At 26.0% G+C, this 144,179-nt stretch overlaps 16 protein-coding genes and 1 pseudogene across 33 annotated transcripts in view; 10 read left to right on the forward strand and 7 right to left on the reverse strand.

Moving 5' to 3' along the window:
* The first annotated feature begins 2,854 nt into the window (after positions 1-2,854).
* On the forward strand, positions 2,855-5,685 carry LOC126906281 (RRP15-like protein). Its single transcript, XM_050686733.1, has 4 exons — positions 2,855-3,368; positions 3,795-3,880; positions 4,561-4,711; positions 5,316-5,685. Exons 1-4 carry the CDS (start codon positions 3,078-3,080, stop codon positions 5,418-5,420), a joined length of 633 nt encoding a protein of 210 aa, XP_050542690.1. The 5' UTR covers positions 2,855-3,077; the 3' UTR covers positions 5,421-5,685.
* A 505-nt stretch (positions 5,686-6,190) lies between these two features.
* LOC126906283 (thioredoxin, mitochondrial) lies at positions 6,191-7,220 on the reverse strand. Its single transcript, XM_050686735.1, has one exon. The coding sequence runs from the start codon at positions 7,060-7,062 to the stop codon at positions 6,649-6,651; it is 414 nt and encodes a 137-aa protein (XP_050542692.1). The 5' UTR covers positions 7,063-7,220; the 3' UTR covers positions 6,191-6,648.
* A 1,182-nt stretch (positions 7,221-8,402) lies between these two features.
* Positions 8,403-12,789, forward strand: LOC126906278 (terminal uridylyltransferase Tailor-like). 2 transcript variants are annotated; one of them, XM_050686729.1, is made up of 4 exons: positions 8,403-8,708; positions 9,469-9,640; positions 9,704-9,892; positions 11,897-12,789. In XM_050686729.1, the coding sequence occupies exons 3-4, from the start codon at positions 9,754-9,756 to the stop codon at positions 12,772-12,774; spliced, it is 1,017 nt and encodes a 338-aa protein (XP_050542686.1). In that variant the 5' UTR covers positions 8,403-8,708; positions 9,469-9,640; positions 9,704-9,753; the 3' UTR covers positions 12,775-12,789. The 2 variants fall into 2 exon arrangements, with proteins under 2 accessions (XP_050542686.1, XP_050542685.1); XM_050686728.1 differs by having other exon boundaries at positions 9,561-9,640.
* A 507-nt stretch (positions 12,790-13,296) lies between these two features.
* LOC126906282 (PRELI domain-containing protein 2-like) lies at positions 13,297-14,611 on the reverse strand. Its single transcript, XM_050686734.1, has 3 exons — positions 14,174-14,611; positions 13,541-13,769; positions 13,297-13,484 (listed from the first exon to the last, which is right to left on the reverse strand). The coding sequence occupies exons 1-3, from the start codon at positions 14,298-14,300 to the stop codon at positions 13,313-13,315; spliced, it is 528 nt and encodes a 175-aa protein (XP_050542691.1). The 5' UTR covers positions 14,301-14,611; the 3' UTR covers positions 13,297-13,312.
* Positions 14,612-17,911: 3,300 nt separating this feature from the next.
* On the forward strand, positions 17,912-21,867 carry LOC126906279 (breast cancer metastasis-suppressor 1-like protein). Its single transcript, XM_050686731.1, has 5 exons — positions 17,912-18,343; positions 18,522-18,742; positions 20,838-20,928; positions 20,995-21,202; positions 21,348-21,867. The coding sequence occupies exons 1-5, from the start codon at positions 18,300-18,302 to the stop codon at positions 21,663-21,665; spliced, it is 882 nt and encodes a 293-aa protein (XP_050542688.1). The 5' UTR covers positions 17,912-18,299; the 3' UTR covers positions 21,666-21,867.
* A 79-nt stretch (positions 21,868-21,946) lies between these two features.
* LOC126906280 (rab-like protein 3) lies at positions 21,947-24,698 on the reverse strand. Its single transcript, XM_050686732.1, has 5 exons — positions 24,463-24,698; positions 23,991-24,200; positions 23,783-23,928; positions 22,878-22,982; positions 21,947-22,334 (listed from the first exon to the last, which is right to left on the reverse strand). The coding sequence occupies exons 1-5, from the start codon at positions 24,518-24,520 to the stop codon at positions 22,077-22,079; spliced, it is 777 nt and encodes a 258-aa protein (XP_050542689.1). The 5' UTR covers positions 24,521-24,698; the 3' UTR covers positions 21,947-22,076.
* A 626-nt stretch (positions 24,699-25,324) lies between these two features.
* LOC126903964 (nucleolar and coiled-body phosphoprotein 1-like) lies at positions 25,325-31,084 on the forward strand. 3 transcript variants are annotated; one of them, XM_050682559.1, is made up of 11 exons: positions 25,325-25,529; positions 25,973-26,028; positions 26,093-26,133; positions 26,262-26,369; positions 26,839-26,955; positions 27,219-27,641; positions 28,198-28,371; positions 29,149-29,255; positions 29,341-29,379; positions 29,521-29,706; positions 30,551-31,084. In XM_050682559.1, exons 1-11 carry the CDS (start codon positions 25,437-25,439, stop codon positions 30,704-30,706), a joined length of 1,500 nt encoding a protein of 499 aa, XP_050538516.1. In that variant the 5' UTR covers positions 25,325-25,436; the 3' UTR covers positions 30,707-31,084. The 3 variants fall into 3 exon arrangements, with proteins under 3 accessions (XP_050538516.1, XP_050538514.1, XP_050538515.1); XM_050682557.1 differs by lacking the exon at positions 29,521-29,706 and adding an exon at positions 29,884-30,459 and having other exon boundaries at positions 30,551-30,801; XM_050682558.1 differs by lacking the exon at positions 29,521-29,706 and adding an exon at positions 29,884-30,459 and having other exon boundaries at positions 29,152-29,255; positions 30,551-30,801.
* Positions 31,085-32,175: 1,091 nt separating this feature from the next.
* On the forward strand, positions 32,176-36,736 carry LOC126906183 (palmitoyltransferase ZDHHC9). Of its 2 annotated transcripts, none has more exons than XR_007704201.1 (9): positions 32,176-32,618; positions 32,731-32,891; positions 32,995-33,159; positions 33,542-33,679; positions 34,107-34,258; positions 34,335-34,452; positions 34,536-34,651; positions 34,719-35,273; positions 35,359-35,500. XR_007704201.1 is itself a non-coding variant. In XM_050686535.1 (9 exons), the coding sequence occupies exons 1-9, from the start codon at positions 32,470-32,472 to the stop codon at positions 35,637-35,639; spliced, it is 1,443 nt and encodes a 480-aa protein (XP_050542492.1). In that variant the 5' UTR covers positions 32,186-32,469; the 3' UTR covers positions 35,640-36,736. The 2 variants fall into 2 exon arrangements, 1 of the variants encoding a protein (XP_050542492.1); XM_050686535.1 differs by having other exon boundaries at positions 32,186-32,618; positions 34,719-34,881; positions 35,359-36,736.
* Positions 36,737-36,957: 221 nt separating this feature from the next.
* On the reverse strand, positions 36,958-49,944 carry LOC126906182 (hypoxia up-regulated protein 1). Of its 3 annotated transcripts, XM_050686534.1 has the most exons (16): positions 45,302-45,614; positions 45,082-45,231; positions 44,759-45,027; positions 44,481-44,686; positions 43,941-44,121; positions 43,682-43,868; positions 43,096-43,245; positions 42,764-42,967; positions 42,274-42,697; positions 41,920-42,205; positions 40,356-40,521; positions 40,036-40,299; positions 38,717-38,824; positions 38,577-38,646; positions 38,350-38,517; positions 38,039-38,223 (listed from the first exon to the last, which is right to left on the reverse strand). In XM_050686534.1, the coding sequence occupies exons 2-16, from the start codon at positions 45,214-45,216 to the stop codon at positions 38,120-38,122; spliced, it is 2,922 nt and encodes a 973-aa protein (XP_050542491.1). In that variant the 5' UTR covers positions 45,217-45,231; positions 45,302-45,614; the 3' UTR covers positions 38,039-38,119. The 3 variants fall into 3 exon arrangements, with proteins under 3 accessions (XP_050542490.1, XP_050542489.1, XP_050542491.1); XM_050686533.1 differs by lacking the exons at positions 38,039-38,223; positions 45,082-45,231; positions 45,302-45,614 and adding exons at positions 36,958-37,381; positions 49,133-49,939; XM_050686532.1 differs by lacking the exons at positions 45,082-45,231; positions 45,302-45,614 and adding an exon at positions 49,133-49,944 and having other exon boundaries at positions 38,002-38,223.
* A 2,654-nt stretch (positions 49,945-52,598) lies between these two features.
* On the forward strand, positions 52,599-54,353 carry LOC126904373 (transmembrane protein 50B). Of its 3 annotated transcripts, none has more exons than XM_050683372.1 (5): positions 52,599-52,617; positions 52,928-53,020; positions 53,090-53,196; positions 53,711-53,874; positions 53,938-54,353. In XM_050683372.1, the coding sequence occupies exons 1-5, from the start codon at positions 52,615-52,617 to the stop codon at positions 54,045-54,047; spliced, it is 477 nt and encodes a 158-aa protein (XP_050539329.1). In that variant the 5' UTR covers positions 52,599-52,614; the 3' UTR covers positions 54,048-54,353. The 3 variants fall into 3 exon arrangements, with proteins under 3 accessions (XP_050539329.1, XP_050539326.1, XP_050539327.1); XM_050683369.1 differs by lacking the exon at positions 52,599-52,617 and adding an exon at positions 52,740-52,859; XM_050683370.1 differs by lacking the exon at positions 52,599-52,617 and having other exon boundaries at positions 52,770-53,020.
* A 1,483-nt stretch (positions 54,354-55,836) lies between these two features.
* LOC126904372 (programmed cell death protein 2) lies at positions 55,837-58,289 on the forward strand. Its single transcript, XM_050683368.1, has 6 exons — positions 55,837-56,351; positions 56,926-57,017; positions 57,076-57,221; positions 57,443-57,557; positions 57,917-58,025; positions 58,084-58,289. The coding sequence occupies exons 1-6, from the start codon at positions 55,959-55,961 to the stop codon at positions 58,240-58,242; spliced, it is 1,014 nt and encodes a 337-aa protein (XP_050539325.1). The 5' UTR covers positions 55,837-55,958; the 3' UTR covers positions 58,243-58,289.
* A 1,650-nt stretch (positions 58,290-59,939) lies between these two features.
* LOC126904737 (neuroguidin) lies at positions 59,940-61,883 on the forward strand. Its single transcript, XM_050683956.1, has 2 exons — positions 59,940-60,829; positions 60,905-61,883. The coding sequence occupies exons 1-2, from the start codon at positions 60,105-60,107 to the stop codon at positions 61,095-61,097; spliced, it is 918 nt and encodes a 305-aa protein (XP_050539913.1). The 5' UTR covers positions 59,940-60,104; the 3' UTR covers positions 61,098-61,883.
* A 2,124-nt stretch (positions 61,884-64,007) lies between these two features.
* On the forward strand, positions 64,008-71,871 carry LOC126904116 (zinc finger protein 507-like). The gene is made up of 6 exons (XM_050682840.1): positions 64,008-64,371; positions 69,390-69,622; positions 69,807-69,957; positions 70,041-70,172; positions 70,244-70,512; positions 70,629-71,871. Exons 1-6 carry the CDS (start codon positions 64,250-64,252, stop codon positions 71,534-71,536), a joined length of 1,815 nt encoding a protein of 604 aa, XP_050538797.1. The 5' UTR covers positions 64,008-64,249; the 3' UTR covers positions 71,537-71,871.
* Positions 71,872-81,332: 9,461 nt separating this feature from the next.
* On the reverse strand, positions 81,333-101,666 carry LOC126906085 (probable tubulin polyglutamylase TTLL2). 2 transcript variants are annotated; one of them, XM_050686352.1, is made up of 8 exons: positions 101,392-101,666; positions 91,626-91,735; positions 88,771-88,932; positions 86,572-86,678; positions 85,023-85,161; positions 84,648-84,924; positions 83,492-83,694; positions 81,333-82,222 (listed from the first exon to the last, which is right to left on the reverse strand). In XM_050686352.1, the coding sequence occupies exons 2-8, from the start codon at positions 91,704-91,706 to the stop codon at positions 81,536-81,538; spliced, it is 1,656 nt and encodes a 551-aa protein (XP_050542309.1). In that variant the 5' UTR covers positions 91,707-91,735; positions 101,392-101,666; the 3' UTR covers positions 81,333-81,535. The 2 variants fall into 2 exon arrangements, with proteins under 2 accessions (XP_050542309.1, XP_050542310.1); XM_050686353.1 differs by lacking the exon at positions 101,392-101,666 and adding an exon at positions 94,989-95,297.
* A 1,704-nt stretch (positions 101,667-103,370) lies between these two features.
* On the reverse strand, positions 103,371-127,477 carry LOC126906074 (uncharacterized). 2 transcript variants are annotated; one of them, XM_050686326.1, is made up of 28 exons: positions 127,197-127,477; positions 126,847-126,978; positions 117,531-117,661; positions 113,930-114,056; positions 112,318-112,596; positions 111,699-112,150; positions 111,527-111,632; positions 111,339-111,461; positions 111,210-111,212; positions 110,678-110,898; positions 110,319-110,604; positions 110,097-110,245; positions 109,800-110,040; positions 109,368-109,691; positions 109,104-109,275; positions 108,927-109,022; positions 107,913-108,871; positions 107,704-107,852; positions 107,499-107,637; positions 107,123-107,436; positions 106,453-107,057; positions 106,157-106,377; positions 105,920-106,096; positions 105,621-105,860; positions 105,378-105,545; positions 105,195-105,308; positions 104,966-105,122; positions 103,371-104,866 (listed from the first exon to the last, which is right to left on the reverse strand). In XM_050686326.1, exons 2-28 carry the CDS (start codon positions 126,964-126,966, stop codon positions 104,724-104,726), a joined length of 6,216 nt encoding a protein of 2,071 aa, XP_050542283.1. In that variant the 5' UTR covers positions 126,967-126,978; positions 127,197-127,477; the 3' UTR covers positions 103,371-104,723. The 2 variants fall into 2 exon arrangements, with proteins under 2 accessions (XP_050542283.1, XP_050542282.1); XM_050686325.1 differs by lacking the exon at positions 111,210-111,212.
* Positions 127,478-130,789: 3,312 nt separating this feature from the next.
* LOC126905052 (plasma kallikrein-like) lies at positions 130,790-136,916 on the forward strand (annotated as a pseudogene).
* A 404-nt stretch (positions 136,917-137,320) lies between these two features.
* Positions 137,321-144,179, reverse strand: part of LOC126906077 (uncharacterized) — a 177,099-nt gene continuing 170,240 nt past the window's right edge. For 7 of the 8 annotated variants that reach the window (XM_050686338.1, XM_050686334.1, XM_050686337.1 and 4 more), the window contains 14 exons: positions 143,869-144,142; positions 142,761-142,949; positions 142,375-142,700; positions 142,179-142,318; positions 141,952-142,119; positions 141,628-141,872; positions 141,339-141,575; positions 141,082-141,243; positions 140,849-140,997; positions 140,656-140,783; positions 140,409-140,591; positions 140,226-140,330; positions 139,934-140,158; positions 138,008-139,861 (listed from right to left, as the gene is read on the reverse strand). In XM_050686338.1, the coding sequence (XP_050542295.1) occupies positions 139,709-139,861; positions 139,934-140,158; positions 140,226-140,330; positions 140,409-140,591; positions 140,656-140,783; positions 140,849-140,997; positions 141,082-141,243; positions 141,339-141,575; positions 141,628-141,872; positions 141,952-142,119; positions 142,179-142,318; positions 142,375-142,700; positions 142,761-142,949; positions 143,869-144,142 (2,684 nt within the window). In that variant the 3' untranslated portion in view covers positions 138,008-139,708. Of the gene's footprint in view, positions 137,501-138,007; positions 139,862-139,933; positions 140,159-140,225; positions 140,331-140,408; positions 140,592-140,655; positions 140,784-140,848; positions 140,998-141,081; positions 141,244-141,338; positions 141,576-141,627; positions 141,873-141,951; positions 142,120-142,178; positions 142,319-142,374; positions 142,701-142,760; positions 142,950-143,868; positions 144,143-144,179 lie in introns of those variants that run through there. The other variant, XR_007704181.1, reaches the window with a different exon arrangement.

Genomic DNA, 144,179 nt, shown 5'->3' on the forward strand with positions numbered 1-144,179 from the left:
TTTATTTATTTATTTATTTGAATAAACGCCTGATATGCTCAAGTACAGGTTAACATAGTTTACAAAATAATTGTGATATAAATATTTAGGGGAGGTACATAAGATCAATTATGCAAAAATGTATGAATAAAAATGAATATTATTTGGACAGATTAATAATTTAAATAATAACGTTTTAGATTTGATAGATTATCAAAAAAGAAATCAAAGTTTGATGTATTACCTAATGTTAAAATTCTATTAAGTGGATTATTTTTACCATAGTTTGTGCGGTGTAATTTAATATGGAAAGTAAAGCATGACCGTGTATTATATTGGGGTACGTGAAATGATACACGATCTAGGAGAGGAGGGCAGGAGATGGTACCATTAATTAGTTTAAATAAGAAAGATGTGTCTAACATATTACGACGGGCTAAAAGAGAATCAAATTTTAGGTTAAATTGTAAACTTTGTACTGAAGTATCATCAATATAATATGATTTGAGGGGGCTGCTCTTCTCAGGGGAGCCATTCCCTCCGGCCAGTGAGCGGCTAACTTCACTGGTTGCGTAGCCGTTTATCTCCGTTCACACCCAAACGCTACCGCTTATTCGTCCATATAGGCTTATTTCACGGCTATTCTGTATATCTACAGGATTAACAAGAGTCTGGGCGGCTCGCTGTCCACGACCGCTTATTCATCAGTCCAAATGAATGGACCGTTTATTTCGCGGCTAACCTGCATATCTGCAGGCCGTTCCTCTATCCGCAAACTGAAGACGCGCCCGATTCCCCGAGCTAGGGACACTGCGCTCGTGCCGACATTTCGTAGCCCTGTAGAGCCCAAACACACCGACACAGTAGCACAGCGAAACGAGCTATATTACCCTCCTAGTGTGGAATAAAATTTGGCCATTTTTAGAAAAATTCTACAAGGATTGTCTATTACCAGAGATAATTGACTCTCGTTTTAACAAAGGACTTCCTATAAGAACAGGCTTGTAAAATTTAAATATTATACTATTTAACTAATGTAATTTTGTAAAATGAATTCTTATAGTTCAAATTAGTTTTTAATACGCTTATATTAGTTTCACCTGTATTTATGTATGTATGTATGTATGTTTGTAACTCTCCAAGCGCCACGCGTTATCGCATATCCCGTCGTCTATGGCCTTGAGACTAGACTGTCATAACGCATTCACCCCACCCCACGCCTTGCTCACCACACGACGGCAACACTATTCCTGTATAAATTTATTTTTGGTTATCGTACCCGTACACGCGTGCTTGTCATCAATATTATATATATATATAAATAAATTTTTATTTTGACTGATCAATACCATCCGCGTGCCATACGGCTTACGTATATATTCCTACCGCCGTTTATACCTCAAGTATAACGTTAGTAACAAAACACGGCTATACCTAGTGCATGATACGTTTACGTACTTAAGTCGCTTTATGCGTATATATATATATATATATTCTAATTACTATTAAAATTTATATATTAACACGCTTTATTCTAATTAAGAAATATAAAGTATTCATTCCGATTACGAAGGATGATTTCCGTATCGTCATTTTTCGTCACTACCTCCACGTTCAGGGAGTGAGTAATTTGCGCACCTGCTGCTTTCCTTGGATGTGGTAACCGTTTCTCTGATTCTCTCTCTGGAATCGAACTCTGATTTCCCGTTACCCGTAACAACCAAGATATTGATAGTAACTACTATCATAACATGAAACTAAAAAGTGAAAAATAAATATAGTTTAAAAAAACTAAAAAAACACGCTTTTAAAGCACATCGAACTAAAAAGTTAAAAATAATTTTTAAAATAGCTTAAAATAGTTATGAACAAAAAATACTAGTATTATTGTGATAAAAGCGTCGGGCGCTCAATATACGAAAAATATGGCACAAAGCACCCATGCTTTTATCACAATAATACTAGTATTTTTTGTTCATAATTATTTTAAAAATTATTTTTAACTTNTACATAATTATTTTAAAAATTATTTTTAACTTTTTAGTTCAATGTGCTTTAAAAGCGTGTTTTTTTAGTTTTTTTAAACTATATTTTTTATAATTTTATAACTTCAAAATATCGATGTTTATGTTATATGATTTTACGTATTTTTTGTAAATATTTAGTTTTTCTTAATCGTCGAAAATAAATAATTTAATTATTTTTATAGTCTATTAAAATTTGTGAAATCATGTGCGTTTATAAGTATTTACAGTGACGCTCGTGGTAATCTATGGTTTTTATACTACATAAAATAATCGTGCGTCGTTTTTAATATAATCTTATTGCATCAAAAAATATGGCAGGTACACAACCGATTTTGTTATCGATTATACAAGACCAAAATACTTCCAATAATGGACACTCACACTAATAATCATTTACTTCTCACACGACGACAATGCGTAACATTAATAATCGCAAAATTGCCTATATTCGACCCCTGAAAAAAAGTCGATACCCAGACGCCCTAAGAAGTTGGTTTATTATTCCAAAAACAAAATTAACACCCATTTATTAATCAACTTTGACTGTAATTTGCATATAGAAGATAGTGTTGTGAACTGGCTTTTTACTGCCTAATTGTAATTATGTAATTTAATAGTATATATATAATAATCATGGGAACGGAAGCCTCTTTTGTCTTGTATAAAGTATTTACCAGGCAAGCATCTAGTCCTTCTAGAACATTCGATGCTTGCTCAGCCTTTTTCAATGTATTGGGCCTACGGTCACAATAATAGGTCGTTGGGACAAACATTTTTTTTTTAACTTATAGTACGTAACAGCTTTAATAAAAGCTTATGTTTTATTAAATACATAATTATTAGAGATCTTTAATACAACAGTATTCATATCTGTGACGAAAGATAACATTGTTTATTAGAGTAAATTATAGATAAGAGATAAGATTCTCTATACTACACGTGCTCAGTGCAATCTATCGAAATTAAAATATCTCTTAGTACTTTTATTATAATAATTTTAATTATTCATTAAGTTTATTTGTCAATTATCTGTAGTGTATAAACATTTAAAGTAAATTTATTGTCAAAAAAATGGATACTGAAGAACGAGATCTTAAAATGGCTAACCCAGCATGGGCTGATGCAATGAATAAAATTTTAAAAACAAAAAAACGATGTAAAAAATCATTAGTGCTATCCAAAGCAAAGTTAATTTCTAATCACCATGTCAGCAAAATTAAAGAAGAAGTTGACAACACAGATGCTTTTGAAGTCGTTAATGAAGAAGGTGAGAAAATTGTCCAATCCTTTGATTCAGAAGATATTAAAGAAGAAAAGCCAGACTTAGATAACTTGGAACCTAGAATACCAAAACGAATTCGGGTATGTATATCAAAATAATACTGTAATTCTACTTTAACGTTATTTGGGTCATTATCTTATATTAGAAAATTATTATTTCATATGAATTTAGGCATTAGTGCTAAAAAACGTTCAGCAATTTTCTGAAAAAAAAAATTAATTCTTTTGTATTTTATTGAAGCTTTCTTGTATTATTTATATTATATAAATATATTATAATATCCAAATATTAAATTAAAAATGAAGATTTATGTAGCTAAATATTTAATATTTGAAACAGACACTATAAGCTTATGTAAAAAAATCTTCAATGGATTACTTTTGTTTTAAATACTACGTTCAGGTATTCTTCTAGATAATACCATTCAAATTCTTAATTTATAATGTCTTATTGAAAACTAAAAACTTATTTTAATTTTTGATTTTTAATCTTTATTTTATTTTTAGATTAAAGAACAGGTATTGATGGGAAGAATGAAACCATCTGTTACTGATAGAGTAAAAGAAAAAAATTTATCAAAAATTGCTACTAAGTAAGGAAAATATTCTTTAAAAACATTTTATTATATTTTTTATTATTCTTGATGAGTAAAATAATTAATTATAAATTAACTTCGTTAATGTTTAATGCAAACAATTTTTGGGGTTTCTATAATTTTTTCCAATAACTACAGGAATAATGTTATAAAGTTAATCACATAATTATTAATATAAAACAGATTTCAATTATAATATATATAATTATAATATCAATTATAATATGGATATATATATATATATATATATATATATATCCATGATTACATTGTTGGTTTATCAGAATGTATAGTTTTGTATATTTTGTCATTACTGCGCCTAAACCCATGTTTTAATAGTGTTAGACAAAGAAACATTTTTTAATTTTTTAAATAAAATTAAGATTTATCTGTTAAATCTTAGTTAAAACCGTTATGTAGAAGGCAGTTAAGACTAAGACTTTTTTTGGTTCTTATAAGCAATAAAAAAAAATTTCTAATGAAATTTCAAGAGTAAGTAGTCTTATAACCAAAAGTTAAATCAAGAATAAAATTAAGTTTTTAAGTTTGTAAAAATGAATAGCTTTTAATTTACTAATCAAATTATTTTTTTTGTTTCATAAAAATATCAAAACTCTTTCACTAAATTATATTGTTGCCATAATTAATTTAATGTAAATTTTAATATTATTTTACAGAGGCGTTGTTCAATTGTTTAATATGGTGAAGCAACAACAAAGAACTGTAGAAAAATCATTAAAAAATATTGGGTCATCTATCATAAAACAGGATAAAGTATTAGAATCATTTGATAAAAAAAAAGTTGTTGAATCATTTGATCAAAAAGAAGTGAGCAATATTTTTATATTATGTTATTAATCATATAAGAGACTTGGAATCTGGGATTGTTTATGGCCATTTAGTAGCTTAATAGGAAAGCTCTCATCTGGAAAGCATGAGACCTGCATTCAATTCTCGATTAGCTAGCTTTTTTTTTCCTCAGTTTTCAAGTTTCTTACAATTATAAGCAAATTTAGATTTATTTTGAGTATAACAAATAGAAATTGAAAATATTATTTTTTCAAAAATAAATAGAAACATTATAATGATTATAATTATTTTATTGTGGTTTTAATTTAAGTAGTGTTATAGATAAAAAAAAAACATGATTTTTTATCGAGTTATCCCATCACGTCCATAAACAAGAAAATTCTATTCCAATTCTCATCAAGAATATTCTTTACACAAGCGGCTATCCTATTCCACATAACATTTATATATCTCTCTACATTTCAAACCATTTTTTCTTTCAATTTCTTTTACTTATTCTCTTTTAATTTCCACTGTCTAATACTCAACTATCAGTGTTCTTTTTTTTTTTTTGGGATATGGTTCTTAAAACTAATGTTGATAATTGAAAAATTATCACTATTAAAATATTTTTTTTTTTTAGGAAGCTGGATGGGATGTATTAAGAGATGATTTCATGGGAGGAACTAAAATTAAAAATTGGGATAAAAAAAATGAAAATGACTGTGATCAAGATCTTAATTATTAAGTATGATAATATTTTCATAAATTTTATCTTTGTTTATATTTTAATTAAATGGTTAAAATTATTTTGTATTATATCTTGTTTTGTAATTTCATCCTATTTTTTTATTGAATTTACTTGATCATTTTTATTTTATTCTTGGTTTGTTTATTATCTGATGTCTCGGATTGATTTCAATAATATTCAATTATTTGTCATTTTTAATTAAAATTATTTATTTATTTTTATCCATAAACATTTATAACAAATAAATTATTTTACTTATAGTGATTTCTTTTTTAAACAAACTTCTAATATTCACTTTAAAAACCCAATAGGTAAAATTCAAAAGAAATGCATTTTTTATTTATTATTTAATTATTATAATTTTCAACATTTTATAAACAAAAATTATCTCGAATATTAAAACATTGACTACCATGAGGGTCGTTTCAGCTCCTTAGTAGAAATTTTAAGTGAGCCATGAGGGGTTATTTAGTCCTTCACTATTATGTTATCTTTGAAAACTCGTGGGGTCAAATAGCCCCTTCAGTTACTGTTTAAATACCGTATCATTTGATTTTCTGTTATCAGTTTATTAAAATGCTTCAATCAGCATTTAAATATTTACATATAGGTGACACACCAAAACAGGCATGGCAGTCAACGTGTTAATAGTTATTTGAAATATTTTTACCATCTCATTACTTAATCTATTCATCTGCAACTGTCTAAAATTATCAATATGTATTTTAATTATAGTAAAACAAACTAAGCATAATGAAAGAAAAATATGAAGTTTTAAATAAGACATCTATTTGTGTACATGAATCATAATTTTAAATAGTATTTCAATATTTTTTTTAAAAGTAAATTTAACATTCCTTAAGGCATACTTATTTGATTATAATTAAAAATTTCTAGTATAATTTTTTTGGGGGGGAGACATTTTTAACAGAGAGTTAGTCATCTAGATCATTTATAAATAATTTGTAAGAATAATTAATTTAAAATTAAAAATAGATAAAAAAATGTTAATTGTAAGTAAATTAATACTTTTAAGTTCATTAGCTTTTAACATTTATTTAATATCTTATAGATACTTCAATAGAACATATTATTTTATTATAATTTATTAACATAATACAAAATGTGTTTTTGCTTGAATGTTTTAATGCGGTAAATAATCTAATGATAAAATTATAATAAAAAATTAACACAATTCATCAGGTCACTTCAATATTATTGGTAGCTACTCTTCTTCTGTTTTTGACATTTTGTTTATCATTTCTTTGATCATATTTTCATCAATAAGGCCAATAAACTTTTCAATAACATGACCATTGCGTATAGCTAAAACAGCTGGAACTGCTTTCACTTCAAATGTATGAACTAAATCAGCATTTTTTTCGACATCAACTATTGCCAAATTAACTGATGTTGAATCTCCAATAAATTTGTTTAACATAGGTGTTAAAGTTGAACAAGGTTCACACCATTCAGCATGAAAATTCACAATCACAGGAATATTGCTTTTTAACACATTTTGTATGAAGTCTTCACTTCCATTAACTACGAATGATTTACGACTAGAATAATCTACCGAAATAGAACGTTTGGCCAATCGATAGACTTTTTTAAAATAATTAAAGCGATTGTGTGACATTACAAGTATTTTCTTTTTCTATAATATCCAAGATTTAATTTGTGGTACAATATTTTGACTCATGACATAAGCAGAAAATAATGCAATCAATCCTATAATTGAACTTATAGACAGTACACATAAAGTAGTTAAACGCCAAACAAAAAGTGTGTCAACAAGCTAAAAAAATAAAATTTAAAAGTTAACTTACAATAGATTTTGCCTAGACATCAAAAAGAAAAATTTCATTTAATTCTTAAACATTATTCTAGCAATCCACAAAATTTTTTATTTATTTAAATATTTATTATGACTATAAACTAATAAATACTAATATAAATTTTCTTAAAACTTTATTTAATTTAATTTTATCTATTAATGAATTTTACTTGCCTTATTGAGAGGTTTTTTGACTTCAGTTGTGCTGCGGGGTATGGAAAGCAAAATAATAGTAATAATTAATGTTAAAACAAAAATAATTGGCCCAATACTATGTCGAGTTCTTAGTGATAAAAGACATAAAATTAATGATGAAGACCAAAGACCTATAAGGATCACAGCTCCAACACCAATTATTGATTCATACATAGTATGTCCACCTATAAAATAACAATTAGGTGTAAGAGTAACAAATACAAATTTTATATTAAGTATCATACTAACCATAATTCTTTATAAATTGTTTTGTATATTTATAATAAAAATAATTCTCTAAAATCTATGCTCAGATTTAACTTTGCTAATAATATCTTAGAGTCAAAAATTTAAGTTTTGCTAATATTTTATTGACAATTTAGAAAAAATATAGTAAGCTAGCCTAGTTTTTATATGTTGTTATTTTTACAGATAACATGTCAATTTAATTAAAGAATGAATAATAAAGAAATATTACCCTAAATTATTACCTAATTATACGATTCGTTAGTTATAAATTATGCAGACTATTAGTCTGTAATATAGAGAATTATTTGGTCATCTTATATATTAAAGTTATTTATCTTACCAAAGTGAAAATAGTATTTTCAATCATTATATATTTCTTAATAAATTTAATACTGTTTTAAAATGCATTGACACTATTATCAAACACAAATTTAAAGTTACGATCATAGATAAAAAATTCTATATTATCTATGGTTACATACAACATTATTTACTCCTTTGATCATATAAAATTTTAGCCAGAAACATGATTATAAATAAACAATCTATAATCATTGAATAGAGATACTACTATCTATACTCGATGTTACAACCTAAGATAAAAAGATATAATGATGATCATATGGTGATATATGTGATATAATCGTTGACCTCAAATAAAGTGATTATTTTAAAAATGTGACACGAGGTATTATACAAAATTCCTCAATAGCGTTCATTATACAGCTTGATGATTGAATAATTAAAATTAAGTCATGTAAATTACATAAATTTAATTGTATTCGATTAAGCAATACGTTTTAAATACGTAAAGACAAATAAAATATTTGTGAATTTTTATATACATAGTGATTTAAAGTTTAAATGTGCTCTTAAAAATTAAAAGTCCTTACTTTATTTTAGCGATTATGGGATATTGAAATTATTTAGTGAGTTAGGTATCCAAAATAATAACACGCTAGAATGAGTCGTTTAAATGAAAACTTAAAACCATGGCAACAAAGGTAACTACAAGAAAAAAATTGTTTAGATTTTAATGGAACTCTCAGAGTTCTACCATTAGTAAACTAAGTTATCCTTTCATACTAATTACACTTTATTAAGTTAATTTTAATAACTTGAGTATAATTATTAGATATAAAAGAACTATAGTTAATTATTTTTGGGGACTTAATAATTAAGGGGTTCTTTCTTAGAAACTTCATCATTCTATGTGTAAAAAAAAATGCATTATTATATTTTATACATTTTAGACAATAATAGACATAGTAACTATATATGAGATATATCCCAGTTTACAAAATGCACTCATTAATAACTTTATAAAATATATTTTTACATGAAAGAGCATTGGTTATCAAAGATGTAGCAGAATCATTTTTATATTAGGTGGAGTTCCTTTCATCAACACTGAACATTTAATTTGGCTAACTCGGGTAAACAAGTTATCTCCTTGCCTCTCTTTAAAGACTTTTGAATGGTTTTTAAACTTTCTTTTAATAAAGTTTGGTAATGTTCTGTGTTCCAAATACTAATATATTTAGGTAGGATGTAAGGAGATAATCACCTCAAGGTGTAAAAATGTTCATACCCAAGTCCCAAATTTTTAAATATTTTCCTAATGCTAAATTAAAACTTTTTAACATTACTATAAAATAATAAACTTGCAATATTTATGTTCAAATTTATCTTTATTACTTAATTGTTATAATACTGTTAAATGTTATAATACTTAATTGTATTAATTATATAGTTTCTTATTAGGTATACAATTGTTGTACTATCAGGCAATATTTTCAATTATAATAAGTACTAATTTAGTTTTAGTTACAATGAAATATTTATATTTTTGATAGTGTTTGGCTTAATCAAACTAATAAAGAAACTAGAAAAAGATCAATAACATCTAATGAAAATTTTCAGTGTTATAAAAAAAGTAAGTTTTATTATAATTAAATGTGATTATAAACAAAATTTCTAAAGTTTCATTTCATTTTAGAAAAGTATGAATCTAAAGTCACTCCAAATAATCCAGAAAGCTTAGCAGTGATGATAAGTTTAGAAATAAAAAATGCCCTTTATAATTCAAAATTAAAGCATGTGACTATAGATGATGTACAACCTTATGGTTCTAGAGTTTCCGGACTTTATATTGATGATAGTGATGTTGACATCCATATCAACTGCTGTAAGTTAATGATATTTTAAATAAAAATATTTTCTTGGATATATTCATAATAATGAAAACATTTTTATCTTTAAATTTCTTTTGAAGTCTTAAATTTGATAGTTGTAGACTATAGTGGTATTGCTGAGTAAGAATTTTGTTTGTGGTTATAATTCTTTTCTTATTTTTGATTTATAATTTTTCTTAGATAGCTTAATATCCTCATTGTCAATTCTTAGTTTTTAAGAGCCACTAATTCTCAATTTTATTTCTTAGTCTTATTGTTTATTCGTTAAGAATAGATATAAAAGTAAATAATTTGGATGAATTAATATAATCTAAATTTTTTTTCAGATGTATTTAGTTATTTGGCACCTAACAACAAAATTAATTTTTCTGTCATCTTTATATTTTTTTTTAAGTGGAGAGCATATAAAAGTAAAAGTTAAACCCTCTTAAAATAAAGTTGTTAAGCTTTCAACATACCCCTAAGTACACAACTAAGTGAACCAATATGTAATCCTATATATGTACCACTATTATAAAAAAAAATTATATTTAATCAAGTAATAACATTTAAATAGAATTCTGAGATTTCTTTATTATAATAAGCAAGTATCAGGATAATAATAAAAATAAAAATCCTGATAGACTATCTACATTTTTTACTCATCCTAAGCAACAAACATATTTAAGTAAATTCATTATATTCTATTATAGCGTCAATTTAAATCAGAATTGGGAAAATATGATTTTATTTTTTTGTCTAACACCAAGTATTTTCACTCAATTTTTTGGTATGTCTTAAAATTTCAAATTATACTTTATTAAAGATTGCTCTAAAAATTTAGAAAAATATGTCTTTGTTCTCTATAAATAGATGGTAATCTATTTAAAAAATAGAGCCCTCAAATTTCTTCTAAGTTATCTAATTAACTACCATTAAATCATATATATGAAATAGTAAAGCACTCAATTTTTTTAAATTATTAACTTTCTATGCGAAGCTGAGAAGGTATTGGTTTTACTATAATGTGTTTTTTTTTTTGTCTGTTACCACTTTTTCTCAGCTTTCACTGAACCGATTTCTTTTAATGATACGTCAAAAGATCACAAATCGTATCTAGTCGAAGACATTACCCTCAAAAATTGAAAAAAATTCCCTCGTTCCCCGTAAATAGGGGAAACCTCCAAAAAAATTACAAATTTAAAAATTGCTAATTTTCAAAAAATTTTCAATTCTTTTTTACTTAAAATTGCCATAACTTTTTTGAAAATTACCAAGTCAATATAATTTTTTTTGTATAGATGCATGATATCATTAACTTTCATTTGGTATATTTTTTTTATAAATCTGACCCTTTACCTGCCTACAGGGGGGGATTCAAAATAACAACTTTTTCACAAAAAATTAACTTTTTCAACTTAATTTTTGAAAGTGTTCCGGATATACTGACACTTTTATATATATCTTAAATTAAAGCTAATGTAATGTACTTTATTATGGAAAAAAAAATGTCAGACTTTATTTTGTCTTCACGGTGAAAATGGCTACCAAATGCTATGTTTGTATGAAAATTCTCAATTTTATTTTTTATATTTTTAACTTTATAATGCTATAACTTATTGAAAAGTGTAAGGATCAACACAATTTTTTTATGAGAAATAATATTTTGAATAATCCCTTTTTTATTCGACATACTTTATCTTCATCAGGATATTAATAAGGAACTGGCAGATCATGTAGCTTTTGGAATAATCCACCAAATTTTTAAAATTAAACACTATCTAAAGATTTGCATCAAAGCGTTTTTTTTATAGTGATTTTAATCACTGTCAGATATCATTATACTTGATCCAACTATGCTACATCACCACTGTGCCGCGACCCCCCTGTGCTGGGTTTTTTTTAATTTGTGAATAATGATATGATTATGAATTTATCTCCTTATATTCTATGTTATAGCTATATAAAGCTTTTTTTTTTTCATGTAATTAATAATGACTATTATATCTTTTTTTCAGCATCTAATCTTTCACCTAGAGAAATGATTCAATCAATAGCTAATGTTCTCCGAAATGACAAAAAATTTTATAAAGTTTTTGCTTTATATTACACAAAAGTTCCACTTATTAAATGTATTCATAAACATAGTGGGGTTGATTGTGATTTGTCATTCAATAATATGTATGCTATATATAACACATATCTTCTCAAGCACTATTTAACTCTTAATCAATGCATAAAATCAGTATTAATTGAACTTAAGTTATGGGCCAAAAAATATGGTTTAATTAACACTAATGGTTTTTCAAGTTATTCCTTTTACTGGCTTGGTTTGTTTTTTATGCAAGTCAATGGCATCATACCAACTGTTTGTGAATTACAGAATTCTACTTCCGAGTTTAAAGTGGGATATTGGAATTGTGCATTTTCCAAAGAAAAACAAGAAGATACTAAAATCAATAAAATTAGTGTTTTTAATATTTTAGATCAGATGTATACATACTATTCAAATTTAGATTATGAAACATATGTAATTTGTCCATATTTAGGTCGTTTATTATTTATAAGTGATTTTAAAAATATTGAAAATCTACCAAATGAGTTATCAAAGTATAAACAGTTTTATGAAGACAACAAAAAAGAACAGAAATTATTGTTTTTAGGAAGTAGTAAGTTTAATATGTATGTTCAAGATCCTTTTCAACATAATTATAACATTTGTGCTAGAGTAACTCCTAAAATATTTTATAAATTTATTGATGCTTGTAAAAAAACAAAGTCAAATTTGATTAATGAAAAATTAAATAAAAATATTGAAATTTTTGATACAAAAATTACTAAAACTACTTCAACATTTGTAAAAAAAGAAAAAAATTATGTCATTGACTCTAAATAAATTACTTTTTAAACATAATTTATTGTATAATTGAATTAGTATATCTAAATGTTGTATTTATATAACCTACTATCAGTTTTAACACTCTTTAATTTTTGGAATAAGATTAATTAAAAGATAACAAGAAAAATAAATTAAAGAGTTATGGGCCATATTTTTACTTTAATTAAAAATGATTAAAAATAAAACTTACTATTTGTTCTATAACTTAATGATAATACAATAATAGAATTAATTTCTTTTTGAGAAAATCAATAAAAATATATTATTGAATTTAGGTAACCTCTTAAAATACTTAGAAAAAGTACACTTTGAAGAAAAAGTCTGACGTAATTATAATCAAATATTTTAAGCCCTTAACCCAAAGTTTTATTAAGTGTTCTCCTACTAAGATATGGAATATGTGTATTTTACAATTTATAATCTTATTTTTCATGAAGTATTTCAAGATATAAAGAAATACAAGAAAAAAAGTTCAAGCTGATAATCAACAATTTTTTTAGATTAAAAAACTAATAGTACTTAAAAATATATTTTTTTATTGTTTTAAATTATTTTTTTCAGTTTTTTCACATTCATGCTCTACTATTTTAATATGCTCTGATAGTTTTTTTTCTATATAATTTTTTAAAAAGTATTCTACAGCATAACCAACTCCATGAGGTTGTGTACCAAAAAAATCTGTTATACCATCAATCTCATATTTAGTCCTAAAAAATATAAAATTATAAGGTTGATAATTTTTAATTAAATTTAACTAAATAACCATTTTGGATTTGGTGTCATTGATAGCGTAATTATATTGGATAAGGTTGCAATATCTGACCAACTTAAATTTCTTGTTCTAGCCCAAAACTTTTGACCTTTTTCGTCATACCAGCATTCTTCCTCAATAATGAATTCCGGTACATGTAATGAATTATCTCTACGTAAAACTTGAGGAATTATATTATTACATACAAGTCTATGTTTTGTATATTCAAATCCATGCTCATCTGAAAAAATTAATTTAATAAATAAAACAATGTAAAAACCTCGTAACAAGAAAAAATGAATAGGAAAATTATCTTAAAAATTAAATATATCATGGACATTTTTATGATCTCTATAACTAGTGGCGTAAACTGAACAGATAATTTCACACAAGATTTTTTACTGTTGACCCATTTTATTAATTTATACTATTTATTCAATTTATTATTTTATTACTAAATTTTCAAATAATTATCATGTAAAAATACATAAATTTCTAGACTATTAAAAATCAAGCCAAATGCTATCCCTAAATAAAGTTCTTGCCTTCAAAATATTTTAAAATAGATTAGGATCATCAAAAAGATATAATTATATATCAGTTTTATAATGATCATAATTTAATAATGAATATAAATAAGTGTACCTATGTGTTCATCAATAAGTTCTGAAATTTTTACAACTTCATCTTTTGTTCTTATTTGGTTGTAATGCATTTTAACAGTTTGAAATGGTTGCTGAAAGACATGTATTAAAGAAATTGTAAGAACCATTTTTTTGTTAATGCATATAATTTTTCATTTTTGGTTTTCTAAATTGACAATAATTTTACAAAATAATAATTTAATGGGATCATAACAGAGAAGATGAACATGAAAAATATAAAATTAACACAGTGTAACTTAATTTACAATTTTATTAATATTATAAAAAACACCATTGAAGTATTTCAAGGTACGTCATATTCAGCTTAACTAGTGTAGATAACTTATTGGTCCTTGACCATTCACAGATTAAATAAAACAAGTATTTTAATTCGTATAATCGAGTAGCGCATATATAATAGTGATAGTAGTAGCAGTGAATCTGTAGCGCAGGCAGAGAATGTAATAAAAATATAAGCCAGTACGAACTGTACCTCATATGCTTATAATTTAATAAATACATGACGCATAATATTTTCGGGATTAAAAGTTGTTAAAGATGTCAAAACCTGGCAGAGCACCAGTATATTTGTTCTATATATTGTTGTTATTATAGGTAATTTGAGATCTCAAAATTATATTTAGATGTTACGTACATTTAATAAATAAACGATACATCAATTTATAAGACTTGGTCTGGATTCAGAGAGGGCAAGGGGGTGAACATCTAGGGACCCATGAACTTAAAAGGCACCTCAAAAATGTTACTAGCCTTACATAATTAGTAACATACTGTTTTTCTGATTTTTTTCTTGAAATAGTCAGAAAATTAATTAAAAAACAAGGTAGTAAGTATTATATATCAATTTATTATAAATTATTTATCATTATATATATATTATATATATAATTAATCAAAACGTAATCATTATCGCGGCACTAAGATTATTGTAGTATTATGATATTAATACAATAAACCAATAACTTTAATAGTGATACAAATTAATCAAATATGTTTAATGATTAATTATAAGTAAGATTTTTATTGACCAATTTTAGAAGTGTATAATACTTTTGAATGGTAACAAATATATAAAATTAATAAATGAAATAAAAAATTTAATTTTTAAAAAATCAGAACGAGGGAAGTTTTATTTTAGCTAGAATATATTTTTTTTATGTGAAAAATTAAATGCGGCAAGTCAGACGCGCTCTTGACATGGCGAATTCTCACTCGGCTTGGCATTTTCTTTACTCTCTCTCACTATGCAAAATACTTTTACTTACGAGGTATGTTCAGAAAACTACGGGAATTTTTGTTTTTTTAATAAAATATTTATTTATTCGTCTACATTAAAGTCGCCTTAAAAAAAGTCCCCATTAGATATTATGCACTTGTGCTAATGCTTCTTCCAATCCTCGAAACACTTCTCAAATTCAATCTTTGCAATAGCCTTTAGCTCGTTTAGTGATGTGCTTTTAATGTCATCTATGCTTGTAAAATGAGGTCCGTTAAGATTCTCTTTATTTTTGGAAAATGTAAAAAGTCACACAGAGCCATGTCTGGCATTTATGGAGGCTGGGTCATCGTTACAGTATTGTTTTTGACCAAAAATTCATAATTCAAAAAATTCAAAATCGATTTCTTCGATTTAAATTTTTTAAGTGAAACCACACGTTTTATCGCACTTATTGATCATTTTTCGGTCTTGGCGATTCAGAATACCTCCAATGGGACGATTGAGCCCTAGTTTCGACGTCGTATCCATAAACTCATGTTTCGTCACCTGTTCTAACACGTTTCAGTAATTTTAAATCATCGTTGACTTCGTTTAAGTGATTCCTGAGCATCATGATTAATTATTAGAATGATCTGAAATTTGGCATACTTATATTAAGTCTTTGAAGTCAATTATTATAGTTTTGTACTGGCTGATGTATTCGGATTAACTGAACAAAATGTATAAATACATATATCTCACAACCTTACTTAAATGAAATTTAATTTAAGATTTTTAAACATTTTAGGGAGAGGGAGCAATTTTTGTTTATATAAGTAAGAATTTGGTCAGTTATATTAAAAAAATTGAGACCTAGTTCAAATATTACATAATTTCAGCATACAGAAGTTATTTTTAAAAACGGTAAGTTATTTGTTACTTAAGTTACTCCACTCACTCAGTCACTCCGACTAGAGAAGATAGGATAAGGAAAGAATATATAAGAAGGAGTATAGGTGTAGCGTCAATCGTAGTTAAAATGAGAGATTATTGACTTGGATGGTTTGGTCATGTTATGAGGAAAAATAAATCAGAAGCTGTAAGGAGTTATAGAAATGAATGTTGAAGAAAGAAGAGGTAGAGGAAGACCAAAAAAGTGATGGATGGATATAATTGAATGCAATATGAGGACGATTGACGTGAGCGTAGTTGATGTCGGAGATCGTATTAAGTGGAAGTTTAAGATAAGGGTGGCCGGCCCCAAGTAGTTGGGATTAAGGCGTGGAAAAAGAAGGAGGAGAGAAATAGTCCATAATGGTCTAAAATCAAAATTAGCTTATATAAACCTTAATTTTCAAAAATAATTTTTTTTGCTCTTATATATAAGAAACTAAGATTAATTACAGAGTTTTAAGATCACAAATTGACAATTTACTGTGCAAAGCGGTTTATATGAAAAAATAAATTAAAATTATTTTAGGAGCTATTTTTAGTGTATCTTTACATACATTTTTTAAACACAATCAAAACACTAATATTTATTATTTTATATATTAAAAATATATATTGTTTAGTTCACCTATAGTATTAATTTAAATACTGCATCTTCATTTATATATATATGTATAGATCATCCTTGTAAGATGATATATAGTAAAAAAATTTAATTGTAAATTCCCAAGGAAAAAATTCTGAATGTCACAATAAGTATTGAAAAAATATTCATTTTAATTGAAATAATAAACAATTTCTGTGATGACTCCTAAGTAATTTAAAAATCAATTAACGAGTAGGATAAGTGGTGTGACAAGTCATCATTAAAAATAACGGCGACATGGGAGTCATTAGACCTAATGTCACTATTATTCAAAAATCTTTTATTTCATCTAAAAATTATTTCACGGCTACAATGGCGTACAAAATAAATATTGTAGTCATAGTTTCAAATTATTCACACAAATTATACTTTGAACAATTAATCGATATTTAGATAAAATAATTGAATTAATATCGATAGTTTATCTTATGTGATGTGATAGTAACTATTTCTAGGTTTTAGATATTTTATTGTGTTGTAGTTTGTTGTTAACATAGTATTTGAACACAAGGATGGGACATTACATATTGAGGTCATAGTGTTATTACTGCCCTAAATTGATTGTAAATTGAGGCTGTTTGCTTTAATTTTTAATGTGATGAACACAAAAAAATTAGTCTTAGCTCATTAGTCTTATAATTAATTATATACAATATATATATAACACTATTATTGTAACAGTTAAACTTCAACATTCGTCAATAATTATTCATAGGTACACAAATTATTTTAATATGTTATTATTTCATTGATCTATTCTTTACTGATAAAGTGATATATCCTAACTATGTTTATAGAATCTTCGGCTGTTGATAACCGTTAAAGATACCATAGCACACTAACCACATTTGGTATAAACATAATTGATATCTTTTATCATTAAACAAATTTTATTTCCGTTTGTTTTTCGTCTTGTTTTGTGTTCTTGTTACATGTCATAATTTTTCTAAAATATATTCAAAAGTTTTCGATGAGATTAATTTGATATTGTATTATGTTTTTCTATTAACAAACTTGTAAAATAAGTTATATTTTTTTATCGTACGCATAATTTATCAAAAATTTCGTTGTAATTTTGATTTTATTATAAATTAGCAGTTTTTGTTTCAAAACTATTTTGACATTGGTTTTTAAAATATCATAAATTTATGATTTAACATTCCGTATATTTTTGTTCTTATATATATATAAGTTATAATATATATATATATATATTCATATTAATTTACAAATGCCAAAGAAATGAAAATTATTTTACAACCATTAAAATCAATAAGCGCTTTTTATAAAATTTAATAATTATTTTTGTGGATGCTACTGTTCTTTTGTTTTCTTGAAATGTCTTCTATTGTAAGGTAAAATTAAATTTTTTATCAAAATGAAAATCAATATTCTATATTCTATATTAATCTTTTTCCTAATAAAAAGTATATTGTTGCCAAATTTGTTTTATTTTTAAGATTTGATTAACGATATGTTTTTAAATATTGTTAATATTAAATAACAATAATAAATTTTGCAATTTATTTTCAGTAATGAATCAATTGACAATGTAAGTAGAATAACAAATTTAAATAACAAATTAGAAGAAAATGGATCAGATGAAGTCACATGTAAGAACTTACAAGAATCAACAAGTAAATCTTTGAGTGCTCAAGTTGAAAAGAAAAAAAAAAACTCTGAGATATCTGCATCATCTACAAGTAGTTCATGCGATTCTAGTAGCTCAGAATCTGATTCTGATAACAGCTCTGGTAACTAATTTTATTTTTTTATTACTTGATCAATAATTCTGTACTTAAATATCCTTATAAAATATTTTGACAAACTTAGGTATACTAGAAAAATTAAGTAAATTAAAAAAAAAAAATTCAAGCATTTTATGATTACATGTGTAGTGAAACAGTTAGATAAATTATTTTATGTTTACAAAAAACTATGTCCCATATTTTTGCTCACATTAGTATAAATAATGGAGAGTTATAATTATAAAACATTTTGGGATAACTTTGATGGTACATGTTGTACATATAGAGTCTAGAACATTGTTTTTAAAATTTTATTGATTTAAGCCACCCTAAAAATAAAAAAAAATTGTACAGCTCCTTGTATGAATGAACAAACTGCATTTTTTAGTATTTAAACACAATAAAAAATTATTAATATTATTTACTCCAGTGTTTTTTAATATTTCTATTATATAAAGTGGTATAGATCTATCTGACAACTTTTGATATTATTGACATTTCATTGTAATTTTTTTTTTTTTTAATAATTCATTAATTCTTAGCCTATGTTAAAATTATTATGAATCAATAATAACTTTTGGACAAGTATTTATTGAATTACAAGCATTTCAGTACATAATGTGGGGAGTATTTAACACAAAAGGAATATTTCATAATTTGCTGGCGTAAAAAAATTACATGTAATGTACCTGTTTAAGCAATCTATAAGTTTTATGATTTTATCAATTATGTGTAGACTACATATGATATGTCTATTTACCATATTCATAGATAAAGCTATTATTCAGAAGAAACTAAAATTCAAAAATTCATACAAAAACTTAAAGTTATATACTTAAATATTTAATCATTTAATATTCTATAATAAAAATTATTTTCAAAATATTAATTTGTTTAACTAAAAATTTGAATCTCTAGATTAATGTAAGAAACAAGATCATATGTGGATCAAAATACTAAATAACACAGAAACAAACTATTAGTTATATTAAATTTTTAAGTATAAACATGAACACTTGCTATAAAAATTATATTACCGTGTAATATTTTTATGCCGAGTATTTCTTCAAAAGCTTATAGTAAAAGAAAAAGTTAAATTATTGATTTTCTTTTTATTATTGATATGGACCTCATGATTATTATACAATTTTATAATAATCCTATGATGCTGAACTTGCAGGTACCATATATTGGAATTAAATAAATATAAGTGTATAACAAAAACACATATTTATTGAAAAATTGATACATATCATTTTAATACACATGTGGTTCTTATACTTATTCTTTTTAAAGTATATACAAAATTATAGGTTTAAAATCAAGTAAAAATAAACTGAAAATAAATATTGTGGATCATTAATTATAATTTACTATTGATCATGTATTTTAAGTCAGTTTGAAAATTGAACGCATGCACATATTAGTAAGTTTTATATTTTAATATCTTTGAATATTTAGCACTTGCAATGTATGATAATTAAATAAGCATAAATTATAGTAATATTCAAGGGCTATTTTGCAAAAAATAATTTTTATTGATTAGCAATGAAGAAAAAAATTTGATGGTTCATTAGCTTCTCTTCAATGAAAGATGTTTATGTTAGTAAAATTTTAATTTAAAAATATACATACATTTACAATAAACGGTCAATAATATTAACCGTGATTATAATAAGTGGCTACCACCATACTCTAATGACTACTTCCTACAAAATTATGCTGATTATACATTTAAAAAAGTTGTAAATATTAAATGATTGTATTAGTATACAATGGTCAACGTAATCATAGTGTTAGATCAATATATAAAAAAAAAATTTGTAAAAAATTTAATTTTTGAGGTTTTAGTTTAAATATAACATAATAAAAAATCTTTTTTAAAAATGAAGTTCTTTAGAGTTGAATAACGATTGAGAGCAAAAATAAGTATTATATTGTTTTTAATGTATGTGGTTACTGAAATATGTATATATAAATTCATATACTAAAATTTTTTATTTAATAAAGAAGTACTTTTTAAATATAATGAAAAGATAACATATTTTCTTAACATTTAGTTAAAATTGTCATAAAGTTAATATTTTTTATACAATTTTAGATTTGGATGAAGATGAAAATGAAAAAGAACAAAAAAGGTGTGATGAAAAAGTTAGAGAAATTGAAAATGGATTTTATCATTTGAAAGAAATGTACTTACAATTACTTATTTTTTTAATTATGTATATTGATTTAGATAAATTAATTTTTATATTTAGGTTGTATAAAGAAAGAATAAGAGAAGTAGAAGAAAAATTGGTTGAAGTGAGATTAGGAACAGCAAAAGAATATCGCATACCTTTACAAGAATTGCAAGAACAAATGAAGTCTAGGCTTGAAGTTGCTTCTGTACTTAGACAATTTAAAATAACTAATTTAAAACATAAATATGAAGCTGAAGAACAAGCAATAAGACAAAACTTTGAGGTAATATCATAATATAATATAATTTTAAATCTTTTATACATTTTTTTCAATTTTAATAGAAAAATTTATTTTCAAATCAAAACTAACAGTAAGGGTCAAGTATAACAATTATAATTAATAAAATTACTCAATTTTTTTTTTGTAGAATAATAAAGATCTATTGTACGATAGTATCAAAGCTGATTTAGAAGAAAAAATTCAGAGGTTAGAAGAAGCTCGCAATGAAGTTGATATTGATGCCTCATTATGGTTAGGTCGCAGCTTGACACGAAGTGGTCGTGGTCGTGGTCGTAGACCGTATGGACATTCACAACCAAAACGTAAACCAGTAATTATATCTGGACCATATATAGTTTATATGCTTAAAGAACATGAAATATTAGAAGATTGGACAACAATAAAAAAATTATTGTCATCATCACGACGTCGAGAAAATGCTGATCAACGTTATAGACCATATTAAATATACAAAATTTATTTGTTTAAAATGTTCCTCTGAATGTATTCCTAATTTAATACTTTGTTGATTGTTTAATACATAATTTATCTAGCAGTTTAATGATATGTGAATAATTTGTGTATTTCAAGATCAGTTTTTCAATTACATACCCCCCCAAAAAATCGTCTTTATTTAATTGTTTGTCATTTTCATTATTTGATACTTTACCCTTTTTTTATAATTAAAATACTATCTTTTTATATAACAAAATTGACAATCTTATAAAAATAACAATAGAAATTAGATATTTGTACATATTTTTTGTTATATTATGATATAAATATTTAACAAGTATTTAAAATTAACTCATCTAATAACAATTTTTTCCATTAAAATAATTAAGTATTTACTTATTAAAAAAAAAATTATTAATATTTAATCCTTATGAATAATTTTATGCTGGAAAAAAGTATTTTTATTTAATATTGGCAAGTCATCATAAATAATTTGCCTAGTTGATGGATATACTGGCATTCTTGGAGATAAATGTTGATGTTGTCTTGAATAAAGTCCTTGATTAAAGGGACTAGAATTACTAATTGGATACTTTGATTGTATTACTCTATCAAAAAAATTATTCAATTTGGAAGTTGTAAGAGAACTGTTTTCTAATAATTTTGGATCATGAGAATTCTAAAAAAAAAAAAAAATCATAGAATTAATGAAAGTAAACCAAAAATTATTAAAATATTAAAACATAAATGTATAGATAATGCTCATATAAAATACATGAATCTTGGATATTGACTTCTAGTCAGGCACCAGAACTGAAAAAATAATTTTTGTTTATTGATAGTTTTTAACTAAATAAAAAGTTTAATTGAAGTTCTAAAACTAATATTATTATATTTCTGGTTTTTGTAATCATTTTTTCTACAAATCCTAAACAAACTACGATATAGGTCAATTGACAAATTATATACAGTAGAAAATTCTAAAGAACAAAAACTATTTCAGTTCTAGTTCCTACTTCTAGGGAAAAAAAAATTATTATTTTACATCAATCATATCTTTTTGGTTTATATTAATTTCTTTTTCAAGCACAAATTTAAAATTTTTTTTCCATAAAGTTTTTTTATGGAATTACAGATAGCAAAAAAAAAAAAAATTGTCAAGATAGACTTGTTACCATTTTATCCTCACAACCATTATATTTACTAATTAAAAATAAAATACCAAAAGTATTTCATCAGCAGCATATTCAGCAGCAACAGTAGAAGGTGATTTTTTACCCCGCTCTGGAGCCATATCTAATTTTGTGCCACATACTAAAATTGGAACCTATAAAATTTTAGTAAAATATTTCAAGCATAGTTTCATGAACATAGTATATATTTTTTATATTTATTATTATACAGACATTTATACTCATTATTCTAAATTACAATTTTTTCAAATAAATATATTTTAATAAGGTGAATTAGACCTATAAAATAATGAACAGCAGTTAAGACTCTTTCCATGGTCCTCGTGGTTGATAAAATATTTGGACAGTAAAATTACTTCAATCTTTCTAACTATCTCATCCCATTATTTTTATTAATAATTATTTAGTATTTTTAGATTTAATACTTAAAAATAATATTAAATTAAATTAATTAATAATTTTATTTTCAATTAAAATTAATTATTAATTTTTTTATTCTGTTGTCACAAAAGATATAATGGGCTTATGATATTTGATTGAACATTATCGTATAATAATAAATGCATCTTTTGTGGTTTTTATTAATTTTTTTGGCACAATCAAAATTATTTAATGAATGTTAGATAACATTAACTTAATTTATTTAGAACAATTGAAATTTTTACTTAATACCTAATAATAGAATCTGTTTGATATAAAAGAAACAGCCTGTGATGGCTGACTGTAATGCATGATAATATTTTTTTTAGATCAGCTGTAAAGAAATCTCACTTCAAAAATTATTAATCTTGAGTATTTAAATATTGATTTAAATACAATAGAAATTTTTTTCAATAAAATGTTTGATATTTATAAAATTCCCTATCTCGTTTATATTATCATTGAATATACATTGTTCTTGTAGATTTTAATTAGTTATAATTAGAATAATTACTCTATTAGATCCAATCATTTGTTCCATATCAAAGCTGTCTGTAAATTTATATTTACAATTATTATCCTTGTTTAAAATATCTTTCATCCACTTATGAAGATTTTCACTTGATTTTAGATTAGTAAGATCATATACAAGTATTATTCCTAAAAAAAAAAAAATGTTTACTAGTTTTTTATTTTTATAATACTTAAGTAAAATATTTTACCTTGTATAGAATTGTAAAAAATATGTCTAGTATTTTTGTGGTTTGAACTACCACCAATATCCCACATTTCAATAAAACAATTTCTTTGTCTATGAGTACCTTCCATGTACTTATAAAGTTTTAATTCAACAGTGACTCCTACTGTCCATTTAGGATTTTTTACAACTACATTATTACAGATGAGATTTACAAGACATGTTTTTCCAACACCTAATAAATATAAATAGTATAAATGTTTAAACACATGAAAAAAACTGAATATTATATACCATAAGAATAATTTCAAATTTAAAAAATAGAACTACTGAATTATTTAATATATCATTGATCAATACATGATAAGTTAGAATTTAAAAAAAATATTAATATCATATTAATGATGATTATAATTTTTTACATTTTCTTAAAACTGGATGAATAAGTCGAAGAAATCTAACTCAACCTCATTTTACTGAAATATGAGATTTATTACCAGAATCTCCAACAACTATCACTTTAACACTATCAGTGGACGCCATAGAAATCTCCATTACGAACTTATTATTATAAAACGAGTATTTTAATAGTTTAAAATACAAAATTTTAACAAAAATACATAATATTTGTAAAGTTTTATAAAGAAAGATATTTTAATAGTTAAACTATGCGGATTACAAATAAAAATTTATATAAAATACACGATATTCAGAGTTGTTAACAAGTTTTCATTTTATCAACTAATATATTTTTATCATTATATATCAACAATTAGTGATGGGCATAATCGAATTATTTCGATTATCACAATTATAATCGGTTCATTTTAATAATTGATTCTTCATTCATTTTTTACAATAAATAAATATTAAATGTATCTTTTAGCTGTTGAAACAAAAAAGTCTTTTAATTAAAATATTAGTATAAGATTTAAGTATTTTAATTTGAAATATAAGAAAATGGTAAAAACTATCGACTACTGTCATCGTTCTATCGTGATTGAAATCGATTATCTCAGATACTGGAGAAACATAAATAATCTGTAAAAATGATCAATAACAACGACATAGAAAGAATTAAAATCGATTGTTTGATTATCAATAATTATTTATATTATAAGATTACTAATTATTTGGTCTATTACAATATTTATTATGTATTGGAACAATATAGTAAGGTGTATTTTCAGATAAGTTGCTAGTAAAGAAGTCAAGGTCAGCAAAGTACTAAATGCACGTTGGTATTACTGTGGTATCCCACCTACGATCAGAATAATAGTCACATACAACATGTGTTTTTATAAAGCGCACTCTAAGCACCACACTGAGTAAATAAATTGTGGGTAGATACGTTGGGCGACCCCACTTTTCATACCTTTTAGTTAGCGCGTTTGATGCTGATAGGTGTCTGTTTACATGTGTTTCTCTTGATTTAAGTATTTTCACTAATTCTTGTTAAAAATCTCTCAAAATGTCTAAAGAAGTAATAAACGCGTTAGTTTTTGATTACCTAAATTCTTTAGATCAAAATTTAGCTAAAATGTTTCAAACTAAAACTAAAGCCGTAAGTAATTAAATGTTTATTGCTATACTCACGTGTCACCATGTGATTTACGCTTGTGAAAACCACGTGTGGCATGCGTAATTTTTTAAGCATTTCGTCTATTTGTGTAATAATCTAAACTTCAGATTATATTTGTAATACTTATAGATAAATTAATACATTTAATAAATTGAGTTGTGTTAAATGTTTTTGACATGCTTAATAAAAATCGTAATAATCAAACATTTAAAAATGTTATCAATTTAAATATTATAATCATCAGTTATTACTAAACAAACATCAAATTTTAATAGAAATAAAAAAAAAGTTAATTTTTCTCAATATTCGTTTTTGTAGTTAAATTATATTTATTAGTTATCATATTTTGATACTAGTTAATCTGTAAAAACCTTTTTTTTCATTTGAAAACATGTGCTATGTTAAATTAATTTTTTGAATTTTAGACAAAACTACAAAGAGGGCAAGTTAAATTGGATCAAATAGTAACTTCTCATTTAAAGTATGTATTGTGTCATTATTACACTGTGTGTTTATTCTTATTAATAAATGCCAATTTTTTACAGATCATCAGGAAAGCCCATTAAAGTACAAAAAAATGGACCGAGTAAGTTATTTATCATTGATTATCATGATGACTTACTTTTTTAAAATTTGTTTGTACTAATGTTTTATAGTATGATAAACTTAACTTAGTTAATGATATTTTTTAAATTTAACTTGCATTTATTTTAGCTGTTGACCAAATTATCAAGATGAGTAATGGAAAAGCTGATGATTCTTCTTCTGAAGAGAGCTCCGAAGAGGAGGAAAAAGCAAAACCCACTAATAAACCAAAAAAGGGTAATTATGAAATACATTAATAATGGAATTTATAGTTTAATATTATTCAGTTGTTTATTTTTTTAAGTTTTATTTTTGAAAAACTATGATTAATACAATAATATAATCCAAATTAAATTTGGAATGCTTTATTATTAAAATTAATCATTTTTTTTCTAAAAATTGTGCATTTTTGATAATAATATTCTATCTTAATTATAATAATATACTATAAAGTATATCTCTAAATATAAGAATGTCAATAATAGTAGGAAAAAATGAAATTAGTTTAAAAACTAGCTATTTGAAATTCTTTTTTTTTTCTTAACGTAATCCAACTCTTATATTTTCTTTGATACTTTAATTATACAAATAAAAAAATTATCATTTGTTCTTGGTAACTAAAACAAAATATCTTGTGCAGAGTTAGGTTAATTTTTTTTTCATCATAGGATTATTTGTTTTTAATTTTTTTTTTTTTATTCTGTAGAAGTTGATGTATCAAATAAAACTAAACCTAATTTGACTGTCCAGAATGGCAAAAAAAAAGATGCAAGTAGTTCAGAAGAAAGCTCTGAAGAAGATGATGAACCTCCAGTTAAAAAAGGTGTGTATTAAAAAATGTGTTGATTGTTGAAGATATTTGACATAAAAATACCATAATAACAGTTGTAGTAAAATTATGAATATTTTTAGAAACCATTTTTAATTGTTTGTATTATTCTACCTGCACCTTTTAATAATATTTAATTAAAAAGTTATATATTAAATTTTGTTCTTTTATGAATATATTATTATTATATTTATATTAATTAACATATAAATTATCATTTTTTTTTTTATATTTTAATGGATATGTATGTATTTTAGCATGTCCACCTCCTAAAAAAGAAGTAGCTAAGCCTATTACTAAAAAAGAATCAAGCTCAGAAGAAGAATCAAGTTCAGAGGATGAAGCACTTCCACCTAAAAAAACGGTTTCAAAGCCTGTAACTATGCCAGTTGCTGCTAATAAATCTGTAGCAGCAGAAGAATCATCAGAAGATAGTTCTGAAGAAGAAAGTTCTGAAGATGAAAAGCCTGCAATCAAGTTACTCCCAAAACCACCAACAAAACCGAAAGCTGTAGCTAAAAAATCTGATTCTGATGAAAGTTCTGAAGAAAGTTCAGAGGACGAAAAGCCATCTGTTGTAAAAAAAAATCCTCAACCTGTAAAAAAAATTAATGAATCTAGTTCTGAAGAAGATAGTTCGGAAGAAGAAAATGTTCAAAAAAAATCTCCTGCAAAAAAAGGTATCCTAAGATTTTTATGTCATTTATATGTAAGGTGCTTTGAATGCAAAGTTTGTAAGTGACACTTTTTAAATTTCATGATAAATAAGTTGAAATTATTAATTGTCTATATGTTAGGATATAGAAAAAAATGTTTTTAATAATAACTTACATTATAAATTTTAACTACTAGGTCATCTTATTAGTTGTTAATTGAGTTATTTATTTTTAGTATGTTTATATGTCTAATCCAATTTTTACAAAAACTTCACTTATATCTCTTGCATTTTAAGTGTATGATAAATTATTAACTTAAGATGATATGCTAAACCTAATAGATTATTTATTTGATTTTTATTATTAATATTTCACCTTTAATGATATTAGTACACACCAAATTTTTCAATTGTGGCATTTCTCTTATATAAATTTAATGATTATATAATGTACATATTTTTTAGTCATAAGTAAACATTTTATACTATTTTTTGAAGTGGAAGAGTTACTGTTTCAAACCATATATTTATTTTATCTATTTATAGCATATTATTAATGTGTAATTGAAAAAAAATTTTAGTTGAAACTGCTAAACAAAATAAAAAAGAATCAAGTTCTGAAGAAGAAAGTTCTGAGGATGAAAAACCTACAGTTAAAAAGACACCTCAACCTCCAGCTAAAAAGGCTGAAGAAACTAGTTCTGAAGAAGAAAGTTCAGAAGATGAAAGTCCAGCTACAGCCAAGCCTAATAAAAGTAAACTGAATGTAGTAGTTAAATTTATATCATGAAAGTATTAATGTTGGGATAGTAATAAATTTATTTTGTCAAATTAAGGGGTATATTTGTATCAACACTTATTATCCATTTATATATATTTATAGTTAATCTCAATTCTTTGAAATACCAAAAATATTAAAGGTGATAGAAAAATCTAATTGCTGATTTGAAATCAGTGCAATGTTTGATTTAGAAAAGTATACTTTTGTTACTGATTAAAATTTCTTGTAAACTAGTTTAAACCAAATTATTTTCTAATAAGTTTGTATTAGGTACTTCAATTTTTATAGATGTTAACCAAAAAACTAACAAAATATACAACTACTTTATAATTTTAAATTATTGAATACTTATCTCATACTAAGATTTATTATTACAATTAAAACTATAAATTACTAAGTATGTATTCATATTATAAAGTTATAAATTAAAAAACTACTTATTCAGGATTTAATTAAGGAAATAAAGTTGATGTTGCTATTAGAAAATAATATATCTATTTCCTAAAATTATACACTAAGGACAAATTTGTGTTCCTTCTGATAGTGATTATAATCACTATCAGATATCATCTGAAAGACTTGTCCCAACTATAACACAACCCCACTGTGCTACCTGTTTTGTTTTTCCATTAATCTAGTTAAATTTAATGGAATCATATTTTTATTATTATACATTAGCCATTTAATTAAATTTCTTCCAATTTCAATATTTTTTATTGTTAAGAATCAAATTTTTTTTTTTAATTTGTAGCAGTTACTAAACCAATAGTGGCAAAAAAATCTGCTGATAGTGATGAAGAATCAAGTGATGAAAGTGAAGAAGAAACTTCCAATACCCAAAATACCTCTAAGAACCAAGTAATTTTTCCAAAACATTTTTCATTATTCTTTTTATTCTGATTCTTTATTTTTGTTTATTTATGTGTTTTTTTTTTTTATATAGATCAAACCTCAACCTTTTGTAAAAGCTACAAATGAAAATGTGAGTTAATAATTAAAATATTTATCTTTTTTCTTTTTGTCACTATTTTGGAAGATTCTTTCTTGTTGATATTAAATTATCAAATTTAGTTCTAATTTTTCTACAATATTAAAATTTGAGTTATAACCCTTACGGTTTTAGAACAAATCATTTGAGGGAAACAAACAAAACCTAGACAATAGTATTAATAACCAGTTTAATAATTCTTTTGATTCTGGTAAAAAGAAAAATCATCAACAAAACAGGAGATCAGATCCTTACAGGCGTGTGCGAGAAGACAATATTAATGTTGATGAGCGCCTTTTGAATAATTCTTTACAAGCAAAGGTATGGTTAGCCACAGTTTTTCCGGCTAGCCAAACCGGCGCATGAAAATATTTTGTGAACAAATTTAACGTTTAATTTTGTTGTATATAATTGTAACTCTTCCAAAATAGTAATAGAACTATTTATTTTTTCATGCTCGGTTTGGATAAGTCGATTAATTTTATTATTGCTATATAGGATAATGATGAAAATGACAATAAAGAAGAAAACCAAGGTTTTCAAAGCGCCGATAGAGGTTCTCGAAATGGATTTGGATTCCGTGGTGGCAGAGGGGGACGTGGTGGAGGATTTAACCGTGATAGTGATAAGAATAAAGGTGGACGAAATAGTTTTGGTAGAGGTGGTGGTGGAGGCGGCGGCTTCAAAAGAAAGTTTGATGATGGTGAAAATGGAGGAGGTGGATTTAGAAAAAGTTTTGGTAATGATGATGAAAATGGTGGCGAACGCCGTAGTTTTGGAGACAAAAGAGGTTTTGGTGGAAACAGATTTAGTGGTGGTCGTGGTGGATTTGGAGGTCGTGGTGGTGGAGGTCGAGGAGGAGGGTTTGGTGGACGTGGTGATGGTGAGCGTGGTGGTAGAGGTGGATTTGGTGGGCGTAGTGATGGTGACCGTGGAGGTAGAGGTGGATTTGGTGGACGTGGTAGAGGGGGTCGGGGAGGTGGTGGCGGTTTTAATAAAGATAGATCTTTCAATAATAGTTTTGGATCAAATAATTCAACACCACAGAATAAAAAAATTAAGTTTGATGATTGAGTAAGTTTTATATATAAAATCTAGTTTTGAGATTATAAACCTATTAACTAAATTAAGTATTAAATTGTAATCTAAATAATATTATTTATAGAAAGGTCATTATGAGTGTTGGGGAAAAAAAGCAGCCCTTGACTTGCAATATACTAAAGGAAAATCATTTAGACATGAAAAAACAAAAAAGAAGCGTGGTTCTTATAGAGGTGGACAAATTGATGTTGGAGTTAATTCAATTAAATTTGATGATTAATACCTCATTACTTTTAACTATGTTACAATTTTTTAAATATTACTATTGTTGTTATAAACAACAAGCTTAAAAATTAACGTAATTTTTTTTCTAAAGTTAATTATCTTGTGTAATTAAATTTATCTTACTTTTTATTGTTTTATGGACTTATGTAGTGTAAGATTTTATGTTAAGATATTTTGTACATATTTATCAAACAATTTTAAGTTATGATAGATTAAAATTATAATCTTCAAGTTATTTTTAATTATTTCAATTGTCTAAATGCATTTACTATATTTGACTATAGCAAAATATTTTTCGTAATGTTTAGCATGTGTAAGACATATTGAAACTTAAAAATTATAATAATATTTTATGTTATTTTTGATTTTTAAATACTGGTATTTATTCATTTTTTTTTTTTTATATAAACTTATTGCTTTGGAATTGCATAGTATGAGAAATAGTTTAAAAAAATGTAATTTTTAATACTTTAAGGGCTAAATAATAATGTAAAATTTAGATGCCGGAAATGATGTAAATATCTATTGGTTTAGTTTTTAATGGGTAATATTTTATATGATAACATATTTTTTAAGTGTCTTATCTCGCACCAACTGCCACTAATTTAAAATTCCTAAATGGACAGTAGTATGTCAGCTATTCTATCTGTTTTTATAAATATATTTATAAAATAAATTTTAGTAAGCTAGTTAAAAATTAAATTAATTCAAGTATAATAAAATACAAACAATTAACTGACTTCTTCCCTATTTATAGGAATTATCAAAGGTGTATGATATTAAATCATTCAAAAATCTATTTCATAGTTAATATAACAATAATAATATAATATCAAATTTTCTGTCTTTTAAATCATTTTAGTGTCCCACTTATCCATTAACGAAAGGAATCTGAAAAAAATTATAATTTTTATTTATAATTTATTTATTATAATTACAATTTCCGTGAAGATAATAAACTACATAATAGAAAATGAGTTCGTATATGAACTAGACTAATTCTTTTAAAAATGTTCTTAATAACTATTAGTGTTGAAAGTTTTATCAAGTACTTTTGAATGACTCGTAGTTTTACTTTCAAAATAAAAATTAAGGCAAAATGAACTTTAATAGCTAATTAAATTACTTATTATTTTGCAAAAACAATCAAAAGCTCCTACGTTAAACACTTTAAATGTAACCAACACGGTCTTATTACTACGACGCTGAGGAAGCATAGCGCTGCAATTTGATTTGAGTTATTTGAAAATTTAACCGAAGAATTTAGTTGTGATCTCTCTAATAATTACTAGAACATAGTTATTAGTATGACAACAAACTAATATAAAATTTATAGCGGCGTGTATATAAATATATATGAGTTTGAATGTATAAAGTATTGAGTAGACGATCAGTCGTGCTTACTATTCAGTGGTTCTCAGAATCTATTATCCTATAATCAATAATTTACAGGTTATGGGTAATTTTTATCTATATCCTGCTCTAAATTGCACTTGTTTATTTGTGTTCTGATAATATCGGAAATGTTAACTACTTATTATTAATTTTTATTACACTACAAATGTAGAAAAGTTGGTGAACTTAGTTAAAATAGTTAAACTTTGTTAATGTTACTTATAAAAACTGATAAAATTAGTTAAAAATTTAGGTACTATTGTGATTCAGCTACTATATTAACTGTAAGCATCACAATGCTGAATATTTACCCTTTGAGTGTTCTATGACACTTGGATATTGATTTCAAATGATCTATTGGGCATGGCTAAAGTAACTAGGAAATGGGAAATGTTCCCTGGTCGTAATCGATTCTGTTGTGATGGCAGACTCATGATGGCACCAAATGCAGTAGTATTTTACATCAATGTGGTCTTAATAATTGGTACTAGTGTTTTATTTTTTGTATTTGAGTAAGTTTATTGTTAACCAAAACTTAATTTATATTTATTAACACTTTAATATTTATATGTTTACTAATATTAGTATATTCTGACCAAAATTAATATTACTATTGTTTTTTAGTTGTCCATATCTTAGTTATCGTGTCACTCCTGTAATTCCAATCATATCAGGTATTTTATTTTGTTTTGTCATTGGTTCTTTATTCAAGACTAGTTTTACTGATCCTGGCATTATACCTAGAGCTACTTTAGATGAAGCCAATTTTATTGAAAAACAAGTTTGTATGTAAAAATTTTATATAAAAGAGATTGAAATATCAATATCTCTTATTTAAAATTTAATTATCTTAAGTGAAAAAATTGCAAACTAATTGAAATTTTACAGATATTAGTATGCCAAATAATGGTGGAGCACCAACCACGAGACCTCCTCCTAGAACTAAAGAGGTAAATATCAAAGGAAATTTGATCAAGCTTAAATATTGTGTAACATGTAAAATATTTAGACCACCAAGAGCTTCCCATTGTAGTTTATGCAATAACTGTGTTGGTAAGTTAATGATATATTTAAAAAATAAAAAAAATTTATTTTAATGAAAGAAGAAATTTAAAAAATTCTCAATGACATTATGAATAGAGATAATAGTTTTGGCAGATATCTAATAAGGTATTCTACATTTTGAATTGCTCTAAGTTTTCAATAATTTTTTACTGAAATTTTATTTATTAAAAATTATTGTGTAGCAGCTTTAATGTGTTAATCATTACTAAGTATAATTGATTCATAATTGAAAAATGTGAGAGACTATAGCTTTAACGTAAAGCCAAACTAAAATATTTTTAATATGTTAGCAAAAAATAAATAAAAAAAATGTCTTCATAATAATTGTATTAAATGTTTTAAATTTAATAATTTAATGTTTATTTTTTAGAAAACTTTGATCATCATTGTCCATGGGTTGGAAATTGTGTTGGTCGAAGGAACTACAGGTTTTTCTACATGTTTATTGTTTGTTTATCTCTACTCATTATCATTGTTTTTATAGGAGCTGTATTGCATTTATTTTACTGTTAGTAAATTTTATTTATATCTTATAAGTAGGCTAAGAACTTTTAGTGTTTATAAATTTCATTTTAATAATTTTGAGATTGTATTAGATTGTGTCAAGTGGTAGTTTAGGATAAGAGTGTAGAACTCCAAGTAGTGGGGATAAAAGCAAGAGAAAAAAAGAAAAAGAAGATTTCAGTTATTTTGAATTTTGATACTTTTATCTAAATCAAAACTTATGAATATACATTTTGGAGGAACTATGGTTTCTGTTAATTTTTTTTATTTGTATTATTGAATTTACTTTATAAATTTTTCTTGTACTTAATTGTTGAAAAGATGACTTAATCATTTATACAATTTAAAAATACTAAAGGTTCTAAATCCTTCTTATAAGTATAAAAATATTTTTATTAAATTATTATACTAAATTAATTTTTTATGTATAGTATCAGAAAATAAGTTAATGGTTGATGCAATATCAGAATCACCTACTAGTGTAATTGTTGTAATAATTACTTTCTTTAGTTGCTGGAGTGTTATTGGTTTAGCTGGATTTCATACATTTTTATCAGCATCAAATCAAACCACCAATGAAGATGCAAGTTAAAATTAACATATTACTTATTGATGAGCTCTATAGATTTTATTTTTATATTTTAATTTATTTTACTTAGATAAAAGGTTCTTTTGCCAGTAGAACTGGACGTCCGAATTCTAATCCTTATAGTCGTGGTAATATATGTGCTAATTATTGTTATGTCTTATGTTCACCCCGTCCTCCTAGTTTATTAGGTAATTATGTATTATTCAATTCTTTATTAGTAATTGAAAAAATATGTACAAAAAAATAATAACTTTTGTATTCAAATTTACAGATAGACGTGGTGTTGTTTCATCTTTAGTTGAATCTAAATTTGTGAGCAATAACACTAGTAGAGATACAGTTATTACCAATAAAGGGTTTGAAACTTCTGATATTTCTGTTAATCAAGTAATGTTTTTTTTATAATTAATCATTGTTGTTAAGGGATTAGCTATTAAAACATAATGTTTTAAAGAATGGAAAATTGAGAGCCAATGATATACCTCTACATCAATATGGTTCATCCAGTATGCTACCACCAGAAAATATTGATCATAGCCAATGTACATTTACCTCATCAATGCCAACTATACATCATCCACAAAATCATCATGTGCAACAAAATCACATAATAAACGGTTTGTACAAAACAAATTCAACATCTCCCTCGTCAATTCTTATAACATCACATCATCAGTATCCTTCTGAATATTATCTTGTACCCACCAATCCAAATTATTTCTATGCAAGTTTGCCTCTAAGAAGGGACCGTGCAGCTATGTACTATTCTCCAATTTCCCGTATACCTAGTTATAAATTTAAGAATAATAAAAAATTCTACTACAGTTATTGTCCAGAACATGGGGATAATACAATAGCAGCTAAAATACATTCTAATAATAATATTAGTAATAATTCAATACATCATGAAGAAAGTGATGACTTTTTATCAAAAAATTAAATGTTTAATTTTTTTTTCTTTTTAAAAATATGCTATCCATTATTTGCAAGTTGATTAGGAATTATCTTGGTAAGTTAACTGTTAGGGTATAAATATATTTTAATATTGTTAAATTAGTTGTATTTTAAACACATTTTTATCTGATTATTATTAGGTGTGAAACTTAATACTAGTGTTTCTTCATTAAATAATGCTTTCAATGACACTGGGATATATGAGACTATTAAGCCTGGTCATTTAGATTCAGAACATTATTTAGATGAAGGATCTAAAATAATAACTGCCAGTGGTCCCCCCTTGAGTGCAAGCCGTCTTCAACTACTTCAGGATACTACTATGATCGAATCTGCTTTAGATTTGGATTCTTTGGAAGAGACCTCGTCAATAGGGACTGGAAGTCAAGTGAAATTAGTGAAAAATAAAAATACATTATAAATATCACTATTAAAGACCTTCAATATTGGAAATAATATTTTGTGTAATTTCTTTCCTAATTTTTCTAAATTATTAAATGTTTTGAATTTTAGGTTTGATGTGTATCAAACTATGATTTGTATTACTTTTAAATTATTTATGACTTGTTTAGTGGTCAAGTTTTTTTTGCCCTAAGTGACTGCCATAAAAATTTAAGTAATTAAAAAAACTTCAAATTTATTATAAGTTGGTTATATTTTTCTTATTTAAAGAATAAATTACTTATTAATGTATAGACTATTATAATACTAAAAATTTGTTAATACTAAACACAATGTCATGTTTTGCACTTTTTTAATATTATTTGTGAATTAAACGTTAGTTAATTAATTATTATACATAATTTATATTTTTACAAAATAATTCTTTCAAATTCAAAGTCTTAACAAAGTGTTAAGTTTGACTTTTGTATTGTTTAATGATAATTTATTGATGATAGCGTCAGGGTTTATTAAATAGGTAGAAAATATTATTGTTAAAAATGTTTAGTAAATAATAATAGTTTTTATTATTATTTGGTGTTACCATACTTCATAAGACTTATTATATTCAAATAGGAAATTTAACCATATTTTATAAATATATGTGTATATATATATTTACTATTAAACATTTTTTTATTGATTTTTAAAAAGGAAAATATTGGTTTTTGAACATGGTTGTGCTTTTTACTTTAAATAACACTTTTAAAACTAATTGGAAACCATATTTCCTGAATTTTTCTAATTCAATGTAAAAATTATATGTTATATTATCTTTGTAAATGTATTACTAATTATAATCTTTCTTGTTAATATATATTTTTTTTTTACTCACTGTTTATTATTGTTATTTTAAGATTAAAAGTATTCTTTTCTATGTGTAAAGTGAGTTTTTTAGTTTAATAATGGTAGCAATAATAAATAACTAATTATTGATACAGTGTTGCCTAGTCGAGGACATTTAAAATTTATGTCAATTGTATTTCTATTATATTGTTAGTTATTATTTAGGGCTGCATGTCTTGAAATCCAAAACTGATAATTTCAACAAAATTGTAATAAATTAAATTTTTAATATCAGAACTATGTTACTTTATTTACAAATTTCATCTACTCATATTTTTTACAACAAAATATAGGTTAAACTATAAGTAAAAATCAAATTACCTAAATTTTTATATTAGCCGGACATTACTTTTCTAATAGTGTTCACTTTACGTTCTACATTGTATTAATATCATATTTTACATAAAATATTTACATATTTACACACACTTTATATGAACAAATATAATTCATTATATTATCAAAAATTGTTTATTAAACCAACTGCGCAAAATAACTATAAATAAAATTTTTTTTACATTCATGCAATTCTTGAAATGTTCTAATTTATTAGATATATAGAACTATTTTATAAAGTATTAATGAATAACACGTTGTATAAAAAGATTATACAAACCAAAATTTATGGAATAGTTAAAAATATAAATACTTAGTATATAAATATCACTAATTATGAACTAAAACTTTTTGAAAAAAGAAATTAAAAACAACAATAACAAAAAGTAATATTTAAAAAATTAATACAATTTACACATTAAACAAATATTTTCCAGGGTTTTTTCTGGAATGTGTATGACAAAATATATAAATACTCAGTAAAATTATTTAATTGACTACATGACTATAGTTCTGAATGTTCATCAGGTTTCTTCTCATCTGAAATAAAATATAATAAATAAAAGAGATTTTAAGTATTTACAACATTTATATAAAAGCCAAATATTAAAAAAAAATTAAGATTTTTATTTAAATAAGTTAAGATAATTATACAGTTAATTAATGTTAATAAATTATCTTTTTTTATTACCAACAAAACTTAAACAGAGCTTATACAAGAGATGTAATTAGTAAAATAATCTTATAAAGAACTAGATTAAAATTAGTTCTCTTGAATATTAATTTTTCCTTGAGTTTAGGTAGTTATATTAATACTTAATTTATAAAATTTATAAATCAATTTTTTTATTGAAGAGGATTTTTCCTAGAATGTATTTTAAAATTGGCAAAGGATATATTTTTACTGAAAAGTATAACTGGAAAAATATGTGCTTTGCACAAAAAATTAATCTCAAGGTAAAATTAATGACTTTAGAATTTTCCAAAGAAGAAATATATTTTTAAAGATATAGATAGTAAATAGATTTAGTTAACTATTGAAGGATATTTTACTCAATAAAGGATAGACCCCACTAAAAAATGGGTAAAGTAATACATATAATAAAATTAGAATTTCATGTTAAAGTTATTTAATTAGCAAGTGTTATTTGACAGAAGAAACATAGAATAAATCATAATTTAAGAACCCGTCTTGTGAAAATATATTACAACATACGTTCTCTATTGGTGATTCTCAAGTACAGAAAAGAAATCTAATGGAAATGATTGTTTCAATAATTAAAATAAACGAAATCCAAATTGAATAAGACAAATGATGAGAGCTGATGTAATCCAAGAAGATACATCTTCTTTTAAATTATGGGATAATTTGTATTTTATTTCTGTAAAAAGAAACATTTTAATACTATCGTGGAATTATTGTTTAATATATATATCACCCGTGTAATTATAATTTCACTCATTAAGTATCCTTCACCATTAAATGAGTTAAAAAAATTATTTCTTACCAGATTTTGTTGGTTCGATTGATGGATTTTCACCAGTTTCAGATTGTTCAGGTTCAATTTTGGATTCACTATCATTTATATTCTCTTTTTCACTAGCTTTTGTTTCAATTGTACTATCATTTTCTTGCTCTTGTAAGGTTTCAGTTTTATCATTTTCAGTTTTAGAATCTTAATAAAAAAATTTATTTTGATAAATAAAAATGCGATTGAAAAAAAAGTTAACTAACCGTTTTTTTTTGGTTCTTCTTTTTTCTTTGGTGGTATCCAAGAAGTAAATTTATTCATTAAATATCTCATCTAAAACAAATTATATAGGATTTGACTACCAAATAATTTTATAGGTATATCCAATAATTATTTTTAATACCTCACGTTCAATAGATGTCTGTTTTAATGAAATGGCTTGAACTGTTATTATTGGATTAGTAGATTTAGAAAGTTTTTCTTGTTCAGCAACTTGTTTTATTTTCCAAGCCTTTAAGTATGTATAAAATTAAGATTCATTATTTAAGTGAAATTTTTATAATTTCTAAAAATATTCTTATAAAGTTAAAATTTTCAAGATTTTACAATAAGAATAATCAGAATCTATTAAGAAACCACTACTATAAAGAGATTATGGATAAAATTCGATTACATTTTCAAAATATTAAAATTTTTAAACATAGATTAATCTAAAGAAAAATATATGATTTATCGCTATAATTTCTTATGCAGTATATCCTATTTAACTATTCAATAATTGTCAGATTAAGGGTAAAAACTAAATTTTTTTAAGAATCAAATGTTACATATTTACATTTATATTTTAATGATATAAAATTTCTATTTTTCTTAAAAAAAAAAAATGGTTTTTTTTTATAGCCCTTATTAAAATAATAATCAGCTTGACAATTAAACCATTATGTTATATGTATTTTACTATTAAACACTTAGGAATAATTATAATAGTTATACATACAAAACTTTTTGAAAATTGTATTTTTAATATTTGAAAACTATTTTATATAAATATTAGAAATTTTTTTTTTTTTGGCATTTCCCAATAATTTATATTTATTATATTTTATCATTTTCTAGCTACTATTATAGTGTTTTTTATATGTCTAAAGACACAACTTATTACCTACCAGTATAAGAGTCAGTAATATATCCATTGTTGATTATGTTATGCTGATTAACAAGTTATAGCATTGGAAAAAGACATTTGAAAATTAATCTTAGTTGCGATAGTTTTTGGTTTTCAAATTACAAATTAACTTCTTTGGTTTATTGATGGAATATTACTTATTTTAGTATAAAAAAATAATATCATAAAAACAAGAATGAGGTTAAGATTTTTTTTAAATAAATAAATTACAAATACATTTGTTATAAAGGGAAAGCTAGGCCCTCCTCAACTCCCCACCAAAAAACAAAGATTGGTAGCCCCTAAGCATAACATTTAGATGAGAATATTTTAAAGTATTTGAAATACTTTTTAAAAGTATTTTTATTTGTAATTAGTAACTTAAGAAAAATTAGTTTGAATACATATTTTGAATAAATTTTCTCTGTAGTATTTAGATATGTATTTAAGTATTTTTATCATGTTATAATCTAGTTTGGAACAGGTGTTATAATAATAAGTTGGCCTAAAAAATTGCCTACCCCTACAATTTCAATTAAAATAAAACACAAACTCACTGAAATTTCATTAATCAATTTATCAAGGGTATCAATTTCAACTTGAGTAAATGGTGTGTTTTCTAATGTTGAATTATGTATTCCAGCCAAAAATGTTTTACCACTATTTAAAGCTTTATCAAGTGCTTCAAGTTTTGCTGGTCTTTCTAAATGTTCCATTGCTCTTTCCCATATTGGACGAACAACCTTGACTAAATCATCTAATTTTAAATCTAATTTTTCAGCAGTAGCACCAAAGCCTTCATCTTCTAACCAATTTGATGTCTAAATAAAACATTATTTATTAAAGAATAATCATTAAAAAAGTTAAATTTTCTCACTTCAGAACATTTATCTAAAATTTGTTGAACTTCTTCAGATGTTGCAGAATCAGCATAATCAGGTTGTTCTAATTTTTCTCGTGTTTCAATAATAGCAGTTTCTAAATTATTTAAAGATGTTTCTTTACGAGATTTTTCTAAATCCTTTTGTTTTAATTGACTAATTCTGAAATTATTAATTTAAAATATTTTAATTAATTTTAAACAATAATCAATATTAACAGAAAACATAGATTTTAGAAATTCTTTTTTGTAACCATTTTACATCAATTTAAAAATATTTAACTTAATATAAAGCAAGTTTAATTTAGTTAGTCAAGTTTCATAATATTTTATAGCATTTTTTTAAAAAGCAATAAAAATAATTTCATCGAAGTAATGAAAAATTTTAATTTGGCTTTTCATAAATGAAAATTTAATTTAAAAGAATAACTCTAATCATATATATTAATTATTTTTCAAAGTTAAAGTAAACTTTGAAGAATACATATATATATATATATAGAGTGATTTTTTTATTATAACCCACGCAATTACTTACAGAATAAATATATTTAAACTTTTTTTTGGTTATCTTTAGTTACACATTATTCTTGAATTATTAACTATGTAATACTTATGAAGTTCATCCCTTATGCCTTGTAAGGGTGTCAACTTTAAATGGGAACACATATTTTGAATTAAATAAAATGTTTGGATTTTTAATTCAAAATTAAATAATGGCATTTGAATTTTTAATATAACTTTATTAGTTTATTAGATATAAACATTTAAAGTTTCAAATTTTTGAGATAATATACATGTATAATACATAAGGGATTATAAATACAGATGGCTAATTGGATTTTTATGACATTGCTGTCACAGTCACGGATTGTTTATTATCAATTATGACTATCAATAGATATACTTTTTATATACTCAGTTAGTGTATTTATGAACTCACAACATTGTGCCTTACTACCATTGATAATAGCAATGCTGTGTACCTGCGAATATTGATGTCATAAAAAACCAATTAGCTACCTGTATTATACATGTATATTAACTCAAAAATTTGAAACTTTAAATGTTTATATCTAATAAACGAATAGAGTTGTATTAAAAATTCAAATGCCATTTACTATTAAATTAAAAACTCAACAATTTTATTAAATTAAAAATATGTGTTTCCATTTAAAAAAACAAAGTTGACCCCCTTACAAGGCATAAGGGATGAACTTCATAAGTATTACATAGTTAATAATTCAAGAATAATGTGGAACTAAAGATAACCAAAAAAAAAAAATGTTTAAATATATTTATTCTGTAAGTAATTGAGTGGGTTATGATAAAAAAGTCACCCTGTATTTTAAAGCAAGTTACTAAATATAGTATTTAATAATTGCCATCATAGTAATAATTCTTCATATTAAATGATAAAATACAATATTATTTAAACAAAATGTGATTTACACATCCATTTGGTTACCAAAACTATCTTTATCCCTTTAATCTGTTAAAATAAGTAGAATAAGACTTTTAAAGGTGAAGAAAAACTAAATAAGCAAACTAATTATCTTACTTATTAATTGACTTTTGTAAAACATCTCCATCTGGTGGATTGACAAATAAATTTTCTTGACTAATATTAATAGTTTCCTTAATGGTAACAACTTTAGAATTTTTTTTAATATCCGTTTCAGAACTGGTACTATTTAGTTGTATTGGTTCAGTACTATTATTAGACTTATTTAATGTTTCTGTAGTACTATTTTGAGTAAAATTAGCTGATGTTTGAGGTGGAATAGAGTTTTCTTCTTCTAGTGTTTCATTAACAGTCTTTTCATCTTTCAAAACTTCTTCAGGGCCTAAATTATTAAAGTAGCAATATTATCAAAAACAGTAATAATGCATAGATATCTAGTAACTTATTTACCCTTAAACAAATTACTAATAGTATTGCCAATTTTAGAAAGTGTGGATTGTTCTTCATCATCAGTTCTTATAGTTTTTTGTATTAATAATTCTACATTTTGTAAAACCAACAAACCACTTTCATCTAAAGCAAAGTGTGCTTTAATTCCTTTGGTATCTATATCTTCAGTTTCCTGGTGCTTAGAAAATGCTTCTTTAACACCATTTAATTTTATACTACTGAGAGTCAATGGCCCCAAAGCTTTTATTTCGTATTCTGGTAGATGGCTTAGTTCAGCATAACCAACCATAAAAGCAAAATCTTTTTTATGTTTATTAAACGTTAAAATCTTTCTTTGTGGATATGGATTCATGGGACCAAACAACATGCGTTTTACTTGTTTAGTTGGTTTATCTTCTTCTGTAATTTCTTTATCAAATATAACCTATAAAAAATTCAAAATGAGAGTATAAAAATTTATTAAAATAGAAAATAATAATACAATAATCACCTGAATAGGAAATAGAGTGGCATCTTTGGTAATAAAAGGCTTTACTTTGAATCCATTACTAAGATCAGCTGCCTTGTAAGCAGCTCCTAAGGCAGCTGCTTCATCTGTATTTAGAGAACGACCTAAAGGTTGACTAATTTTGAGGTCTTTAATTAATCGTTCTTGAACTTTAGGAACTCTTGTACCAGCTCCAGCTAACATAACCTAGAACAATTATAGTTCTAAATATTTATGAAGTATTTCTAAAACTTCATAATAATATTTGTTATATACAAAGTATTTCATTTAACAAAAAAATTAAATTAAAATGTAAATATATATTAAAAATGTACTTGTTCTATTATATCAATAGTGAGGCCTGAAGATTCTAAAGCTCTTTGAGCAGGAACTGTCACTCTGTCGAACAAATCTTTGCATAACTCATCCAATTCCTCTCTTGTTACTTTAATTCGCATATCTTTTTCATCTATTAAGCCTTCTACCTAAGAAAATATAAATAACAAAGAATAACAGATATAATAGAGGAATGGTGTGGCCAAGTTGGTGACACAGTAGTATAGGGGATGGGTTTAAGACTCAGTCACACGCGGGATCTGTTTGCTGAGCAAGAGATCACAATTTAGTATTTGGAGTCACTTACCAATCATCCGGTATCGGACTAACCACTCATCTGAGTATAAATTATTAAAATACTTAATCTTAAGAAGAGGTCACTATACTTTTAATGGATTTTAAAAATTTACATCACAAAAAAATTCAATTATAAAATACTTTTGGTAATTTATGATTTTTTAATTCATTAAAATATAATGAAAATCTATAATTGTAAACACAAGGAAAGTTTTTTATTTACATAAGATAATAATTTCATTCATTTAAAATTTTTATCTTTAATGTGTTAATGAATTATATCTATACCTGAGCAAAATGATCAGTATTAGCACTCAAGACATTTTTCACACGACCAGCTTCTTTAAATAATTTAGCCATTGCTCGTGGGTTTTTAGTAACATCATTACTTGTTAGTTTAAGTGAGTTAAATTTTTTTGCTAAATAATCTCTTAATCTAAATTGAATTTCAAGTCCTCCCAAATTACGCTCATATCTATAAATAATAAATTAACTAAAAAAATATTTATAATAATTGTAAATTCATGTTAACTAATTGATTACAAACCCTACTCCCAACACTGTCAATTGAGGATGTATTTCAGGTGCTACTTTATCTTTACTCTTTACTAATTGATATGAAACAACTGTTGCTTGAGTACTATAAGCACCCATATCATAAAATAACATATACATAGGAGATGTTTCATTAAAGCTTTTAGTACGAAATATACCATAATTCAATGCAGCTAAAGATACAATAAAAAGAAAAGACAATTATAGGGATTATAATGTTACTAAATGTTTCATTTACAATTTATAGACAAAAGTTTAAAAGTTTAAAATATATCTGAATTATATATATATTTCAGTAATAGGGTTCTATTTCCTTATCCTTATGTACACACCTATATGCAAGAAGCATGTGTTTAATAATGTTCTTCACACATAGATTATAGGTTTATAGAAATACAATGAATTATTGTTTTGTTTTATAAGGTTATTATGAATTTAATTCCTGAAATTATTAATGTAACATTTTGTAATAGTACTGCTCCAAAATGGCATACTTTATTTCTGAATTAAATGAAATTTTGAGGTCTATTACCTGCTGTATAACTATTAATTAATTGCAAAACTTTAATTCCTGCAATTTCAGCCGCTTTAAGCATTGCAAAACGTTCAGCTTGTCCAAAGTAACAAGGGACAGTTATCACTGCTTCATTAATGGGTTGGCCTGCACTATCTTGCGCAAAATCCCTAGCTTTTTCTAACATCATAGCAACTAATTCTTCTGGTGAAAACACTTCATTTCTATATAAAATTTGAATAATATTTTATTATTATACTCTTATTATTAAATTGACTATAAATTTTCTTCCTTACGATTCAGTATGTTTAAAAAGAATCGTATTTCGATTTTCATCGGCTATAATATCATAATAAGGGAAACGTTTTCTGAAGATTTCCACAGTAGGATTATCAATTTGCTTTCCCAGTAAATCTAAGAAATATATATAACAGTTGGATGGAAAACGTACACATACAGTTAAGGCATCCTCTCCAAATGTCCTATCACCATTTCTAAAAGCAATCGCAACTGGAGTTTTTCTTTTAGATTCTTTATTTAGTGCAATTTCCATAGGTACTCCAGGCTAAGAAAATAAAAAATAATAATCAAAAATATTTATTTAGTTTTTATTACTTACTGAAACAATTGCTACTTTCATCCATTCAGACCCTAGATCAACACTCATGACAGATAAACCATGAATATTGCTTATAAAAATACATGACAACAATGTTAGGGTAACTATCAAATAGTTCCGGAGCGAGATATTCATTTTTAATAATTTTAACTAAAAAGAAACATGAGATAATAAATAAATGGATTTCATAAACTTAAAATAAAAATTAATATAACCATACCAAATAAAAATACTAAAGGAAATTCTTATTATAAACGTTTGATTCTTATAAACCTCTATGACAAAAAAAAATTTAATAAAATGTGGAAGTTTTTAAAAAGTCATAATTTGTGAACATAGTTCAATTATTAGCACTAATTTCTTTTTTATTCATGCGGTGTACAGCATAAAGTTTTATAATTTAATAGAATTAAAAATATATCACTGAATATTAAAATACAAAATAAAACTCCGTAAATTTGAAGTTTGCGTTCCGTTAAACACAAACCCTAAGGAAGAATGAGCTTTAATATGGGACTGCCGACTGTCGTGTGCTGATTGTGTTAGTAAAAAATCGCCGATTTGGCGGCTTCTCATTGGTTTGCTAGTATGACACGTAGTAATTTTCCCTAAAAGTCATTTAGTCGACTTTTTTTGTGTAATAAAAACTACTGAATTATAATATTTAATAAATTGTTTTAAACACACATAGAATTTATAAAATACTTTCTATCACAATATTAATTACGAAGAAAAACTTACATTGATGACCATATTTCTACGAAATATTCGCTAATCGCAAGTTAAATCTTATCATCAATGTATATAAAAAAAAATATATATGCTTACTTATATTTATATATTTAGTTATCATTATTCAACGGAGAGTTGTTCCCCTAGTTCTATTATTTGAAAACGAGTAATTTCTGTAATTTTGTCCCTTTTTTTATGAAATGTAACTTTATGAAATGGCTTAACTAAAGAAATATTTTATAGTTACATGTCACTAAGTACAACATTTAGTTTATTAGCAAAATGCATCCCATAAGGAATCTATATCCTATACTAGTATAATTTAAAATTAAGCAAAAAATCAAGAATTTTCAATTGTTACAAGTTTAACTTACAGGAAAGGTTTTAAACTGAAAAAAATATTTTATCTTTAATCGAAAAAATGTTAATGATTAATAACATAGGTGTAGTAACTATCGAAATTTGAAGAAATTGTTTAAGTTTTAATTTACCCACATTAAAAATATTTATATAATATATGTTATTTTCTGAATTTTTGAGGGACTCAACCGCAGTAGTCTATCTCAACTCTGCTAATGAGTGAAGTAATTTCATTTTGATATCAAATATTTCGTAATTTAAAATTAAGAAATTAATAAATGTTTTTTAGTTGCTTTATTTTAAAATATCTTAGTATTATAGCTTTAACTGGACAGGATTCCTTTAAAAGAAAGAGGGGTCACTATACTTTTAGTATAGGTTTTTATAACCTTTCAGTAACAATTGAATATTATGACTTCCACAGATTTTTCAATAAAAAAAATGTTAGAAAAAGTTAGGGGATACTATTAAAAACTTAAGGGGTGCTAAGAGACCAAAGATTCTCTTGGACTATTAATTAAGTTAGTTATCCCTTTTAACCTACCTCATTCTATTCACCACTAAAATTTCGGTTATATAAGTTTAATACAAGTAATTACATAACAATTGGCATAGGACTTTTATTATAGTATCTTGCAACAGCTCTAAAAAGATGTGATTTTTCTGAATTTTTTTAGACTATTGTTCATTTAATAAGTCTATTACCTAACCTTAAAAAAAATAATAAAATATAGCAAAAAAGACTACTATTCTTTATAATCAATAAGAAATTTTTTACTTTTTCATATAAAAATATTAATTTTAATTAATGAAAAAATAAATTAATTAATATTTGTAAATTACAAAAACATTACAAATTTTCTTAACTAAACATTTACAGTATAATAATTCAAGAAAATTATATGTATATGTAATAATGATATTAATTTGAGTAAAACACTTATTGTCTACAAAAATTAAATAATACCTATTAATTCAATTAACTTCAAACTGGTTACATGACATGTCAAGGAAATTTATCTTTTATCTAAATCCAGTACCGCCAAAGTTAATAATTCAAAAACAAAATAATTTTAACACAAATATGTAAAATAACATATTTTGTAAATTGTAATCTCTTACACCAAAAACATTATTTTCTTTTTTTTATTTTCAGCACATAGAGTTGTTTAGTTCTTTTTTAATGTAGAAAAATTAATGAGATCATTATTTTAATCATTTTTATCATTAAATTTATGGATAAATTATTCAAAAGCTAATGACAATTTAATTTTTTCTATTTTTTATCAACACTTATTATGTTGACCGGTTTAAATTTTTTTACGTCTTCTTTTAACTGTTTCCATACTAAATCCAATGAAGCAACTGCATCTTCTTTACTATCATGACCTTCTTCACTTTGGATTATTCTTTGAAGGTGTTGTTCAGCTAGTAGTTTCAAACTGCATTTATATGGTGGACCAAATTTATGTGGGTACATAATGCTTGTATCAACGACATTATAGTGAACAATTTTCAATACCTTTAAATCATTTTCTAAGCTATGACCAATTAAGATAGAATTTTGATCAAATATTTTTAATAAATCTAATTGTACTTCAAACAATCTCTTAGTACAATTTTTGAGTGATTCTTCTGTTATTCCACTGTACTTTGATTTGTAATCAAGTACTAGATTGAAAGGTTTTACTTTAGACTCGTATGCTTCTCTTCCTTCATGGTCAATAACTGTTACCCGTACTATTTCTGTACCAAATGTAGTATTAACCATTTCACAATCTAAAGCAAAGAAGTTGGGCTCATTATTTTTTTTTTTTGATTTAATATTTCTAGTTAAAACAAATTCTTCTAGTGCATCATCATTAAATTTATCTGGCATATGATAAATACTTGACTCACAACCTGATTCATGCTGTCTTTTATAACAACACATCCAAAATTTTTCATTTTTTGATCTTTCATACCTTAGTTTACCTGGGTGATAAATACATTTGTTTAGTGTTAATAATGGCATTCCAGTTTTGTTAACTTCAAATTCATTGCCACAATTCATACAAAAAAATTTATTCTCCTTTTGTTTTTTTGATAGTGGTTTATAATAATGAGCATTTTTAGAAATGTAGGCCAAATTATTATTTCCCATTAAGGGATAACCATTTTGCTCCAATTCTTCTTGGGATAAAATATATTTGTTTAAAAGTTCATATAAACACACACCATACATATGTGAAGGGTAGTTTGGATTATTTTTACTTTGCTGTTCAGGCGGTTTTTTAGCTTTCATTAAAGACTGTACAATCAAATTTCTATAAATACTGGTTGTTTTAGCTTTATTATGAACTTCTTCTTCAGTAACATGAGCATGTTTGATTGCTTCTTCATTTGTAAAATGTGTGGTAAAAGCTACATAAAGTTTTTCTAAGCAACTTTGCCGAATAGGATTTGGCATGTTGTTACCATTTTTAAATGTTTTAATTCTTAAGTGAAATTTAATAGTTTCATTAGAAATACTTTTTATTTCTGAATTATTAGTTTTAGTTGTAAATGATGATTCAATTTTTGGTTGATGAGCAACACGTACTTTAGACTTTAAAACAGGTGTAGATAGGTCAATATTATCTAAACTAGTTTTTTTAAGTATTTCAAATTTACGATCTTGAAGATCTGTGCTGTTAGTTTGAGATATTATTTTAATTCTATTAGCTACTAGTTCTTGCAATGATTTTGAAGATTTAGGTCTAGAAATTTGTTTAGCATTAACCATAGAAAATACACTAGAAGAAGATATATGTGCAATACGTTTTTTTGTTTTAGTTTCTACAACATGATCAGACTTTTCTTTGATTTGTTGAATCTCTTCAGTATCAGACATATCAGAATTGAATAGGTCTGTTAAATCAGACTGCAATTGATCAATTGACCCTTCTTGATCTTTTTTTTTTAAATATTTGTCTGGTACTGAAACAATTGAGTCATCGAGTTTTTTTTTAACTTTTTCAAATACTGCTTCTTTTAATGATTTATGTCCAGCACTTGATTTTGAATTATTCAAAGCATCTTTAATATTACTATTTTTATTGCTATGATCACTTTTAGAACTGCTTTTTGTATTATAATTATGATCAGGTGTTTTATCTTTCTTGGACTTCTTAGATTTATGGCTAGATTTAGAAGAACTTCTTGAAGATTTTTGTGAATGTTCTGATGAAGAATGATGTCTATCTTTTCTTTTAGAACTGGAATGTTCTGTTTTAGAACTTTCGGTTGTATTATTACTGTCAGATAAAATTTTGATACCTTCAAACACTGTAGTTGATAATACATTAGGTAATTCTATAGAATTATTTATTTTTTCTTCATCTAAATTAGTTCTACAAAGTTCTTCAGAATTTATAATAGGTTTATCAACCATCGAAGGAACATATTCAGGAGTACAAGTTTTTTTTTCTTCATTACTATTATCGAGATCAATGTTTTTAGGTTTAATACACTTTGGAACATACTCAATTATTCTAGGTTTCAACTTTGTTTTTATATTTGATTCTTCAGAAAATGATGAATTCCTAACTTCTTCAGATTTTTTATCCTCATTTTCGACATCAATAGAATCTTGTTTACTATGTTTAAAATGACAGTATGGTCTATCACAAAAAGAAGTAGAATAATAAGGACATTCAAGAGCCCTGAAGTAACCTTTAGACGGCAACATTTTAGTTAAAATTGAATAAAAAAATATGTACGAATAAAGTGATTAATAAAATATGAAATCATAAAGATTAATCCTTAACAAAATATAATATTTGTTTGAAATATAATTATGTTAAAAAAATGAATTTTTTATCAATGAGACAATTAACAATGAAAATAATAACTAAAATATATGGTTCTATGTAATAGTTAGTCGAGATGTAACAGGATATCTAATATGAAATTCATTAAAATAATTTTTAAATAATATCTTTTACAATATTGCATTGCAAGGTTTAAGAAACATGATTAATAATAATAATTGATTAGGAGTAATTGATAACAATCATATTGTTATGATATTTAAAGTTTTTACAGTCCACTAATACGACCAATAAAAAGTCTTATTATTATCACTGACTATATTTTTACATATAATCAGTAAAATGTAAGTGTATACAGAGTGATGAAACGTGACAAATCAAATAACTTGTTCAAATAATATTTTCTCTGTATATTTTAGATTCGATGCGAAGCTGAGAAGGTATTAAATTTACCATGATGTGTTTTTTTTGTCTGTTGCCACTTTTTCTCAGCTCTCGCTGGACCGATTTCTTTCAACAATACGTCAAAAGATCACAAATCGTATCTAGTTGAAGACATTATCCTTAAAAATTGAAAAATTTTCCCTCGTTCCCCGCAAATGGGGGAAATATCCAAAAAAATTATAATTTTTAAAATTGGTAAATTTCATCATTTTTTTCTTAAAACTACCATAAGTTTTTCAAAAATTAACAAATAAATATATATTTTTTTTTATTGAAACCTAGGATATTTTCTTTTTATTTGTTATCATTTTTTTAAAATCTAACACTTAACTTACTCATAGAAAGAGATTGAAAATAGCAAAATTTGCACAAAAATTTAACTATTGTAAATGTTTCAGAAACCTGACTTTAATTTTTTTTTGCTTTTTGAAAGTCGAAAAAGTAAATTATAAAATTTAAATTACTTTAAATTGCCAATTTTATCATTAGACGAAAACGACGAACAGTTACAGATTCGGAAACACTTGTGTCTTACACGTTTCGGGTACGAGGTTCAAATCCGCCTGTGGCATTAATATTTTGCTTTTTTTTGAGTTAGAAAAAAATTTTCAAATAATTTGATTTTTATATCTTTAGATTCAATAACTTCAATAAATATCAAAGATCTTATCACTATAGTCTCCTCTCGTGAGAGGAAATTTTTTATTCATGTTAAAATTATTTTACTGGGTGGCTTCGATTTATTTTTCCAACCCTCACTTAATCTACTTTTCTCAAAGATTCGTCAAATGATTACAATTCGTATTTGATTGAAGATATTACCCTCAAAAATTGAAAAAAAAATCCCTTAATCAAATAAAAAGTAGCTTAAACAGCTTTATCCATACAAACAATTAAAATCATTCATTTTTAATATTTTTAAAGTATTTATTGTCGAATTAGATTGGATATGATAAAAATATTCAACTGCGAAAGTAAATAATTTTACTTTGTAATTTATTAATTTTTTAACTATTTGTGAGTTACTAACAGTCTATAATATTTGAAAGTTTTTGGTAGCATGTTGCTATATTAATCATAAATCTAAAAAAAAAAACCCAGCACAGGGGGGTCGCGGCACAGTTGTGACGTGGTATAGTTGGATCAAATATAATGATATCTGACAGTGATTAAAATCACTATCAAAAATAAACGCTTCGATGCAAATCTTTAGATAGTGTTTAATTTAAAAAAATGTTTTATTCCAAAAGCTACTTGATCTGCTGGTTCCTTATTAATATCTCGATTAAGATAAAGTATGTCAAATGAAAAAGGGTTTATTAAAAAATATTATTTCTCATAAAAAAATTGTGTGGATCCATAAACTTTTCAATAAGTTATAGCATTATAAAGTTAAATATAATATAAATAATAAAATCGAGAATTTTCACACGAAAATAGCATTCGGTAGCCATTTTCGCCGTGAAGACAAGTCCAGAGGTCAAATTTTTTTTTTTCACATTAAAGTATATTACATTAGCTTTAATTTAAGATATATATAAAAGTGTCAGACCTTCCGGAACATTTTCAAAAGTTAAGTTGAAAAAGTTAATTTTTTGTGAAAATGTTGAAATTTAAATCTCCCCCTGTGGGCAGAAAAAAGGTCAAATTTACAAAAAAAATATACTAAATAATAGGTAAAGATATCAAGCATCTATAAAAAAAAAATTATATTCATATGTTCATTTTTGAAAAAGTTACGGCAGTTTTTAGTAAAAAAAATTGAAAAAATTTCGAAAATTAGCGATTTTTAAATTTGTAATTTTTTTGGAGGTTTCCCCCATTTACGGGGAACGAGGGAANTAGTTTCACCTGAATTTAATGGACTTTTACAATTATAATCAAATTTTATAATACGCTCAATTGAGTAGATCTTTTTAAATTTTTTTTTTTTTATGGGTTTTTTTATTTAATGTTAATAATTAAAATTAATTCAGTTCTGCATATTTCAATTGTAGAATCTTTTTAAACACTAAACGTTAATTAGAAATGTTCACTATGATTTCTATTTAAGTTATCTATAACGATAAAAATGCAAAAAAAATCGAGCTTTTCTGATAAATTTACTGTAAATAGTAATTATAACATTTTTTAACTGCATATTAATCTTATCAATACTATTTTGTTTCTATTTGATGATGTCAATTTGCAAGTTGAGCTAAAAGTTATGGTAATAAATTCATTTTTTTTTTTTATAATAAACTTTCACTTTAAAGGAAAAATAAAGGTTTAAGGTTAAAAATGATTACTCTGTATATATTTATATATACATATATTTATGTAACTTTTGAATGATATGAGAATATTTGATTAAATCCTATTTGTTATCTATGGTATAAAATAACAAAATTTCTCGCTCGCTGAATGTTTACTGAGATCGTTTTTTGTCATTTAAAATACACTTCTTTGGAAGTAAATATTAACATTATAGTCAAAAGTTGAAAAATTTCCTTGATAATTAACAAATATTTCTCATGGAGTGTTTAGATAATGTAAATTGGGGAAATTGCTTATGGTTCGAAGGTGGAAATGAGAAAAAAAATGTCATTGCTGGAATAATATCTGGTATATTGGTATGTATTTAATTGTTAACTTTTTTTAATTTAATTAATTAACTTTAGTTATTTTGATGATTATTACAGTTTGCTACTGGATGGTGGTTGATAATCGATGGTATGGCTGTTAATCCTAGTCAAGTATCTGGTACTTATCACATTTGTGGATTGGTTGGAACATTTTCTTTCTTTATGTAAATTTTTATTATTTATTAAATTTTATTTTGATAGTGTTTTGTTAAATAAAAATTAACACTTATGACTTGTATTCAGCAATATACATTTCTCAATTTAATTTAATAACTTATTTTCACTTTTGGCTAGAAATGTTGTTTATTTTTATTTTTCTGATTATGTGACTATAATTATAATTATATATACTTCAGTATACTGTTGTGAATAAATTTAAAAACAAATTGTAATACATAGTTGGGGTAGAAATTGAGAGCGCTACAGTTCCTCTAAAGTAAAAATGTAATAATTATTGTTTGATCTTTGAAGGTAGTTGATAATATCTTAAATAGTATTAAATCAATTTTAAACCATCAAACAACAAAAATGAGCAAACTATATTTTTGAGAGACCCTAGTAAATCGATTTTTATTTATAAAAAAATTTATTAACCCCAATTAAAAAATGTCTTATACACTACTCTCTTAATATAACAGGGTTTACATTTTTAAAAAATTGTGTTGGTAATTTTGTTAGGGTAAATGTAGTATCCAATTCACAAATACGTGGTGAAGCATATTCTGGAGGATGGTTTGGACCAAGAGGTGCTCGAAGTTGGTTATTTATTGGATTTGTATTGGGATTTGCAGCTTTAATTGCTGCTAGTTGGATATTTTTTGCAGATTTTGTTGGTGCTAAAGGTAGTATTTTTTTTATAAATATAATTTTCTTTAAATAGTTATGCATGCATTTTGTGTTATCAGGATCATCAAATCCTAATATGACAGTTGGACTCGAACTTTTTTTTCAAAATATTTTTATTTTTGTTGCTTCTCTTATTTACAAATTTGGACGTGTTGAAGATCAGTGGTAAAAATTCAACAATATTTTATATTAAGTGTATTTATAAAATCCAAAAATTTTGTATTCTAATAATTTATTCAACAATAATACTATAAAAATAATTATATACTTATACTATAAAGTATATAAATGTTTATATATATATAATTTAAAATGATAAGTGAAAAATTTAAGGTCAAACATTTTTATTTCATTATTTAATTAGTTTATTTTGAGTGTTAATTCAAATAATTTTAAATTTAAGTATAGATTATATGTGTTAGATTATTACTACTATTTATATATAATTAGGTATTTACTATTAAGAATGTCTTGATCATATATTTATGGTCCATCAATTCCAGTTGATATTAAATTTTAAGTTATGACCCCATAATTCAATAGCATAGTTTTATGTTCTTCTAGATAATTTATAGTTTAAACTCAATAAATAATCTTAATAAAATTTATATAATGTTGTTTGTCTTATTAAAAAAAATAATTTTTAAATTATATATTTTAACTTCAATATATAAAACAATAATTTATATAATATTATTAATATAATATATAACTTGCAGCTTGGTAGTCTAATAAGAAATAAGTTTTTAAAAATAAATTATATAATCTTATATTGTTTATTATGGTAGTCTTTGATAGTGTAGTCACAATTTGAACAACATAATTGAGCGTCCTGGATTCAATCTTCCATTTCAAAAGCATTTGTTTCATATAAAAAAATAGACAATTGTTTTTATTTTTGGAAAAGTTTAAATGAAATTTGAGAGTGTAAGTCTACCTGGATTGTGTCTATAGTAAGATTTATTTGATTAAATATTTACAGTAAAATTTAATGCAGTACAATGTATGTTATAAAATTTTAATGAAGTCTTATCTCCGAATAAACAGTCAAACTGACTGATACTTATTTATTGTAAGAGGTCATGCACAAGAAACCCTTTTTCTACTTCTTTTTATAAAAATAAAAAATTATTCTCTAATATGCAATCATTTTTTATAATGAAAGAAGAGAAAGTTATGACCCTATCTTTGTCCCTGAGACTAGATAGACATTTATAATTTGATCTATTATGGTGATATTTTTTTCCTGGATAAATTCATCTAGATATAATAAATGTTAATGTAATATAGTTTTTTTTTAGAGAAATATATCATAATTTTATTGTGTATTAAAACACTGTATGTATTTAGTCAAATATTTTATGTTAAAATAAACTCTTTAATTTATTAAAATGTATTTAATTCATTGACAAATCAAAATAAAATAATAGAAAATTAATAGAAAAAAAATCTTATGAAAATTCAAATTTTATTAAAACATGTTTTTGTAACATATTACGTAATATATTATGTTACACAGTATATATAAGTATTGTGTGGAAACCAAAGTTTAAAAAAAAAATTATAAACTATAAGCACAGTACCTATTGATCAGTGGTGTATTTAAAAGAGGCACTGAGGCATTCGTTTCTTTTTAAAATTGTTATGTTAGTAAAAAAATTTATGTTCCCCTATATTGCTCATAATTAGTATAAAAATAGAAGCTTGTGAATAGAAAATTTCGGGTGCTTCTTCACTCATATGAATTTTTAAATACTTTTTCGCTATAGTGCTTAAATGATAATACAATATGCCTAGTTACTGTAATTTAAAATAAATAAAGAGTAATATTTATTCGTAGAACAGAATTTTTTAATCAAAACATTATTAGTTAACAATTCACTAACTAAAGCATGTCTTGCTGCTATCATCTGATAACATTTTTATTATCAGAAAAAGGGAAATGGTTTTATTATTACACTTCTTATCTTGATAGAAGGTTTTAATCTCACGTGGTTAGAATTTGTTTTGAATCAAATTCCGGAAGAAAATTGTAATTAATTATTGTTACTATAATTTTGTTTGGCTAAAATAATTTATTATGGCATCAGTCGTGTTAGGAACTATTAATAGAAATGCTTATGTTGATAAGAGTAAACTTACAAGTCGATTTTTTCCGTCTAAAGTTGGTGGAAAGCCAGCTTGGTTGGACCTAAGATATATTTTGGAGGCTGAAAAAATGATATGTACAAAGTGTAAAATTCCACTCGTATTTTTGTGTCAACTTTATGCTCCAATAGATGAACCTGGTTTTCAAGGGCAATGCTTCCACAGAATGTTATTTGTATTTTTTTGTAATGATTGTATAAGTGACAGGACATTTTTAGTGTTACGATCCCAACTATCTATTAAGAATGATTACTATTCAGATGCTCCACCTAAAGTCAACGATCCTGAGATAACATCTGAATCATGGGATGTGAAACTTTGTAAAGTATGTTAAAAGTAAAATATTTCAAATATTAAGAATATAAATGTCCATTTATATGATAAATTTTCATTTTTTATTTTGATATTTGAGTTGCCACATATCATTTAACACTATTCGTAAAGTTACATACAAATTTCTTATATTAAATTTAAATAAATAAAAATTAGTATTATTGGATTTTTAAAAAAGAGTACTTGCTTTGATAATTTAAAATTAGTTTATTCTCTACTTGAATAGAAAATGTTTGGTTTTTAAATTTCTCCTTCTAAATTTTGTATTTCATTAAACTAGTACCTATTTTTTCACTGAAAGATTCATCCCCCTTTGTAAAATATCTTTTGGAAAGTATTGATGATTTTTATTTAGATGTCTTATAATAATGTATTATATTATTATACTAAAATATTTTATAAGTATAGCAATACTATTTTAGTTTTATTCAGTATGTGTTTCAGTAGCAAACAATTAACTTAAAAATTAAATTTAACAAATATAGCTTATTTTTATTTAATTTTTTAGTAAAATATATCATTTAACAATTTTGGTTATTATGACTGTTTTTTTTTATATTTTTTAGATATGTGGTTGTAAAGCTACTGTAGAGTATGAAAACATGTATTGCAGTTTGTATCATAAAAAATTTGATATTAGTAGCGAATCAACAGATAAGTAATTAAAGCTGTCTAGATAATTATTTCTATAGATGCTTATTAATTTAATATTGTAGAAAAATTGTAATTTTACCAGAATATGAAATAAATGAGGATGTAGATGATGGTTCTAGTGAAAATGATGATGATGAGTCTTCAAATAATGATGAAAGTTCTGATGAATATTGTGAGGACACAAATAATTCCATTGGTACTCTACATGGTAATATTATTAAAATTTTCAAAAATGAAATTATAAATACTTAAATTTACACAATTTTTTTATTGAGTTTCTCAGTTTGGTAGATATTTGAAAGAATTAAACTTCCATTATTTTTATAAGATTAAAACTTATTTAATTTTCTTAAGCCAATTAATATATTTTACATGATTTTATGAAACAATTTTTTTGCATATCTAATTTTTACTGTTCTATTTCTTTAGATATAGAAAATATAGATGAAGCTTTATTAGAAATGGCATATAGTGGTGATAAAGATGATGTATATTTTGAAAAATTCAAAAATACAATTGCTTCTGTCCCAGGACAAATCATCAGGTAATCTGGACATCTGTTTATTGTTTAATACTGTTTAAGAATATAGGAAAATAAAAATTTGCAATTATTACTTGGATAATAATTGATTATAATTATTTTACTTAGGGATTCTTGAGAGGAATTAAAGGGTGAATTTACAATTTTGTGATATTGTTATATATGTTAGATCATTATATATGATGTTAACATAATATATATGTTAACAACTTTTACTCAGTAATAATTCTATACAACTATTAATATATTTGTTTGAATTCATTTCTGTGAATATAGTATATTTATTATGTAAAATCTATAATTATTAACAATTAAAAATTATTCATTAATATTTGCTTTTTATCCAAACTTTTACTTTGAAGGTATGACCGTTTGGGAATACCATTATGGATATGTTCAAAATGTATTCCTCAGTCGAATGAAATCCCTCCTTGTTCATATTGTGGAAGTGAAAGGCAATTTGAATTTCAAGTAAAAATAATTAGAAGTTTATTTAATATGTAATGTTTAATAAAACTTTAAATTTAAGATAATGCCACAAATATTGTATTACTTGAAATTACCAGAAATACCAGCAAAAGAATCATTTAATTTTGGTGTATTAGCTATATATACATGTCCAAAAAGTTGTAATACCAATAACAAACAATATCAGGAAGAGTTTTTATGGCAACAAAGTGCTTTGTAATAATCATTTGTATTGAATACTATTAAATTAATATTATTATTCATGTATTCATTGTGTTTACTAAATTTATTATATACCCCATTAAAGCTGGAAAGTTAGAACTTTCATATGGTATTGATCACCAATTTGTTTTTTATCATTACTAATAGGTTTATAATAGTAATCATATAGGAGGGGTCCAGGATCCAATATTCCAGAGCCAAACATTTCTTGTAATAGTTTTATTAATATACCATGATAAATTTTTTCCCTTTTAAATTTAAGTATTCAAAAACAACCCAGCACAGTGAGAATGTGGCATAGTTGGGTCAAGTATTATGATATCTGACAGTGATTAAAATCATTATCATAAAAAATGCTTCGATGCAAATCTGTAGATAGAGTTTAATTTAAAAAAATTGATTGATTATTCCAAAAGTTACATGATTAGCTATTTCCTTATTAATATCCTGATTAAGATAAAGTATGTCAAATGAAAAAGGGGTATAAATATTATTTTTAATAAAAAAATTGTATTGATTCATACACTTTTCAATAAGTTATAGCATTTAAAAGTTAAAAATATAAAAAATAAAATTGAGAATTTTCACACAAAAATAGCATTTGGTAACTATTTTCACTGTGAAGACAAAATAAAGTCCGAAATTTTTTTTTGTTCCATAATAAAGTAAATTACATTATCTTTAATATAAGATATGTATAAAAGTTTGAGTATCCGGAACACTTTAAAAGTTAATTTTTTGTGAAAAAGTTGTCATTTTGAATTCACCCCTGTGAGCAGATAAAGGGTCAAATTTATAAAAGAAAATATACCAAATGATAGGTGAAGACATCATGCATCTTTAAAAAAAAAAAAATTATATTGATTTAATCATTATAGAAAAAGTTATGGCAGTTTTAAATAAAAAAAATTTCGAAAATTAGCGATTTTTAAATTTGTAACTTTCTGGGAGATTTCACCCATTTACGGGGAACGGGGGAAATTTTTTCATTTTTTGATGGTAATGTCTTTGACTAGATTTGTGATCTTTTGACGTATTGTTGAAGAAATCGGTTCGGCGAGAGCTGAGAAAAAGTGGTAACATACACAAAAAAAACACATCAAGCTAATATAAGAATTTTATATTATGAAGTGTTATTAATAATATTAAATAACATTAATATTGTTAAATATTAATTACTAAGTGATTTGTTAACTACGATTCATTCAAACCATGTCTAAATGTAAAATTATATACTCGTTAATTTCAGAGACTTGGCTATTCTAAAGTAAACTGATGAATAAGATTAATAAAAATATTATAGAAATTTAATTGTAATTTATCAACAATAATAAATGTTTGTTTCTATTTGATTACAATCAAATATTTCTTATTTAAATTTAAATAATTCATTAATATTATTACATTGAAATATTAACTTATTGCATTAGAAAGTTAAAAAGTTATCAAAATGCTATTTTGATATTAAAACCACTATTGAAAATTTTTGGCTACTACTGTTTATGGATTATCAATATAAATTAATATATAAAATATGTCACCTTAAATTTTATTAATTTCAAGGTAAATGTATTAGTGTATATGAAAATTATTGGATATAAATCACTGAAACTGAAATAAAATGTTGGTAACACTTTCTATTGACTATTTATCCGTGATAACAACTGCCGTATCACTGTTTTTAGACGACTTATGTGTGTTATCACATGTCTCGGTACACGTGATCTTATAGTGATGCTTTTCATATATTATTTATTAAATATTTTTCGTAAACGGAAAAATTATAATAATATTTATAAGCAAGTGTTTTTCATATTATTGTAATTTATAAAATTCTGTCTCAAGCTTATAACACTGATTATGGAAGAAGATGAAGATGGTCAAATAGATGCCCTCACTGAAACTAAAAATCTTTTAAATGAGATAAACACAAGTGTGCTACTTGCTAAAGAACCTATTAATAAAATTATAGAAAAAGAGCAAAATATTTTGGAAGGTATTAGTTTATTAGATGTTAAATACCATACCTTACTTAGTTATCTTCAAGATTTAACTCATGTTATTTTAAACAAGTGTCAATTTAAATCTATTCAAGACATTGCATCAATTGATAGGCTTGTAGAGCAACGTACTATACTTGAACGAATAAGACCATTGGAATTCAAGATTAAATATCAAATTGATAAACTTGTTAAAACTGCTTTATCTGGAAATTTTGATCCTAATGATCCTAGTAGATTTCGTGCTAGTATTAATGGGTTGGGAGACGTTGATGATGTAGAATATGATGAATCTAATGAAGATGATAACAATCTTACCAGTTCTAAAAAATCTAAAGGTGGAGTATATGTTGCACCTAAAGTCACAGCTGTTCCATATGATGGTGATGAATCGCGGACTGTGAAGAAACAAAAAGAATTTGAAAGAGCTAAAAAGAGAGCATTACAGAGTTCCGTTATGCAAGAGCTTAGAGAAGAATATGCAGAAACACCTTTAGAAGTTCAAATTAATACTGTTGGATTAAAAAATAAACAATCCAAATATGATTTTGAAAGACAAAAATATGAAGAAGATTATTTCACTAGGTAAGTAAATACATATTAATTATTGTGGTATATTAATATTATTTTAATATGAGATATTTTTTTATAAATCTACAGATTGCCTGTTACCAAGAAAGATAAGCATAGAGCTAAACAATTATCATCTATTACTTTAGGTAAATTAGGAAAAGAAGTAACTCACTTTGAAGATACTTCTGCACTTGGTGGCCATTTTAAAGAAAAAGATGGAAATAAACGAAAAAAGAAATTTAAAGGAAAAAAAAGTTTTAAAAAGAAGAAAAGATTTTAAATTTATACATGCACATTCATGTATACACAGACTATTATTTTTTGAAATAAATAATTTAATTAATAAAAAATAAATTTAAATTAGAAAAATATACTCAATTTTATAACATAGCAGTTCCTTAATTTTAATGATAAATACTTTAACGATCTATTTATAAGTCATATAAGGCTAGTTAAAGGTGACTTTCCATGATTACAGAAAATCATAATTAATATATATAAATATTTTTTCAGATCAAAGCCATAAATACTTTCAATTATATTTTTACTCATAATCAGCTAAAACTGAGTAAATATATTTAATAGTAGCTTGTCAACTGAAAAATTTTATTTGCTAATAGAACTTTAGAACTCATAAGTATGCCGTTCTTAGTAGTAGTGTAAATTTTTCGTTTTGTAAGATGAAAAAATAAATAGTTTTTTTTTGTTAAACTTTACACTATCCTATTTAAAGCGAATTTTAAACAACATTTTTTAAATTCCATTTTTCTTTTTAAAATAAGCTTAAAACAATAGTAGTAGTATATTTTGTTCATTATTGTTTTAAAAATTATTTTTAACCTTTTAGTTCGATATGCTTTAAAAGCGTGTTCTTTTAGTTTTTTTTAACAATATTTATTTTTCACTTTTTAGTTTTTTATGACATCGCTGTCGCAGTCACCGAGTGTTTATTGTCAATTACGACTATAATTAAATATAATTTTATGTATTGCCAGCCAGTGTATTTATAAACTCACAACAATGTGTCTTGCTACCATTGATAATAAAGACTATATGCTTGTTAATATCGTCATAAAAAACCAATTAGCTACCTGTATTTGTAATCTCTTATGTATTAAACGTACATGTAAAATTATACACTCAAAAAAATTTGAACCTTTAAATGTTTATATCTAAAAAACAAAAAAGGAGAGTTACTATCAAACATATAGGTGAAGCTAATAAAAACATGTTATAAAAATACAGAAAGGAAGGGATATTATACAGGGTGTTCAGTAAGTCAGGAAACGGGTTTCTATTGTTCTCATTGTTACAAACAATGTAACAATTGTTACAAACAACCACCATGGGGGTTACTCTATTAATATATAATAATAATATAAACCGGTAACGAGCAAGTTGATATTTCAACACTATACTGATAAATTTAATATTAATATATTAATATATATATAGTAGCGTTATTATAGGGGGTTATATCCTCCCCTTATGACAAAAATAAATAACACGGTAAAGATACAATTTGTTTTGTTTGGTGGAATAATAAGAATTTGTCTTATGTATAGAACAAAATTCTAATTATGCCATTAAGTACAGGATGATTTATTTATAATAATTAAACGAAAAATAAATTGAGAATTTTTTTTTTTTTTGGTTTATTTTAGGTAGATGTTTTTCTCAATTTATCAATTAAGAAATTTGTTTTGTTTACTCCTTATACTATGTAAGAGTGTCAACTATATTTTTTAAATAGCAACATATACAATTAGGGTGGAGTGAGGTAAATGTAAACGAATGGGGTAATTGTAAATTCATCTTTTCTGCTAGAATATTTAATTTTATTTTAGATTGAAGAGTTCCGGCCCTTATATGTGTCCGTTATCATATTAAATGTAAGTTCAAAATAAAAACGTGTGTATATATCAAAAATTGCAATTACCCCACTTCACCCCAACTTGTATTTAATAGATAATGTTCCAATTAAGAAAATAACGGGTCGATAACAAATGTTGGTAGTTATAAATATTTTATAGTTTTGGGTGGAGGTGAGACGTAGATGTTCTTATTATTGACACTAGTCATTTACTGGTTGGGTTTTTTCTAAAACGCTTTTTTTTTCATATGACAACATATTATGTTTTGCCATTTGAAAAAATAATCTTGACACCTCTATTAGGTATAATGGATGAACATAAAAAATACTTGGTGATTAATAAATTGAGAAAAACGTGTATTAAAAAAACCCGAATTAAAAATGCTTAATATTATTTTGATTCTTTGATTAATTAAGTGGTTCATGATAAGTGAATAACCATGTTTATGTGTCGACAGCAGTGGCCAACAAATTAAACTATCAAATATTTGATCAACTGACCAACATTCAATAATTTGATTGACTAGGGTATGTTCTTTAACTGCCTAATGTTACAGAGTGGTCAAGTTGAAATTACAATTAATAATTATTGATCTGGCGTATAAAATTAGCGTTATGGATATACTTCATATTAAGTTGCAGATTCCAAAATGTCATTTTTAACTACTTAACTGATTTTTCCGAACCTAATTGTAATTGTAACGATTTATTTCATACGTTTTTTTTTTTGTTTCTCTGAAACCTTTAAAATTCAAGGATTGGTTATAATACCCCTTTTAATTTGTGAGTACATACAATGATATTTTGATACCATAATATAGTTTCATTTTATCCTTAGATTTTATACTGCGAACTTGTGGGCGTCCAATTCAGAAACTTGCAATTTTTTTCTGATTGATAAAAATTATTTTGCCACTCTTCCTTAGATGTTTGAGAAATGGATTAATTCGATGTAATTTTATATATCGAATTCTTAAATAAGTATTGCTTTCTCACGAAATAAATCCCGGGGCGCGAGACAATTTAAGTTTATTGCTTTTCTAGCGTTTATTTACAAAGGAGCCGACAACACCGTATTATTTTCACACAAGTGGCAGCTTTGCGTTTTTTATTCTAATAGTTTGGCTCGCGTGCTTCATAGCTGACTATGAGGTTACTGCATTGGATCGGCAAGCCATGTGTTCGTTTATGATTCAGCTTGCGTCCAAGGTCGTCGGCGGTTCAGCGTTATTTATTTTCGCCTGTTCCGTGGCCGCCGTGACGCCTACACGTCCATCTACTGTGTCGCGCGCCGACGACGTGTGATCTCTACACCAACGGCTTATATCTGCGGTGGACAACGGCGGCGGTGTCACGTTTCCGAGGCGAACGCGTTAGCCAGCTCTGACGGTGCTCGGCAGTACGTCAGCGTTTGCGGCCGCGGTGGTCACGCGATGAACGCCTGTCCGCGAGCTGGACATTGAACGACAGGCCAGTGCGCTTGGGCCATAGAACTGCCGCTTGCGAGCCGAACCCGAAAACCGGGCGAGCGGTCTGTGCGAATATTATGCTTTGTTATAATGGACAAAGTCGCCTCGTTGGTCTACGACGTCGCCGCCGCCGCCGCCGCCGTCGTCGATCAGTCGGACCTTAGCACAAACGACACGACGGCAGCCTCAGATTTTTATTGTAACGCTTACAGGTGATATATGTAGTAATAAAAATTGCACGCACTGTCTTCACGCGAAACTATTTCACACTAAGTTTTCGATCCAACTGTTTTCGGAATTTTATTTGTTGATATTTTCTACGTATTTTAGGGTTCAAGTGTAGGGGTTCACATTGTAAATGTGTGCGACATTTTTATTTGTCTCGAACGCGGAAGAGAATAAATGTTTGAATAATAAGGGCGCCATTTAAACGAACAGTGTACTGTTAATAAGAACGAATTGTCGCTTTGAGGTTCGATTTATGTGACGCACCTGCAAAAACTAGTCGTATAACAGATTTGGGTAATTTCTACAAGAAAAATGGCGACTTTCGCAAATCGGCCCACGCGACTCAACAGATTCTTCCTTTCGGTATATGACGTCATCCTTTTGCATTATACAACGTAGTAGAACTAGTTAACATTGTTGAATTATTGATATTGAAAAATAATAAATACTTTACAAGGCTCCAGTCGTCAATATTGTTTGAACAAGTCTAAAACAGCAAAGAGAGTATCTAGTTTTGAGATAGTGTACAGGCTATAGTGATAACTAGCGTAATTATAATATAATATCACTTTTCAATGATTGATTTGATAAAAGCCAACTCAAAACATTTTCGGCTTTACATTATTTTAATGTTTACTTACGTGTAAAGAATTTCTTAACATGTGGGTTTTGCATTTAATTATTTTAATTTTTCGATTTACCATAAGATAATATTTATTTCTGTATAATCTTTTGATGATCTATTCGTTTTATAAGAGTACGGGAACATTAAATAATATTTATTAAAGTATTTTCAACCACTTCTAGTCATAAAATTTTATAAGTTATTTTTATTTACTCATTGAGGAGATTTTGCGTTTATAGGGACTTAACTCCGTACTGATGAATTTGCCTTACGCCTACTCATCTGATTTAAAAACCAAAGAAATCAAATGAGTAATATTTTATCTTCTGATGTTATAGTCAAAGAATTTGTTTCATTTCTAGATTATGGTCGCTGTATTTTCATTTTTGGCAAAGTTACAAGTGCATTGAGTCACACAAAATAGTAATTTCATTTCATTAAACGAGTTACATTAGGTAAAATAGTATTTCAGAAAAGTTATGTCTGTTGTATTTGAATAATTAACGGTTAATATTATTTTCATTTTAAACTTAGATAACTATCACTGCGTATCATAATAACCACTTTGGTAACACATAAAAATAATTAGTGAATATTTGGACATTTAATTATAATTTCATAGATTGACCTTAATACTATAATATAATTTAAGATGTAAATTATAAGATGTTCGTATCCTTAGATAAAAAATTGGAAATAACAACTTGGAAAATAAAATTGGTTAAAGAATATTAATTCACTTACATATTTTGTGAGAAGTTTCATCATAGTAATTAGTCTTATTTCACTGTCATTGCCAGTAAAATTTTATTTAAAATTAGTATAAGATAAGTTTGAATTTATTTTTTAAAGAAAATATAATAGGCAAAATAGGCGTGTTTACCGGAGTCGCTAAGGCACTCGTTGTTGCCTTTGATTGGTCTAGTTTTATTGAGTTCGGTTGTTTACAATTAATACTCAATATAAAAAATTATACATATTCATCATATTTACAATAAATTTAAGAGAGGATTATCATACTTCATCTTATATGATTTTCAATTTGAGTTTACTAAATAGGTTTTTAAGGGTATAGGAGTCGTATAAGAAGAGTCATTGGTTGGTACTATTTTTGCTGTAGTTGATTTAAATCGCTGTCAATGTCTGTTTTACATGTACATACGATCGGATGATTTCAAAGTTTGACTAAACAGCACAGTGCAACAACTGAGTACATTTTTTGGAATTTTTCAGGAAAAGCTATTTTCAGAAAAAATGTTTCATTTAAAGCAATTATAACATGTTTGTTTTAGATTAACTATCTCTACAAATAACAGTATTATAGAACTTGTTTTTGTACTGTATTATCAAAAAAATAATTTTTAATATTTTTTTGAAAGAGTTGGACTTGTCTGATTATTGAACTGAGTCATTAAATTATTTTTTAGACTTCTTCAAAGTCGTGTTAAAATTCGACATATGCCAAAAAACAATTTAATACAAATTTAAAACCAATTTTTTCTAAATCACACAAAGTATTAAATTCAAGCGTATGACCATCTATCATGTTATCAAATAGTTGTTCTCACAGGGTAAATGGGGTATAGTACCCTCCACAATGAAAATAAATATTTGGTAAAGGTGCAATTTGTAGAGATAGGAAAAAATTATCTTATGTATATGACCTCTTAAGATGAAACCCTGACAATGCCACTGTACTATTTCCCTAAGTTCCATATTATTAGTTTTTTCTCACATTTGCATATTTTTGTAAAAGCACAATAGATCTAAGAAAAACTTGATTAATCATTTTTTATGGATGTTCCTATAAGTAAATTTATTATTAGCTTTCACGAATATTTTTTCAGAATAGTCATGTTTTTAAACTAGTAATTTAAAATCATGATAATTTTAAATGAAATTAGGTAAGCGATGCTTGCTGCAATCTTAGTATTTTATGTTAATCATAAACTACTGGTGGGATTTTTAAATATTTGGATTACAATAAAGTAATTATGCGCCATGACGACTTCAGATTTTATCATGATTAATTAATATGGTATTTAGAGGTTTTTAAATAGTAATATCTAGATTATGTTGGCTATGAATAAGTAAATTCATTTTTAGAACATATTTAAGGAATCTATAAAAATTATAAACTAATAGGTTATCAAACAATCATTTAAAAAAATAGATAATTCAATTTATATGTTAATCAGATGTATGTTTTCGAAGTGATATGAATAATGATATTTCCTGTCAAACTCATGTTTAAGATAAATTGTGACAATTTCGGAACCATATTGAGGGTCTCAATTTTGATTTATTGGATGATCAGATTTTTATAGTTGGAAACGGCGACATTTTTTTTAGAATATTTTTCTTTTTATGAAATAGCGATGAAAATCCGTATACCAGATGTACAGAGTTAATTAAGGTAAAACGACTAATTGTAATTTAAAACCGCTCATTTAAGTATATTAATTTTCAAAATAAATTTTGTCAATTTTTCAATATTTGTACACCAGAGGTAAACTACTTCATGTCATATTCTTTTTTTTAAATGAGGTGTTGGTATTTGTAAAATGATTATTTAATAATCATTCCAAAAGTAATTTCAATTCATTTTCGAAAAAAATGTAAAAAAACAAGTAGGTACGACTTTTTATCTACGTACAAACGCAACAAAAGTAGTATAATTTTAACTTAGTAAATAAGTTGATCAAACGTGTAAAATCTTATGCAGATCGTAAATCACTCATATTTGTTATTGTAAAGTAGTATACGTTTTTGCGTTTAATGTATTTCAGCGAAAATCTGAACATTGTGTTTTTATGAATTTTGAAAATATAATAAAAAGCTCTCATTACGACTTAATTATTTTTTTAATGAGAGCGTTCAACAAAACTGTTTATTCTGCTTAAAGTTAAGATTTTTTATGATGTATAGAAAAACAAGAGCTGCCATTATGCTTTTATTATTTAAAACATATTTTATTCGTTTGGCAACAACAACAGTACAGTAGTGACATATACACAGAGAGAATAAATTAAAAGTTGTTGCCAAACATAATGTCGGAATGTCTGTTGCTCGACTTTTAAATGTTTTAATATGAAGTAAAATTCTTAATTTTTGAACTATATGAATTGGTCATTTTTTTTCTATAATTTAATATTATTCAAGTGATTAAAAATGTAGTGAATATTCTTTATAATCAATAATATCAACGTTCTCAGTTTTATGCTAACGTTATTAACTTGTTGCAGAGTTCATCTCCGGAACGATAGTTACACGTGCAAGGTTATAATTTTTTTAACTTGACTAAACCCAAAATAAACCAATTATTTAATATCTTTTGAAGCAAGCCATTGAAAAATAAAATTTAAAGTTATACAATAAATAATGTTAAGTATTAAGCTTAATATAAGTGTACTTAATATACTTTGGTTTTTAGAGTTATTTTTGATCGGTTAATTGACAATAGTGTTGATTTCATAAGCGTTTGGTGGAATTTGAGGTATGAACTACTGACACAAGACGTTATTTGCTGATATCCAAACTCTGATTGACCTCGCCTACTCAGTATTTGCTTTAGAATTACTATTTACGGTTAAGTAAACCGAAGTTTACAAAAATTAGGACATGTGTGGTGATACTTAACTAACATTATTTTCGAATATTATTATAATTGATATAATATTTAAATGTTACCATATTATCGTTAAAAATTGTTAGTTTAGTCAATCTTCTTAAAAATAATTTATCATGTCTTACTTTATATGGCTGCGGATATTTATAATTTTTTGTCCAACACTTGGGTACTTTCAGAGTTACTATAAAGTTTAAATTGAATTCAATTAAGACGTTGGGGAAAATTAAAAAAATATTCTCTTATGATGCGATTTAAGTAGATTTAACAAATACCACAAAATTATTTATTCTATTTAAGATGTTCGTAATCATCAATCCTTCATGTAAATAAATAAATTTATGTGTTTTGAGAATATAAATCTATAACACTTGTTTATGAGCACAATGACATAAATTAATAAATTGTAATTTTATATATTATATAGTTAAATATATTGAAACAAAAAAGTTTTTTTAATAGTATTTGAATTGAAGTTATACTCAGATTTTACTATATACTAGTTTAACTGAGTTAGCTTATTTATATGAGTTTATTATAAATTATTTATGTTGCATCAGAATTTGAGCCCAAGACGAAGTTCAGATGTACCATGATGCCTTTATTGAATTCGTTACAATATTATCTAAAAAACCTGATAGTATTTGATTTTGAATTGTTTTATTAAGCATAGTATAAAAATTCGATTCATTAATTATTAATATTAGTGTATATTTTAAACCAAAAATTGCTTTTAATTTTTGCCATAGCTTTATCCAGTGCAATCTCCAATCAAATGATTTAATACACAACGATGGTGAGCAAACATATGATTCCGCATTACAGGATGTTTTCCTGGACGATTTATCTCAAAGTTCATTTAGCAACGATACCCCACCTGACCAGTCGGACACTAACAAGAGACATAACTGCGAATTCACCGGCTGCAAAAGGACGTACAGTACAGTCGGTAATTTACGCACTCACATGAAAACCCATAAAGGTACTTAAAAATTATTTTTTATAATTTTCATCCTATAATAATTATTTTGGAAAGAAATCATACTCATAAAAATCTTTGCTAAGGCAGTAATTATTCAATTAATAATCTTTTGGAAATTCCGTTTAAATCGTGTTTAAAATTTATTTCTTAAGCGTATCTTGTCATTAAAACTTTGTTGATATAGGTGAATATAGGTTCAAATGCAATATAAGTGACTGTGGTAAACCGTTTCTAACCTCTTACAGTTTGAAAATTCACGAACGAGTGCATACTAAGCAAAAACCATTTGTTTGTACAAAAGAAGAATGCCAAAAGGCGTTCAACACTGTTTACAGGTATAGGTTTCTATATGATAAGCTCTAATAAAACACCAATCCCGTTGAAGATGAGTCTACTACAGTTTTTTGTTTTAGTACAGGTTGCGTGCTCATCAACGTTTGCATACAGGTGAAACATTTGATTGTATGCAAGCCGGATGCGGTAAATGTTTTACGACATTCAGTGATTTGAAAAAACATTACCGGACACATACTCAAGAACGTCCTTACAAGTAATTATAAATTCTATAAAAATACATATTGTTCAATTAGGATTTGTTAATACATTTTTTTTCGCCAACAGATGCGTGGAGGAGGGTTGCGGCCGAGCATTTACTGCTAGCCATCATCTTAAAACTCACAAACGAACACATTCAGCGGACAAATTGTATACTTGTGATAGACCTGACTGTAATAAGTCTTTTCCGGGCAAAGCTAGTCTTAAAACACATCAACGATGTCATGACATTTGGGACGAATCTGAAACGTTATCAGATTTTGCTGACGATCTGCTCCAAAACTTGGACAACGACACGCTTGCCAGCACAGGACAAGAACTTTTAAAATTACAAAGTATACCTTACATATGTTTTTACAATGTTTTTCTATATATCTAGAGCTGTGTAGTTATTTGAAAAGTAATATTATATTTTTGTAACGCTATATAACAATGTTTCGTTATTATTTAGGCCAACTTGTTATACCTTTGTCGAAAGCCAACATAATGGCGCTCAGACAGCCCGAAGCAGCTGAAATAGAGGTTGAGGCATACTTATCTGGAAGTGCCATTCAAGCATTGACAAGAGGGTCAATGGATTCAAAAGCAACGGTGCAGAAAATGATTTTGGCTGAACCGGGTGACGACATGCCGGCCAAAATGTCGGTTGACTGTAATATCGACGTACAAAAGATGGGACAAGATGCAAACGGCATGATTAGCTTATGTGTGATGGACAATGGCGAAGTAATGACCAGCTTATTAATGATGCCAGTGATCAGCAACGCTAGTTACGAAACAGTGTTAAACGAAGACGATAGTCAACCGCCAGCAATGTCCATTGCTACAGAAAGCATTCAAGATTTACATTTTGCCGAGCCAGTCATCCAGCATACAATACATTCTGATGCCATCGTGGCTGCTACTGCCATGGAAATATCCGAGGATGGTTCGTCTTTAGACAACGTTGGTCTTATACCGTTCCAAGACATTTTGGTGTCGAAACCGGACACAGACTTTGCTGTGTGCACGCCCCAAGTGAAACTCTGTGATGACTCCATTGAGGAGCAACTTGAACAAATGGTCAGAAACTTGAATGCGGAAAAGCTTATAATGAGTATGGCCGAGGATTGTGGTGACATTGGGCTACTAGATAGTTCAGTGGCTTCGCTAGTGGTGAGTCCACAGCTAGAAGTATTTGAACCAACATTTCCCGAACCTGAACTAAATACTCTAGTCCACAATTGTACTGCGTCTGAAGAACCATGTTCCGAAAGCCATCCAGTGGCATCCTGTTCCATGACTGTAGCAAGTAACACACGTAAACAACTCAGAAAAGTACTCGAACACAGACGCCCAACCGGAATAACTCAATACTAAGTTAAACTAATTATATTTTTATGTTAAAATAATTTTTTTACATTTTTTATGTACACCATGATCACTAACTTAGATACTAAGTGAATATTATATGTTAAACATACTGAAATACATTTCTCGAAATAACGTTTAATCATTACAATTAAAATATAAATTTGTTGTTAACTAATAAAATAAGAAATATTAGATTATATGATGAACCTTTTTTTCATAATTAAAATCTGTGTGGTCAATTATGTTGGCTACATTTATAAATTAAGTAGACCGTAAGCCAAGATTATAAAATTCTACTCAAATTATGATTAAAATAAATAAAACATTTGTATTCGTTTTTATTTTGGAAATTGGAACATACACAATTTAAAGTGTCGTGGATACGTTATTCTGGACGCTTTCCAAAAAAACTGTCGTAAAAATTATAATACACAAAACATTATTGTAATTTGGCTAAGAGTAAAATGGTTTTGAAGTAAAACTTTAAATTAAGTTTAAAAGCAACTTAACATATTGAAGAGGCTTATGACTATAACACTGAAACTAATTTTTTTTCATACTTTATAGTTGTATGTGGTATATTAATATACTAATTAAGTAATCTTTATTAAAGAAGATAAAATATTTTAGGATGAGTCTCAAAATCAGCTTTATGGCATATTTATTATTTTGAAAATAATTAAATTCTGTCAAGTGATTATTACCAGATGTTTTATGAATATTTTTATACTTCTAAAATCTGACAATTTTTAAATCTTATTATTATTAAAATTATCTCTACAAAATTTAAAATCAATCTCGTGATACTACTAAGATGTAACCCAAGCTAAAGAAGTTTGAATTTGACTATTTCTTTTTAAGAATTATTGTCAGTTACTTTTATAACATTGAAAAAAAAAAAGATTATTTACTTAAAATTAATGTTGAGTGAATTATCTGCATACAAAATAGTATCATTGTAACATCAATAAACTCTTTTATTCTAAGCAGGGCAGGATTAACGCACATATTACTAGCAGAGGTAGCAACATTTCAGTAGTGGTATTTTAACATTTTAAAAGTTTTCATTAAAAAAATAAATAAATAAAAAAAAAGATTATTAGAAATACATAAAAAATTTATACAAATTTTATATATAAAGTTTACTTTTTCTTCTCAACTTGGAGGTAGCGTGGTCGATAAGTATATATCAAGTAAAATCCCATGCACAGGTGTGTTTGATAACTGTACAATCATCCATTTGAATAAAAATAATAAGAAATAGTAATTTTTGAATGGAATAAATTTTATAATAATATTTCCGCTCACAAGGAAAAATTACTTTTTAATTATAATGATATGATAAATAACTTAATTAATAAAAATAATTTCGTTTAACTTCAATTCTTAGTATTCTACACTGAAACTAAAACTTATAAATTATACTAGCTAATTATTTCCATGAGGTTTGTTAAATTTAGAATAATTTAAATAAACTCTGCCGATATTTATTTTAAGATTGAAATCATTGCCCTCCATTAAACAATTAATTATTTTTTAGGTCAATTAAGTGATAAAAAATATACTATTTTTAGTTTCCAAACGTTTTATTTAACAAAATAAAATAATAACTTTTAATTTTAATTTTATGGTTTCTTTTTCAATAATAACAAAAATATAACAGTACATTTTTAGTACTTTTTTTAACATGTGTTAAAAATGATCTTAAAATTATACAACAAAATATAGTATTCTCTTTAAAGAACTTTTAAGGTACGTTAAAAACATTAATATTTATATCCTTATGAGTTCTAAGTAATTAATTTTGATATTTGTAACAAAAAAACGATACTGGTTTATAATATAAATTATAGTATCTATTGAAATAGTAAAAATGTTTACATTTTATGTTAGATATCAGTTTGTGTATAAAGGCTATTAAACGCTATATTGCTTTAGTAGAAGAAAGCTTTTTTAAAGATTTAAATAATTTACAAATATTAATAAGAATTTTATTAGTTTATAGTGACAAAAAACTATAAGTAATATGTTGTTAAACGTTTGAACATTTTAGAAACGAGAAATAAAAAATACACTCGTATCCTTTCTCAGATCACGAGAAAAAATCGCGTGAGAAGTATTAAAAATATTTTGAACCGAGAAAATAATTTAGGAAATATAAATATATCAACTAACCCAGAAGAAAATCTTGAACCAAATAAAATTAATAAAGTCGAAGAAAGCTTTCTTAAGAATAATAATGGCCGAGAAAACGAGACGTCAAAAGTAATTTTATTATTATCTTTCTTAAAATAAGTAAACAAAATTACTTATAAAATTTAAAAAAACTGAATAGTTACTTCACAGTAATAAAATTTTAGCGTGTGAAATTCAAAACTATTTAATTCTCACTAAAGTTTAAACAAACTATGATTATATTAATGATATTTACCGTACTAATGTATCTTCTAATTTAAATTTTTGAGTTGGGGCTTGATAAAGAAAATTATCAATAAAAATCTATATACATGCTAAATATTTATTACTTGTGAAGTAACTTTTCCGTGGTCTTTTATTTTATGAGTTTATTGTTTACTTATTTTAAGAGAGATAATAATAAAATTACTTCTAAAGTCTTGAAACCAAATCCCCATACTAATCTCTATTTGTATCAGCTTCAGAAAACGATTCATTATAAAATTGCCGTTCTTCATAATGGCTGTTTTGAGGATTTGAGTCAGTAGTCAAGTTTATTCGAATATTTCCCTGCGACTTTGCAGTATTCATATAAGATCCATCATAAGTCTCATCTTCATTATCTAGAGTATGATCTATGTAATTCGCACAACTTGGTATATACAATTCGGGAGTATAGTAATACACCATTTGTTCGCCTTGATGGGTATCAATAAAGTATCCCATATTTTTATTTTTTGTAAAGTTAGATCTTGTAGCACGGTCAGTATCAACAGCTATTTGCTGATTTTAACGGATATTGAAAGCTAGAAAAAAGTTAATATATCAAGATATCGCAGATAGAAGCGAGTTTTAATTTTAGTTTTTAAATTTTAAATTTTAGTTCAAAATTACGTGTTAATTTTATTATGTGATAAGTGATGCATAATAAAACATATGAATTGAACATTATCTCATAAGGGAATAGTTATTGAAAATAAATTTTATATATAAATTAATATTTATAGATTACATAGTACTGTAGTAATTATTGAGAGTCATACCATTTTAATTTATATTAAACATAGAATAAAACAGTTTTTATTTCTATTTTCTTACTCAGTAAAATAGAAGTATTTAATATTAAAAAAAATATACTCATTATGTTTGTGAACCACTTTTCTTTCTTTAATTTTTAGGAACTCCGATGTCTCAGACTTTTTTCTATTCAGAGTTTATATTGACTTGGTATAGTTTTTAACGAGGCGGCATTGAGACGAATTTTACGATTACTTTAAAATAAATACAGTTATGTTATAACCTTTCAAATTCATGTATTATTGTTTTAATTGCCATAATAATATTTTAAGATTCCTGTCCTTAGTTTTTTTAAACATTATCTCTAAATAATATACTATACATAACAATGACTATTGTATTTATCCGAAGAAAAATTTTAGTGAGAATTAAATAGTTTTGAATTTCACACGCTAAAATTTTATTACTGTGAAGTAACTATTCAGTTTTTTTAAATTTTATAAGTAATTTTGTTTACTTATTTTAAGAAAGATAATAATAAAATTACTTTTGACGTCTCGTTTTCTCGGCCATTATTATTCTTAAGAAAGCTTTCTTCGACTTCATTAATTTTATTTGGTTCAAGATTTTCTTCTGGGTTTGTTGATATATTTATATTTCCCAAATTATTTTCTCGGTTCAAAATATTTTAATACTTCTCACGCGATTTTTTTTCGTGATCTGAGAAGGTATACGAGTGTACTTTTTATTTCTCGTTTCTAAAATGTTCAAACGTTTAACAACATATTACTTATAGTTTTTTGTCACTATAAACAAATAAAATTCTTATTAATATTTGTAAATTGTTTAAATCTTTAAAAAGAGCTTTCTTCTACTAAAGCAATAAATCATCAATAATAAAATATCTTTTCGATGTGCCACTTACTAATGGAATGGTTTGATTCACTTTGTAATTGTAGCGTACGAATTAGATTTATTGAGAAATATGAAAATAATTTCTAAACTAAATAGAAATAAATTGTATAAATATATAGTCAATACATTTAAAATTGAAAAAAAAATATGAGAACCATCGAATCCAAAACGCCAACTGAAAGAATTGAAAACATTCTGTTATAAACAAACTGGTATCTAACATAAAATGTAAACATTTTTACTATTTCAATAGATACTATAACTTATATTATAAACCAGTATCGTTTATTTGTTACAAATATCAAAATTAATTACTTAGAACTCATGTATATAAAGATTAATATTTTTTAACATACTTTAAAAGTTTTTTAAAGAGAATACTATATTTTGTTGTATAATTTTAAGATCATTTTGCTTGCAATAAAAATGTTCTCTTACACATGATAAAAAAAATACTAAAAATGTACTGTTATATTTTTGTTATTATTTAAACTATAAAATTAAAAGTTATTATTTTATTTTGTTAAATAAAATGTTTGGAAACTAAAAATAGTATATTTTTTATTACTTAATTGACATAAAAAATAATTAATTGTTTAATGGAGAGCAATGATTTCAATCTTAAAATAAATATCGGCAGAGTTTATTTAAAATAATCTAAATTTAACAAACCTTTTGGAAATAATTAGCTAGTATAATTTATAAATTTTAGTTTCAGTGTAGAATACTAAGAATTGAAGTTAAACGAAATTATTTTTATTAATTAAGTAATTTATCATATTATTAAAATTAAAAAGTAATTCTTCTTTTGGGATGGAATTCACAAATTACCAGACAGATAGGAAAAAGTTATAACTTCGGATAGGCAATACTATGAATAACACTATTGTACAGCTTTTATTTAAATAAACATTCAAATTTTGAAAAAACCGCACAAATTAAATTATAGACCTAATATATGTCTAAAATTAAGAGATTTTTTCGCAATATTTGATACTATTAGTTCAACTAGATTAAAATCAGTTCATTAAAATGTATTTGAATTATATAAAACGTATTGATCATCAAAATTGGCCTTGTGAGAGTTGAGAATTTGTATGGACAGACATAAAAAACGCATAGCATTTCAAGATCAATAACTTTTTAGTTTCGCATCCAAACTAGAAAAAAAACAATCAAACAGTTAAAAATCTACTCAATATAGTGTATTATAAAAATTGATTATAATTGTAAAAATCCTTTGTTAAATGATATGTTACCAAAAAAATTGGAGTATTATAGTCTGGTACAAATACAGAGTGATTTTTTTATCATAATCCACTCAATTACTTACAGAATAATAATAATTAAAAATTTTTTTTTTATTGTTATCTTTAGTTACACATTATTCTTGAATTTTTAACTATGTAATACTTTTTAAGTTCATACCTTATGCCTTGGAGGGGGGTCAACTTTGTTTTTTTAAATGGTAACACGTATTTTTAATTTAATAAAATATTTGAGTTTTTAATTCAATAGTAAATGGCATTTGAATTTTTAATACAACTCTAATCGTTTATTAGATATAAACATTTAAAGTTTCAAATTTTTGAGTTAATATATAGGTATAATACACAAGGGATTACAAATACAGGTAGCTAATTGATTTTTTATGACATCGATATTAGCAGGTACACAGCATTGTTATTATCAATGATAGTAAGGTACATTGTTGTGAGTTTATAAATACACTAACTGACAATACAAAAAGTATATCTATTGATAGTCATAAATGATAATAAACAATCCTTGACTGTGATAGCAATATCATAAAAAACCAATTAGCTACCTGTATTTGTAATCCCTTGTGTATTATATCTATACAGGGTGATTTTTTTATCATAACCCACTCAATTACTTGCAGAATAATAATAATTTAAACATTTTTTTTTTCATTATCTTTAGTTACACATTATTCTTGAATTTTTAACTATGTAATACTTTTTAAGTTCATCCCTTATGCCTTGGAGGGGGGTCAACTTTGTTTTTTTAAATGGTAACACATATTTTTAATTTAATAAAATGTTTGAGTTTTTAATTTAATAGTAAATGGCATTTGAATTTTTAATATAACTTTATTAGCTTATTAGATATAAACATTTAAAGTTTCAAAATTTTGAGTTAATATACATGTATAATACACATGGGATTGTAAATACAGGTAGCTAATTGGATTTTTATGACATTGCTGTCTCAGTCACGGATTGTTTATTATCAATTATGATTATCAATAGATATACTTTCTGTATTGTCAGTTAGTGTATTTATAAACTCATAACAATGTGCCTTACTACAATTGATAATAACAATGCTGTGTACCTGCTAATATCGATGTTATAAAAAACCAATTAGCTACCTGTATTTGTAATCCCTTGTGTATTATACCTGTATATTAATTCAAAAATTTGAAACTTTAAATGATTATATCTAATAAACGAATTAAGTTATATTAAAAATTCAAATGCCATTTACTATTAAATTAAAAACTCAAACATTTTATTAGATTAAAAATATGTGTTATCATTTAAAAAAATGAAGTTGACACCCTTACCAGGAATAAGGGATGGACTTAAAAAATATTACATAGTTAATAATTCAAGAATAATGTGTAACTAAAGATAATAATAATAAAAAAAAAAAATTTTAATTATTATTATTTTGTAAGTAATTGAGTGGGTTATGATAAAAAAATCACTCTGTAGAGTTAACAAATTCATAAATAACAAAGAAAGATTATTAAACTTTGTAGTTGAATCTGGTCATATAAAAACAATTTATATATTAAAAACATTAGAAATGAGAGATTTTTTCATGATGAAAAAATTGTCAGTATGGTTAAGCAACTTTTTATTCTAAGACTTTTATTCTAAGCAGGGCAGGATTAACCACAGATTACTAGCAGAGGTGCAACATTTCAGCAGTGGTTCTTTAACATTTTTAGAGATTTCATTCAAAATATAAATGATGAATAAAAAAAACGGTAGCATAGTATGATTAAAATCACTATCATAAGAAACGCTTCGATGCAAATCTGTAGATCGTTTTTTATTTAGAGAAATTGGTGGATTATTCCAAAAGCAACGTCAACTCTTATTTTTTTTGATTATATCCTAATTAGTAGATCTTTGATTTTAAAATATATTATATGAATAAATACTAATTATAATTATTAAATTTAGTATGAAATTGATATTCAATAATTTAATATTGTAATTTAAACGGAGAAATTATAAAAATAATAAAGAAGTTGTATTTTGCTTTATTTTTACGTGTATAAAAATTTAAAGGGCTTGATACAATAAATTTCAATAAAAACTGTTTGTTACTATAAATAAATGCACTGAACTACAAGGAACTTTCATCAGTAACAAAAATATACCATTCTAAATCAACTTTTCGCGATGTTTTCAAATCTGCAATTAGACTTTTTCTATCACTTCTAAGTTTTAATATTATTAAAAATTAGTATTTACATATAAAAAATTCGCATCGAAGCTAAAAAATTGGCTATTTAAGCTAACTCAAATTTAAAAATTACTTTTTCGACTTTAAAAAAGTAAAAAAAATTTAATAAGTTTAATTTCTTATGTCTTATGAACTTTATTCTATGTCAATTAAATTATATAATATTCATGAAAGTCAATATATTCTCCTAATAAGATATTTTAAAATAAAATAAAATACAAAACCTAGAATTTTAATAGAAAAATAGCATATTTTTGAATACGGTAGCCATTTGCGCATAGAAGATAGGTCGTCGGGACAAATTTTTTTTTTTATTTTATAGTACATAAAATAAGCTTTAATTTGATATATGTTTAAAGGACGCAGTATTTCCGGAACATTTTCAAAAATTAAGTTGAAAAAGTTAGTTTTTGTAAAAAAGTTGCTATTTTAAATCCCCCCCAATGAGCAGGTTAAGTGTTAGATTTTCAAAAAAATGATATCAAATGAAAGGTAAATATCTAAGGTTTTAGTATAAAAAAAAATTATGTTGATTTGTTGATTTTTCAAAAAGTTATGGAAGTTTTAAGAAAAAAAAGTGAAAAAATTTCGAAAATTAGCGATTTTTAAATTTGTAATTTTTTTGGATATTTCCCCCATTTGCGGGGAACGAGGGAATTTTTTTCAATTTTTAAGGGTAATGTCTTCAACTAGATACGATTTATGATCTTTTGACGTATTGTTGAAAGAAATCGGTCCAGTGAGAGCTGAGAAAAAGTGGCAACAGACATAAAAACAAAAAAACACATCATAGTAAAATTAATACCTTCTCAGCTTCGCATCGAAGCTAAAAATCATTAAGAACAAAAAAAATTGTTTTAAATAAATATTGATTTTGAATATTAATATGTTAAAAATTAGGAATATGACATATTTAACCTATTTTTTTAATCCTTTAAAGTTGATTTTCGTGAAAGTTTATAATTAAAAAAAATTTATTTATTACCATAACTTTTAGCTTAATTTACAAGTTCGAAACNAAAAAAATTTATTTATTACCATAACTTTTAGCTTAATTTACAAGTTCGAAACTGACATCATTAAATAGAAAATTTTATGAGAATTAAAAAAATTGTATCGTTAAGATTAATATGCAGTCAGGAAATTTTATAATTACTATTTATAATAAATTTATCTGAAAAGCTCAATATTTTTTTGCATTTTTATCGTAATAGATAACTTAAATAGAAATAATAGTAATCAATTCCTAGTAACTTTTGGCGTTTAAAAAGATTCTACAATTGAAGTATGAACTGTATTAATTTTAATGATTACTTTAACTAAAAGAACCAATAAAAAAAAAAGTCGTTAAAAAGATTTACTCAATTGAGCGTATTATAAAATTTGATTATAATTGTAAAAATCCATCATTAAATTCAGGTGAAACTAATAACTATTTTATTTTAAATTATATTGATTGGGTCATTTTTAAAAAAGTTAGGCAGTTTTAAGTAAAAAAAATTGATAAAATGTCGAAAATTAGCGATTTTTAAATTTGTAAGTTTTTGGGGGATTTTCTCTGTAAACAGGGAACAAGGAAATTTTTTTCAATTTTTGAGAATAATGTTTTCGACTAGATATAATTTGTGATCTTTTGACGTATTGTTAATCAAAATTGGTCCAGCAAGAGCTGAGACTGAGCGTTCACAGACACAAAAAAAAACACATCATAGTAAAATTAATATCTTCGTAGCTTCGCATCAAAGCTAAAACTTTATTAGAAATAACATTAAAAATGTATTAAGCCATAGAAATCTATACGAATATGAAGCCTTAGAAACGCATAAAATGTATTAAGCCGTAAAATGTATACAATTATGAAGCTCTAGAAATGCTTAAAATTGAAGAAGCCGTAGAAATGCATTATACTTAAGAATATTACTTTTCAATTTTAAAAATCTGATAAATTACTTAATTAATAAAAATAATTTCGTTGAACTTTAATTCTTAGTATTCTACACTGAAACTAAAGCTAATAAATTATACTAGCTAATTATTTCCATAAGGTTTGTTAAATTTAGAATATTTAAATAAACTCTGACTTTAGATAAGATAAGATTGAAATCATTGCTCTCCATTAAACAATTAATTAATTTTTAGGTCAATTAAGTGATAAAAAATATACTATTTTTAGTTTTCAAACGTTTTATTTAACAAAATAAAATAATAACTTTTAATTTTAATTTTATGGTTTCTTTTTCAATAATAACAAAAATATAACAGTACATTTTTAGTATTTTTTTTAACATGTGTAAGAGAACATTTTTATTGCAAGCAAAATGATCTTAAAATTATACAACAAAATATAGTATTCTCTTTAAAGAACTTTTAAGGTACGTTAAAAAATATTAATCTTTATATACATGAGTTATTCTTAACAGGTGGTAGCCAAATTTTTGTTATATTAGGGAAAAGGTCTCTAAGTTTGTCATTTTGTTCATCGTCTGATATTCCATTCAGTCCTTCAAAGGATTTGGCTACTTTTCTACAACACTTAAGGTATTCTTGAATATTTCTAATCATTTTACGAGCTGTGTTTTCTGTGATTTCGTTAGAAAAAGTTTTGATTTCTTGTGTTGCAGTTGAAAACGGATATACTCTAACCCAATTCCCTTCTGATTCCATGGACTTACACCAATCACGACCGTTGCCCCATACCGAAGACACTGTTGGAGAGTTACACGTATCAGAAGCTTGGACCATGGCACTACCACGTCTATTTGGACCGTACAACAAAGATTGTCTGGTCGTTAATGGAGATGTTATTGTCTTTTGAGAAGTGACTGTAGTAATTTTTTCATTCGCCTGCTTGTGTTTATCTTGACGTTTAGATTTCCATTTTTCTGTAGCAGCTATTGCAAGGGTAGAAGGTCTACCACAACCGACACCATACCGTGGTCCAGTTTTTGAAGTCGCCCGGAATAACGACAGTCCAGTGTTGCACATGGGTAAGCCTAGCAAATCAAACATTTCGTGTAATAAAGGTCTTTTAACTTGATTGTCCACGTCACAGTCATTTCCTAACGCTGGGCTCAAATTAACCTGAAATTTATAAAGAATTTCAAAAACCATAATATAGCATTTTTATTTCAATTAAAATAAAAAAAATTCCAATATTTTGTGATTTATGTTTACATATAAAACTTCGAAACATATGAAAATACTTTTAATTATTAAAAATGGGAAATTAGATAATAAAAATGTAATGATAAAAACATTGGTTTTTTGAGAAATTATGTATTTATTATTATTTTTGCACTATAGTTAATGTTAAGGAAAGTAAGAGGACCTAGAAAATTGGTTTTTGAATCGGAACCTTTTAAATGTCTAAAAATACGAACCAGAATAGAAATTTTGTATTTTTAGAAAATCAGGTACAGGAAACAAACTAAAACAAAGGAAACAAAGTTTATTGGGTTTTAATTCATTAACTTATGCTGTACAACATTTTTATTCCCATCTTATACAGAAAAACTTTTTTTTTCGTTTTAGTGTCAATATTTATTTCGAGGAGGAGGTCGACAATAGGTTATTGTCTATAATAAACATATATATGCTTTATAGGATATTTTTTATTTTCATAAATGTTTTACTATATTTGGTTTTTTTTCTGGTACTAAAATTTTTTTTTTAACCATGTGGCTTGACATACAAATGAATTGCATATTCCAACTTTAAGGGTAGGGTGAGTTGTGTAGCATTACGTTAAATTATTTTTTTTCCCTCCCTAAAAAATATTTAAAGGTACTAATATAGATCGTTAGTTTGAATTTTTAAGAGTGCTTAATTCCTTACTATTTTAAGCTTAAGAGCTTCCTACGCAAAAACATCTTTGACATAAGCGTTCACATACATGAGAGTATATTAAGGGTAGAACATCTCCCTAAACGAAAATTAATAAATTGTGAATGTGTATTTTGGAAGGAGTAGAAAAATAATTCTCATGTATATTTCCCCCTCCTAAGACAAAATCTTAAGAATGCTTCTGGCTTATGATTATATAAATTTTATCAATTGGAACCGGGACCTTTATTTTTGAGAGACAGAACTTACTTTTTAAGTATGAAAAGAACTCGAACCTAACCAATATCTCGACATAATTTTTCTTGAATTCGAACCCGAACTTATAAAACATAGTGGGTCAAGTCTCTGATTAATGTATTTATTATTAAAAAAAATATGTTGATACGAACAAGAATCATTTTTAACTTTTAATAAAAATAATTCATGCATAAAATTGATTCTAGCATATTTAAAAATTATGATAATATTCTTAAATAGTCGATTTGACAAATGTGGCCCTAAGATTACCTCTAGTAACCATGGTTTCAGATCTGAGTCAACCAGTATATCAAAACCATACAACTCGAAACAATTAGATGTCTTTGGTATGCTTGTGCATTGACTAGCTAATGTTAAACTGACGAGAACGGATATTTTTTGCCAAAGTAACCAATCATTAACACCGGCTTGATGGATGTAATTTCGAAGCTGTTGAAAGGTCCATTTGCATCCTGAAATACATTTTTTTTTTCAACACTGTATATCGCATAATATTGCTATCACATTTGTCAACTTGTATAAGCAGAATATAATTTGTAATATTTTTTTATGCTTAAATATGTTTAAATTATTAGCTGACCTTTGATAATCATTGAAACAGATATATAATATAATGTTAACATAAAAATTTCAAGTGAAAACAAATAACTTCAAATTTTTATAATATTTCTAGTGCTCTCTGAATAAATTATTTAGATAAAATTTTTAAGTGTTCATAATATGTACATCTGTCTTATTAGTTTTTAATTCTTTTATATTATTAATAATATATGTAATGTACAATCTGGCGAATAAATTGTTTGCTGACTCATCATTACTTCCAGATGGTGTACACCTCATAAAAACAGAGTATTGGGAACTCAGTCTCTATAATTTCAAATGATTCATACTGAAATAAATACACTAAAAAAGTTATAAAACAAGTCTTATTTATAAACAAAATATTTTATTTTACTAGAATAATTTTTTTATTCTAATGTAGCAAAACAAGCAAAATTTTATCCTAAAAATTCTTTGTAATAGTCCGTTTAGAATCTTGAGATTTTTTTTCTATTTCAGTTAGTGATAGGAAAAATTGGGATTTCTCAAAGTTGGATCATTTGAATTTTCTATATCCAAGATATGAATATTAATTTCAGATTTGAAAATCATTAATTTAAAAAAAAAATATTAACTAAAAAAGTATTAATTTAATTGATAAGTATAAAATGAGTTAAGTTTGCTAATAATTTATGGATTTAAAATCCGAAATTCGAATTTTTGGGATTTTGGAGCTATTTAAATTTTTTCAAATCACTAGTAAGCAGCATTATTAGAATTTTTGTTCAGAAGTAACGATTAAATTAATTGTATAATTTTATAATTAAATATATTCTAAATAAATTATCAGAATTATAGGTAATACCTAGTCCAACTTTTTCTTTAGTTTCTGAATAGTTAGGTCCAAACTTATTGATTGAACTGTTTGTGAGATGAGCGAATTGATTATCGAGATTGTTCAGCGAATACTTATCCGTACTAAAACGAGTCAATCCCTCTCTGTATAAATAAATTGTCAGTGGATGAAAAGATGGGACTAAGACGTACAGTCTAAGATCAAATTTGTAGCCGCCAATTAATAATGGGTTTTTGATGTAACGTTGAACGACTGTGTTGGTATCATACACGAGATCACCGATTTGCTAATAAGTATTATAGAAAAAATTTAATGTAGTTTAAATTAATTTACAAAATAGATTATTTCTTGATGAAACACGTTGATTAACGCTTATATACTTACCGATATTAAAGAGATACCCTTGCCTTGACTTTGTCCAACCGGTTTGCAAATCCAAATAGATTTTTCGCCGATATCTGAATCATGACTACATTCGGCCGCTAATTTAGTATAGTCAAGTGGCAGGTTGTATGAATCGGGACTGTATAAAATAAAACAATAAACCGACAGTATTAGTACTGTAAACCAGAACAAATATTTTCTGACATGACAACATATGTTGAATACATTGCTTAATGTCAACATTTCAATCGTGTAAAATATAATATAAAAATAGTATTCTATTCACGAGCAGGAATATTATTGTAGAAGTTTATTTAAATAAATAATATAAATAAGTCTATTATCAATTTTTGAACTTTCAAATATTGATGTTAACCATGTTCATTTTAACAAAGTGAAATGAGAGAAAAAAGTACATTTTAATAAATTGACTCCCTAAAAAAGATAATTAATAAAATATATTGTTACAATATATTAAATGGTAAATAAATGAAATATGAATTTGTAAAAAATAGAAAATAGAAAAATAACATTGAGTATTTATAAGTTCATTTTACATTGTAAAGTGGTATTATTAATGTATATTGACATAAAACATTTAATTGTTTTAAATACCATATTTAATTCATTAATTCAGTATCACGATCCTAAAAACTATCAGCGTAACTTAAAAATTTTGCAAGTGGAGTCTATAATTCTATGCACTAAGTATGAGTAATAGACCTAGTTAAGAGCTACATCGTCATAATACTTTGTCAATTTCCTTTTCTCCTATAAAACATAGTATATTCGGTGAATATTACAAATATGTCTATGAGGACTTAAGTCTCCACAGCTCCAAACAAACAATTTTAATACTGAAAACAAAAGAATATTTTAAAAAAATATGACCGGGTGACATTTTTTTACTCAATACTTAAAAATTTTAAAATTGATACTTAGAAAAATAGCAATGAGCAAAAGTCTACAGAATAGCTTGGTGTTGTCACTTGCTAATTAAATATATGACGTAGTAGATGATAAAAAATTATTACCAGATGACATTTAAGCAACCTACCTGATTTGTTGTTAAAATATTTTATGACAATAGCTTGAATATAAGATAAATGTTTCTATTTAAAAGTTCAACGCGAAATTGCTAAGGTTTTTAAGTCATAGTAAATAAGTTAGAAATTTAACAGTTTATTTTCATTCATGTCTATTTAAGTAGCACAATAAACTATCAAGAGAGTGGTTAATGATATGTGGTCATAATATATTGTATTATCATTTTTAAAATAAGTTGAATTACATATTACAAATGTTTATTCTAATAGAATAACATAAAATAACTCGAAGTTTTTAGATTTTACTAAAATATCTAGCTATTTATTATATTTGATATTAGAACTTTTTGAGTTATAAAATTATTGGAAATAAACTGATCTCATGATGGTTTAAAAAGAAATATTTATTGGATAATTTCGAAAATCAATTTAAATATTGGCGTACTTAATTATAATACACACAATTTCTTATTTTTATGATTTAAAAACTGTATGTTTTGTACCTGAAACCAAACAAGGAAGATCCAAATACATTTTTCATACATTTCAAGTATCTCCATAAATTGTCTTTTCGACACAATGTTGATCCACTGGGTATATGATTGTTAAACTAAAAAAAAAAGTAATATAAATTCTAATGGTATCCATTATAGTTTTATATATTATTATTAAATAAGATTTGTCCTTTAATGGAAAAACATTTACCAATTGCTTAAAAAACTAATGCTAATACGATTAGAATTGTTTGGGGTATATTAAGTATTTTTATAAAAATCATTGACAATCAAAAGTTTTAAATAATTAACATGAGATAAAATATAGAGATTTACAAATGAGGATTTTAATTCTTGGGAGTTAAATGAATAATATATTACTATTTTATTATTAAATTATTTTATAATAATATTTTAGTTGAATTTATAATTATAAATTGACGCTTTAATAATATGTTTCATAAATTTGTTTTAAATAATTATTATTTTCAAGTATTATGATGAGGGATAATTCTTAACACTATCACTACAGTAATTACGGCTTAGACTAAATTATTTTAAATATCCAACTCTTTTATCTCCTTTATCCAGCCTTCATTTTACCCACACAAAAACTGAGTTAATAAAATAGCCTCGCTATGATTTGGAGGTACTAAATCTAACTAGCACTTAGCAATGAACCCTAATAACATTTACAAAACAAAAGGTTATAATAATGTTTTATAACGTTCTTATAAAATATAATGTTATATAAATGTTTTTATAACATCATTTTTTTAAATCGCTATTTAGGAACGATCGTATGTTTTGTTGGCCGACAATAAAGCCATCTTTTAAACGGCATAGTAATTCATCAAGATCTCTTAATTTTTTTTGCTTTCTGTTCGATTCATTAATAATGAGAGTAGTAATGTATGTGTGACTTTAATGTTTATTTTTTATAAAGTTATAAATTTACTTAATATTTAAATATTTTATGGATTTTCTGCATCAATAATAAACTTTATTATTTGTAATATATTACATTAAAAAAAAAAAGAAAAAAGAGTATAAATTTTTATTTTATTAATAACAAAGTGACTAGTACTCTTTTAAATTACATGGAATTTATGATTATACTATTCGAAAGGTTAAATTTATACCATCTTACTACACTTAAATTTGTCACATCTATAATGTTTTTTTAATGTTTTAGATAAATAATACAGTAACCAATGGTAAACTAGAATTCAAACTAAAAATTATAAATAATAAATTGAGAACCTATTTTGACGTTCGATCAATATTTTTTCATATTTATAATCAACATTAGCGATTGTATACTGGAAAGTACACATTTTATGTCAGTTCAATGAATTATAATTATTAAAAATAAAATAAAATAGTGTTGAGTATTAATACTGTTAACAACAATATATGAAAGAAGAAATATCAATTAAGTAGTTAGCTATTTTTTTTGTAAATTTATTTGACAAACAATTCCTGAGTTGTTTTTTTGGTGTAGCATTTTTACAAAAAGGAATCAAAAAGCAGGTTATAAAAACTGCAGTGGTGGATCGATGCGCGGCATTATACTATCCATTGCATAATCAGGTCAACTCGATCTCTAGTGTTGTATAGTAAGTATGTTACACTGGCAGCGGCAGACGCCAAATATCAAAGTAATTCCACTGATAGCAAGGACACGCATCTATCATTATTAACAGCATAACCTGACACATAAACATATCAAAAAATGTTCGTGTTTAAGCAATGCAATTTATTTGTTTACGTAAATATTCGATTTTGAAAATAAAAAAAAATAAAAATCTTAAGCTTGGAGTTGTTATAAAAATAAACTAACACTAACACATTATTTATTTAAAATTAAAACAACATTTTTAAACTAAAAAATATTTTTTGTATAGTTTTAATTTTGAGTAATATTAGTCACGAGTGGTCAATTTTTATTGTAACATATTAGTTATTGTTAAACATTTTAATATTTTTAAATAAAAAAAATATTGATAATTTTTGGCGACTGGTTAAAATGCGAAACCTGGTAAAAATTATTCTGTAGGTAATTTTTAATCAATTAATTTAATTTAATTTATCAAATTAATTTTTTCGATATATTAAACTTATTTTTGCTGATTAGTTAGGCATTAGGCTCTCTCCCAAGCATGAGGATATATTTAATAATAACTCTTTTAGGTTTCTTAGTTATACCTGCCATATTTTTTGCTGTTTGTAGTGTGTCAATGAAAATCCTGTAGATTTCCACCAAAGATTCCAATATTCATCTGATGGCACTGACCACAGCGTATCACAATCACCGTTGTTTTTTGCATTACTGCAACTATATTCCTTCCAGCCTCGTTCTTGACAAACCTGAAAATATGGTTCATGTATTAAAAAAAGATAATAAAATAATTACAATAAAACACCACATACTAATTGGCTAGAGTTAAAGTTACAGATTCCTTTTAGGGTCATATGTACTAAGAAGATATAGAACTAGTTTATTTACTTTGATTTAGATCATTAGTGTCGGCCTACAATGATATAAGATAAGGTAAAACACATATAGTAGAAAGAGAAAAATGGTATCTTCTAACAACTGGACTAGCTCAAGACTTTGAAACAACGGCAACCGATATTCAAGACAATGCACATTGAAGATATTTACCATTTTAATTATTAGACCTAATCCATATAGTTGATATCTGATAAAAAAAATTGCGAATTTGTAATGTTACATAATAATGTGAAATGTTAAAAATATGTTCGATGATTATCAACATCCCTAAGAATGATAATGATTTCAAATTATGTATTTCTATACTTGTTCATTATTATCTAAAGAGTTGAAAATCAATTACTGTGATTTTAAATATTTACAAATGTTTTATTTTTTAGAGTAACTTATGGCTTAATTATAGATTTTAAAAAATATAGTTATGATAAAATTTAATATATTAATCAATAAAAATGATGAGTTTTTTAAATTGAATATTACATGACAAAACAAAACAAAAAAAGATAAAACATTTCTTTGGATAAACTAAAATTACGTTACTGAGTAGTTAACACATGGAACTTAAAAGTGTATGTTTGTTCGGAATTGAAGTGTAGCCAAATCGATCGAATGAAATACAAAAAGCAGCTAATTAAATGTGAGCATGCTTTTAATATGGCTATTTTTGGACGGATAAGCATGAACAGTAAATATGTAATATTTTAAACTACATCGTATTCAGCAGTGAGAAGTATTCTGTATGTGATATTTACTAGACTATAGTAACGTAATATCCTTTTTTACTGATATATTATTTATGGTGAACCTTTACTCGTACAATCCATTAATTTTACCTGCATGGAAAATGAATTAGAAAATGAAGAAAGTATATTATTTGACATTGACAGTTCAATTAAAAGCTAATGATCCCGTTCAGAAATTATTCTATGGAGAGTAAAAAAAAATAATAGCTCAGCTATCAGAAGTTAATTTATTAACTTTTTTGATCGCCAAAGGTTAAAAAAATATATTTTATGCAAAAAAACTTTTTAAAGCAATAGAAAATATAATAATTATAATATTAATGTATGTTATGGTAATGTTAATTTCACTGTTGTTTATTGAGTAGAGTCATATCTAAGAAGGGGTAAATAGAGGTATGTGAATATGCGCAATTTAAACAAAATCTAACTTAATTTCTCCTCTCCTTAAAAATAATTTATATATAAATTTACATGTAATTTTTATAATTGTTGACTTATAATTAAATTGGAATAATACATTTAATTTCGAATTTTATAGCTAATAAAAGATAAAAATATTATACCTCAACTGGATAAAATACATTTTAGTAGCTATACAAAATTATTAAAAAGGAATCTTAACAAAATCTGTATTATACATTATTATCGATAGTCAGAAGTTATACGGTCATTAACTACTCTTCAAAGTTTTTTCATTAAATTTTCTTCGAACACAATTCAATGTCATGTTAATAGAGAAGTTACTTACTAGTTACTTCATAAAAAAAATCGTTTTTTTACTTAAAATTTGTGTTATTATTTAGCTGAAGTATATAATAGAAATTTGTATACGCTTTTAACATTTTTTTTGAAAACAACTCGATGATTGAACAATAAATCATTTAAATATGTCGTGAGTAACTCTATCGATTTTTATACTGTTTCTTTGTGTGACAAATTTAAATTTTAATGCTATTATTATTATAAATATAGTATAATTATCGTCGCGACCATCATTTTCGTGACTCATATTTTTCACATTGTATGCAATGTGAAAAATGTTGATAAGGTAAACGCAAATAAATGTTCTAAATTTTTAGTTACACATGTACTGTCGATATTTGTTCTATTTAAATTAGTTTTCATTGTAATAAAAGTATACATTTATAGTAATAAAGTACTTTTCATTATAATGATTTAACTAAACAACGTATCGAAAGTTTCTAGGTGAAAAAATGTACTTCAATACTATAGATTAAAAATTTCATGTAAGCTCAGTTTACCCAAAACATATGGACATTTTAAAATAATCGATGCATACAATTAGGGTGTTGGAGGGTTGACTGAACTCTCGTTATGATGGTGGGGTAGGCGTGGTATATTAGGTAATTAACAAAAGTAGTTTTTAATCGTGTTTAAATAATACATTTTTTCGGACTCATTGAAAAAATAATAATTGGGCGCCATTGACTATTATTTTGACTCAGATTGGCCGATCTATTTTGATATTTGTCTACTGAAAAGCGGCTCGATTAAAAGTAGCAATAGTATATTTTATGAAATCAGTGAGGATAGAACTATTGGTGACGATTTGTATCATTTAAATGAACTTCGGAACGATTGAATGATTGGGTAAAATTGCGAATCGTGAGGTTTAGCTACAACACTATCACCATTAGTGCTTGTCGAAACTATTGTGGTTTACCTATTCATTGGTCCGGAAAAACACTAATTATAATAAGCGTTGTAGCCTTCCTACAATTTTCAATGCTCAGGGGTTCTCATTTTTGAGAAGCAGCTGATGCTGTTAAATCTTTATGCACCTGAATGAGCAGAGGCGGTCCGGTACCATTTTCATTGACACGGAATATGAACGGTCGGTCTTCAACAGCTACAACGGACATTTCTCCTGTACGTTGGTCCCATGCGATTCCTATAAAAAAACGTAAGAGAGATAGAGTTATTATTCAATGCATTATAAAATCGTCTGGAAATATTTGTTTTGTTATTATTGTTTACACGATGTTTATAATTACATTAGCGCAGAGTTACGGTCGTATGTCTACAGAATAATGTTACACGGACACAATTCGTTTTCAATTTTCGTCATATGTAGAAACTTATTTATGTAATTTATACTTCATATCCACAACATAAAATATTGTTGGTAGGCAAGGAAACAAAATAATAGTGTAAAAATAACGATATCACAGAGAATATTTTGGCCTACGGTGAAATGACCGGCTGGCAGTACATCTGGCGACAGAGCGTGACGACCATGCGAAAAAAATACCGTATAATACGGTCGAACAAGAATTAAGTATATAAAGTTGTTATTTGTTTGTAAAAAATTACATTTTTTTAACGTAGAGTAAGGATTCGATAAAACAATAAAAATTTACAATTATTTTTAATCAGCCGAAAAATACGTTCAAGTATGTTGGCCATCAGAAATGTACCAGTGTAATAATATTTTGCCATACACAAGCGAGTTAAAAAAAAAAAAATCAATAACGCGATATTATAATAAGTCTTTCTTTAAGTAGTCGGATGAATACTATTAAATTTTTTTTATAAACATTATCATAATTTCGAAGTAAACTGTGAGTGCTGAGCATGTAAATGACGATGTGCCTAACATTGTCCGATCTAATACTCCTGAAGTTCATTGGCCAATACCTTATGAGTCAATGCCGTCAATATTTTTTTGATGATATTTTTTAGCACGATTCTCCGATTTGTTTTGAAACGTTCCTTTGATACCACTTTGATTCCTTTTTCTAAATTCATCGTATTCGTTTATTGAATGAAGTGTGCTTTGTGCACTATAACTCGTTGAAAAAATATAAATCTTCTAAGAATTATTATTTTTTATGAGATGTTTGCATCTAATAAGAATTGTATCAAATTAAGCGAAAAATGAATAAAATGTATTTGCCGTTCATAAATAAAAATTTAATTAAACGTAAACCAACTTTTGATCATAGAAAAATTGTTTTATTTTTATTAAGGTCGAAAGGGCGTTGACTTCTAATTTAGCGATAAATATCCGATTGATTTTCGCGTGTGTAATAAGAAAAAAAGTATTATGAAAATTTAAAGAGTTGATCGCTTTCGGAAGTCTGCTCCGGAACGCGATGCGACATGCGCTACAAGAAGTGACAGAGTGGAATTTAAACACTTTGAAGGAACACCTAAGCAAATACAAACGAACGAGGAAGTCGCCAACGAAAATACGAGTGTTAAATCACATTTGGGTGTTAACTTTTTAGTGGTATTCAAAATATTGAGCTGGTTAGCCGAATAATCAAAAGGTCAATTCGTACAAGTAAAATAACTATTCCTTTTTAAATTGTCAAACGATACCATCGCTTTTATTTTTTAACCACCAATCAGTAGTCTTAAGTATAATAAAAATGACCTTGTTGTATTTCTACTAGCGGCAGATCTATTACGATATGGGTATAACGTGGGCTGAGTAACTTAAGGCTTTGACTGCTGTATACGTTTGAGAAAATGTATTATTTATTTCCATGCCGAACCCATGTTTTTGAAATTTCATTAAGTTTTATGTTATGTACGAACTTGCCGTCTTATCTAAACATCAGAAACGTCATGCTTATTCATAAAGTGCTTGATAAATTATTGTATAAATTGTGTATGGACCATAAATTAACAGTTACTGACGAAATCGATTTTTTTTTTTGTAACAATTCGACGGAAATGTTTTGAATAAATAAAAGAGGAGAGAAATCAACACGAGTTTAAATAGAATGTAATTGGAAAATGTGAAAATATGCTATCGGTTCAAAATGCATTGAGGTAAAAAATACCATGATACATAGTAGAAACAGTACCACGAATGAAACATTTGACAAAAATACTATGCCATAAAGGTAGGTCATATTTAATTTGTTTTAAACTGTTAGTTTAAATTCAATTATCGTAGTTGGGGCATTCATCGTAACCAACTATTGTGGACAGTGCTATTCAAAATAAATAACATGTTCTATTTGCATAAATTGTTAAAATACAGAAAAAAAACCGTATTTAGAACTTTTAATAATAATATTATTAATATTATTTGATAATAATATGAATATAAATGTAATAATAACATTATTTCGGTTGCATTTAAAAAATATAGTCTAAAGCTCAGATTGTTTATTTGAATAAGTTTTATTTTTTTTTGAGTAGAGTTCATAAACATGCAAAACTCAGGCATTATTAGAAAATTGATATATTTTATGCGAATTTCCATTAATATTGTTTATTATTTAATATTGTCGAGACGAATTTACTTTGTTATAAAACTTTATCTGAGAAGAATTATGCAAGTCCAAAGAGCTCGTGAGTACAATATACACAGTGTATTATTTACATTCGATTCAAATTTTTTTATAGTGGCGTATGAGGATATAAGTTCTACATGTTAGGTTTTACAACCCTTTCGGGAAATCATAGCAGACCTGTCTGCTTGTTTTAATGAAACGTTGCTGCATGTATTACAAAATAAACAGCTTTAATGCCGTTGACATTAAAACTATAGGTCTACCACAGCACAGATCAATAATACAGGACTCGGAACGTACACACAGCTGTATGATAGTTTGAAGTGTTTGACCAAAATTCTTTTAGTGATTCAGAACTCTAAATTTTTAATTGAATACTTTTACAAACTAAAGAAAATAAATAAATACGATAGGAGATAAATATGTTTTACTTGATGTTTTATTTATTCAAGATATTCGTAATATTAAGATTCAGAATTATAATATAATAGAGTAATAATTATACACATTATCTTTGGATGCCGCAGAATTGTCAACCGATTGCTCGCAGTAATAAAAAAATGATATTGTACACTGGATGAAAATATTGCAAATAATATTATTAAGTTAGACAGTATAACAAAATTATTATACTCCATTTCCATCATTTCAATATCGTCATAGTTTAACAAAATCGAATATTTTTACAAATATGAATATTTTTTTGTTAACAAAAGTTGTTAAGATGTGCACATTTTAAAGTTTTTTCAAATTAAAAGCAACACGATAATCTATAAAAAAAAATAATATTTTTTAAACACTAAATTTAGAAGAAGTAACAAAATTTTAAACACGTAAAGTTTTACCAGATTATTATTTTAATTAATAATCATAACGTTTTGTTAAAAATATTACCTTGTTAAGCACACAATTCATTTGATTATTAAGCAGTCGTCAGCTGCAGATATGTTTCATATTTCATAATAAAACGCTGGTTACGATTTTAATGTGAACGGACGGCAGCATTCGATATTGACTACTTCATAACGATACAGTGGAATGATATTTATAACGCGTTAATTATTTCTATTGACTAGTGTTCTAAGAATACGGTGAAAGATTTGAATGGAGAGAAAGAAAACCATTGGCCGGTAGTCGGTTTGCAACGGAGTGACGCGAAAGAAGACCGGACTTGGCCGCGCCGAGTCGGCAGCACGTGTGCCTAGACGAAGCCGCTAGTGTCGGGGAAACCCGATTGGGACAACGGGCGTGTCGTGCAAGTCGACGTTGCCCGAACATTAGAAAAAAAATCTCCCAAAAAGACCATCGGTGCCGCCGTTGTAATTTCGGCGTGCAAATTAAACAATGTATCGACTATGTTTAGGGTATTTTTATCTAATAAAAGTTCAATGTGCGCTGCATGATATAACACACCCCGAATGGCCTCTAGGTGTTTTATATTCGTAAACTAGTTAAAAAATCCTCCCGTGTATTGGAAGACACGAGATTTTGATATGAAATAGTATTGTATTATTTTGCGTCAAGAAATTTACGTTCTCAATTTGGTTTCAAAAAAAAAAATTATTTTTTTTTTAATATTAAACAGATTTTTTAATCTGTCCTTAAAAATTTCTACAATTTTTTTTTTCATAAAAATGCCTTAAAAGTATAAAAAATTTATAAATTACTTATTAATTATTAAAATATAGTCTACAAAATTACTTAAAATTTAAAATATTCTATTAAAATTCTGTGTAAAATTCTTTAAAAAAAATGTTTTTTCTAATTATTAATTTTTTGATTTTTAAATGAACATTTTTTTAATAGTTCAAAAAGTATTTTACATTTTAAAATAACTGAACTTTAAACACAATGTTTTTGAAGTCTAATTTTTTTCTTTCTTCAAAATATTTCTTTATAAAAATGCAGGTAAATGTCATAATATTTGGTGCCAAAGTCTCCTAGACTTCCAGATTGGTTATATGAATATTTTTATTCATTACATAAAACATGTAATAATTATCGAAATATTTCTGTTACTTTTTCAAATATATTTTAAATTTCCCTGATTTAAAAAAAAAATAAAAAAAAAAGTATTTTTTGCTTAAGTTTGTTCTTAAAACTGTTAAAATGCAATATGCCTTGAAATGCGGACCTAAACATAGACATTTTTTAATCAGTGTGTCAGTATCCTATAGGGTACTGGACATAATGATTAAACAATTTTATATAATAATATATTGTAATGTATTTGCTTTTACATACAATTTTACAAAGAATTGTGTTCAAAACTATAAAAAAGCATCTTTTTATGCTATATTTAAAATATTTATGTATTAAATGCTTAAAACAAAATATGATGTTTTAAACGAATATATTAAAACATCATATTTTAACATGTTTTAAACACGATACATTTCTGATTCTCAATTTTGAACCTAGTTTCCTATAGACAATGCTTTCTATAACAAGTAAACTGATGTTATAGTTCATTAATAATATCTCAATGTAACCAAGATTACCCTACACTTGGTTTACAATAAAAATTGTTAAAAGTGATAAAAGGAAAGCGTGATAATTAACTTTTTTTTGGTCCGTTAACCAACCATAATTAACGCTTGTAATTTAATATAAATTTCCGCTGAAATTTTAAGGTCTATAATAAATAATAATAATAAACTTAATGATGAAAAATAATGATTTTTAAACATACATAAATTATGGCCTCTATCATAGTCTTATGGCATTCTACATTTATTTATGTTTAAAATACAGTTAAAACTTTATCATTAATGTTTTCGCATTTTATTTTTTTTTAAATAAACCTAATATTTCATAAATGTGACATTTATAAAAAAGGTGTTATTTGTATTTTTGTGTGTATTCTAAAAAATATAGTTATTTTTATTTTATACAATATTAAAGTAAGATGTAGCTATGGCGTTATCAGGTTTGGTTTGAATTATTTGCTGAATTACACTAAGAAAACATCTATTCTTAATGTAATTTAACACGAAGGAAAATAATCAAGACGAATTAAAAATATGTTTTTTAACTTTAGTATCTCAGAACTGGATATGTTAAAAAAAAATTTGCACTGAGGCTCATGTAAAAATTTTTTGATTTACTAGGAGTTAACTCACTTTTATCTCCATATGGTTTTCGGTAAATTAGCTACGTCTCTATAATTATAGGTTTAATTAATCCAACATAAAAATCTATTACTTATAAATCACATTAAATGAAAATAAATGCTTTAATTTACACCTTATAAATCCAATATTTAATAAAAAAATTATAACAAATATAAAATATTTAATAAAATTCTTTTATACAATTCATTCACTTAACCCATTTTATGTATAACATTATTTCTTCTAAAATTTTATTTTTTAATTGTATTTTATTTAAATTTATGTATTATATATTTTTTATTTATATTACATGTTTCAATAAAACACTTGTGTATCTATAAGTAATGAACGATAAGGCAATTTCGGAAATGTATATATTTCATGAATAAAATTTCACATAAAACAATCGTGTAACTTAACGAGAAGTCCTTGAAAATTTCTCAACTGCATTTCATTAGTTATAATAATATGCTTTAATAATTATTGCGGTACGTTGAAATCAACTCGAAGCAGTACAAATCCCAACGACGCGTTATTTTTTTTAATAATCGTGATATACGCATATATCGTGTGAATCAGTAGCCAGTTGTGTACTTCTTTTAAATGTGTTTTATGACTTACCCACTATTTGAGGACGTTCTGATCACGGATCATACTGTTGTGACCGTGGCGAGGTCACATCACTACGGATTTGTATGGGAACGTGAAGAATGCGATTGGTCTATGTGTCGTGCATGTGGTGTTCTTTGTAACAATGTTTGTTTTGAGAAACACGATCTCGATTGTAACAATTACTCTTACAAGTTAATTTGCGGTGACGTGAGGGGGGCGTATCTAATTATTGTGTTTCTGTGATAATTGTCGTTGCATAACTTATAAATTCTCTTCTAGAATTACATGTTGTTTGTTTTAAACCGATCATAGACATTTTCAAAATCATTTGTAGTGCAAATTAGTGTATTTTTGTCAAGCGTGGGTTAATATAACGAATTTAAGTGTGTAATTATGTTTTTAGCTTCGCTGCATAAGATGAGAACCTATGAGTTTTGTTTGCCGCGTTTTCTTTTTTGTGTCAATTATGCAAATTTATGAACTTCTATTGTACCGATTACGATCATGTTTATTGTAACGATTCGTCAAAAGATTACTAATCATATCTATTATATTTAAATTAAAATTAGAGATAAAACTTTTTAGAATTCGAGGAAAATAATTTTTGTTTACAAGAAAAAATAAATCATTCGAAAAAATAATAAAAAAAGTATCTATTGTATTTAATTTTTCGTCATTTTTATTTACTATTTTTATGGAAAATAAAAAATATACCTAGTTATAACAAAACATTGAAAGAGGATAAACAAATGGGTTGTATGTAATGTTTATATATTAGTGTCATAAATATGCTATCATAAAGGAAATAATGTCATTGTATCACGATACAGTAAATGTCATTTTGGACAACGTTGAATGTATTGAAAACATGAGTTCCAGTTATTGTTTAAAATAGATAAATCACTTTTGAATAAAAGCAACACTGTTTACGTTAATAACATCATAGAAACAGAGACTTTAATGATAACTTTATTAATATAATAAGAATAATCAAAAGACTGAACATGATACAACCCTTAATAATAAACACTACATGTTTTTGTAGCACGCAACTAATCTACTCAATATACTAACTAGAGATAATTTAATAGTTAATCCGTGTCTTTTGTAACGTCAAATCACGCGGACATTAATTAACTTATACTAAACTATAGGTGTCATTTGTAAACTTTTTAATAGAGGGAATGATGATGTAAAACCCAATTTATTTGTTTTCAACCCATTCCAAAGTATCGCAGTGTAACATAAATTGAGTATAATATACTCACTAAGAATGAATTTATTAATTTATGTGTTTTATAGTCAATCTATATAAGTGATCTTTAAGTATAATTATGAAGAATTTTCTAAGCAAAATATTTCATTTAATTAAACATTTCAAAATATGAGCAAAAAATATTAGTTATCCTGTAATTGAATTGCACCAATAGGTGTCTATTTGTTAAAATTTAAGAAGAGCAGAATTTTTAAATAAAGAGAAATATGTTCATGAGTATTCATTTGAATGATAAATTAGGTAAAAGTTTTTCTGAATTTTTATGCTACAAAAAAGTCAGAACTTAAGCATCACAGAACATTCAAAACATTAATAGTCCTCTCAATGTACATTGGGATAGTTAAATGACAATAACAGTCGATTTTTCTTCAATTAACAAAACCTGACGCGGTCTGTGACACCGCAACTAGCGCTACTTTGTCAGTACCACACTACCTTTGTGAATAAATGTTAATTAGACTGATTATAATGCAGTGATAATTATCACCATTGCGTTCGATATGTCGGTAGTACAAACACCAACAACGACCATACGACCGGGCACCGTTGCTGCAAATGAGTTTTTTACCTTTCGTAGAGGATATTCGCCATCGACTCCTGACGTACGACTTGACAGTACCGTCGCCATCAACGCTGCTAACTTTTGACGTCCAATGATCATGTCGGACACGTTGACATTGCCACGATTTTATGCGAAAAACATTATTTATTGTTTTTGTTTTTTCGGGTCTTTTTAAATGATTTGATGTTGTTCATTAATAATAAACGACCTACGCTTCCTCTATCATCTAAAACACTCTCAACTATATTATTTTGACGTAAGTCGTGTCATATCTTTTTAGCTTCATTGAAGTGTATTTAGAAGTTTTTCTAAAGAGGGGGACTTAATTTTTCTACTGCGAACACTGGCACAAAAAGAATTTTTTTTTCGACGTGTATTATAATTTTGTATCCAAGAAAGATCTTAAAATCAATTCAACGAGCAAAAAAAAAAAAACATCTAACATCACTATCTGCCCCATAAAATATGAATTGTACTAATTCAGGAGTGCGATTGCCCTCATCGATCCCATAAATAAACCCAATGCTGTCGCTAGGCAATTTTGAGGTCCTGGCTAACCTGTTGGCTACGAGATAGAGAAGAACTACTCCTCTTCCATATTTTACAGAAGTGCAAGGCAGTATAAATTTATTTTTGTATACCATTAACAATTCGATATGTATCCAAAACTTTCTCAACAAATTTTAAACGTACACTTAAAATATTTTTTTGCCCACCTACCCTCACAAAGTATATTCTGGCAACGTGCTTGCTGACTACGATCAAATATTAGTTTCAATTCGAAGTTACGAAGATATTGTCAAGATAATATCAATATTGATTTTATCAATATGTTTTAATGTGTCCATTTCATTAATACTTAACTTCTACTGGATTAATATTAATAATGAATACGTCAAATTATTAAAAATTACATCTAGCTGAAAAAATTCACCTACACTTTTTTATTAGAGAATATATCATGAAAAAATATGTTTTAAAAATCAGAATCGGAATTGAAGTTATATGAATTTAAGATGCATGGGTTAATATGAAAATTTTATAATTAAATATTAATATTAATATATTAACCAGGTGATATTTTAGAAAATAAATTTTCTTTTAAGACATATAATAGTAATTTAAAATGTTTTTTGATCGACCATATATTGACAATATTTGAATGTTTTGCTCTTTAATATTGAGATTCATTCTTTAAAGTTTTGGGGTGGTATTGCACTTTCAAACCACTCCCTAAATACAGTCATGAATTAGTTTCATGTAACGGTACTAAATACACTACTCTAGCAATAAAATTCTAATAACTTTTAGTAAAAAGCATTTTGTTTTGGCGAGTTTATTATTTTATTTGTTATAAAAAATAATTATTTAAATTCATTATTGAAATAATTTTATAATTGTTTGGTAAATAAATAATTAATTTGTTCAGAAGGAACAAATCTGATAGAAGATCAGATTTCGCATACGATTTAGTAGAATGTTTAGTAATGGGAAATTACTATACATAATTTTCTAATATATTTAAAATTAAGTTATATTTAAGTATAAAATTTTCAATAAAAATGGATAAAATTGATTAAGTATAAATAAAAATATAACGAAATGAAATATTATAATATTATATATATATATAATAATTGGTGTTTATAATTTAGTTTATATAACTAATTTATATTAAAAAATATTAAAAATTATATTTATGTGTACTACATTTATTTTATTTGATTGACTTACCTGATATGTTAATAGTTAGCAGTTTTGATTTACAAATTGTTGGTTATTATTATAAAAACAAGTTTGATAATACGTAAAATTTTCTAAATACAAAAAAAGTGAAAGAAGAATTAAAAAAAATAGTCTCCAAAGAGTGTTATAGAAACATAATTTAATAGGACTGATTTAAACAGTCAAAATGTTGACACAACACTAAATATGCACTCAACTTTAAATTTCAATTGGTTGTTTATGTATCATTATCTATAAGGAAACAATTTAAAATGGGTAAACCATTGGAAAGAGTTGTTAGGCAGCAAACTCAACAAAATTTAGTTATCACATTGTTTGTTATTAACAAGTACAGGTTTGAAACAGCGAATTATAACTGTCGTTTATAAATTATTGAACTATTCACTACCATCACAGTTGTTCGTATATAAAAATACATTTATTTTTCACTTGGAAACTCCTTAAATATTGTAATGTGGGTACCATGTGTTCAATAATAATGATTTATTTTTTTATGGCTTACGATATTAATTACATTTTATTTAAAATTAAGTAGTTTTAGCTTAACGATAATCAATATACATCAATAAAATAAATAATCAATAAATATTTATTTATTGGTAAATCATTAGTAGGGCACATAACACTTTAAGAATTAAAGTCCCAAAAACTTTTTGAACGTAACTGAAAACAATTTTCTTGGTTTACTTTAAAATAATTTACTTAATTTTAATATTATAAACTTTTCTGTTAATTTTAAAAAATTATTATAATAACAATAATAAATAATCATGATTATATCAAAACATGAATTCTGTAAAGAAATCAAAGTGGATATATCATATTACAGTTATTTATCATTAAAATGAAGTTGGTTTTGATGAAAAATAATTTGGATTGTATGATTGATTTTGTTATTATATAATATATACATATATATATATATATTATATGATTGGCTATTTTTTTTTTTTTAGAATTATTTGGTAATGACTAATAAAGTCTGTCATAAATAATAACCACGACCATTATAATAATTTATGCATTTCTTTATTGTTTTGTATATAAAACATTGTTTTAACTTAAAATAGTTTTTTTAGGTAGCAAAGTTTTAAACGCTTCCTTGTGTGTCATCGATGCACGCGTGTTTCCCATAAAATTTATTACATTTATTGTAATCAGATTGAAGGGTTGAAAATAATATATTAGTAGTCTTTACTTGCACGTGTAGAGTAAAATAACATTTAAAGTTACTTAAATTCGTAGTCACGCATTAGAATTGAGTGCAACATTGCACAAGTATATTTTAGGGTGTCTAACAGATGTTACCTTAACGTATAGTTTTTAAAAATGCATTTTAAATGCTTAAACAAAATAACTAAATCCTATTTAATTTTTCGTACCATAAGTAGATTTTTTTATTTTATGATTCATAAAAATCAAAATTGAAATATATATATTTATGAGTGAATAAATTATTTATTCTAAAAATAAAGTTCCGATCAAAATTCAGTGAGAATGTGCAATACAAAGGACAAATAACTAAATAATAGTAAATATAAGTATAAATATCGTCAAATCGTCTTTCATTTTTAAAAATATAACAGTAAAAACATTTTATTTAAGTATTGATACCATTTTTGATGTTATTAAAAATCCAACAGTACGATAGTTAGAATATCATATCGTTTCCTTAGAGCACCATTCAGAATGATGTATTTATTTATATTAATGATTAGTTTTATTAGTAAATAGTTTACTGAAAACTAATAATGAAAGACTTATTATAATAAAATTTAGTAATAAGAACGAAAAAAATTAGGATAAAAAAATAAGTCCCTGCTAGGTCAATTAATTTAATTTGCAATGTTTTATATTTCTGGTTTAAAGTAACAAATCTAAAATAGATATTTTGGAAATATTCAACGGGTAAAAGCGTTTAATAACTTTTTTTCTATAAGTTATAAAGAAATGAAAAACACAAGATACTAATTGCATAAATAATATTTAATGACTACATAATCATTATTACATACATATATATATATATAATATAGCATATAACATTTAAAGTTGATCAATATAATTATAATAAAAATAAATAAATAAAAAACACTTTAATCTAACTATATAATAGTAATAATAGTATTAATCATATATAATATAATAATATAGTGTATAAGTTATTATTGTCTTTAAGGGCACATTGTTTCAAATGGCAATAAAATCATCACATACAATATATTTAGTAGCCAAACTCATTAATAATTATTTTCCTAGGTAATTATAATCATATTATCAGTTAACATACATTTTAGTAATTATTGTTTATTGTTTTAATAACAATTCACTTTTCGTTAAAATTCATCATTTTCACACAGTTAAGAACTAAATAATAAGGTTTAAGTGCTACTTAAAAATGTTGAACATGGAAATAATTCTTAGCCAAAAATAACAATAAACATTAATTAATTTCATATAGTTATAGTAGTTTGACTTATACCTTTTATATGAGATAGTAGGATATGCAATAATTAATTTGAATAACATTAAAGGAATTGTACAAGTCTAAGCCAATTATTATTAAAATGATGAGTACAGAAATAAGGTTAACAAATTGTGTAGAAATAGGTAATGAAAATGAAAATATTATAACAAATGAAATAAATTAGTGACATAAGGAGTGTAAAGAATTATTTATCATTTTTTGAATCTATTTATACTTTTAATAAATGGAATTATTTAATTCTAATTTACATGAATCATTAACAATAAAAAAAAAAAAATAATTCAAGATAACATAATTCAGAAAAAAAAACATGGTTAAATATTTAATAAAACATTTTTGATAAACTATTAGAGTTTAAATGGTAACTAATAAAATGTATTTATGTTTTGTAACTAATACAATTCAGCCTTTTTAAATATTTCACAATACAATAACGAATAGACGGATTTATAATTAAAACATAAAAAAAACATCTTTAATATTATTGATATTAAATAATATTGTTAAATACTTAATTAAATTTAAGAAATATATTATGGATTGAAAATATTTTTTTTGAAATATATTTTTAAAGCATTTCAATGTCTAATAGTATTTAAGAAATCAAAACTTCACAAAATGTGACATATAAAATAATAATAAAACAACAACAATGCGATCAATTCTCGTTTACAAATATGTTTAGAATATTCATTTTTTAATTATATATTCTTTTCATTGATACAAAGAAAGGACTTTATTCCTTTTACTTTATTGATCTACTTATTTTTCATATCATATGAATGAGTTTATCATTATCGCATAAGCTTAAAAGAAATGTATAGCATTCGTATTATACTTTAGTTGTCACAATAGATATTACACCACCAGGACCAGGTAATACAGTTTTGTTCATGAGGAATAGATCCACTTCTCTGGCTACTTGACGTCCTTCAGATATAGCCCAAACAACTAATGACTGACCACGACGACAGTCTATGAAAATATAATAACATATACATGAAACGACAAGTATTAAAACGGTTTTAAAGTTTAACCTCATAGATTTAAAATATAAATCTTTAATTTACTAACCACCAGCGGCAAACACTTTATTAACAGATGTTGCATAACGGCCAGATGGTGTCTGGAAATTTGATCTAGGATCTAAAGCCAAAGATAATTCATTGGCGATGGTACGCTCTGGTCCAAGAAAACCCATAGCCAATAGAACCATGTCACATTTGAAAATCTACATATTAATAAATATAATTATTTATAATTTTTAATATTAATAGAATATTAAAAACTATTATGAACATACTTGTTCAGAATCTGGTACTTCATCCATTTTCCATCGACCAGCTTCATCTTTAGTCCAATTCACTTTTATAGTTTTTATTCCACATATATGACCTTTGCCGTCATCCATAAATTCCTAACAAATTAATTAACATACATAATATATAAAACAATATTGCAATATATTACAAAAGAATAAATATACCTTGCTCATAATGCAAAATTGTCTGGGGTCTCTTCCGTGTTTTATTTTGACTTCCTCGTGTCCATAGTCCACTTTAAATACTCTCGGAAATTGAGGCCAGGGGTTTTCACGACCTCTTGTTTTTGGGGGCTCAGGGAGAATTTCAAAAGATACTATAGATTTCGCTCTCTAATAATAAAATCTCATATAATCGATTAAATAACAATAATCTATTTTAGAGTACTATTAAAAAAATATACTAACTTGTCTTAAAGATGTAGCAATACAATCACAACCAGTATCACCACCACCAATAACAATAATATCTTTATCCCTAGCAAGTAAAGGTAGTTCTGTAGGACCACCAAGTTGTTTTTTTTGCGAAGACTCTAAGAAATTCATGGCAAAATATATTCCTTCAAGATGTCTCCCAGGTATAGGTAAGTCTCGAGGCCAAGTTGCTCCCGTACATAAAATTACAGCATCAAATTGGTCTAAGAGTTCCTAAAATCATTAATGAATGTATTACTAATAAGTTATGGACAACCAATACACAAGACTACCTTAGCCAAATAATCTTTTCCAACTGAAACATTAGTATGGAATACTATGCCTTCTTCTTCCAATAACTTAACTCGTCTTTGAACTACTTCCTTTGATAATTTCATGGTCGGAATTCCATATTGAAGTAATCCACCAATGCGATCATTTTTTTCAAATACTTTTACTAAGTGTCCAGCCTGTTAATTTTAAAACATAAATGAAAAATTCATATAATTCAAGAAAAAAATTATATATACCTTATTTAATTGATGAGCGGCAGCTAATCCTGACGGTCCAGATCCAACAATAGCTACAGATTTACCAGTCCTAGTAAGTGGAGGTTCAGGTTTTATCCAACCTTGTTCAAAAGCATGGTCAATAATTGAACATTCAATATTTTTGATAGTTACTGGAGGTTCACTGATGCCCAAAACACAAGCTCCTTCACAAGGAGCAGGACAAACCCGCCCAGTAAATTCTAAATTAAATATATCATATAATTATACGCATTCCTTAACAGAAATAACACAACAATTAAAATAAATGGCTTTACCAGGGAAATTATTAGTCTGTAATAATTGATTTAAAGCTTCTTGCCAATTGTTGTGGAATATCAAATCATTCCATTTCGGAATAATATTTCCCAGTGGACATCCATGTGATGATTGACAAAATGGTACACCACATTCCATACAACGAGCAGCTTGAACTCTAAGACCTTTTCTTACATGTTGAAAATTGTATATTTCATCCCAATCGTTCATTCTTTTTTCAGCAGGTCTATACATCATTGTTTCACGTGGATATTTAATGAACCCTTTAGTTTTGTCCAAGATTTTGTCAAGTCTTTTCAGTTCCATATTATGGTCATTAATAGTTTCTTCAATATCACGAACACTAGGTTCTACATAAACAGGTTCGGGTACATGTGAGGTTTTATTTTCTTTAGTTTCTTCAGCTAATTGTTTAAGAGCTCTTTGGTATTCATAAGGGAATACTTTAACAAATTTCTCTGCAGATTGTGGCCACGATTCTAACAATTTTGATGCAATAACTGAATCGGTTTTTTTAACAAATTCTTCCAAAAGAGATTTTACATATTTAAGATCTTCTTCACGATCAAGTGGAAGAAGTTCTACCATTTCAGTGTTACATTTGCTGCAAAAAAAAAAAAAAAAAATATAATTATTGTCAAAGTTTAGAAGTGTATAATAATATCATACCTCTTAAATGATTCATCAACATCAAGAACGTAAGCTATGCCACCAGACATACCAGCGGCAAAGTTGCGTCCAGTGAGTCCTAAAATTATTGCACAACCGCCAGTCATGTACTCACAACCGTGATCACCAACTCCTTCTACTACGGCTACAACTCCTGAATTTCTTACAGAGAAACGTTCAGCAGCAATACCACGGAAAAATGCTTTACCACTAGTGGCTCCATATAGGCAGACATTTCCAACAATCACATTAAGTTCAGACTGGAATGTGGACGATTTTGGAGGAAAAATAACTATTTCACCACCAGAGAGACCCTAGAATAAATCAGTATTAATAAATATGAATTTAGAATACCAATAGTACGCTAATAAATTACTTTTCCAACATAATCATTAGCATCGCCTTCCAAGGTAACATGTACGCCCTTTGTTAAAAACGCACAAAAACTTTGACCAGCTGAACCCGTCAGTTTAATGTTTATACTATTGTCTGGTAAACCAGCATCACCATATTTCCTATTTAAAAACAATAAATAAATAAATACCTAAAAATAAATATGATGATTTTTCATAATTTTTTACATAGAAATGTGATAACTTAAAGTTGATGCGAAAGCACGACATTCGTTGTTAATGACAAGTTCTATTTCCATATTTTTTTGTTCTCCATCAATAACCGGTTGAGCAGCAGCAATTAGAACATTATCCATTCGTTTTTCAAGTTGAAAATCCTACAAAATTTTTATGATTTTACTTTTTGAATCTTAGACATACAATAATATTATTCATACTTGTGTTTCCGATCCTCCTACAATATTAACACCGGGTCTCATATGTAATGCATTACGAAGTATAGGACTGAGATTTAATAATTTAGCCTTAGGGTTATTGTTAACATCAGTCATCTTGAGTAAATCAGTACGACCAATAAGATCTTGGTATTTAGATATACCAAGTTTGGCCATATGTCTACGTACATCTTCAGCTAACATAAATAGATAATTAACAACATGTTCAGGTTTTCCTGCAAACTTTTTCCTTAAGACTGGGTCCTGTGTAGCAATTCCTACAGGACAAGTATTCAAGTGACATTTTCTCATCATTGTGCATCCAAGAACAATAAGTGGAGCAGTACTCATTCCGATTTCATCAGCACCAAGCAAAGCTGCTACAATAACATCAAAGCCCGTTCTTATTTGACCATCAGCTTGAACTACGACTCTAGATCTTAAATTGTTTAACACGAGTACTTGATGTGTTTCAGCAACACCAAGTTCCCAAGGTAATCCTGCATTTTTGATACCCGTCCATGAACTTGCGCCAGTTCCACCATCATGTCCTGATATGACAATATGTTCTGCTTTTCCTTTAGCTACACCAGATGCAACAACTCCGACTCCAACTTCAGAAACTAATTTTACGGATATCCTGCCTTTGGGATTGGCGCATTTTAAGTCATAAATAAGTTCTGCAAGATCTTCTATTGAGTAAATATCATGATGAGGTGGTGGCGAAATTAAGCCGACTCCAGGAACTGAATGTCTAGTAGCTGCAATATCTTTGGTAACTTTGTAGCCAGGTAATTCACCACCTTCTCCAGGTTTTGCTCCTTGTGCCATTTTTATTTGTAAATCATCAGCGTGAGCTAAATATGAACTAGTTACACCAAATCGACCAGATGCAACTTGTTTGATAGCCGAACGCATATTGTTTTCCGAATCTTGGTTCAAATAGCGATCAGAATTTTCTCCTAAAGTATAAATATAATATAAAAAACATATTTAAACAATTTTTTTTATATTTACCTCCTTCTCCCGTATTAGATTTTCCTCCAACTCGGTTCATAGCTATTGCGAGAGCTGTGTGTGCTTCAAGAGAAATAGAACCAAAACTCATGGCACCTAATTATTTTTATAAAATAGAAAATTAAAAATATTTTCACAATATAGGGGCCTTTTTTTTAGTTTTTTTAATGTTATTACCTGTTGCGAATCTTTTTACGATATTTGCTGCTGATTCAACTTCCGATATATCTATGGATTTTGTTGAAGGAATTAGTTCTAGTTGACCTCTAAGGGTACACGTACGTACACTTTCCATTGTAGATTCGACAAATTTTTCATAAGAACTCATATTTTTACTAATTGAAGCTTCCTAATTATAAAATGATCAATATTTTAAGTTATAATATAATAAGTTTAAATAAAACAACATATGAAGTGGAACAATAAAGTAGATAGACGCACTTGTAAATTTGCAATACTTTGAGGATCATTTATGTGTTTTTCTCCTCCACTACGCCAATGAAAATAACCCGGATTCATCAATACCAACATATCAGTATTACGATCAGAATAAGAAAGGTAATGACGTTCATATGCTTCTTGAGCCAAAAGTTCAAAATTAACACCCCCAATACGTGATTGAGTACCTTTAAAACATTTTTGAATTACTTCTTCAGCTAAACCAACAGCTTCAAAAATTTGAGCTGCTTTATAAGATTGCAATGTTGATATTCCCATTTTGGCCATTACTTTTGAAATACCACGTTCCATTGCTTCACAATAGTTCTAAAAAAAAAAAAAAATAATTTTATGAGGAATCGAAAAACATAAAATATAGCACCATAATAATTTAAATAATTTTCAACGGCTCATAAAAAATATATCGTTAAATACCTCAAATAATATTTTATCAGTAAATGATGCATCTAAAACACCTTCGGCACGGAGACTTTTTGCCATTTCAAATACCAAGTAAGGACAAATTCCATCTGCTCCATAGCCCAGTAAAACACACATTTGATGAACTTCTCTTGCTTCACCGGTTTCGACAATCAAACCAACTTTCATTCGTAAACGTTTTTCAATTAAATAATGGTGAGTGGCGCCTAAGGCTAAAAGCATGCTGACAGGAATTCTGAAAATAGTCATAGTATTAAAATTTGAAGTCAAATAAGTGCATTTAAATAGAACCTATTGGCTGAAGCCAATCGATCAGATAGAATAATCAATTGGTTTCCACTTTTTGAAGCTTCAGCTGCTTCTTCACAAACACGATCTAACGCTTTAAGAAAACCTGGTGGTCCATCTTCTTTTCGAAACGTGATATCAATCACTTTAGTCTGTTTTTGAATAATGATATTATAAAACAAATCTACTAAAATTATTAAAGAAAATTCCATTAAAAATATATACCTTCCAACCACGATGCTGATTATTTCGTAGAACTTCCAAGTCATATAAAGATAAAATTGGATTAGGTAAAAATAATCTATGACATTGTTTGGCACTAGGTATTAAAATATTTCCTTCGGGTCCGATGGGACACATTAATGACATAACAATTTTTTCTCGAAATGGATCAATTGGAGGATTTGTTACTTGAGCAAACAACTGTTTGAAATAAGAATATATGAGAGGCTGGAACAACGAAAGGCATGCTAAAGGAGCATCGTTACCCATAGAACCTAGAGCTTCTTTTCTAAAATATTTTTATATTTATTATTAGATAACTGTAACAAACGATAAATACATCAAAATTAACTACAATTTACTTTGTTCTTATCATTGGAATAATAAGTATGTTAATAGTTTCTATTGAATAACTAAATAACAATAAGCGTCGGTCTCCTCCCCAAACTCGAGTCATTTCTTGTTCTGGGATATTATCTCTGATTACTTTCTTACGTTCGCCACTCACAAATTCTATTGATTTTGCTCTTACTAAGCCAAATCCTTTATTTACTGCTTCTTCTCTTAAATCTTCGATTGTAATCTAAAACTCATAACATTTTAATGACAATATTATGATAACAATTAGTAGGTAAACGAAAATTCGTTTTTTTAACAAACAGATAACTATGTAAATGATTATTTAGTTGTTAGATATTTTAGATTATTTTTAATTCTGAAGTATTTAAAATTTAATCTACAATATGGAAAATTAGTTATTATAAGTATATATGGTATAACAGTATATAGATAGCAGAAGAATTTTTAGCAACTACTGGCATAACACAGAGGTTGTTTCCATAAGTGGGTAAGCAAAAGATTTTTTTCAAACCATTTTAACACATAATGACTCACCCTCTATTAATTCAATCCAGAAGACAAATGCAGCGTTCGATAAAAAAAAAAATTTTGTATGTTTAGTTCATGATATGAATGATTGATAGTGATTGAATGAATAATAAAAATCAAGTAACTTATTAATACCTGTTCTTTAAGCCATTGAGAATGTGGTCTACTTCTAGCAATGTCCAATTTTAATTGTACATCTTGTATAATGCGTTTTTCTTTAGTATCCACCAAAAGCATGCGACCCGGTTTCAAGCGACTCTGTAAAAATTTAGAATTTTAATAAGTGTTGCTCTTACAAAAATGTAGTGTCGTGCAGTTATTACTTTTAAAGCAACATTAGCGGGGTCCGTATCATAAACTCCTACTTCAGATGCCATAACCATAATGTTGTCTTTAAGTACGTAAAAACGGGAAGGGCGTAATCCATTTCTAAATTACAATTATACACAAAGTAGATTAAAATTTTAATATATATTTTATTAAGATGTTGAATACCTATCAAGTAAAGCGCCAACGTATCGACCATCAGTAAATGTTAACAAAGCTGGCCCATCCCAAGGTTCCATAGCACATGCGGCCCAATTATAAAAATCTCGTTTTTCTGATGGCATAGTTTGATCATTTTGCCAAGCTTCTGGGACCATTGTCATGACAGCCTCAGGAAGAGAACATTCTCCAGCATTAATCAAAAATTCTAGTACACAATCTGCAGATCCGGAGTCTGACAAATTTGGCTCGACCACAGGGTAAAGTTTTGTTATGTCATCAAAGTATTTACTCTCCATCAGACCTTCACGAGCTGTCATAAAGTTAACGTTTCCACGAACGGTATTAATTTCTCCGTTGTGAGCCAACACTCTCAATGGGTGTGCCCTCTCCCAACTAGGGAACGTATTTGTAGAAAATCTTGTATGGACCAGTGCTAGGTAAGTTTCATAAGCTGGGCTCTGTACAAATAAATTTATATGTCTACTGTTATAACTAATAATACTATATAGTGTTCAGTACATAAGGAAACAGTTTTCTATTGTTTTTAACAATTGACTTATTTCCTTACTTTTCAAACACTTAGTATATTATAAACTCTACATAGTATTTCGAAATGGTCATTTACCTGCAGATCGATGTAGTAAGCCCATAATTGATCAGACGTAAATTGTCCCTTGTAAACAATAATTGTGTGTGATAATGAACAAATATAAAATCTTCGACCTGGTTTGGGTATTGTGTGCGTTGAACGTTTGCGAAGTGCAAATACCCGTCGTTTAAAATCGTCTTCATTAAAAATATCTGAAGCATCAACAACAAATACCTGCCGAATAAAAGGTTCACTATTTCTAGCAACCTCCCCGATTTGATTATTACGTACTGGAACTGTTCGCCAACATAGAACCTGAAAAATGATAACCGACCATAGAAAATTTAATAGAGAATCGTTACTACAAGCAACAAGAGCTTTGATATATTTGAAACGCAGTATTTTAAAGGTTTTTATAATTACTTAAACAGTAATTCATTTTACCGTGACTGAATGACTACATCGAATAAAATAGTCCAGTGTTAAAAATTAGCTTCTGGGTTTAGGAACATGCAAATAAATTAATATTACAGCATTATAGTTTATACTTAGTTTAGTAAAATGAATTCAGTGCAAGGAAAATTAATAAATTAATCCATATAGCACTTTAAAAATATAAATTATTTTGAATAATTTCATTATAATATTTTATGTAATAAGTTCTGATAACATTACTTTATTTTAATTTTCTAAAAAAAATTTCCATTATTGTAAAAGTCTGTTGATTACTGTAATCTAAACTATTTTTCTTAAAGTTCGTTTAACAATATAAAAAGTATGTTATTAAAAACTATTTTAACATTTAAATTTATTAAATTACCTTATTATTCGCCTATGTCAGCAATTAATTTTTTTTTATATTACATCAAAAGTATTGGAAATGATATTAAAACTTAATATGATAGAATTTTTTAGAAAATGTTCTATATCATAAATAAAAAGTTTATTATTAATAAACTGTATTGAGATATCTTAAATAAAAATGTATTAATAGCATTTTATATATCCTGAAAAATTGTAAATGTAAAGGTGAAAATGAAATTTATATTTAAATATTTTACAAAAAATATAATTAAATTGTTTAATTTTTAAATGTTTAGCACTCAATGACCAACAATTGATACTTTGTAGACATAGATGATTGAAGTTATAATTATTTCAGGATTTTAGTTTTGGAACTTCAATTTAGTCTTATAATACAATTAATTGTGAGGTTATAAAATAAGTAAATAAAAATAGACACAGATCAATTTACCGTACGACGATAGCGTGTGGTTGTTGTCTATCGATCGAATCGGATATTTTGTTCCCTTCCATTTTTGTGTATATAATTCATCGGGGCCATTCTGCAATAAATAATATAAACACCTAGCTCACATGTTCTCACACAACAAATAATGGCAATTCGCACTTGTTATCGTATCGCAAACCTTTTTTATTGTTTTTTTGTCTGGTTTTCTGATAATGACAAAAATCCGAACCCCACCGCTGTTACATCCATCTACTTATAGATTACAAAGACAAATACACTAGCGGATAGACTGTTGTCGTAACACTTGCTTTAAATGGAGCTAAAACTTTTTTGTTTACTGGTTCACCTGCCATTTTATTTTAATTAATAGCGCACTAACTATGGCGATCAACTTACTTTAATTTTGCATTCGGACGCAATAGCCGCGAACATTTCTTCGCTTTCTGCATGATGCGCCTTATCCAGATAAAACATTCCGGTTGCATAATTTCCCTCAGCTGGTAGATCCACATTTTGTTCCTCCCTATAAAAAAAATTACAATCAAGTATAACATCGATTATTGTTTAAGAAAATTAATATAGTAAAGCTCATTAAAATAGTACGGTAATTTTTGAATAAAATAATTTTAAATTACAGCAATACTCTCTATGATAAACGTCCACATCTTTTTAGTTCATTAAGAAAACTTTGGAACGACTTTGAAGTGCAGGGTAAATAAAACAGTGCTAATAATTATTTGAATAAATTATTTCGGAAATAATTTCTACCAAAAAGGTGCCAAATATATTCTATTTTAAGATTTGACAAATTACGGTAATTACGATAGTCGTGTGCCGTAATAACAGATTTTTAGTGAAAAATTTTTTTTCAGTCAAATACAGTGTGTTAAAAAACATGTTTGAAATATATGTAAACAGTCTAATATGTTTAAAATGTCCCATAACACCAATGTAAATTTTCAAATTTTTGGTGTTTTAAAAATGTTTAAAACGCTACTTTATAAAATTCACGTTTTAAATATATCAATCCTGGTCAAATGGTTTCTAAAAAATCTAATATAATCTCAACAATCTTTTAAGGTAATATTAGCATTTTTATGATGTTAAATACGTGTATTTTAACCAAGATTCCTAATTACATTCAAACTTATTGATTTTGTCACAACTAAAATAATTACTAAAAATAGTACAAGATTTGATATTATTTACTATTTGTGCATAACTATAAAATTTAATTATTTATCTAAATGTTACTCATATCCCATTTTACTTTTTTCAATTTATCAAGCACGAAGTATTTTTTTTTTTAATTCACCCCTTATACCTTACAAGGGTATCAACTATATATTATTTCAAATAGAAACATATATAATAAAACAATTTATTTAATAAACAATGATTTAATTAAAAAATAACTGGTTATGAAACACAAGTGAGGTGACTTACTGGTGTCGCATTTTACTAAAAACTTAAAAATAATATTGAGAATTTTTTATTTGGTTTCTTTTATGTATATGTTTTTTCAATTTATGAATCATAAAATATTTTTTATGTTTATCTTAAAGAACTTATTATGGTGTAAATTTTTTTCAAACATAATTATATTTATTCAAACATATTTTTTCAACATAAACTAGTTTATTTTATAGATAATGATCTAATTAAAAAAATGAATGGTCGATAAAATTTTTCGGATCATTATTTCAAACGTTATGAATAATTTAAAGTAATGACTGAAGATGAGACGCGGGTGCTGCTATTTTTATCAATATACGCTTATTGGCCACAATCTTAGGTATAAATATGTTAATAACTTCTGAAATACCAAAAGTTCAAAAATAAGTCCAAAAGTTGTATGGACTAATCATTTTCTTAATTAAATCATTGTATAATAAATAAACTAGTAAAACATGTATTCAAAAGAAACCAAAAAAATATGTAAATATTATTTTTATTTAAAATTAAAAATATTAATTTAAAACTGAAAAAAAAAATATTATAAATATTTTATCCAAAAGGCTACATAAAATTGAGGATACGTATTTCGAAAATACTGTTACCATTAACAACGCTAATCGCATACATGTAATGGTTTTTGTGTTAAAATTTTTTTTAATATTTCTTTTTTTTTTTAGTTTTAAATTAATGTTTTTGATATAATTTTAATATTCAATAATATTAGCCATGAGTGATCAATTTTGATTGCATTATTTTTATTTTCGATTAATTAAGGCATTCATGATAAAAGAATTGTCTGAATAAAATAAACAAGTTTAATACTCGAGGTCAATTTTAAAATTAATTGTACAAATTTGAGGCTATGAATATTTAAAATATAACAAGTTTTAATTTATACATATGTTATGACGTAAGAAAAAAGTTTATTTAAGATATTTAAAAAAATTAAAGAGATTATTTAAGTTTTATATTTATATGAGTTATGGAAAGATTTTTTTTTGGAAGATGAATTAATAGTATTGTTATTATTACTAACGACTTTTTTCTCCATTTATTAAAGATATGTATACATTTTATAATGAATTTAACTATGAAATTTTGGTAATAAAGTAGTTAATAAACTAGATAAGATAAATATATGTATATGTATACTTATAAACTACAATAATTGAAAAATAAATAATAAAAACATTTATGTATTTAATGGTTAGAAGTCTATTTGTTTTTTTCAGATTTAATAAAATAGTAATTATTAATACTACAAATAATCACTATAAACTATAACTTGTTAATTTAGGAGTATAAAACAGAAACATTAAAGCATGTTATTGTAAGATAACAATATATAAAGGTTATGTGTACATCATAGTTAAAATTAATTTGCGAATAATGTTATTTAAAAAGTTGTGGTTAATAATAATTTAAACGTGATAATTAAACTTATATAATCTAATATAAGTATTGTTGTGTCCCATCTAGGATGAAACACGGTAACGTGTTAGAGTGGAATGTCGTTGTAATGTAAACTAAAAGTACAAAGTTATAACACAATATATTTATACAACGGTTCTTCAATTTTAGAAATGCAATTATTTATAACTATAACATTAATTGTTTTAAGGTGAAATCACTTCAAGTTATAACACAATATATTTATACTACGTCTCGAACGCGATTAATTACTGCTTATTCGTTGTCTAATACTAATTATTCCCTAACCCCACAACACTAAATTCATAACAATACGGGTTCGTAATAGTATATATATCTAGTATAACTATATTTGGTAAAAATTATTGTGCATATATACACACATTATACATAAATAATTATGCGTCATTGATACGCCAATTAAGTAATTAAATCTTTATCAAAGAAAGTCACTTATTACTTATCAAACTTAAATTTTAATAATTAATTTACTAGTATTCTTTGACTAAAATATTAGTAGATTGTAAACTGTATAAAATTTTATAAAAATGTATAATATAACTGTTTGAGTTGTACATAAATAACAAAATTAAATGTCACATGAAAAAATTCATGATAATTTTACCACACTGTAATGGCGTCAAAATTGTATTTTTCTTATATTGAAGTGAAGATTTTTTAGGGATAAGATAAATGAACATTTATAAGATCTACGAAAATCTTTTAATAATATAATAAGTGTAAATTTCAGTAAATTAACATTAATAATACTCCGATTTTAAACAAGTTTTATAAGTTACTTTTAATAATATTCGAAAACTATAAAATGGAGAGATGAAAAATTAATTTCTTTAAAAACTATTAACGATTATTTCGTCCCTTCATTATAAATGAATTCGAAGAGTACTACAGTGTAACAGCTGTTAATGTCACGTGAAAGAGTGACATACATTTAGTAGTAGTCTAGCTGAATGGACTAAAGGCACTGGAATGTTCTCATTATATTACAATTTTAGCAATATGTATGTATGAAAAGGAGGAAACATTTATAAGTATTTCGTTGTCAAATATTATAAATTTATTTTTATACTAAATTATGTTGACAAACCTAAGTTCGTGGGCGTAGAATGAATGTGGTATGGCTGTGAGCACACCAGCGCCGTCTCCAGAATCGTTATCGCAGGAGCATGCGCCTCTATGATTCATCCGCATTGCCAATTTTTGAGCATCGCGAACGATCTGGAAATAAATATTAATATCATTACAAATCCGTTTACAGAAATACAGCATAAAATGACGCATTCATTTTTAACATTGGCTTATTTAAATGTTCTATTTCGGCTAGACGGTAACGTTTATCTGAGAGGGTTTGTGAAGGCATGCGGTTGTTATGAATTCCGAGTTTTGCGTAATTTAATATCAATGCAATCATATTTTTTATTTTTATTTTATTTTTTAAATTATAAACGGGTAAAAAAATACCCTTTAACATAATGCGATAGAATAAATACAATAATTTCTTAGTTTAACATAAATTAAATGAAAAAATACAATTTTAACTAAATACTATCAGATTAATAATAAACAATTAGATATAAACAAATTACAATACACAATTAGATAATGCATTATAAATATTCAATTTGAAGACATCACGAGACATATAGAAGAAATCAACAATGTTTAGAATTTTATTAGCTAACAATCATATCGCAAAATGCTGTAATTACTATTGAATTATTAAACTCCGAAAAAATGCCTTACATACTTTCAACATAATAACATGATTTTTAAGTAAAAAAGGCTAAAATATCGCGTGTTTGTTATTGCAGTTGCTAATATTTGGTTATTGTAGTTTTGAACAAATAATAAGCAAATAAAAACAATAATGTATTTTTCTCAAAACGTATTAAAATTGTTAAAAGTATTTTTTTAATTTAAGTTGTTAGTTAAATTATACAAATAATTAAAACCAATAATAATTATTATAAAAGATCAATGAATTGATTAGTTATGCAATGATTTCGAACCCGTAAGGGTAATTTTATTAATTTATATAATTGTGATAATAATGTATGATCAGGTTTCTGATTATTTCTGGAAGTCAGGTTATCAATAAAAATTTCTTAAAAAAATTAACTAAATTATTATAGATCGAAAATAATTAAATCTATTATTAAATTGTTGAATCATTGTAATTAATTACTAAAAAAGTAATCGTAATAATAATTTAAAGAGATAATTGGATTTGTTTATCTAAACAGTAATTTTAAAAATTAGACACGCGTGAGTAAAACAATTACATTGTAAAATAGAAATTAATACTGTCTTTTCACTTAATGCTACCGTCAAATGTCACTACTTGTTTTTATAAAACTCATCAATATAATAAAAATTGAAGTGTCATAAGTACTTTTCATTTTCTATTGGCAATTTGACGATTTTCATATACAACCCACTCGTCAAAAAAATGTAACGTAATGTAAAACACTTAAAGCTTTAAATACTCAAAATAGAACAATTATAGATACAAAACAGAATATGAGAAAACGCAAACAATTTTATATCAAACGTGTTAATTGAAAGTATTAAAACCATGGAATTTAATTAGTTAGTAAACGATAAGATACTCCTTTGAAATTGTAATGTGAAGTATTATTTGGTGAAGAAAAATAAATTCATATAGAGATTGTCACGTTTCACTTTATTTTTATTAACAGATAATTAAAATGAAGAAGTTCCTGGGGACCAATGGTTGTATGCAATGTAGTTCTTGGGTTAGATATTGGTCGAAATAATTGCTTCTCAATTGTAATTTTTGGGCTTCTCTTCTAAATTGGGTTACACATTATTAAGCTTTTAGAAAATTAAACTGTTATCATGGTCAGTTATAAGATCTAAATTAATAAACTTATTTTGTAAAAATAAAATGTAATAAAATCATCAATGTATATATTTATTAAAAACATAGAAATTTAGAAGTAATTTTTTCACAAGTAGTATAAAAATGTGTTAATAATTTTTCAAATGATTTTGAGCGTGTATAAACATAGATAAAATGTTAGGGGATGTATCTGAAAACGTATTTCAGATATGTAGGTCAAGTATACAAAAATCATTGGGGCGCCACCTATGGCAAAGCATTTGGCACAATATTTGGATGAGCACGGGCTAGACTCGTTTCGCATACAAACAACGTTAAATGTAGTCTCTGTTGTTCATCGATCCACAAGTTTCTAACAAGAAGAGCCGTACCGATCACCAACCTACGCACTACTAATTTTAGTTCTGGGGTAAAAAAAATAGCTTTTCCCTATCATAAAATAGTAAGAAAAGAGCATTTTCAGCAAGATTTCATTAATTTTTTTTCATTAGCCAAAAAATAAAATCATTATAAAACTAAAAGTAGGAAAATTTTAGTGTAATATTTTATAAAATTTTTAATTTTTATTATGAAAATTTAATTTCAATTTGCAAATAGTACAACAAAAAAGAGACAATAAATCAATAATGTAATGACAATATCTTAACACATAATAACTTATGATGTAATATTTTCATTGTAATACTTTCGATGATTTATTGAACATAAAATTGTTCATTGACTTGTAAGACAAAATTATTATCGTCGACATTTAATATATTATAAAATGGTGGTACCTACGTCTTAATACATGAATTGTAAAAAACTTGAAATTTAGTCAAGTGTCAAAATACACTTCAGTAATATGAACAAGAAAATTATTCAGAGCCCGAATTCAAAGACCATAAAGAATTTTTATTTAAAAAGTACTGCAATTTTCTGGTAACTATTGACATACCTTTTATTTTAACAAATAAAATATAATATTTATTTCAAGCCAGACTACCTTAGAAAAGAAGACTAAATACTTGCAAGAGAATAATAGTAAAGTTTACATTGAAGATTCTTAAAATTACCTATAAAACACAATTATTTCGACACTATCTGAAAGAAAATGAAAATCGCATCCTACGCATTTACTATGAAAAGTTATCAGCAAGGTGTAAATTTTCTTCACATAGTGGATAAATATCATTTTACAACAAACAATTATTATCAATGGTCTCATATCTGATAATATTTTTTTAAATTAAAATACAATGTACATAGTTAGTATAATTTAAGCAGAGTATTAATGTATCTAAAATTCACTGCACGAAACGAAACCGATCCGATTCAATTATTGACTTTTTACTTGGTACAATACAAATGTTACTGTGGTAAACATTGACATAGGATTTAAATATTGAAAATATTAACATACTTAATTTAATAGCAGCTAAGAGGGTCAGCGTAAATACTTAAATAGTATAAAAATTCAGAAAATATAAGTGATGTATATATTTTAGTTTTGTTTTTGTTAACTATTAATACTTATTTTTGAGTGAAAAAACAAACGGATAGAACCACTAATGATCAGAGTTGTTTATAATATTACAATTATCTTGTTCCCATTTTTTAGCATAATAAATAACTAATAACTTAAAGTATTTATGTATATTTAGTTATACAGGAGGATTGATTTATCATTGACCACTAGTTTTCTTTTAAAATAATAAAAATTTTAGGATAAATTACTGCGGATTATAATAATAATAATAATAATAATAAAATGTTAAGACTATTTATAGCTAATTCAAGTAGTATTTAGTTTTTGATTCATAAGTGTTTAAATACTTTTTAGGTTCATCCCTTATCCCCTATTATAGATGTAATAAAAATACTTAATAAAAACAACTTAATATCTTTAAACGGCAATATACATATTTAACTATCTCATAAAATAAAATAGTTAATTAGATAATTTTTTATTATATTATCATAAAAAATTATCCAACCTAGAAAATAAATGTTTGACAACAATTTCTGAATGAGGAGTTCAGGAGTTATGAATATATGTATACCTGAGTAATAGGAGTAGCGCAGTGTAGCAGAAAAATGTAAAATAATAGAACTAACATAACACACACCTCATATTCATATTTAAAACTGTTTTAACAAATGTGATATTGTGATCTAAGTAACATATTTGACCAAATTCGTTTTATGGTAAATAATTTATCTGTTTATGTAAACACGTATTGTGTTAAAAAAACCTTTCGTCAGATTATATTGGCTGTGTGAAATAATTTTGTAATATCCATAATATGTTAAAAGGCACCTATGTTTATGATATAAGTGTCTTTTAATAAACATTTGGTGTTTACTATAGTATGATACTATTTCTATACAAAATCAACAAGAAATTTTACATTTTTTAAAAATGAACATATAAGATAAACAGGATATTTTTTCTATAAAAATTGGCTGATAGACACAATATTAAAATGAAAATGTCAACTAGCAGACAAAATGGCCAAGCAGTAAGGAATAACATTTTTAAATACAATATAATACTGGGAGACATGCGATTAGAAGTTTGTCAAAATGCTTTATTATTATTATTATTATTGTCTTTCTGATAAACGTATTAAAAAACTGATTCAGTTCAAAGTTAAAATATTACTTTTACATTGCTTACAATCGACAAGGACGACATACAAATTGTAGCTTACCTATTGGTACAATACTAAAATACAAAATCATTGAATCGTTCCCGGTTTCAGAATGTCATTATTTAGGAAATACAGTTTACTATTTAAACCAGAATTAAAGAATAAAATAATGAATGAGTTATTTAAAATTAAATACCCAAATACACATACAAATTACAGCTATTATTTAAACTATTTTAAGCAAAATTTTATCTTAAAATTCGGACACCTTAAAGATAGAATTAAATGGCATCATTTCAATGAAACTGCAAAATAGACTGCTGTAACAGAGTTAAAAGAAAAACTAATACATTTTATATTGCACTTAAATATAAAGAAACTGATTTTAACAATAAATTACACAATAATAATTATTATAATAATTAAATAACCTCATAATATTATAGACGTACAAATATATTTTATTATATTAATTATGCTAATATTTTTCTAATGAAAGACTTATTCAATAAACCTAAATAAGTTTATATATTTAAAAAAATATATATTACAATTTGTTAAAGGAGACCTATGTTACAGAAATATTTTGGATACTTATAGAAACACAAATGTTTTTAAAAATATTTTTATTATTATTTATTCAAATTATGATGATTGATCTGAGTAAGCAAGCAAATTTATAAGTGCTAAATAGATTTTTGTTTATTCTGAAATACTAAACATATATATTACTATTTAAAAAATAAAGTTGATACTCTTATAAGGGATAAGGAATAGATTTAAAAAATATTTGACTTCTTATTAATAGTGAAATAAATAATAATAAACAAAACCAAAAAAATTGTTTGTAATTTTTTTTAGTGGTCAACAATAATCAATTTTTCTGTATATATAAGTTTTAATTATTTGAATATAAGTATTAAAGAATTATGATATAAGTATAAATTAAACGTATCACGTTGATACATGCCAACATCGATGTATTTTTAAAATTACTTACTTAAAACTTATTTCAATAAATAATTCTAATTATAATATAAATACTGATAATGAAGAAAAATAAAACACAAAATAGATAGTAATAAATATAAATTATTGTATAAATAAAAAATGAATAAGAAATATAAATCTAAAACTCCGTTAACCACAGTAAATACTGGAAAAGTTTTTAGTCCAAAAAAGACTTATGACAAGGTAAACGAAATTAATATAAAACACTAGCTTTAAAAAATAGCTAAAGGCGAATGTGCCTATAATTTTACTATAATTCTATTAGATAAAACACGAGTGAAGTATAGAAACAAAATCTTTTGTCATAAATAATTATGTTTTGCGAAAAAAAAATTGTTTTTCATGTTATGAAAAATACACATAGAATAAATGATTTGCACCACATAGCGTAATGAAAATTCCTATGCTTTCAAACTTTGTTGCGCAATATTGTGACAGTAAGTTTAATCTGTTTAAAATACATAAATTGAGCTTACAGCATTTAACTTAATTTAATGCATTGTGAACTAATTTTAACTTTTTTTTACAATGTACTTTACTTTTTTATTTGTGGTGTAGGTACTATTATTATTATAATTCCTTTGGAAATTTCAAGTTGACAGATGACATTGATTGGCCTTTTTTCCATTCTTACCAACTCTCCAATTATTGTCTAGACTTGAAATTGAATTAAATTATGACATGTGCATTGGATTTTATCAACAAGCTTTCATTTCCAGATAATTTCATCACGTTGATTTTATAGCCTCTAAATCAATACGATTAAAGAGAAAACTACTTGTTCAAAGTAAACGACAGTATCTCTAGCAATAATTAAAACTATTTGTCGTCGTAAACAAATAATTATTTGACACAGAAAAAACATAAAACGACATTAATAAGCAAATTTTAATTAAACATGGTATTTTTTTAGCGGAATGGACGTGTCCAAAATTTTTAGTGACATCCGGCGTCAGTGTGGATGATGTCGTTCATCTAAAACTCAGACAATCAAATAATATTTTGAAGTCAGTCCAACTCACATGCAAATAGATGGTCACCAAAATAGACGAGCTAAACCGAGTTCGTGAATTAGATTTATAGATAATGATAAGTCTCAAACAGTAAATATAATCCTAAAACGTCACAAGGTGATTAATATATTTTCTTTATGTAGAAGATTAGAAGCATAAAAAACGCACATGGAAAAATTTAAGGCGATTTATTCCTAGAAAAATTGTCAGTACTCGAATATAAGACGTGTTCAAATAATCTGAATGGCAAAATGTGCCAAAACATAAGTCCCCAATTAGAAAAATTATTTATTTTGACGTGGCGATAGTGTTTTTATTTTTGCAGTCGTTCTTCTAATAATTTCTAAGAATTGGTGTAAATTGTTATACTTTATGAAATTTTATTACGCAAATGAGTTCTATTTAATGATGTACTAAATTTAAATCACACCTAAGTCAACATAACTTAATTTTTATTACATTGATAATATATACAACGAAGAAAGTAAAATTCGTTGTATCGGTGCAATATTACATAAAAAATAATTTAAGTATTAAATGCTAAATCAGCGGCTAGTATCCAATAACTTAATTTGGTTAAACAATAGATTTTTACTGTAAATAGTAATAATAAAATTATTTATTTATTTTCACTATCATCAAAAGCGATCATCGACTATTATGTAAAATGAGTTAATGTGCCCATTGTTGAGAATTTTTTTATAATATATTTTAGACTACCTTATTATATTGTATTACAAAAGAACATATTTAAAAAACAATCAAGTTGAGTGAAACTACTAAATACGTCTGGAATTTCAAAGAAGAGTAAAGTGAACAAAATGAACGTTTATTCATATTTTAAAATTATCGGTTAAACAAACGTGTGGTTTTATAAATAAAACATGATTAGTCATATTGTATAGCATTTGCCTAGTTACAATGCAAGTAGTAATTCTGGTTACAAGAAGTTGAACTCAGTTTGTAAACTGTACATACTAAGCATTAAGATTGTTTTGTACAATTAACGTACCGATTTGTACCTCAATTAAAATTTTTAAAAGATCTATTTAACAATAATCTTTAAAAATATAAATATAAATATTTGTTTTCGGAGTGACAATTGGTGTAATTTGTAGATAAGATACCTACATGAAACTATTAATCAGTAAACTGCATAGAAATGTGTTATATTTTATAGAGTACTGTATCGGTAGTTTAGTTCTCAGTCTGGAGTGAGTTTTCCTCTCTAAGTGTTTTATTATGTAACAATCGACTGGACGTCTATCAAATTTTGTTTGTTATCAAATATAGTCATCATTACGGTCGATCGTAAGCATGTAACTACAATATTCTATAATAACATTTCAATATTATCGTTTTCTGAAATAAATTGATTTCAAATAAATGTCCCGTGGCGACTTTAAAACAAGCCTTTGTGATCTGTACACATTGACAATTGTATGCAAGTGCATGACATTTAACGGAAATAGCAAAATTATTAAAAGCTAGCAGCTTAATTAACATAAAAAACAAATCTCGACCAACTATGATTCACCACACGAATACTTCTGTGTGGATATATTACCAATCTTGAACACGAATATAATAAATGTTACATTAAAAGTAATTCGAATTCTTTACAATGATAAAAATACTGCTGTACGGGTCATTAAATTTGAAGTCGTGTTAAAAGTTGTATACTTGTGATTCATTATGTGATGAGTTAAAGATAGTAAAAGATAGCCGTTTTTAAATTTCATCTAGTGGAAATAATACAATAATATATTGGTCCTTAGTGAATATTTTATTAATTAAATTACCCATCAGGTCGCCTTTAATAATTAACGTAAAAGTAATATAGCTATATCTTACAAGGTCAACAATTCGCGATGACCTCGTTTATCGCATTTTGTTAACAATTTTTCACCAGTGTCTAAATATAATGTTACAATGCTTGTTTTGTGTACGCAACCGTCATTTGTGTGAACAGAGATCGACAAACATGGGGGATCAGGTGCATCGAGATGGAATAATAATTAAATATTTGCAAATTATTATTTTTTTTTATGACACATTCAAAAAAATATATTATTCATATATTTTAGAAATTGATGCAAACACTAAAATATAAAAAAAAAGGTTGGGACACGTATTACGTTAATTTTTTTTTTTTTTCACTAAATCAACTCGTTATTCTATTGATATATTATTTACTTTAAATTTAAATATAAAATCATTATTTTTTTTTAATTATTACTTATTAAGATCCTTTGACATTATAGCAGCTTTTTCAAGTAAACTATGTTATTTTTAATTTTTAATATTATTTTAGATCAGTAATTTAAACAATTTCGATAATTTGTGTTTAAATTGTAAGTATTAACTATTTAAATTTATTGTTTAACTATTATTGGCAAATAACAATTAAATGACGAGGGTGTATAAAAAAACAATGGGTGGAGTCATATCTATGACGCAGTGATTTTCAATTGGTTATTTGGTTCAATTGGTTCATTTCAAGGTCAAAATGAAAATTCAACGTATCGTCTTGACTATGGTATGACGTAAATACCACAGCGAATCATCGATTAGTCTCTATGGACAAGACGTGAGGTAGGTGTTGATACCATGAACAGCTGACGAGGTAGTTAAGAGAAAATGATAATAATTCGTCTTTGGATATCATTTTTTGCAACTATTCTTACACGAAAACTTTTTACACAAGAATGAAAAAGTTCATAATGACAAAGGTTTGACTAGTAGTAAGCGTTTGATTCGACGCTCAGTGGGCTTGATGGGATTCATGATACCTTGGCGATATCGCTTATAACCCACGTATTTACCATTATGTTATCCCATCACTGTTTTGCCCAAAATAAATTTAATTTAACTTAGTTTTACCTTATTGGAGTATTTGCCATCAATGGCAACTATGAAGCCCACGCCACAAGCTTCTTTCTCTAGTTGAGGATCGTATAAGCCGTCTTTGGGCGGCCCCATCCAGGGATCGGACGGACCCATGGCTCACGAACACTGTAATTAGAATTAAAAAAATTGATATAACAACCATAGTAAAATAAATGTAGTAGTAAATCATTTTTTGGTAAAAAATTTTTCTTGAATATACTAAATTTTTTTTTTACCGAAATTCCTTAGTGAATTATAACGTATAAAAATTATTTAAAACTTTTTGTGTATATAGAAATATATTTGAGTTTAGTGAATTTATACTAATAACAGTTATCACGTGCCTGTGCTTAAAGGTACTGGTAGAATGTAAAACACGTGCAATAGAGATCCGACTTTGTATTGAGTTACTCTCGTTGATAATTAAATATTGTAAATATACACAAACACACACACACACACACCGGTTTTTAAAATTTTAATAGCAACTAATTTGTGCAAAAACAAAATTTAAATTTTATAGGAACGTTCGGCCGCGTCGACTCACTCGCAGAACTACACTGGCCGCGACGAACGTGTGCACAACACTAAACACTGTGTTAGCAGACCAACGGCAGCGTTGCCGGTGTCGATGGCATCGGGCGGCCGTTGGGGGTATACGTAAGTAGACAGCCTGCAGCACAGGCGCACGGCCTGCCAAAATCGACCAGAGACAGTGAGGCCACGGCCGGCTGACGAAAACCTGTGTGAAAACGATGGCGCTGTATCACAATGTGAAGCAGCCCTTATGTCGCAGCATTCACATTGGTACTACGCGTCGCAAATTTTTTTTATTTTGTTTTTTTTGGCACGTCACAGACGAAATGCCGATTACGTTAGACGGTCGTTTACTTTTTTTATTGTTAGCACCAACAATGGATTACAGTTAACACGAATACAACAATAATATTTGTTTGCTGTTATATTCGAAAACTAGACCCGTCGGTTAATGAAGAGAATTTTAGTACTACGGTGTAGCCACTGCCAAAAATCAAAAAAGAAATATTATTAAGGCCAATGTATACTTTTGGCACTCGTTTCGATTTTCTCCACATCACCTACCAATATGTCCTTCTGTCGGTGTAGGCACACTCCAGGAGATATAAATATTATTATTAATTCATATGATGACATTGACACCAACACGGTAGTTACGATGTTCTGCTTTAAAAAAAAAAAAAAAACTCATAACTAAGCAATTTCTTTAAACATTGTTATTTTTTTTTAAATATATTACAGTAATGTGTACTCAAAATATTTTTACCTATTAGTAGTTTTGTTATTATGTAAATATTAAGTATTTCACTGAATGCTTTTCAAATAATTGACACAATGCTTATAATAGACGTTTTTAAACTGTATCATTAGACCGAGTTGATATTACTTATTTTGAATTTACTCGACTATCCTAGTTATTTTTACTGAAAGTGATCTATTCATTAAACAGTATTTTTAAATGGTTTTTTCTGGTAATTATTTAAACAGAAATCAATGCGTATATTTTATTAAATGCATAATTAATATAATCTACTACTATGTGTTTAATAAAACATATACTACGTCTTAGAAACTTGTCCTATATCGTCAATGACTATTGCGAGATGTGCTAAAAACTGTACAAGAGTGTTTGATTAAAAAATTTTTTGAGTACATTCAAATCCAAGACTGAACTTCAAAATAACTTTAAAACATCGTTTTATCAGAATTATTATAAACATATAATACAATGTGTAAATTATAATTATACTTTAACGTTATTGTATATTAAAAGATTTATAGAAGTTATTTCAAGAATTAATCTAACGTCAATTACAAATGACATTTGTCAAACACCATAAAAACGATAAATAAACGATTACCTATTTTATAAATACTAAGAGAATAATTAAATGTTCCAATAGAATTTTGTGCATCGGCTCGTTATAAATAATGACACGTCACGGGCTTTTTTTTTTTAAAGTAGATAATTACTAAACAGAAAAAACAGATAACAATAATTAAACAAATTATTTAAATTTTACATAGCCTAAATATACACGTGAAACATATATACGACGAAATTATTATTTTAATTTCACACTATATAACTGTTTTATTACTTTTTATTAACATTGCAAGTATTTTTGTTTATCTGAATAAATAACCACGAAAAAGTAAAAACAATTTATCTTGTTGTCCTTTGATATTAAATTAAAAACTGGTTTTTATATTTATAAGTAGGAAGTTTTTTTCCTTAAGTAAGTGTCTTGAAACTTGCATGAAACACACAAATAAAGTATGAAAAAAAAACATAATTTTTTTATGATAACTGATTTTTTTATTAAATTTATTAGATGATTTTTATTATAGATAAAAGTGGACAATTTAAATGTATAATTACGTGTACTTAAAAATGTGTACACGGAAAAATATTTTCTTAAATGTCTATTCTCAACCATTATTTGATGAGTAATTTTTAAATTTATAAATCTATAGAAATCAATATTGTTTTTTGTTCTTAAATTTTATCTTCTCTGTGGAGAATTTATATAGATATTTAATAGTTATGTGATAAATAATAGTACAGCTTCAAATTAGAGTGCATATTGTAGAGAATAAGTTGCTTTGATATCGTGTTTTAATATATTTTCTATGCTAATGAGTAAGTTGCTGGTTTTGATGATGCCTGTTGAGGCAATATGGCCGACAACTAATATTTATTATGCATATAAAGAATTTTTAAAAGAGGATACAGTGACTAGGTGGTAAGAATTTAAATCCATTCTCTGTTAAACTTATAGAAATATACTATATATTATTAAGTGAAGATAATAGGTATCTTAAAATACTATTGAGTTTGTACGTTTGTAATACATGTAGTTGAACTAATGTATCGTTGCAAGTAAACTATAATTCAAATAATTCAAAAAATATTTTTAATAAAATGTTATTTAGACGTAAGTAATACGATATTGATTAAGCTTTTATAATATTATTTTTATTTGCAAAATCATTTTTTTAGAATAAATATTTTAACTAAATTAATAATACAGGTACTAGATACTAATATTAAGTACTATATAATTTAACTGCTGACTGCATTTATTTTATGGAGAGCTTAATTTCATAGTAAGATTATATTTTAAAGGTGTTTATTATATTCATAAAATACATAATATGTATTTTAAAACATATTATGTTTTAATATGTTATATTTATTTTCTAGTAAATATTAAAAGGTGCTCAGCTAAAGATATTGGGTTTTTAATTTATATAGTTGTATAATACCCCTCTTTGAAATCATATTAAGCTTCTATAAAACAATTAAATTTATTAGAGTTACATCGTAAATGTTGTGTACACAAGTTTTATATTAGTAAATAATGTCCAGATCCAAATAACTAGGTATTTTGTTGTGCAAATACATTTTAAGTAAATGGAACATAGCCAACAAATTGAGTGCTCATAAACATAAATTATTGTTTGTGTTAATATTTGCACCTGAAATTAATGAGTTCGACTAGCACTTTATTCAGATCGGAGCAAGTTATTGTTACATTAAGAAAATTGAAAAGCCTTATTCAATATGCAATCCTATGGAATATAAATATGATAAAATATGCTATTCCAATGAAGTTTTTTACTGTATTTTTATGTTTAGATGAGTTAATAATATATATTATACTCAGACAATTTCTTATTAACAAACATATGTGTACTTTTTGATTCATCAAATTGATTTGAAAGATTAGTGTACGATAAATGCATTTTAATAACATGCAAATAAATATAATTCCGGGAGACATAATAAAACATTTGAGTTACATAAGTAGGGGTTTTTATTATATGTTTTATATGTAGTATTCAAAGTCAGGTTAGAAAGAACCTGTATCTGTAATATTTAGACATTCAATAGATAATGGCTAAATTTTGTTTTTTGATTTTAATTTTAGCACTTCATAAGGTTAGAAATGTCTAAACATAAAATACTTTATATTACAATAATAAAACAATGAAAAAATATATTAAAGATAAGTTTAAATAAATATTTTTGAATTTTAGCGTTATCAATTAAGTAACGTATTGAACGATATAAATGAGTCTTTCAGGTCTATTGAATCATTGGACATGTTAGGTGAAGTTTCGTTTTTCTTTTTTTGGTAAGTTTAAAAATTTGATGGACATTCATTTTTAAGCGAATTTTAATTGTACAAAATTCATAGATAACAAATGAATCTGCAATATCAATTACTAATTTAAGAACGAATGTAGAGTTTGATAGTCATCGTAAGCGCCATAAAAAAAAGTTTTATACAGATTGGTCAGAATGGAGTCCTTGTTCAGATTAGACAAGAGTAAAGTAAACTAAGATCATGTTATTTATATTTACAATTTATAATCTATAATAAAATTTTGAATACTGTATAGGTATTATTTAATATCGAAAATTTGTGGTCAATATGATTCTAATACAGAACAATCATATTGTTTTACAATGAGAAAAAGGTGGTGTTCTCAGCAATTAATAAATTATCTTGAACAGTAGTATATAGAGGAAACAGTCAATAACAGTAAAAATTATTGAAGACTTCATTTATTATTAGTATTATGTAATAATTTAATCTATTTTAGATAATAGTTTATCTTCAAAAAGTTTTTGTGGTATTGTTCCTACCATTTCTCCCCTATATTATACAATACCCAATCGGTTAACTAGAATTATTGGAGGGCTTGAATCTAAAAAATCCCAGTGGCCTTGGCAAGTTGCTGTACTTGATAGACTTAAAGTAAATAAAATCGATTAAGCTTTTGAATTATATAGTTTATTAAATTGCGTTAATTAATAGGTCCTTACTTGTGGTGGTACATTTGTAGCTTCGTATTGGGTACTAACTCATTGTTATAGGAAAATTTTATTTGTTCTTTTAAATGAACATGATCTATTTGTAAGTGATGAAATTGAAATGAGGGTAAGATTCAGATCTTGAATAGTAAAATATGAGATAATATCTCTATTGATGTAATTCTAAATGAAAGATAAACACATTTATCCTTCAATATTAATTTTAATTATTTGCATAAAAAATACTGAAAGTCAAATGAGAAATCCCTTTTAAATAATAATAATAATATAATTCAATATTGTTTGACATAATATGCACTTAACGTTTAAATACACAATATTTTGTTATATTCAGGTGAAACGAGTCATTATATATTCGCAATACAATCAATTTACTATCGATAATGATTTAGCATTGATAGAGTGAAACGAAAACCTGACATGTATATTGCTTTGGGCTGGGGAAAAATTAAATCTTATTATCTTCAAGGATCTAGAATTCTCCATGAAGTTGTGGTATCTTTAATATTAGATCATGGTAAGTTAACGTTTGAAAAAAAAATAACGATTACATTTGCAATATGATGTATTTCTGCTTATTTGTGGGAATTATTCTTATATAAAGATATTTGGATGTTTTTGAATAACTCCAAATTGAGAATTCTATCGGTATTTCGTCAAGTTTTAACTCTCTAACATTTAAGTTGAGTAATTTTGGTAATTTGTGATACGTTGTTTTGATGGATAAATTTAAACCTCTTATATTGACATTTAAATATGCTATAATCGACTAAAATAACATTCAATTACAGTCTTATAAGTTTTTTGAATTTAATTTTAACCAATCATGTTTATTTTCCATATATTATTGCTAAAAGTATAAAAATTCAAGATCAAATGATCACTTTTATATTAAGATATTAGAAATTCATTTGTAATAATAAATCTTTTATTTAACTTTAAATTATCTAAATATTAATTTAATTAATTATTTGTGTAGTTAAATAGTTTTTAATAATATTCTCGAATTTAGTATGGTAATTTGAATTCAGAAAATTCGAACTATTATACTTTGAATAATTCAAATATTTCCGGTTACTAGGTACATTAGGGTAGTTCAAACGCATAGAAGATTTTTTTTTTTAGATATTTGATCACGTCACCCCCCCCCCTATTTTTTTATTTTATATAGAAAACTTAGACTGTGAAAATTTGGAGTCATCAAACTACCTCTTCCCGTGGCTCATTGGGGTTGAAGTTAGACTAAATAGGATTGTNTCCCCCCCCCCCCCCCTATTTTTTTATTTTATATAGAAAACTTAGACTGTGAAAATTTGGAGTCGATCAAACTACCTCTTCCCGTGGCGCATTGGGGTTGAAGTTTGACTAAATAGGATTGTTTTTACATTTATTTCAATAAATATTATAGTTAGCATAAAAATGTATAGAAAAAAAACTATTTAATATTAAATTTCAAACAAAAAAGATTTTAATATATTTTTTCTAAAATTTATCATTATTGTGATAATTCAAAAATATCTTTAATTTTTATAATTTTATGAAATTAATAATATTATGACTATTTACCATTTATACGCCAGAAAAAATTATTATCACTTTAATGCTCTGTAAGTTAAATAGTGTTTGTAATTGGAGACTATAAAAATTGGAGGGACTTTATCCCTACTTCCTTACCTCACCAAAAGTCTGTTGGTAGATCAGAGTTTATAAATTAAGTTTAGAAAAGAGTTTATAAATATCTTTTGCATTTAATGAACATTTTGTTGGATAAACTGTTTGTTAATCATATTTAAGTTTAGCTTATTTATCTATCATCTTTCTTTTAATTTTACTGGAATCCTTTCATCAAATGAAGCAAAACCCATATATTCTTCTTTCAAGTACCACAAATGATAGCAAAATTTTTTTATGAATATGTCTGCTTTTTCCTTATGTATTTGTTTATAAAGTACTTATTTTTTAAAAAAATTAATATCAATTTAATATTCTTATTTAAGTTTTAATAGTTTTTTGCAGGTAAACCATTGTTGTATGTAATAATAAAACAGCATACGTCTTTTAAAGCAGAACTTTCTTTAAAAGTAATTGATGCCTAAATATGTAAATTTTTAAACAATAGATGGCTTTTGCTATCCATCTTGCATAGTGATATGCCCCAGGTTGCTTGGATTAAATTCCATTTGGTGGTATATATACTAAAATAATAATTATTAGCTCTAAAAACTCTTATTAGTCATCTCAAAGATAATCGTATTTGATTTTATTTTCTGCGAATGACAAAATCTCATAAACATGCGGTTTTAGTGAACTTAGAGAAGGTATTTCAACCTGTAAAACAGGCTATGGTGGTGTTATGTCGTCGAGATACTGACTTGGCTATAGCAGAAATAAAACTTAGGTTCATGATTCGTAAACTGGAAGAGCTGAAAACTCCATTGGCAGAAAAACTAGCTGACTCCTTGAGAAAGCGCATTGTTGAGCGTCGGATAAATTTGACAGTATGCTTATTATATATTAGAGATCCAGCTAAATACCAAGCAGGTAAAGAAGAGTTTGCAAAAGACGAAACCTTTAAATTTCCTCCGAAAAATTTGGTTCGAACTGAAATTAAATCATTTATAGAGCGCTTACATTCACAACACTATCAGACTAATTCACAGACACAGACAAATTCAGATACATCTTGGTTGATCGCATCAACATCAGCTGCCACCAATAATGATATTGCTGAATTTGATTATGACTGTAACGATAATGAACTGCTTTCATCTCTTTCTGAGTCACGCAAACGCAAGAGTATTTCATTGCAAGAAGAACTTCAGGAAACATTGACTGCTGTGTTCAAAGAACTTAGAGACAGAAAACTAACTACAAATTCGTTGGAGTCATTAATCAAAAAGGAAATAAATTTATACGAGTCCAGAGACTCAAAAGGAGACTTTTACAGTTCGCGGATGACTGCCTAAGATCTGTGGTTCCAACTAACGTCGAATCCGAAAGGGCGTTCTCATCCGCTAATCATCGTTTTCTGGCCAGCAAAATAAGAAGCCGTTTAGGAGATGATTCTTTGCACATTTTGTGCTTCTTGAGAAGCTACTTCCAAAATAACTCGTAAGAATGACATATGATGCAAACTGAACAAGCCTTTCATTTGACTGGTATATATTGTTAATTAATTTCTAATAGTTCTCTGAGTAGGTTTAGTTTTCTTTGATTCATAATATATAATAATATCTAGTCAAATCAACTTAGTTAATGATTTTAATTTTAGTTTTTGATTTCTTGTTGTTTCGTTATAAAAGAACTGTTTTATTATAAATTTTATTTGATATTAGAAAAGAAGACTGATCGTTTATTTCATTTCTTTTTAGATTATAGATACGTCAAAGTTTACTACAATGTTAAATGCATTATAATATGATAATATGATACAGCATGATGTAGTTTATGAGATTTTGTCATTCGCAGAAAATAAAATCAAATACGATTATCTTTGAGATGACTAATAAGAGTTTTTAGAGCTAATAATTATTATTTTAGTATATATACCACCAAATGGAATTTAATCCAAGCAACCTGGGGCATATCACTATGCAAGATGGATAGCAAAAGCCATCTATTGTTTAAAAATTTACATATTTAGGCATCAATTACTTTTAAAGAAAGTTCTGCTTTAAAAGACGTATGCTGTTTTATTATTACATACAACAATGGTTTACCTGCAAAAAACTATTAAAACTTAAATAAGAATATTAAATTGATATTAATTTTTTTAAAAAATAAGTACTTTATAAACAAATACATAAGGAAAAAGCAGACATATTCATAAAAAAATTTTGCTATCATTTGTGGTACTTGAAAGAAGAATATATGGGTTTTGCTTCATTTGATGAAAGGATTCCAGTATAATTAAAAGAAAGATGATAGATAAATAAGCTAAACTTAAATATGATTAACAAACAGTTTATCCAACAAAATGTTCATTAAATGCAAAAGATATTTATAAACTCTTTTCTAAACTTAATTTATAAACTCTGATCTACCAACAGACTTTTGGTGAGGTAAGGAAGTAGGGATAAAGTCCCTCCAATTTTTATAGTCTCCAATTACAAACACTATTTAACTTACAGAGCATTAAAGTGATAATAATTTTTTCTGGCGTATAAATGGTAAATAGTCATAATATTATTAATTTCATAAAATTATAAAAATTAAAGATATTTTTGAATTATCACAATAATGATAAATTTTAGAAAAAATATATTAAAATCTTTTTTGTTTGAAATTTAATATTAAATAGTTTTTTTTCTATACATTTTTATGCTAACTATAATATTTATTGAAATAAATGTAAAAACAATCCTATTTAGTCTAACTTCAACCCCAATGAGCCACGGGAAGAGGTAGTTTGATGACTCCAAATTTTCACAGTCTAAGTTTTCTATATAAAATAAAAAAATAGGGGGGGGGGTGACGTGATCAAATATCTGAAGTCGTGCTTTTTGAACCACCCTAATGTACATAAAAATAATTATTTGTTTTTAATGTTTAAATTGTGTTCATATGTATTTTTAATAAACAATTTTTTATTTTATTATAATATTTTATTGTAAACATTAAGATGCCAATTATAAATTATCGAAAGTGTCAAATGGCTTATCGACGACATAAGATTACAGAAAACATGTTGTGTGCAGGTTATGCAGATGGTCGAGCAGACACTTGTTCTGGTGACTTGGGCGGTCCGCTGTTATTCAAAATGTGAGGTTGATGGGCCATAGTGGGGGTTACCAGTTTTGAAAGGGGTTGTAGTTGTCGAGGCAAGTACGGAGTATACACCAGTGTGGCCAACCATGTCAAGTAGATTCGTTGAATATTGAAACTTAAGTGACTGATTTGTTTTGTTAGGCAGTAATCATTTTTTATATGAAATCAAATTATTATTTAATTATGTAGTAATTAAGTGTATGAATAAATAAATACTAATAATCTAGGAACTTGTAAATTTTAATGTGGTGTAGTTTCAATGCTCTAAGCCAGAGGAATATTGGAGGATATTTAGTAATATTTTCGGAAAAGCTAGAATAATTTATAAAGTAACGACATCGGGACACTAATATATGATAATGATTTTTAATTTGGAAGGAGGATATACAAGTTTCCTGTGGGATTAACCCTCTAATATCACCTATTACAAAATATGTGTAGGTGCTTGGATATTCATGGAATATGAGTTTTTAATAATAAATAATATTTGAAGGCTATTAGAATGTGCTAGACATTAAGATGGCTAGGTTGACACTGAATTTTAATTTAACAAAACAAATAAAAAAACAACAAATTTCGAAAATTTTTAACTTGTAGCTAAGTACATAACAATATTTGATTTGTCAAAGAAGTTCCTTAACTGAAAGAAAGGTTTCAAAATATGAGAGGGACAATGCCCTACCTGTATTTTTCCAAATGGTACTACTGCTTTTAAGTTAGGAATAAATTAATATTTATATTAATGTTATGTAATAATGAGTTTATATTACTCCAAACGTCAAAAATACATGTTTAAAATTTAATTTACATTTATTAGGTTTTACCCAACAATGCCGGTGCAAAATATTGCGGGACCAAATGCAAAATCGCTTTCTCAGGGTCCTTTTTATATTTTTAATAAAAGAAACCTTTCTTTGCTTTTAATCTATGCATATGAAGCTTTTTCAAGTGTTCTAGGTAAGTTATTTGCTAGATTTGACCTTCTGCTGCCCCTGGTACCTAATAAAATATATAAAATTATTTGCTTGGTTTGATATTTATAGTTTTACTGCAATAGTAAAAACAAATTCAATTGTAATTCTTTCTATACAAAATATTACTTTTTAACCCTTTGTAATTGGAGTTTTGATAAGTCTATAATATTATATTTATATAAAAATAACAAATTAATTCACATTTTTTTATTGAAACTTTACTTTCATTTTTATACAAAAATTTTGTCATATGTTTAATAATAGTAATAATAACCATAATATACACATCAACGTTAATATTTTTTTTGTAATTATATAAGAAACAGAATTTTATACTATTTTTACATAAAATATTATAGCAAATAAAACTTTGACAACGAATTTAATTTTTTTTATACAGATATAATTATCTTGTTTTTATGTTTAAAATTCAATATTTTGCTTTAATAAAATATGAATTAGCAAAAAAAAGAAAATATAAAATACCAATTATATTTTAGTACATATAATAGAAACTGTACTATTTTAAAGACATTTTAATATTTTTTTAAAGAATATTGTCCTGTATTATACAATTTCATTAATATTATCGAAAATAAAAATGTTAAAACTTAACATTGTTAAAGTTTAATAGACAAACTTGTAATAAAAGATCGTGTGTTAATATTAATGTATAATTATGATTTTAAAAATACATATAGTTGACAATTTATTATAATAAGACATACACGCAAAAAAAAAAAAGGAAAAATAGATGAAAAAAAATCTGTACATTAGTACAAGCATTGAATAAATACAAATAGATAGATCACGTATTAAGAAATTTCGGCATCACTCTTTTTGACACATTACGTGTAAGTATCTTTTAGTATAGCGCTGTTTTATAGGTGAAAAAATTATAAGTCAATGATATTTGACGAGACAAAAATAATCAATTAGTCTTATTTGGGATCCAAAAAAAAAAAGCGTTGCAGAAATTTTTTATTGTGTGATTATCTATTTTTACTTAATACTTGATACAAGAAACAACTGTTGGCTATAGTTGTCATTATTATGAGAAGAAAAATGCCAATGATTAGTTCAGAGTAATTTTATAGGTTAATAAAAATAACAAATTATAATGAATGGTCAAGAAATAATACTTCGCTGTTGTTGGTAATTACTTTAAAAGAATTTGTTAGGTGCGTTTAGTAGAATATTCTTAAAAGTTATATGATGTACTATGAATGGCATGACAAATTTGAGTGATTTTGGAATATCAATTTCATTATATGTCAAAAAATATATTGAAATATTATCTAATCAGTTTAATGTTTTGTATAATTTCATTTTAGATAAGGAAATATTAACTATAAACAAAATAAATATGTAAATATCGGAGTGCAATGTGATTATTAAACGATTTTATTGAATAACTATCTCCAAAAAGATGACTTCTAAGTATTAACGAACAAAGTGATTTTTTTACACAGTCTTTAATAAACAATCATTGCATATACTTGTTACATTTTTATGCGAGTAAAAATACTATTTATAGTTGTTTCTTTCTCAGTAAATATTTATTTTTAAATTATTATTGAGTAAAATTTACCACAGTACTATTAATGCACATTTAATTTAAAATGGGAAAAGGGTATTTTTGTATAATTAATAAATTTTTCAAGTAAATATGTAAAAAAAATCATAAAAAAAAATTATGATTATCGTTTGGTAGGCGGCACGTTTGCCAAAACTTATAATAAATTCTCTTAAACTGTAAATAATTATAACACTTATATTTATTTTTCACATAACGAAAAAAACACTATATACATATAAACATTAACAAATCAATTCACACGTTATTAATGTATTATATTTTTATAACTTCATAAATTTATGTAATATTTTGTAATGGTATTACTTTAAAATACTTCAAGAAAGTCAAACAATACCTGAATACCTTAATATTTTAAAGTTTATATGAACATAAGCTCCGAGACGTCATAACTTATACATTATTTTTGTAATACTGTATGGTCATGATTACCCAATGCTCAAATACTTTCGAAAAAAGTATCTGATATTACAATATAGAGAAAAATTATTTAACAACCTTTTTTAATTATATTTTAAATAAAAACTAGTTTAATTGAATTTAATAAAAACAATTACATACTTAGTTTCAATAAAATCTTAACACATCTTATACGATATAATATTCTAAATGGTCTTCATTTAACTAGTATTAAAATTATATATATGGCTCGACATGATCCCAATCGGATCTATGTCTACTAAGCCTCTCGAATACAGTCTTTTCAATTTTGTACTCTCCTGTACCGGCTTGTTTACAGAGAGTTGCCAAAATATCTTGATTATCAACAGTTCTTGTAGGTAGTACGATCTAAAATTATTAAAATAAAAAAAAAATTATTCAAACACTATCTATTCTTATGGATAAAATTGTAGATCTTACGTTAATGAGATCGTTGGGTGCAATTTTTACAAGATTAATATCTTTTTTAAGTCTTGTCATAATATGATGAAATTCTTCTTTGGCATTAGTCTTTGACTCACTTTTGGTGGTTGCCCATTTGATCATAGCTTGAAATTTACGAATTTCTGATACTTCTAAGGGTCTACTCATAATTTGCTGTACCAAAGATTCAGAAAGTGTGAGAAAATCACAATGATTGAGTACCTGTTAATGATATCAAAATATATGTTTTAAATGAACATACTTAATCAAAATATTATACGTATTATACCCTTAACGCATTTTGTTCAATATAAGTAAATATCAAGTTGACCAATTCCACAGCTGAATTATAACGCCAAACATAATTTTCAAGACTGTTTAACATCAGACATATCTAAAAGAAAATATTAATAATTAGACTAGGAATTGATTATCAAAAATATTAGCTACTCCATTATGTGAGTATACTCACTACGTCTACCCTTAAATGTTGCTTTGTGTGGTGGAAGCACGCCTGTAATAACTCCGGTAAATCATAATGTTCTGCTGCACAAATCAGTCCAGGAACGTTAGCACAAGTAATTTTGCAAGAACTCGTGTGTAAGTAATCAAGTAATATACGAAATGTATCAGGATCGAATTCAATAATTGAAAACTATATGAAAATAATTTATAATCAAATAATTTACCTTAGGTTAAAAAAATTATATTAATTATACTTCAGTTTGATTTAATTTGGCTCGATCAATCTTGTCTCCACCGTTATTTGGACAAACGCTCACTTTTGGCACCGATAATTGAGCCAATCGTTCTTTTTCTTTTTCTCGGTCTTTTTCTTTTTCTTTATCTGAAATAGCCAAAATAAATGTTAAATAGATGAGAATCATTTGACCTTTTTTATTATTTATTTACGACTAAAATCTTGTGATGATGCCCATTTCTTTTTGTCATCAACAGTTAGGTTTTGTTGCTTCCTAATAGACTTGCTCCAACCAGCCGTAAGAGTTCCTAAACGAGTAAAAGCTCTTCGCATCATTGGAGAACTTGGAACACTTTTAGCTCTATTTAATAAACATTAAAAAATAAATGATAACAAAATGAAATGAAATAATTTAATTTAGTAATTAATGTCAAATAATGCTAACCTTGGTGTTTCTATATCTGGAACTTGTAAAAAGTTACTACTTTTAGTTTTTTGTTGTTGTTGTGACGGTAGACTTGGAAGACCTCGCGCTAATAGTTCTGCTACTGGCATTTGGGGAGATCCGAACCCAGTCGAAATACCGTACAGCATTTCCTGGAATACTCTATAAAATGTATTTATTAGTGATTATGGACTTTAATTCAAATATACACATAAATGTATGCATATATTTTTATTAGTGTAACTTTAAATACTTGCCTACTTCGTACGCCCAAAATGGCTCTGACACCTATAAATTTAGTTTTTTGTTTGCTTTGACCAACCAAGAATACAACGTCAAACAAATGACCATTTTGAGTAACATTTGTTTCAGAGTTAATAAAGAATTTTGTAAAGTCTTTAGCTAAAGTATCATAATCTTCAAATCTATCTCTAACGGAATCTAATAGAGGACTTGATGGTCTCATGTGACCAATAGGACGCCACGAACCTCTCCTATAAGAAATTAATAATAAATAATAGAAAAAATAGTTTTTTTTTTATATACCTATATGGTTTTGGTATTTGTCCAGTCTCACAGTGATTTTGTAGATTGGCAACTATATCTTCTAACATTTGACTTCTAGTGCGTTCTTGCATTCTAGCAAATTTTGGTGCTGAGTAACTAGCTCGTTCCCCATTAACAATTTTTGTCAAAATCCATTCACGAAACATGTCTTTTTCTTCAAAAACTGATTGTTCCCAAAGATATGGTTTGTATGCTCCTACTTCATCTCTGGTAACTACCGAAACCTGGCAAAACGATGTACATAACATGGATAAGTTAAATTTATTATGAAATGATTTAATCATAAATAGTTTTTTATTATACCTCATATTTTGTTCTTTCTGTTTTTCTTCTTATTCTTGGACTAACTCTAACTAATATGAATGTATGAAGAAAATGTGATTTTATACAAGCTGGTGAAAACCTCGTGTTGTCAGCTTCAAGAAATACAACACATACGATGTCGTTGCCAATATGACGTTTTCGTTGTAACTATAAAAATAAATATTTTTATATAGTAAGCAATTAAATTTTTTCTTATAAAACGTTACTTTTTGAGCATCATGAGCTTCATATGGCAACATAGTAGATACGTGGAACATAATTTCAATGTTTCTCCAATTTGTGTACACAGAATGGGTACCCGTTAAATCATGTACTGTGTCTAATCCTCCACGATATTTATCAAAACCTGGGTAATTTTTTCATTAATTGAAATATTATGTGGAGTCATTTTGTAAAACTTACCACAAAGTCTTTTAGTCTCTCCTAATAATCCCAAAAACTCTTCGAATGCTATACTATTTTCATTATTGTCTAATATTTCTTCCTCGGTAGTTTGACCTTCTTTCACATAGATTACCCCAACTTTGAGTTCAGATTTCATAAACACTTGATCTAGTTTAAGCAGTTCGTCTGCTGTATCTGGTAGCTGACCGAGTACAAGTGGTGGATTAAGGTTAATTTCTTTTCCTAAAGATCTGACTACTTCTTCACGGTTATATCGGTCGGCAAACACACATGATGCAGGAATAAGACCATGTACTGTATAACTAATCGCTCTGACTAGTATTCTGTGTAAAATACATAATTCTATAAAAACCTTCTGGGTACTTAACAAGAGAATACTATACCTGAATTGATCTCGGCCGTTTATGCTCTCTTGTTTTAAACTAAGAATTACCGGACCTAGATCTTCGTCATTTGTAAAATAATTCCAATGTTCTTTTTGGTAGAAATATCTTTCAAAAGTTTCTTGTTCAACGGAAGTGAGTTCAAAGCATCGATTTTTTTCCCATTGTTCTTCAATGGAAGTCTTCGGTCTAGAAAAAAATTAAAAAATTATCGATGTTATATATTTTTATACTAGGTTTATAAATGATATTTAAAATTTTTAGGATATTTGAATTGTATTAAGAGTATTAAAATAGTTTGAAAATATTTTTACTTTTATACAAATATATTTTATTAAAATTTTTTTTTTTATTTTAGTTTTCAAGTTAAAATGCTGTTTGTCTGTTTTATAGTAGTATTATAGTTATATTTTTTTAAGGTGCACTGAATAAAAAACTTGAGTAAAATCAACAAATTTATTGTTAATATAAAGTTGACAATTTTTTTTGTTAATTAAACAAAATCTTTTGATAGAAAAATAAAAACATCATCAAGTAAACAAATATTTTGTTCGAATGACAAAAATATGATTAATTTAATAATCAATAAAAATGACGGCTGAAATTTTTTTCAGTGGGATAATTGCAAAAGTATTTTTATGATATTGGATGATTCGATATAATTAACAACTTAATAAATCGCAACATAAATACAATATTGAAAAAATAGTTTTTTTCATCACATGAATTTCTTGATTTATGTTCTATTAATTACTTTTTTGCATCAAGCCATATGAATAATAGGGGTGTCAACTTTGGTGCTTTAATTAATAATATGAACAATTAACTAGCTTAAAAATAGTAAATGATCTAAAAGAGAAAATTACGGATCGATAACAATTTTGGACAAGTACTTCAAAAATGATTAAAGTATAGACAAGGGCACTATTTATATTATTTAACATTTTCAAGACCCATTCCTCACCTCGCTCACGTATAAAAATAATAATCATTTTCGAATGGAATTTAATTTCTAAAAATTGTTTTATTTATATATTTATTTGTTTTAGAAAGAATAAGATAGTATAATATTAATAAGTGTAGTACTGTTAAAAGTATAAAAAAATACCTGGATGGTGGTATGACATAGTCATCATCATATGGATAATATTCATCGTCTTCTAAAAGCAAGCTATCCGAACCCCGTGCTCGCCCATAGCGACTACAACAATAGTCGGGAGCTCCCTCACCCCCATCAGAGTTTGAGCCATTGTTCATATCTCTTTCATCTGATCCAGATTCTTCGACACAACCAGCTTCGCTAGTAATCTTTTGTCGCGAACATTCAATCCAGTAACCAGGAGCAGGCTGAAAATTATGTGGCCATTCTTCACATATATCATCTGTAAATTAAAAATGAAATGAGAATGCTAAACTATA

The sequence above is a fragment of the Daktulosphaira vitifoliae genome, unplaced genomic scaffold (assembly GCF_025091365.1).
Source record: "Daktulosphaira vitifoliae isolate Bord-2020 unplaced genomic scaffold, ASM2509136v1 Scaffold_4, whole genome shotgun sequence".
Lineage (NCBI taxonomy): Eukaryota > Metazoa > Arthropoda > Insecta > Hemiptera > Phylloxeridae > Daktulosphaira > Daktulosphaira vitifoliae.

Coding starts and splice junctions, on each gene's coding strand:
- LOC126906085 (XM_050686352.1), bottom strand. CDS start 91,706: ATGTCCGTTGTAGCTGTTGAAGACCGACCGTTCATATTCCGTGTCAAT. Junction 86,679..88,770: donor AACAGCAAAAAATATGGCAG/GTATAACTAAGA, acceptor TTTTTTTTTTAG/TTTAACAATCATATACCCAG. Junction 85,162..86,571: donor TCTTCCTTGTTTGGTTTCAG/GTACAAAACATA, acceptor TATTTTATACAG/TCCCGATTCATACAACCTGC.
- LOC126906074 (XM_050686326.1), bottom strand. CDS start 126,966: ATGGGTCCGTCCGATCCCTGGATGGGGCCGCCCAAAGACGGCTTATAC. Junction 106,378..106,452: donor ACAGACTAATAATTTCCCTG/GTAAAGCCATTT, acceptor TATTTAATTTAG/AATTTACTGGGCGGGTTTGT. Junction 106,097..106,156: donor CCGCTCATCAATTAAATAAG/GTATATATAATT, acceptor TAAAATTAACAG/GCTGGACACTTAGTAAAAGT.
- LOC126906283 (XM_050686735.1), bottom strand. CDS start 7,062: ATGTCACACAATCGCTTTAATTATTTTAAAAAAGTCTATCGATTGGCC.
- LOC126904373 (XM_050683369.1), top strand. CDS start 52,812: ATGTTTACTGAGATCGTTTTTTGTCATTTAAAATACACTTCTTTGGAA. Junction 52,860..52,927: donor TAAAATACACTTCTTTGGAA/GTAAATATTAAC, acceptor TTTCTCATGGAG/TGTTTAGATAATGTAAATTG. Junction 53,197..53,710: donor GGAACATTTTCTTTCTTTAT/GTAAATTTTTAT, acceptor TAATTTTGTTAG/GGTAAATGTAGTATCCAATT.
- LOC126904737 (XM_050683956.1), top strand. CDS start 60,105: ATGGAAGAAGATGAAGATGGTCAAATAGATGCCCTCACTGAAACTAAA. Junction 60,830..60,904: donor GAAGAAGATTATTTCACTAG/GTAAGTAAATAC, acceptor ATAAATCTACAG/ATTGCCTGTTACCAAGAAAG.
- LOC126906282 (XM_050686734.1), bottom strand. CDS start 14,300: ATGGTTCTTACAATTTCTTTAATACATGTCTTTCAGCAACCATTTCAA. Junction 13,770..14,173: donor ACTTATTGATGAACACATAG/GTACACTTATTT, acceptor TAATTTTTTCAG/ATGAGCATGGATTTGAATAT. Junction 13,485..13,540: donor ATGACACCAAATCCAAAATG/GTTATTTAGTTA, acceptor TATATTTTTTAG/GACTAAATATGAGATTGATG.
- LOC126906182 (XM_050686532.1), bottom strand. CDS start 49,882: ATGTTGCCGTCTAAAGGTTACTTCAGGGCTCTTGAATGTCCTTATTAT. Junction 43,246..43,681: donor ATACTGATCATTTTGCTCAG/GTATAGATATAA, acceptor ATATTTTCTTAG/GTAGAAGGCTTAATAGATGA. Junction 38,825..40,035: donor AATTGATTAATGAAATTTCA/GTGAGTTTGTGT, acceptor ACATACTTAAAG/GCTTGGAAAATAAAACAAGT.
- LOC126906278 (XM_050686728.1), top strand. CDS start 8,668: ATGAGTCGTTTAAATGAAAACTTAAAACCATGGCAACAAAG. Junction 8,709..9,560: donor TTAAAACCATGGCAACAAAG/GTAACTACAAGA, acceptor TATTTTTGATAG/TGTTTGGCTTAATCAAACTA. Junction 9,893..11,896: donor TGACATCCATATCAACTGCT/GTAAGTTAATGA, acceptor TCTTTTTTTCAG/CATCTAATCTTTCACCTAGA.
- LOC126904372 (XM_050683368.1), top strand. CDS start 55,959: ATGGCATCAGTCGTGTTAGGAACTATTAATAGAAATGCTTATGTTGAT. Junction 56,352..56,925: donor GGGATGTGAAACTTTGTAAA/GTATGTTAAAAG, acceptor TATATTTTTTAG/ATATGTGGTTGTAAAGCTAC. Junction 57,018..57,075: donor AGTAGCGAATCAACAGATAA/GTAATTAAAGCT, acceptor TTAATATTGTAG/AAAAATTGTAATTTTACCAG.
- LOC126903964 (XM_050682557.1), top strand. CDS start 25,437: ATGTCTAAAGAAGTAATAAACGCGTTAGTTTTTGATTACCTAAATTCT. Junction 27,642..28,197: donor AAAATCTCCTGCAAAAAAAG/GTATCCTAAGAT, acceptor AAAAAATTTTAG/TTGAAACTGCTAAACAAAAT. Junction 28,372..29,148: donor TACAGCCAAGCCTAATAAAA/GTAAACTGAATG, acceptor TTTAATTTGTAG/CAGTTACTAAACCAATAGTG.
- LOC126906280 (XM_050686732.1), bottom strand. CDS start 24,520: ATGGAGATTTCTATGGCGTCCACTGATAGTGTTAAAGTGATAGTTGTT. Junction 23,929..23,990: donor TTTTTACAATTCTATACAAG/GTAAAATATTTT, acceptor TTTTTTTTTTAG/GAATAATACTTGTATATGAT. Junction 22,983..23,782: donor AAATGATTGGATCTAATAGA/GTAATTATTCTA, acceptor AAAATTTTATAG/GTTCCAATTTTAGTATGTGG.
- LOC126906183 (XM_050686535.1), top strand. CDS start 32,470: ATGGCTAAAGTAACTAGGAAATGGGAAATGTTCCCTGGTCGTAATCGA. Junction 32,619..32,730: donor GTTTTATTTTTTGTATTTGA/GTAAGTTTATTG, acceptor ATTGTTTTTTAG/TTGTCCATATCTTAGTTATC. Junction 34,882..35,358: donor ACAAAATCACATAATAAACG/GTTTGTACAAAA, acceptor GATTATTATTAG/GTGTGAAACTTAATACTAGT.
- LOC126904116 (XM_050682840.1), top strand. CDS start 64,250: ATGGACAAAGTCGCCTCGTTGGTCTACGACGTCGCCGCCGCCGCCGCC. Junction 64,372..69,389: donor TTTTATTGTAACGCTTACAG/GTGATATATGTA, acceptor TTTTTGCCATAG/CTTTATCCAGTGCAATCTCC. Junction 69,958..70,040: donor GCGTTCAACACTGTTTACAG/GTATAGGTTTCT, acceptor GTTTTAGTACAG/GTTGCGTGCTCATCAACGTT.
- LOC126906281 (XM_050686733.1), top strand. CDS start 3,078: ATGGATACTGAAGAACGAGATCTTAAAATGGCTAACCCAGCATGGGCT. Junction 3,881..4,560: donor TTATCAAAAATTGCTACTAA/GTAAGGAAAATA, acceptor ATTATTTTACAG/AGGCGTTGTTCAATTGTTTA. Junction 4,712..5,315: donor AATCATTTGATCAAAAAGAA/GTGAGCAATATT, acceptor TTTTTTTTTTAG/GAAGCTGGATGGGATGTATT.
- LOC126906279 (XM_050686731.1), top strand. CDS start 18,300: ATGCTACTGTTCTTTTGTTTTCTTGAAATGTCTTCTATTGTAAG. Junction 18,743..20,837: donor TGATTCTGATAACAGCTCTG/GTAACTAATTTT, acceptor ATACAATTTTAG/ATTTGGATGAAGATGAAAAT. Junction 20,929..20,994: donor TTTTATCATTTGAAAGAAAT/GTACTTACAATT, acceptor TTTTATATTTAG/GTTGTATAAAGAAAGAATAA.